The sequence below is a fragment of the Apostichopus japonicus genome, chromosome 4 (assembly GCF_037975245.1).
Source record: "Apostichopus japonicus isolate 1M-3 chromosome 4, ASM3797524v1, whole genome shotgun sequence".
Classification (NCBI taxonomy): Eukaryota; Metazoa; Echinodermata; class Holothuroidea; order Aspidochirotida; family Stichopodidae; genus Apostichopus; species Apostichopus japonicus.
This window is the reverse complement of record NC_092564.1, coordinates 1,889,786-2,033,964: the sequence shown is the minus strand read 5'-3', so window position 1 is coordinate 2,033,964 and position 144,179 is coordinate 1,889,786. Positions and strand designations below refer to the sequence as shown.

Genomic DNA, 144,179 nt, shown 5'->3' with positions numbered 1-144,179 from the left:
GTTTCACAATGACTATCCCAAACCATGTGGATCAAGTCAAACCTAGTGTTACTCTTTGTGGATTGGTCATTCTCACCGCAAGTTTCTCTCGGCTCTTTGAAGCCATCCAAAACTTTGTCTAACGTATCGACACGGATGAAGGACTGATTTTTTCGTCCGCTTCCGAACTGCTGTCTCAGACGCCTATACGCCAAATTTCGCCAAAAATTAACTTTTGGGTTGGTGCACGTTTGTCCAACACACACGTGCTTCCTTTGAAATGCATTCCATGTTTGCCTTTTGGCTGTGAGGACAGCTCCTTCAAACGGATCGAGATCGTCAAAAAATTCACCGGTGGTGAACCCAACAAAGAGGAGGATGCATACGAGTCGAACTGGAGAACCCATCATGTGTCTGCTCTTTTTCTCTTTATTCACAGATTTTCTTTTGCAAAGTAAATGCAAGGCAACTAGATTTGCTAACTGGATAGTTTGTGGTTTACATATACAGTGCGAGACACTTTCTGGTTAAAGAATGAGTGAGGCTGCTTTTAAGATGTCACGAATTCAAGTATTGTTGGTTGAAGAGTTAATTTATAGTCAATTGAAAACTTAAAAAATGATAAAAAACTTTAAAGTGCCCATCTATTGTTTCATAGTGGACGGAAGCCTTTACATACCATACTTTCAAAGTGATAAAGTAAAGTAATTCCCTTTAGGACTGATACAATGACGAAGTTCCGAACTATAGTAGGTCTACAAAAGTTCAGTTTTAACAAATGGACCAAGCGGCCCGAGTTCGTCACGATTTATGAACATTGTTTCATAACTTTATATTGAAAGTCATGTCAACCGCCATTTTTTCTGGCTGATTCCGTAATAAAAGAAGTAAACAATCGTATGTGCTAGACCTGATTGTAGGTCTGTATGGGAACATTTTATCTGGGTTGATATTGTTTAATGTAATCGTGACATACCCTCTTCTTCTTCTGTGCGTTTTAGTCTTCGCCTTTTCTTCTTACTAATGATGAATGAACATCTTATCCGTAGAAATATTGTGACAAACATTTCAATGTATAAAGGTCGTGCACCTCTGAAAAACATTATAAATCTTATTTTACTATTTCCGTCTTGATTCTTCCATTTCATGAAGGAGTGTAAGCGGAGAAGGGAAAGCTGGTGACTTTGTCGTACCCTACCAGTTAATATTGTCAGTGATATATCGAAGACTGGGCTCCTTTTAAACTGAGCTGCAAGTATGCTTATCATGTTCCTTTTTTGTTTTGAAGTTTGAACATTCGAGAACTTCTCAAGTCTTTATAAATTATTCTATCATATTTCCTTGCTCATCATTCTATTTGATCAATTGAACAAAAGACAGTATCACCTTACAGTCAAATACTCCTAAGATGTTTAGATAGTAACATCGTGTGTCATGGCTCGAGGTCTATTTATTGGAAACATTGAAGAACTTTCAAATTTATGAGATATCTCGAGAGCTTACCCGCTGTACAACTTCCTTCCTGCTCGGCTTTCTCAGCAGACCCGTATAAAAGTATAGTTGTCATTAGCAAGAAGTGGTAATTATAGTGTGCGGGGCTGGGGACACTTGCGCCCCCCCCCCCCGGTAGCCCCTGAGATCTTACCCACCAGGTGTACCATCATCGATGGCCCATCAAATATAAACAAAATAAATTGATGAACAAGTTCGTTTGAAAATCCAATAAATTATGGAAACAAACCCTGTTCATTTCTGATTTCAATTTATTTTCAAGATTAATCACAGCAACGATTCACAAGATAAAAATAATCTTTCGTTTTTCATTCAAGAAAACATTACATAAACTGCATACGTAAATATATTCATCTCTCTTACCATGTTTTATCTTGCAAAATTTTCAAATGGTTGTTGTGGCCACCAGTCCAACTACTGAACCCCACCCCACACGGCATGTGTAGTTGACAGTATAAGGGAGGGGAGCTATAAAAGCCATTCACAACTATGTTTATACGTACATAATGTTCCAGTTTTAAACATTCCCTCTGCTTCAAGACTATCACTCGCCCCACTCCACCCCTGGTGGGAGGTTGTACTCCTCTTACTGCTACTAGTTATTACGTTTGAAATTTCCCGGTGATCTGAGTGACTATAACAGTACTCTTGGGTTAATAGTCCAAGAGGTAGTTAAATCTGCCAAACTGTGACTCCTCTTGGTATGTGTGTGTAGAAGAGGTGGAAGGAGGGTGACTGATGTCCAACCTATTGTCAGACTTACAAGCAAAGAATTCATTCTTGTAAAAATTTCAATTATTAACTAAATAACTCAAATAACAGGATATTCATCCTATAGGACATGATAACCTGATATACCAATTATCTTGTCTTAGGAATATATGTACACAACAGCTGTAGTAAAGGTAGAAATGAACACACTTTTGAAAAAAAAAAAAATTCAGATAGAGCACTAGGTAAATGTGTTATGAACTAATGTTAGCACAATACACTAGAACAAAATGGCATCAAGCAGGTAATTCTCTATCCCGCATAGTAGATACTTTCTCTGTGTTGACCTGATTGAAACAGAGGCTGTTACCCACTACTGAATAATGAGGAACTGAATAGTGAATACCAAACACCAACTTGTATTAGTGTAAGATAAACACAATGTAAGGCACATGAATAAACATCAACAATTCCTACAGAACATTTACAGCACTGAGGAGAGAAAAGTCGAGAGAGGAGAGAGGGTAGGGTAGTTAGGAATGGGAAGGAATGGAAGGGAAGAGACGGAGAATGGAGGAAGGGGAGGAGAGTGGAAAGGAAGAGGAGGTAGGGGGAGGGGAAGAAGGAAGGAAGGAAAAGGAAAGGGAGGAAGGGAAGGGGAGGAAGGAAAGGTAGGGGGAGGAAGGAGAGGAGGGGAAGGGTGTTGGTAAGGAGAGGGTAGGAAGGGAAAGAGAAAGGAGGGGAGGAAGGGAAGGGGAGGAAGGAAAGGTAGGGGGAGGAAGGAGAGGAGGGGAAGGGTGTTGGTAAGGAGAGGGTAGGAAGGGAAAGAGAAAGGAGGGGAGGAAGAGGAAGGGGAGATGGATGAAGGAGGGGGGGGGGGGGAGAGAAGGAAGGATGAAAAAGGAGAGGAAGGGAAGGGAGAGGAAGGGAAAAGGTTAATTGGAATTGGAAGGAGCATGGAGAAGGGCTGAGAGATGTACAAGAGGGATGAGGAAGGGTGAGAAGGGAGAGAAAGTGAAGTGGAGGAAGAATGAGGATAGGGAAAGGAGAATCGTGCAGGAGAAACGGACAGGGGTAGAAGGTTGTGAGGTGTGACGGTTAACATGTCATTATATTACTAACAAATATGAAAACATGATTTGACTAAATTATTTAACATCATGCATTGCCTTGCAGTATTTCCAGATTTCCATGCTTTATGAAAATACCATCTATAGAAATGTAATCTGGACATAGCAACACTTAAAACAATGCTGTCATCTTTACTTGTTACATCAAGTTTCAATTAATTAGGAATGGAAACATACCATTCAACTTGCCACAATCTTAATCAAAATAAAACTATTAGTCTGGGTATCTTGACTTTTAAGTCATCTTGGCATTGAGAGATGACTTGTTGTAGTAAGAGTCCCTCTTTCCAAATAATGGTAAAATCATAAGACATTCGTGTTGATAATACATTCAAGAATTTACTTACACAAGGTCTCGAAGACAGTATAGAATTTGAAATGAAGGCTTCACAAAAAAATGTAGTGTATATTCAAAAGCACACAACAGTTGAATAAATCAGCTGAAATATGATCAAGAGCCTCTTAGTCTTTCCTCAGAGATCATTGCCTGCTGCAGAAGTAGCAGATATAGAATTCATGGATACTTCCTCCGGATTATCCCTATCAAGGAAAAACCTGGCAAAAACATCAAAAGGTTAAAATGAAAGTTGACAAGTGTATACTAAATTGAAAAACTTATTTGAAAACTAGTGTCTTGGCGACGAAATATTGAGAAACAGAAGGTATCTTTAATTATTTACTGGTTGGCCTACATTGAGTACAAAGACAAAGAAGGGTGTCTCAGTTTGATTCAGTCCATCGCAATATTCATTTGAGAATTTATGATTTTATACTTGACAGTAGCAATCTTAAAATTGACCAACCAAGCACAAAAAATTGCATTAAAACCTGGGCCATATTCCTCCAAAAATGCCAACATTTCATTAGATAGGTCTAAATTTTCACCACACAATCCTCTGGTACTGATTCTGATCAAATAACATAAATAATCGTTTTCAATGTCACCAAGATACCATATAAATGACGAAAGCAACAAAATCGCCAGCATTGGTCAGAGTTGATCAGTTTCAGATGTTGTTACATGCTTGGAGGTGATTTGGATTTACACTTACATGACTACATTCATGTAGTTATCATAGGGTAGGAGAAAAATGAATGAATATTGAATTATGAAAATTTCTAGCAGAATATATGGAATCAACAGATCTGATTTTAACTGAATAAAGAGGATTTAATTTTACGTCAAGTTTGACTTAACTAGGCAAAGGGTGTGAAATGTCTCATTCATTCAGTGGTTACTTATAATAACTGAAATTTGCACCCCAAAAAATTATAAAAAAATGAAATTAAGACCCTTCAGACACCTGAGAACAAAAAAAAAAAAAAAAACATATGGTAAAAGCTGATGAGAGTACAATTTCAGTGTGGTCTTATAATACAAAAACAAATTTCAAGAAAACAAAACAAGTAAATAAAACAACACAAATAAAACCTCTATCATTTCGGAGATATGCACCAAAAAAGAAATGTAAAATAAAGCAAGGCTTCAAACAAATTCACAACAGAAAACAACCTCAAAAAAGAATCAATCTTGGGAAAGGAAAAGAAAAAACATTTGAATAAAAGCTGCACCTTCTAATGGACACACTAAGGCTGAATCAAACAAAATGTAACTTAATAACAAAGATCCTACCAGCAACTTGCATTAACAATAAATCTACAGGAACTTCATGTTATGATTATTGATATATTAAATTTCAAAAGAAACTAACTTTTAAATAGAGCAACCTCACAACAGGATATACTTCTCGATATTATGACTAGTGCATGACCCACACAAGTGCTTCAAACTATTTCTTAAGCTTGCAATTAGTCACCATAATGGTGCAGTTAGGTATTAATTAGTCACCATGATGGTGCAGTAAGCTGGTAATTAGTCACCATAATGGTGCAGTAAGCTGGTAGTAAGTCACCATCATGGTGCAGTAAGCTGTTAATTAGTCACCATCATGGTGTACTCTATCTCTTTGTTCTATAACCATGCAAGGTGGTGTGTATCGTTGTCACAACTCCCGTGGGATAAAACAAAATGGCACCTTCTAGCGCCCCCTCTGTTGCGACCCCGGGTTTCTCCTTTGGCCTTCAAAGCCGATAAAAATAAAATTTTAGATAGATTCAGGGAAGTAAACTCAAAGGACCAAAAGACTACTGAGATGTATCTGAAAGTTAACAAAAACGATATATTTACAATGATACGATCTCTACTGATTTGTACAAGGATTATTGGTACTAGAAATTTGGAATATTACAGACAGATTTTACAATATTGTACGGCCGTTAAATTCTTAAAAGATTACTTAACTTATCTTACGCGGCGCGTGCCGGCTCTAGGTTTCTTTCGCAGCTGTGCTGACCTCCTTGCGTCACCAACAACGATGTCGGGATTATCCCTCGTAGGCTGGTATCCCGTGACTTGGTCAGGAGCAAAACCGTTCCCCGCTGGTCCAATTCGACTCAACGTTTGTATCCCAAGGATGGCTTCCTCCTGGGTGAACTCCGAAAAACTCTGCCGAAGTCACGCCTGTCCCCGTTAAACGACGCACCAATCTAATAAACAAACAGTCCACCGGTTCCTCCGTCCGTCCCTTCGATAATTAATCTTTTATCTCAGATGAATTTCTTCTCACAATAGATCGGAAAACTCCAAACTCCTTCTCACCGAAAATATCTCTTCTTATATATAGCCGGGTTCAATCTCCCGAAAGTTCTTTTCCAGGAATCCTGACGGAAAAACATCGAGAATCATCCATGTCTCGAAGATACGACTGATAGTTCAACGTTCATTGGTCGACGATATCCGGTCACCTGCTAAAAATAACTTCCCGTATGTTCTGGAAATTTGTGATCGCTAATACCGAATAGCGCCATCATTTCTGGTCGCTTCCAGAAAAATTAAACACGGTTATCAGTCACGACGAGTGACCTACTTATCACCCTGACCAGCGTATACTGAATACACGTACAATGAACAAAGTCGTTCGTGACAATCGTAATAAATTATGAATCATTTATGTGTAATGTTTCGACGCCTTTTATCCAAAAACTTATGAAAATAATTCAATTCCAATAATTCTTCATTTCACGAAATGAATGCTCCGTTCACCATATACCACTGATCTTCTCGCCGATTAAACAGGCTTGTACACATCTTTTCTCGCCATACAAAACGGATGTTCGCACAGAACAGTCTTTAGCAGAATATCCAGCTTTGCGAATGCTCTTGTTCTTCTTTCTACTTTGAAAACTTCGTTCCTCAACTATATCTATACCCTCATATTATTGTACACGTCCTCCAACCCATGTGACGTGCTATAGACTGTACTAATTGTTGGTTACTTTCAACACCAGATACAAAAGAGGGGTTTTGGTGGTAACTTAGGTGTGTTGATATAACGAATATAATCCATGCTCTGTGTCTTTTCTCCTTTCTTACATTCATTATAGTTATATATTACTATGATTATACTTTATATTTACTTTGATAAAATGTTGATTTATTAATTTAATCATGTTTTCAATCTTTCTCCTCTAAGCCTGAGTGCACTAACGTCTGTTTCTGGTACATTCCACCGTCATTACGTAACTTACCAGATGGACCAGAACTATTTGACAAGTTGCATAAGGTAAGAATAGTTTGCTATTAAAGCCACCATCAAGATATCTAAGCACTGATTATTTTATATCCATTCACTCATGATGTAGGGCAAGAGAGACAGGTAATCGTGCACATCGATATGTAAATTATTGTTCTATGAACTTTCAAAAGTAAGATTGAATTTTGAATGTTGACAAATTTATTGGCATATTGAAATGTTTTATTTATTGCCATAATATGAGAGTCCGTAACTCCTTATAAGTGTGTTGGATTATTTATAACATCTTAGTATATGTTATTGATTCCCCCTTTTTACGTTATTTTTGTTCCTTGTGTCAATTCTTTATCAACAGTTTGCGCCACTTTTGAAACAGGAAAAGATGACGTCAGGGGTCATGATGATGGCGTATCAACCAGTCAAGGATAAGGTCAACTTCTGGCAGATGATTTTTCAAACAGCGAATTTACTCATCAACATTTGGTGAAGATGATCGACCTCTTTGAGCGTTTAGCTCAAGAAATTGAAATATAATCATTCAAATGCGATAACTCAGTGAACATTTGTACCTAGAAGCCATTCTTCTTCGATTAGGCCTACTACACTGCTCTCTATCTCTTTAATACCACATTTTCTGATTTCCAAGGTTGCTTCAGGATGCTAGCATTTCGTCAGTTTGTTACGTCATAGTGCGTAAGAATCTCTTTGCTTTTCCTCTTTGTTTTTCTTGGTTTGTATTTTCTTGTCGTATTGTCGAGGTGAAATGTATACAGTCTTGTTAGTGGAATATAATTATAATATTGGGTCGAACTGGGAGGTTGGAATTTTGACTAAATTTTGCTACAAATTGTTTTTATCTCAAAATTTAAAAATAAATATTAATTCTGACCTTTTACGTCAAACGTTTTGAGACTTCTTTCAAAATTTGGATAATAAATCTCTACATTTTGATTTTTTGTCTACTTCTTCAAAATGTATATCAATAGTAAGGTGTAAAATGATCATAAAAATCTGATCTCTGGATTGTCTCCATCTCCAAGCTTATGAAATGGTTTTAGCTGAAAGCTCCAGAAGTAATGTGTAAGTGAAGGCAGAAATTTTGTCTTCTGCACCACCCCCCCCCATCACCCCACCTACATTTACCTGGTTCTGCCACTAAAGAGATGACGTATCCCACCCTCTACTCGAAGCATGGCTTCAATTTAACTATTTAAAAGAATGAATTAGCACACTATGTTAGAAACTGATCACTATAAAGCAGATTATTGTCCCTGCAGATGTAGAACAGTGTTAAATACGCAGTGGTAATAACGCTACGCCAAAACTGAAAATAATGTCACATTGGCCCAGCAAATTTTTCATTGGAGTTACCAATTGAGTGGATTAAAAACTCTTTTGTTAGAAAACATGGTCCAATGGAGTGATCTGAATCTCAATCTGATAGCATAATATCTATTATTTCTAATGTCCTGCCAATCCCAAAATTTCCTACATTACCGGGAAATAATTTAAATAAGCAATAAAGCTCTAAAAGGCGCTAGATATATTTTTCTTTTCTTATGAAATATTAATTCTGCCTGAAGCCGTCTTTCAAATTTTCAACAGTGAAGAATAAGGTAACCTTACACTGAGTGATTAAGCACAACTATATTCTCAACTAGTGTTGAAGTTTTGAAATCTGACCGGTGACGCGCCCGAATATTATCTTTTTCTTTTTGATAAACAAAGGTGCTGTTATTGCCTGAATTTTACAGTCCTTCAAACTTTGCGAATGAGCCCAAAATTCTGGCAACAAAAAGTACATCATCATATATCTAGACAGTTGAGACCAAAGACGTAATGAGGCATTTGCTCTGAACAAGAGAATATTTTTGCTCTATGAGATGCTACACTTGTAAGATATCAAATTGCTTTGGATGTTAAAGAATAGGATTTTGACTTCTTTGTTTAGATTTTTGTCATAGGTCTTGATGGGGACTTTATGTCCCTTCTGATTCTTTTTTTCTAAACTAAACTAAACAAAATTAAAGTAAACTTTTTTTGTTAATAAGGCACTGTAATTCACTCCTTTTTTAATGAGATCATTTATATTTAACTATTTCAAAGAGAATTAAAAAATAAAAACCTTGCATGCCATCTTGCAATTAAGATGATTAGAAACTTAATGGACTCTGTCAGCAATCCATGGCACTCCAGGTCCGAGTGTAAGCCAACCAGAGCCAGGCGCGTAGCCAAGGGGGGGGGGGGGGGCGAAGGGGCAGCCGCCCCCCCCCCCTTGAGCATATTTTTTAATTTTTCTTTTAATGTTTTTATGATATCGCTAGTATTTTCAAAAGAGAAAATGCTAAAATGCAACTTACAAGGCCTGGGAAGTGCCATTTCCAGCGATCTGGGAGGCATTTACAGCCAAAATTTTCTTGTACGCTTCGCGCCAACCCATGGTGGCGCTCCGCTTAGATAGTTTGCAATGCCGAATCTACAGTTTCGCCCCTCCCTTGGCAAATTCCTGGCTATGCGCCTGACCAGAGCCAGAATTTGATTCCCCAGAGAATGGACTCCGTAGAGTACTAGAGCCCTGCTACCTACTCAAAACATTATAGGCCAACAAAGTCTTTCGAATGAGGGCGCGCGATAGTTAAACTGAAAAGTCCGATTACCAAACCAAGAACAAGATAGACACATCAGCAAGAATGTTGCCAAATAAAGGCAATCCACTAAGTTACATATCTCAACGCAAGCATTCTTAATGAATAAGTGCCTCATAAAGTGTGCTTCATAAAACTGTTGCAAATTCACACCATTATTCATGAACTCCGCCCTGCACTAAACAAAATCTTACTTCGTTCGTCAATGCAAATATTTGACAGTACTTAACGTTAAACGTTACACGTCTGGGGGGAGGGGCTGTAACGATTTGCCCGGCTAATGTAGCCAATAAGGTCGTACTGGTGAGATCCACCTGACCTTTTAAATTCGATTGTTATCAGGAATGCCAATAGTGGATTATCATAACATCGTCTTTGGACAGAGAAGGAAAGCATGGAGTACGAAAGATGAAAACCCCACAACATCAATGTCGGATCATTCGAGCAAGACTAGAACGTTAGTCTAATTACCGGAGGCTGATGTTTGTACGGAACTACTGACTCTCATCAAACAGAATTAGGCACATTGAAGTTTATTTAATTTTGTCACATCAGTGCCCGAAACAATATCAGCACATTGCCCGAATTTTCACGGAATATCTTGTTGGTGCCGGGAGGGGAGTGGGGTGGGGGGGGGGGTATGCAGCCCGCCCGCCTCAAACGCCTTAGTTCATAGCCGAAAGTCGTTTTTCGTTTCAATCGCCAAATTTTAAGAAATCATCAACCAAATACGGCAAAGCGATCAGCCAAATCAAACGAATACGCATGCGTCAGTACAAACGCCATTTGTGGTATACGACAGCGCTGTGAGACTAGGCCTTTATGAAGGATATTGGTTGGCCGGTTTAATAGAGCGGGGAACCGTCACAGTCTCAAATATGCAAAAGAAAGTCTGGAACAGTCAGATGAAATATGTTTTAATATTTCTTCCTTTAACTGGATCTGATATACGCAGTTGATTCATGTAGTGGTATAGTCAATGGAGGGTAGGGTAAGGGGGAGGGCGGGGGGGGGGGGTTGTTGAATGCACACGCCGAGGGAGACTGTCCATACAATTGCTAAAAAACAGTTTGCAGAAGTGTTTCAAACCTTGTCCAAAGAGTGATTTGCTACCTATCGACAACGCATATTGTATTACATGCAAAATACACTGACTTACGGGCAAGAGGGTGCCCCGAGACTGGTGGGGATACGTTAGCTATCACTATTTTTGCACTCACCTCCCTCAACGAGGACTCAGCAAAGGTTTCCATGATGTGATCTTCAATTCATTCGAATTGACGATTTCCCGGATGATACTCTTAGAAGGATTAATATTTAAAAAGTACTTCAAGATGATCAGACTAAAATCAATAAGCGAGAGATTCCTTAAATTATAAGGTCTACCGCACAGTGACAGGTGTTACCACTTCACCGTAATTAACCATTTTTAATCAAATAAACATAGCATTGCTGTTACAGGTATGTCCATTTGGCTTAGAGTACTGTAAAAGGTAATATAATTTCAGATGAAGATAAAGAGAGACGCTTACTATTGTTTAACTCAGAGAAATGGCAAAGTATATTCTAATATAACAACTGAACAAAGGTCTGAATTGGGTTGAGATAAGTCAACTATGGTGTAACGTTCTTTTAATTAGGTTTTAAATCTAGACGAAACTATGTTAAAACTTCAATGTATTATGTTCCAAGTTATGACAATAAGGACTGTCAGATTTGATTATTTCTTACATGCCTACATTATATTTATGTATATACGAAGAGTCATTTCTATACTATGAGAATGGACTTCCAGCTTTCCACATTTGCCAAGGTAGATGCTAACCTGATGCGATTTCTTGTCCATCTTGACAATGTTGAACTCGTCGATGAAAGAAAACACGACGGCAGCCATGGCAATCTGTATGAATCGCTGGACGACTTTGTAGAAGAGGTGCATGTGTTCCAGGAAGGATGGCGTATTTTCTCACTTAACTTCTAACCTGGTGTTGATTATCCAATGCATCCTTTCAAGTTACAGTATATATTATTAGTGATAATTAATCCTTTGAAACAAAACAAATACAACAGTGTGATAGGTTTATAAATACTTCTGAAAGCAAAATCTTGAAACTGTATATGCTATTGCTGAAATGCTGTTGTTATACTTTACTATGCCAATGTTCTTGTTTATCCTCCAATGGACAAGATATACACGGAATGGTAGGGATTCCTTTGCCAACTTGTCTGAATTCGTCTATGAAATTTTATTGACACAGGTCGCTATCGACAATGTAACGGCTCAACTGATGTTAGGTTCGACGACTCTCGTGTGCAATATACTCCGAATGCTTCATGAAGACACTCCCAGTTATTACATAGTATCACATTCAATGTGTTGTGATGCATTAATGTTGCTTACAGCACTTTCGATTATGTATGGAACGGCTTATCTGGTGGAGGGGTTGGTCACTCCCATATATGTACAGTACTTCAGATGATGAATGACGACACTTCCAGAGAAGAGAAGAGGAGATAACATTCTTCTGCCATATTTATAACTACTTCTCGATTATACCCCCCCCCCCTCACTCCTCCCCCTCCACGGTCTCAATACAGTTTTCAGACAACTGTTCATTTTTAAACTTCGCATATACCATTGGAATATAAACCAAAGTGTTTGAAACGTGACGGTAGCTTGAATGAAACGATAACCTGTCAGTCTAAATGTCAGATAAAATATTAACCGAACACCAACATCTGCCCCTACTAAAGATGATTCTAAATGCAGCTCTTCTTATCTTCAAAAATACATTTCTAAAGATAAGAGTCAAAATGAATCGGTCTTCCGCCGCTGAGGGCGACGCAGATATATCTAGGGCCTTCGTATTGGACTTGGTAAGCTGCACCATTCCAACGCATATCGATCAAGTCAAACTTAACGTTACTTCTTTTGATATGGCCACTGTGCCCGCAAGTTACCGTCGCACCGTTGAAGCCATTAACGACGTCGTTTAAGTTACTGACACGGATGAAGGACTGCTTTGGTCGAGAGTTTCCGTACTGCAGTCCCAGACGCTCATGTGCCAAATCTCGCCAAAAATTATCGTCGTGACTGGTGCTTGGCGCAACATACACGTGCTTCCTTTGAAATGCATCCCATGTCTGCCTTTTGGCTGTGAGGACAGCTTCTTCAAACGGATCGAAATCGTCAAAAAATTCACCAGTGGTAAACCCAACAAAGAGGAGGATGTATATGAGTCGAACTGGAGAACTCATCGTGTGTCTGCTCTTTTTCTCTATATTCACAGATTTATTTTTCGAAGTAAATGCAGGCAACTAGATTTGCTAACTGGATAGTTTTTGGTTTACAAAACAGTGCGAGACTCTTTCTGGTTAAAGAATGAGTGAGGCTGCTTTTAATATGTCACGAATTCAAGTATTGCTGGTTGAAGAGTTGATTTATAGTCAATTGAAAATTAAAAAAAAACAACTTTAGAGTGCTCATCTATTGTTTCATAGTGAACGGAAGCCTTTACATACCATACTTTCAAAGTGATAGAGTAAAGTAATTTCTTCAGGACATGACATGACGAAGTTCCCAACTAGTAGGTCTACAAAAGTTCAGTGTTAACATGCAAATGGACCAAGCGACCCGAGTTCATCACGATTTATGTACATTTTTTCGCAACTTTATATTGAAACTCATGTCAACCGAAATCTCTCCATGGCTGATTCCGTTACAAAAAAAGTAAACAATCATATATGTGCTAGACCTGATTAAAGGTCTATATGGGAACATTTTCTTTTGGTTGATGTTGTTAAATCTAATCGTGAATTGATTCTTTTTTAGTCTTCGCCTTTTCTTCTTACTATAGATGGATGAACATCTTATCCGTAGATCTATTGTGACAAACATTTCAATGTTTAAAGGTCGAGTACCTCTGAAAAACTTTATAAATCTTAATTTACTATTCCGTCTTGATTCTTCCATTTTATGAAGGAGTGTAAGCGGAGAAGGGAAAGCTGGTGACTCTGTGGTACCCCTACCAGTTAACATTGTCAGTGATATATAGAAGACTGGGCTCCTTTTAAACTGAGATGCAAGTATGCCTATCATGTTCCTTATTCGTTTATAAAGTTCGAGAACTTCTCAAGTCTCTATAAATTATTCTTTCGTATGTCCTTGCTCATTATTCTATTTGATCAATTGAACTTGAGACAGTATTACATTACAGTCAATTACTCCTAAGATGTTTAGATAGTACCATCATGTGTCATGGGTCGACATCAATTTATTGGAAAAATTCAAGAACTTTCAAATTTATGAGATATCTCGAGAGCTTATCCGCTGTGCAACTTCCTTCCTGCTCGGCTTTCTCAGTAGACCCGTATAAAAGTATAATTGTCATTAGCAAGAAGTGGTAATTATAGTGTGCGGGGCTGGGGACACTTTCCCCCCACTAACAGTATCCCATGAGGTCTTACCCACCTGGTGTAACATCAAATATAAACAAAATAAATTGATGAACAAGTTCGTTTGAAAATCCAATAAATTATGGAAACAAAACCTCTTCATTTCTGATTTCAATATATTTTCAAGATTAATCCACAGCAACGATTCACAAGATAAATACTCTTTCGTTTTTCATTCAAGAAAACATTACATGAACTACATACGTAAAAATAGTCATCTCCCTTACCACGCTTTATCTTGTAAAAATTTCAAATGGTTGTCGTGGCCACCAGTTCAACTACTGCACCCCACCTCACACGGCATGTGCAGTTGAAGGTATGGGGGAGGGGAGCTAGGGGCCATTCACAACTATGTTTATACGTACTTTATTGTCCACTTTTAAACATTCCCTTTGCTCCAAGACTATCCCTAACCCCACGCCACCCCTGGTGGGAGGTTGTACTCCTCTTACTATTACAAGTTATTACGTTTGAATTTTCCCGGTGATCTGAGTGACTATAACAGTACTCTTGGGTTAATAGTCCAAGATCGAGGGTAGTTGAATCTGACTAACTGTGACTCCTCTTGGTATGTGTGTGTAGAAGAGGTGGAAGGAGGGTGACTGATGTCCAACCCATTGTCAGACTTACAAGCAAAGAATTCATTCTTGTAAAAATTTCAATTATTAACTAAATAACTCAAATAACAGGATATTCATCCTATAGGACATGATAACCTGATATATTAATTATCTTGTCTTAGGAATATATGTACACAACAGCTGTAGTTAAGGTAGAAATGAACACACTTTTGAAAAAAAAAATTCAGATAGAGCACTAGGTAAATGTGTTATGAACTAATGTTAGCACAATACACTAGAACAAAATGGCATCGAGCAGGTAATTCTCTATCCCGCATAGTAGATACTTTCTCTGTGTTGACCTGATTGAAACAGAGGCTGTTACCCACTACTGAATAATGAGGAACTGAATAGTGAATACCAAACACCAACTTGTATTAGTGTAAGATAAACACAATGTAAGGCACATGAATAAACATCAACAATTCCTACAGAATATATACAGCACTGAGGAGAGAAATGTCCAAAGAGGAGAGAGGGTAGGGTAGTCAGTAAGGGGAAGGAAGGAATGGAAGGGAGAAGACGGGGAATGGAGGAAGGGGAGGAGAGTGAAAGGAACGAGCAGGTAGGGGGAGGGGAAGGAGAGGGAGGGAGGAAGGAAGGAAAGGGAGGAAGGGGAGGAAGGGAAGAGGAGGAAGGAAAGGTAGGGGAGGAAGGAGAGGAGGGGAAGGGTGTTGGTAAGGAGAGGGTAGGAAGGGAAAGAGAAAGGAGGGGAGGAAGAGGAAGGGGAGATGGATGAAGGAGGGGGGGGGGGAGAGAAGGAAGGATGAAAAAGGAGAGGAAGGGAAGGGAGAGGAAGGGAAAAGGTTAATTGGAATTGGAAGGAGGATGGAGAAGGGCTGAGAGATGTACAAGAGGGATGAGGAAGGGTGAGAAGGGAGAGAAAGTGAAGTGGAGGAAGAATGAGGATAGGGAAAGGAGAATCGTGCAGGAGAAACGGACAGGGGTAGTTGTGAGGTGTGAAGGTAAACATGTCATTATATTACAAACAAATATGAAAACATAATTTGACTAAATTATTTAATATCATGCATTGCCGTGCAGGATTTCCAGATTTCCATGCTTTATGAAAATACCATCTATAGAAATGTGATCTGGACATAGCAACACTTAAAACAATGCTGTCATCTTTACTTGTTACATCAAGTTTCTATTAATTAACAATGGAAACATAACATCCAACTTGCCACAATCTTAATAAAACTAAAACTAATAGTCTGGGTATCTTGACTTTTAAGTCATCTTGACATTTGAGAGATGGACTTGTAGTAGTAAGAGTCCCTCTTTCCAAATACTGGTAAAATCATAAGACATTCGTGTTGATAATACATTCAAGAATTTACTTACACGAGAATTTAAAAGGATTCACAAACAATGTATTGTATAGGCTACACAAAAGCACACAACAGTTGAATAAATCAGTTTAAATATTATCAAAAGCCTCTTAGTCTTCCTCAGAGATCATTGCCTGCTGCAGCAGTAGCAGATATAGAATTCATGGATACTTCCTCCGGATTATCCCTATCAAGGCAAAACCTGGCGAAAACATCAAAGGTTAAAATGAAAGTTGACAAGTGTATACTGAATTAAAATACTTATTTGAAAACTAGTGCCTTGGCGACGAAATGTTGAGAACCAGAAGGTATGTTTAATTATATACTGGTTGGCCTACATTGAGTACAAAGACATGGAAGAGTGTCTTAGTTTGATTCAGTCCATCGCAATATTCATTTGAGAATTTATGAATTGATACTTGACAGTAGCAATCTTAAAATTGACCAACCAAGCACAAAAAGTTGCTTTAAAACCTGGGCCATTTTCCTCCAAAAATGTCAAAATTTCATTAGATAGGTCTAAATTTTCAACATGCAATCCTCTGGCACTGATTCTGATCAAATAACATAAATAATCGTTTTCTATGACAACAAGATACCATGGAAATGACGAAAGCAACAAAATCGCCAGCATTGGTCAGAGTTGATCAGTTTCAGATGTTGTATTAAACATACTTGGAGGTGATTTGGCTTCACACTTACATGACTACATTCATGTAGTTATCATAGGGTAGGAGAAAAATGAATGAATATTGAATTATGAAAATTTCTAGCAGAATATATGGAAACATCAGATCTGATTTTAACTGAATAAAGAGGAATTAATTTTACGTCAAGTTTGATTTAACTAGGCAAAGGGCAGAAATGTCTCATTCATTCAGTTGTGACTTATAATAACTGAAATTGGCACCCCAAAAAAAATTAAAATAAGACCCTTCAGACACCTGAGAACAAAAAAAAAACACATGGTAAAAGCTGATGAGAGTACAATTTCAGGGTGGTCTTATAATACAAAAATAATTGCAAGAAAACAAAACATGTAAATTATTAAAAACAAATAAAACCTCTATCATTTTGGAGAAATGCACCAACAAAAAATGTAAAATAAAGCAAGGCTTCAAACAAATTCACAACAGAAAACAACCTCAAAAAAGAATCAATCTTGGGAAAGGAAAGGATAAAAACAATTGAATAAAAGCTGCACCTTCTAATGGACACACTAAGGCTGAATCAAACAAAATGTAACTTAAAAACAAAGATCCTACCAGCAACTTGCAGTAAAAATAAATCTACAGGAACTTCATGTTATGATTATTGATATATTAAATTTCAAAAGAAAATAACTTTTAAATAGAGCAACCTCACAACAGGATATACTTCTAGATATTATTACTAGTGCATGACCCACACAAGTGCTTCAAACTATTTCTTAAGCTGGCAATTAGTCACCATAATGGTGCAGTTAGCTATTAATTAGTCACCATGATGGTGCAGTAAGCTGGTAATTAGTCACCATGATGGTGCAGTAAGCTGTTAATTAGTCACCATGATGGTGCAGTAAGCTGTTAATTAGTCACCATCATGGTGTACTCTATCTCTTTGTTCTATAACCATGTAAGGTGGTGTGTATCGTAATAAATTATGAATCATTTATGTGTAATGTTTCGACGCCTTTTATCCAAAAACTTATGAAATTAATTCAATTCCAAGAATTCTTCATTTCACGAAATGAATGCTCCGTTCATCATATACCACTGATCTCCTCGCCGATTAAACAGGCTTGTACACATCTTTTCTCGCCATACAAAACGGATGTTCGCACAGACCAGTCTTTGGCAGAATATCCAGCTTTGCGTATGCTCTTGTTCATCTTTCTACTAGGAAGACTTCGTTCCTCAACTATAGCTATACCCTCATATATTTTACACGTCCTCCAACCCATGTGACATAATATAGAGCTGGGCTTCCCTAACTTTATCCCCCCATGAACCCCCTGTGGATGTCAGAGTTTATCCCCCCACGAACCTGTTGTGGATGTCAGAGTTGTCCACGAACACCCAACTTTTCGAGACACGATCTGAGTCATTTTTATACTATACTACGCATAACAGTGCTTCGTAAAAGATCAAGTTCATAGTGTAATATTGTAATGAAAAAAAAACAAGAGATGAACAAATATTTGATAATTCAGTTATTAATCACATGCACGGTACGGTACAACTATGGCAACATATGCGTACGGAACGCAAAAAGAGTTTGTCGATAAATTCGACTTTTGTACATTACTAAATTATATGATATATCAGATTTTAGTTAGACAAAGGTACTCTAGTTTTGACTTTCAGAAACGTCTCAGGAACCCACTGGGATGGACTGACGCACCCCCTGGCGGTTCATGCACCCCAGTTAGGGAACCCCTGCTATAGACTGTACTAATTGTTGGTTACTTTCAACACCAGATACAAAAGAGAGGTTTTGGTGGTAACTTAGGTGTGGTGATATAACGTATATAATCCATGCTCTGTGTCTTTTTCTTCCTTTCTGACATTCATTATAGTTATATATTACTATGATTTTACTTTATATTTACTTTAATAAAATGTTGATTTATTAATTTAATCATGTTTTCTATCTCTCTCCTCTAAGCCTGAGTGCACTAACGTCTGTTTCTGGTACATTCCACCGTCATTACGTAACTTAGCAGATGGACCAGAACTATTTGACAAGTTGCATAAGGTAAGAATAGTTTGCTATTAAAGTCACCATCAAGATATCTAAACACTCATTATTTTATATCCATTCACTCATGATGTAGGGCAAGAGAAACAGGTAATCGTGCACATCGATATAAAAATTGTTATTCTATGAACTTTCAAAAGGAGTATTGAATTTTAATGTTGACAAATTTGTTGGCATATTGAAATACTTTATTTATTGACATAATAGGAGAGTCCGTAACTCCTTATAGGTGTGTTGGATTATTTATAACATCTTAGTATATGTTTTTGATTCCCCCTTTTTACGATATTTTTGTTCCTTGTGTAATTTCTTCATCAACAGTTTGCGCCACTTTTGAAACAGGAAATGATGACGTCAGGGGTCTTGATGATGGCGTATCAACCAGTCAAGGACAAGGTCAACTTCTGGCAGATGATTTTTTCAAACAGCGAATTTACTCATCAACATTTGGTGAAGATGATCGACCTCTTTGAGCGTTTAGCTCAAGAAATTGAAATATTATAATTTAAATCTCAGTGAACATTTATCTCAGGAACATCTCAGTGAAAATCTCAGTGAACATTAAATCTCAGTGAACATAATTTCAAACTCAGTGAACATTTATATCTAGAAAGCCATTCTTCTTTGATTAGGCCTATTACACTACTCTCTTTCTCTTTAATACCTGATACCCTCATTTCCAAGGTTGTGTCAGGATGCTAGCATTTTATTAGTATGTGACGTCATAGTGCATAAGAATCTCTTTGCTTTTACTCTTTGTTTTTCTTGGTTTGTATTTTCTTGTCGTATTGTCGAGGTGAATGTACAGTCTAGCGTAATAAAATTCTAATATTGGATCGAATTGAGATCTTGAAAAATAAAAAAAACAGAGAAAACAACCTTTTTTATCATATTTTGTTCTTGATTATTGTTTTATTACTCTTTATAATCATGAGTGTTGGACCATGCTGACATTGGAATGTATTTCAACGCTTTGGTGGGTCCAGGCGGGGGGGGGGGGGTGGAGGTGGGGTTGGAATTTTGACTAAATTTTGCTACAATTTTGTTTTTATCTCAAAATTTAAAAATAAATATTAATTCTGACCTTTTACGTCAAACGTTTTGAGACTTCTTTCAAAATTTGGATAATGAATCTCTACATTTTGATTTTTTGTCTACTTCTTCAAAATGTCTATCAATCGTAAGGTGTAAATGATCATAAAAATATGGTCTGTGGATTGTCTCCATCTCCAAGCTCATGAAATGGTTTTAGCTGAAAGCTCCAGCAGTAATGTGTAAGTGAAGGCAGAAATTTTGTCTTCTGCACCTGCACCACCACCCCCCCTCCCCATCACCCCACCTACATTTACCTGGTTTTCCCACTAAAGAGATGACGTATCCCACCCTCTACTCGAAGCATGGCTACAATTGAACTATTTAAAAGAATGAATTAGCACACTATGTTAGAAACTGATCACTATAAAGCAGATTATTGTCCCTGCAGATGTAGAACAGTGTTAAATACGCAGTGGTAATAACGCTACGCCAAAACTGAAAATAATGTCACATTGCCCCAGCAAATTTTTCATTGGAGTTACCAATTGAGTGGATTTAAAACTCTTTTGTTAGAAAACATGGTCCAATGGAGTGATCTGAATCTCAATCTGTTAGCATAATATCTATTATTTCAAATGTCCTGCCAATCCGAAAACTTCCTACATAACCGGGAAATAATTTAAGTAAGCAAATAAGCTCTAATATGGCGCTAGATATATATTTCTTTCCTTATGAAGTATTAATTCTGCCTGAAGCTGTCTTTCAAATTTGCAATAGTGAAGAATAAGGTAACGTTATATTGAGTGATTAAGCACAACTTATTCTCAACTAGTGTTGAAGTTTTGAAATCTAACCGGTGACGCGCCAGAATTTTATCTTTTTCTTTTTGATAAACAAAGGTGTTATTGCCTGAATTTTACAGTCCTTCAAACTTTGCGAATGAGCCCAAAATTCTGGCAACAAAAATTACATCATCATATATTTAGACAGTTGAGACCGAAGACGTAATGAAGCCTTTGCTCTGAACAAGAGAATATTTTTGCTCTATGAGATGCTACACTTGTAAGATATCGAATTGCTTTGGATGCTTAAGAATAGGATTTGAGATTTCTTTGTTTAGATTTTTGTCATAGGGTCCTTGATGGGGACTTTATGTCCCTCCTGATCCTTTTTTTTCTAAACTAAATTAAACCTAAACTTTTTTTTTAATAAGGCACTGTAATTCACTCCTTTTTAGTGAGATCATTTATATTTAACAATTTCAAAGAGAATTAAAATATGAAATCCTTGCATGCCATCTTGCAATTAAGATGATTAGAAACTTAATGGACTCTGTCAGCAATCCACGGCACTCCAGCTGGTCCGAGTGTAAGCCAACCAGAGCCAGAATTCGATTCCGCAGAGAATGGACTCCGTAGAGTACTAGAGCCCTGCTACCTACTCAAAACATTATATGCCAACAAAGTCTTTCGAATGAGGGCGCGCGATAGTTAAACTGAAAAGTCCGTTTACCAAACCAAGAACAAGGTAGACACATCGACAAGAACGTTGCCAAATAAAGGGAATCCACTGAGTTATATATCTCATCGCAAGCATCCTTAATGAAGTAGTGCCTTATAAAGTGTGCTTCATAAAACTGTTTCAAATTCACACCATTATTCATTAACTCCGCGCTGAACTAAACAAAATCTGACTTCGTTCGTCAATGCAAATATTTGACAGTACTTAACGTTAAACGTTACACGTCTGGGGGGAGGGGGTGGGGCTGTAACGATTTGCCAATATGGAAGGGCGTATACTGGTGAGATCCCCCTGACCTTTTAATTTCGATTGTTATAAGGAATGCCAATAGTGGATTATCATAACATCTTCTTGGGACAGAGAAGGAAAGCATGGAGTACGAACGATGAAAACTCCACAACATCAATGTCAGATTATTCGGGCAAGACTAGAACGTTAGTCTTATTACCTGAGGTTTGTACGGAACTACTGACTCTCATCAAACAGGATTAGGCACATTGAAGTTTATTTATTTTGGTGACATCAGTGCCCGAAACAATACCAGCACATTGCCCGAATTTTCCAGGATTATCTTGTTGGGTGGGGGGGGGGGGGAAATGGTACAGCCCACCTGCCTCCTACGCCTAAGTTCACAGTCGAAAGCCGTTTTTCGCTTCAATCGCCAAATTTTAAGAAATCATCAACCAAATACGTCAAAGCGATCAGCCAAATCAAACGAATACGCATGCGTCAGTACAAACGCCAGTTGTGGTATACGACGATATACACAATCTGAAATATGCAATAAACAAAAAATGCTGAACAGTCAGATGAAATATATGTTATAACGTTCCTTCCTTATACTGGATCTGATATACGCAGTAGATTCATGTAGTGGTGTAGTCACTGGAGGGCTGGGGGAGGGGAGGGGGGTTTGGGGCTGTTGAATACATACGTCGAGGGAGACTGTCCATCCAATTGCTAATAAGCAAAATTGCAGAGAAGTGTTGCATACCTTGTCCAAAGAGTGATTTGCTACCTATCGACAACGCATATTAAATTACATGCAAAATACACTGACTTACGGGCAAGAGGGTGCGCTCGAGGTTGGAGGGGGTCCGTTAGCTACCACAATTAATGCACTCACCTCAACTAGGACTCGGCAAAATTTTCCACGATGTGATGCATCAATTTATTCCAATTGACGATTTCCCGGATGGTACTCCTGGAAGGATTACTATTTAAAGGTACTTTCAGACTAAAATCAATAAGCGAGAGATTCCTTAAATTATAAGGTCTACCTGACAGTGTCAGGTGTTACCACCTCACCGCAATTAACCAGTTTTAATCAATTAAACATAGCATTGCTGTTACAGATGTGTTCGTTTTGCTTGGAGTACTGTAAAAGGTAATATCATTTCAGATGAAGATAAAGAGAAACGCTTACTATTGTTCAACTCAGAGAAGTGGCAAAGTATATTCTAAATTAACAACTGAACAAAGGTCTCAATTGGGTTGAGATAAAACAACTATTGAGTAACGTTCTTTTAATTAGGTTTTAAATCGAAACGAAACTATGTTAAAACTTCAATGGATTATGTTTCAAGTTATGACAATCAGTACTGTCAGATTTGTTTTTTTCTTACATGCCTACATGTATATACGAAGAGTTATTTCTATGCTATGTTAATGGACTTCCAGCTTTCCACGTTTGCCAATGTAGATGCTAACCTGATGCGATTCTTGTCCATCTTGACAATGTTTAACTCTTCGATGAAAGAAAACACGACGGTAGCCATGGCAATCTCTATGAATCGCTGGACGACTTTGTAGAAGAGGTGCATGTGTTCCAGGAAGGATGGCGTATTTTCTCACTTAACTTCTAACCTGGTGTTGATTTTCCAATGCTTCCTTTCAAGTTGGATAATATTATAGGTGATTTTTAATCCTTTGAAACAAAACAAATACAACAGTGTGATGGGTTTATAAATACTTCTGAAAGCAAAATCTTGAAACTGTATATGCTATTGCTGATATGCTGTTGTTATAGTTTACTATGCCAATGTTTTTGTTTATCCTCCAATGGACAAGATATACACGGAATGGTAGGGATTCCTTTGCCAGCTTGTCTGAATTCGTCTATGGAATATTATTGACACAGGTCGCTAACGACAATGTAACGGCTCAACTGATCTTGGGTTCGACGACTCTCATGCATAATATACGCCGGATGCTTCATGACGACACTCCCAGTTTTTACATAATATCACATTCAATGTTTTGTTTTGCATTAATGTTGTTTACAGCACTTTCGTCTATACATCGAACGGCTTATCTGGTGGAGGGGTTGGTCACTCCCATATATCCACATTACTTCAGATAATGAATGACGACACTTCCAGAGAAGAGAAGAGGAGATAACATTCTTCTGCCATATTTATAACTACTTCTCGATTATACCCCCTCCACCGTCTCAAAACAATTTTCAGACAACTGTTCATTTTTTAAACCTCGCATATGCCATTGGAATATATAAACCAAAGTGTTTGAAACATTCTGATAACATGTAACAGTACTAGCTTGTATTAAACGATAATCTGTTAGTCTAAATGTCAGATAAAATATCAACCGAACACCAACATCTGCCCATACTAAAGATGATTCTAATGCCGCTCTTCTTATCTTCAAAACTAAATTTCTAAAGAAGAGTGGAAATGAACCGGTCTGAGGGTGACGCAGATATATTTTTGGCGTTTGTAGTCGACTTGGTAAGCTTCACCATTCCAATGCATTTGGATCAAGTCAAACGGTCTGTTACTCTTTGTGAATTTGTTACCCGTCCCGCATGGTACGTGCACACCTTGAGTGAAGCTATTAATGACGTCGCTATAGGCTTCGACACGGATGAAGGACTGCATTCTTCTATATTGGGATTGGTGCTGAAAGTCTTGCAGACGCTCTTCTGCCAACGTTGGCCAAAAACCATCGACGAAACTTGCGTTGTTTGGCGCAACACACACGTGCTTCCTTTGGAAGTCATACCATGATTTTGACATTCTACCTTGATCGGCAGCTGCACACGGACCGAAAGCGCCAAAGCGTTCACCAGTGGTGAACCCAACAAAGAGGAGGATGCATATGATTCGAACTGGAGAACCCATCGCGTGTCTGCTCTTTTTCTCTTTATTCACAATTTTATTTTGCAAAGTAAATGCAAGGCAACTAGATTTGCTAACTGGATAGTTTGTGGTTTACACATACAGTGCGAGACACATTCTGGTTAAAGAATGAGTGAGGCTGCTTTTAAGATGTCACGAATTCAAGTATTGTTGGTTGAAGAGTTAATTTATAGTCAATTGAAAACTTAAAAAAAACTAAAAAAAAACTTTATAGAGTGCCCATCTATTGTTTCACAGTGGACGGAAGCCTTTACATACCATACTTTCAAAGTGATAAAGTTAAAGTAATTCCCTTCAAGACTGATACCCTCAAGACATGACGAAGTTCCGGGCTAGTAGGTCTACAAAAGTTCAGTGTTAACAAGTAGACCAAGCGGCCCAAGCTCGTCACGATTTATGAACATTGTTTCATAACTTTATATTGAAATACATGTCAACCGTCATTTCTTCTGGCTTATTCCGAAATAAAAGAAGTAAACAATCGTATATGTGCTAGACCTGATTGTAGGTCTGCATGGGAACATTTTATCTGGGTTGATATTGTTAAATCTAATCATGAATTATCCTTTTCTTCTTCTGTGCGTTTTAGTCTTCGCCTTTTCTTCTTACTAATGATGAATGAACATCTTATCCGTAGAAATATTTTGACAAACATTTCAATGTATAAAGGTCGAGCACCTCTGAAAAACTTTATGAATCTTAATTTAATATTTCCGTCTTGATTCTTCCATTTCATGAAGGAGTGTAAGCGGAGAAGGGAAAGCTGGTGACTTTGTCGTACCCTACCAGTTAATATAGTCAGTAATATATAAAAGACTGCATGGGCTCCCTTTCAACTGAGATGCAAGTATGCCTATCATGTTCCTTATTCGTTTTGAAGTTTGATAGTTCGAGAACAACATCAAGTCTCTATAAATTATTCTTTCGTATTTCCTCGCTCATCATTCTATTTGATCAATTGAATATAAGACAGTATCACCTTACAGTGAAATACTCGTAAGATATTTAGATAGTACCATCATGTGTCATGGCTCGAGATCAATTTATTGGAAACATTCAAGAACTTTCAAATTTATGAGATATCTCGAGAGCTCACCCGCTGTACAACTTCCTTCCTGCTCGGCTTTCTCAGCAGACCCGTATAAAAGTATAGTTGTCATTAGCAAGAAGTGGTAATTATAGTGTGCGGGGCTGGAGACACTTGCGCCCCGCCCCCCCCGTAGCCCCTGAGATCTTACCCACCAGGTGTACCATCATCGATGGCCCATCAAATATAAACAAAATAAATTGATGAACAAGTTCGTTTGAAAATCCAATAAATTATGGAAACAAACCCTGTTCATTTCTGATTTCAATTTATTTTCAAGATTAATCACAGCAACGATTCACAAGATAAAAATAATCTTTCGTTTTTCATTCAAGAAAACATTACATAAACTGCATACGTAAATATATTCATCTCTCTTACCACGTTTTATCTTGCAAAATTTTCAAATGGTTGTTGTGGCCACCAGTCCAACTACTGAACCCCACCCCACACGGCATGTGTAGTTGACAGGATGGGGGAGGAGAGCTATAGAGGCCATTCACAACTATGTTTAAAGTACATAATGTTCCAGTTTTAAACATTCCCTCTGCTTCAAGACTATCACTCGCCCCACTCCACCCCTGGTGGGAGGTTGTACTCCTCTTACTGTTACTAGTTATTACGTTTGAAATTTCCCGGTGATCTGAGTGACTAAAACAGTACTCTTGGGTTAATAGTCCAAGAGGTAGTTAAATCTGCCAAACTGTGACTCCTCTTGGTATGTGTGTGTACAAGAGGTGGAAGGAGGGTGACTGATGTCCAACCCATTGTCAGACTTACAAGCAAAGAATTCATTCTTGTAAAAATTTCAATTATTAACTAAATAACTCAAATAACAGGATATTCATCCTATAGGACATGATAACCTGATATACCAATTATCTTGTATTAGGAATATATGTACACAACAGCTGTAGTAAAGGTAGAAATGAACACATTTTTGAAAAAAAAAATTCAGATAGAGCACTTAGTAAATGTGTTATGAACTAATGTTAGCACAATACACTAGAACAAAATGGTATCAAGCAGGTAATTCTCTACCCGGCATAGTAGATACTTTCTCTGTGTTGACCTGATTGAAACAGAGGCAGTTAGTTACCCACCACTGAATAATGAGGAACTGAATAGTGAATACCAAACACCAACTTGTATTAGTGTAAGATAAACGCAATATAAGGCACATGAATAAACATAAACAATTCCTACAGGACATTTAAAGCACTGAGGAGAGAAATGTCCAGAGAGGAGAGAGGGTAGGGTAGTCAGGAATGGGGAGGAAGGAATGGAAGGGAGAAGATGGAGAATGGAGGAAGGGGAGGAGAGTGGAAGGAGAGAGGAGGTAGGGGGAGGGGGAGGAGAGGGAGGAAGGAAGGAAGGGGGAGGAAGGAGAGGAGGGGAAGGGGGTTGGTAAGGAGAGGGTAGGGAGTGGAGGAAGGGGATGGGGAGGGATAGGAAGGGTAGGAAGAGGAGGTGGATAAAGGAGAGGGGAGGAGGGGGAGGAAGGGAAGTAAGGGAAGGAAGAAAGAGGAGAGGAGAGGAAGGGAAGGGAAGGGGGAAGAAGGGAAAAGGTTAATTGCAATTGGATGGAGGATGGAGAAGGGCTGAGAGATGTAAAAGAGGCATGGGGAAGGGTGAGAAGGGGGAGAAAGGGAAGTGGAGGAAGAAAGAGGATAGGGATAAGGAAAGAAACAGGAGAATTGTGCAGGAGAAACAGACAGGGGTAGAAGGTTGTGAGGTGTGACGGTTAACATGTCATTATATTACTAACAAATATGAAAACATGATTTGACTAAATTATTTAACATCATGCATTGCCTTGCAGGATTTCCATGCTTTATGAAAATACCATCTATAGAAATGTAATCTGGACATAGCAACACTTAAAACAATGCTGTCATCTTAACTTGTTACATCAAGTTTCAATTAATTAGGAATGGAAACATACCATTCAACTTGCCACAATCTTAATGAAAATAAAACTAATAGTCTGGGTATCTTGACTTTTAAGTCATCTTGACATTTGAGAGATGGACTTGTAGTAGTAAGAGTCCCTCTTTCCAAATACTGGTAAAATCATAAGACATTCGTGTTGATAATACATTCAAGAATTTACTTACACAAGGTCTCGAAGACAGTATAGAATTTTAAATGAAGGCTTCACAAAACAATGTAGTGTATACACAAAAGCACACAACAGTTGAATATATCAGTTTAAATATGATCAAGAGCCTCTTAGTCTTTCTTCAGAGATCATTGCCTGCTGCAGCAGTAGCAGATATAGAATTCATGGATACTTCCTCCGGATTATCCCTATCAAGGAAAAACCTGGCGAAAACATCAAAAGGTTAAAATGAAAGTTGACAAGTGTATACTAAATTAAAATACTTATATGAAAACTAGTGTCTTGGCGACTAAATATTGAGAAACAGAAGGTATCTTTAATTATTCACTGGTTGGCCTACATTGAGTACAAAGACAAAGAAGGGTGTCTCAGTTTGATTCAGTCCATCGCAATATTCATTTGAGAATTTATGATTTTATACTTGACAGTAGCAATCTTAAAATTGACCAACCAAGCACAAAAAATTGCTTTCAAAGCTGGGCCATATTCCTCCAAAAATGTCAAATTTCATTGGATTGGTCTAAATTTTCAACATGCAATCCTCTGGCACTGATTCTGGTCAAATAACATTAATAATCGTTTTTAATGACAACAAGATACCATGGAAATGACGAAAGCAACAAATGGCCAGCCTTGGTCAGAGTTGATCAGTTTCAGATGTTGTATTAAACATACTTGGAGGTGACTTGGATTCACACTTACATGACTACATTCATGTAGTTTTCATAGGGTAGGAGAAAAATGAACGAATATTGAATTATGAAAATTTCTAGCAGAATATATGGAATCATTAGATCTGAGTTTAACTGAATAAAGAGGAATTAATTTTACGTTAAGTTTGACTTAACTAGGCAAAGGGTGTGAAATGTCTCATTCATTCAGATATAGTGGTAACGTATAATAACTGAAATTGGCACCCCAAAAAATAAAAAACAAAATAAAATAAGACCCTCCAAACACTTGAGAACAAAAAACACATATGGTAAAAGCTGATAAGAGTACAATTTCAGTGTGGTCTTAAAATACAAAAAAAAATTGCAAGAAAACAAAACAAGTAAATAAAAAAAACAAATAAAACCTCTATCATTTCTGAGAAATGCACCAAACAAATGTAAAATAAAGCAAGGCTTCAAACAAATTCACAACAGAAAACAACCTCAAAAAAGAATCAATCTTGGGAAAATAAAGGATAAAAACAATTGAATAAAAGCTGCACCTTCCAATGGACACACTAAGGCTGAATCAAACAAAATGTAACTTAAAAACAAAGATCCTACCAGCAACTTGCAGTAACAATAAATCTACAGGAACTTCATGAAGTGCATACTGATATATTAAATTTCAAAAGAACAGAGCAACCTCACAACAGGATATACTTCTAGATATTATAACTAGTGCATGACCCACACAAGTGCTTCAAACCATTTCTTTGCAACCATAATGGTGCAGTAAGCTGGCAATTAGTCACCATAATGGTGCAGTTAGCTGGTAATTAGTCACCATCATGGTGCAGTAAGCTGTTAATTAGTCACCATGATGATGCAGTAAGCTGTTAATTAGTCACTATGATGATGCAGTAAGCTGTTAATCAGTCACCATGATGATGCAGTAAGCTGTTAATTAGTCACCATCATGGTGCAGCAAGCTGGTAGTTAGTCACCATAATGGTGCAGTAAGCTGGTAATGAGTCATCATAATGGCGCAGTAAGCTTGTAACTATAATGGCGCAGTAAGCTTGTAACTATAATGGCACAGTAAGCTTGTAACTATAATGGTGCAGTAAGCTGGTTATGAGCCACCATAGTGGTACAATAAGCTGGTAATTAGTCTGCTAAATTGACAAACATTAGCTTGGCATAACTTGACAAACACAAGTATTTTATGGAACTAGAAGACTAGAATCAAGTACCTAAATCTACTACCAGAGTACTGTACATCTAGGGTAAGTAGTTGGTATGAAGCTTCTGTATCCATTGCAGGGCTGTAGTAAGTTGTGCTATTTCTAGGCGAGCAAAACATGACAAATATATTCAAGTCTTTTTCACGTTAGAGATTGAGTGACTGGAGACATTACTCATTGCAAAGCTGAACGATTGCTTCTAATTCAGCTCTCTTTAAAAACTGTACAAATTGTGTTTTGATGGAGTCAAATTTGACAAGGGAGTGTTAGCTCAGTGGTTAACGCCGATGCCCTTCAATCATAAGGTCCTGAGTTCGAGTCACTCCAAGATTAATGTATGTCGTCCAGTTATAGAGTTGTTGACAATTTACAATTCATAATCATGGACGTTAAAATATGAATCTAAGAGACTGACTTCGGTCAGCTTGTGGCTTTGATAAGCTAATGATGGCTTTTTCGCAAGTTCCTGCTTGCAGGAGGATCTAAAATACATACATACATAACAACCATCTTGCTTTCAGATTACAGTTCACCAATGGCATCTCTTTTGTGCAATACGACCTCAGAAAGAAAGAATTGATGAATGCAGCAAACTGCAAATGAATTATTCCCTTCCAGGTACAGTACTCCAGTCTGTACACATAATTCAGTACTTGCACTCATACTCGGGACATTGTACTCACACTACAAGTATGTCCACTTCCAACTGATCATTTCAGTTCTTTTCCTTCTATAACTTTCAATTCTTGAACTTCCTTTCATTCTAGCAACCATCAATCTATTTCATTTCTTTTTGTCATTACACAAACAGATGATTCACTCTATTTAAGTGATGTTTCTGGATGGCTCTTTAAACAGAAACATTAAATATGTTAAAGTTAGAGGGCCCGACGTTTCAATCCTAGCAGGACATTCTTCAGAGGCAGACTAGACTAATTTTTTTCTTTTTGCGATAGATAAGCAGTTTAGTAACAATTTTTTCCTTTATGATATGATTGTGAAGTCACCAGTCTGGATTACGATTATGCAGCGGCAGTCATCAATAACAATGGATTATGCTTCTTAACCACAGTGTGACACAAAAAAAAAAATGCATTTGTCTTTTCTTGTGTTTGTGAAAATATAAACAATCTGCTATAAACCACATAGTAAAGAAAAAAACAAATGACAGTTTCCAACTCTTATAAAAAACAGACGATAGTGGCAAATCCACAGATAAGCACGGATTGAAAAGGATATTAAAATTAATTTCAAGGTAAGTAGTACTGAAAATAACCACCAGACCTATAGCTTGTATTCTTCTTACTTACTGTAGCAAATGTAGGAAGCAATGTTTTCAAAGCAAGTCAAGCTGGACATTCAAAGCCAGTAGAATGACAAATACCCTCCATCAATCTCCCCCCTGCCCCCCCTAACCCCTGTGACATTTGGTACCTGACATTTTCAAGCTTATTTCAATGTTGTGAAAATATGATTTCCCTTTAGAGTCTTTCAGAGAATGATCTAATTCAAAAGCAGACCTCCCATCTCTATACTTTCTTGGACATTGAATAAAACCAAAACGAACTGTACTGAAAAGGTACTAAACTTTCATAGCAAATTTCTCATGACTGGTATGCAATAAGTTGAACCCGAAATACACCCAAATGAAGGCCCGCATGACTCATAGCACCTAATAAAGGCTCTCATAACAAAATAACACCATATAAAGGGCCACATAACAAAATAACACCAAATAAAGGCCCACATAACAAAATAACACCAAATAAAGGCCCACATATCAAAATAACACAAAATAAAGGCCCAAATAACAAAATAACACAAAATAAAGGCCCAAATAACAAAATAACACAAAATAAAGGCCCACATAACAACGACGTGAAAGGGGTCCGTCAGTGATCAAAGCTAGGCACTTTAATCAGAATGCAAAAATGCATTGAGTTTTCCATTATGTAATCAGCTGAATCTAACACCTGAAGCCTCCCCCTCCCCTTCTTAAGGCCTTACAAGCTTACAAGGCCTCCGAGTCCACAGATATTTCTCTGTTTCACTGACAACAAAGAACCATTGCATTACACTCACTAGAACACCAGTGATCATAGTAGAAGCTCAACTGACTTTTGTAGTGACAAATAAAGGCCCACCTGACAAATATATGACAGCATTTTCAATGCACTGTTAACAAAGCAAAACATATTACAAAATGTAAAAGATAAATTGCTTAAAACAAACAAATTCATGACTTGTAGATCAATAGGATGGTGTCACTCCAATTGACCACGAACCCTTTCACAACAGGTACTACTGGGACGGCAGTTTCGGTTCAGAAGATATTTCTTTGGTTAACTCATGCAAGGTGTAGAAGCCACTCATTCTGCAGACAAGTTATACCTGTGCAGAAAATAAAAACACAAGACAAACCTCTTCAAATTCATGCTTGATCAGTCAGTTCTCTTTCAGTTGCGGTTTAGTCCTTAGACTTTTATTATACGAACCAATTCCCCATGCGTTTTATTCATTAGGCAGCATTATTTTATCATATTTAAACGGCCAATAAAAAAATATATAAAAAAACATAATGTGATACATTTGGGTGTTCATTAATACCTATTAAAGCCTTAGATAATAGAAATGTTAACATTTTATTAAGGATTCAAGTCAGTCTCAAGATGGGGTATCTTCATGACATTTATCTCAGTCAAACAGAAATCTTTTCGGTTCGTTCCCCATTTTATTTTTGAGTTAAAATAATTTGTCTTTTTACCCACTTTTGATTGCACTAAGTCCCAACTTAAAACTTATCTTTTTATCATGTTCTTTAATGACTGATCTTGTTTTTGTCTGTTTAATATTATTCATATTAGTTTCATTAACTTTTTTTTTTTTTTTTTTATGATTTTGCTTTGACTACTTTATTCCTTTTATTTAACCTGTTTGTATCTTATACTTGTTTTTTGTCAGATTTTACTATAGTCCCCATAGAAGTGCTTTGATATTATTCTTTAATGTAAAGCGCTACATAAATAGATATTATTATTATTATTTATTATATGCAAAGCAATTTCAAACACCTGAGGTTCCAGAAAATAGAATACTGCAACTCAATATAAGAATAATCAACGTGTCAGAGATTTCAGGTCCCCCCCCCGAATTTTCCCGCATATTTTTAGCACCACCCTGTCCCTATACTAATTATGGAAAAAATATGTGGGTCAATTTTGGCCTTAGAATATAAATCTCAACACAGAATATAAGAGTCACACTTTGACACAAATGTTGTTAAACACTTGATTGCCCCATTTTAGACTAAACTGCTGCAAAACACACACTTCAAATGATTTACTTAAAGCTTCCTTGCCTCACCATCCACTCCCGCCACCCCCTCTTGATCGTTCACTCTGCACTTTTTCAGAAATAAAAGTGATGTTAGTTTGTGAAGATGAGGTCAACAGTTAATAGAGAAGTCTCGACATAGCAAGACGGCATACTGTTGTTTAATTTGCACTGGTAAATGCAACAATCAAACAAATGCTACCAATAACAGCATTTCAACAATGGCAAAGCAGTTATTAACCTATGCAATATGAAAATATTTACAAACAACCAAATGAAAACAAAACAGAAACATGACAAAAAGTATCAAATTCTTACCATTCTGTCACAGATTCATCAAGATCGAGATGGCCAAGATTTAGAGAAAGCTGTTACAAAAAAAATTAAATATATAAAACATAAATAGAGCACAAATAAGTCCACCGTTTCGGCTGACTGCTGTTTCCATGGTTTCAACCAAGTAAATAATACAACTGCACCAACCAAAGACTACAGAGTATGTCTTAGGTCTTTAACATGCTAATGAATTCTTGCATATTCATGAAGATATACTACTGAAGATATACTCAAGATACTACTACAAATGAAGATACAAGATACTGAAGATATACACAATATACTACTACAAATGAAACCACTGATAGCTTGATACATTGTCAGGACTTTAAAGCAGCATTTTGTGTTTGGTTGCCATTTTCTACTTTTTGATATGTCCATCAAGTTTTTTACATCAATCACAAAACAGCAAACTAGGATATTAGCCAAGTTTTTCCCTGCCAACAACGTTAATTGGCGAGTAATTAAGGATATTTGCAGATAATGAGAAAAGTGTCCACGACAAATTCCACATTTAAAATTAATCGCATACAGTTCCCCCAAATCCACTAGTGTGAATTCAACCAATCAGAGATGCAGTTTTAGTTACGAGCCGTTGCTAAAAATAGATTCAAGACTTTGCGTTGGTACGACCAGGGAGTTGTTATGGAACTCCCTGGTACAACTGCCATATAGACTGTACACAAATCAAACATGGTGCTGTATTACGTATTGGTCAATGACGTTCGTAGTGTTTAAATATTCATATTATGGGCGAGGTTTAATGGGATCCCAACGGAAAATATCTTGGAGAAAAACAAAGTTGAAAGTTGCAAATTTTTCGACTTTTATGCCACCATTTGAAGTAAGATTTAAATAGACAAGCTAGTTATGTATGCAGTTATGGCATAGTGGAGTCAGTGAGGTTGAGAAAAATCATAGGAGAGGACGCTAAATGCTGCTTTAAGAAGGGCTTGGATAGGGCTTGGAAAGGTTGATGGGAAATAAGTATGAAATGATTGCACTATAAATATGTCATCATGCTGAGGAATGTTGATGGTAAAATTTATTTTCATGCTTAGGTTGTTAATAACTGAACTTAAAACGTCAAAGAAGACCCTTAGCAGAACTAAGCATCAAGATGGGAGTATGAATCCTTGATGGAATAAGAACTACTATCCACAGGCCAAAGCTACAAATATCCATAACTAATATCTACATGCAACTTAAGCATTGTTGTAAAGTATTTATGATTTTTTTTTTTCACTGACTCTTGTAAGTCAGACAATCAAAAGAAAATCCTCAACATTTGGTCAAGTTTGATTGTATTTTATTCTGCAGTTTTACTACATATTATGTGTCATATATTTTTTTTACTGTTACATAGCGTTTTAGAGCACTTTTGTGGATTTTACGCTTTATAAAATAAATTATTATTATTATTACTATTTTTAAGCTACAAGGAAAATGTGATTGCTTTGAATTTCCCTGTCGTATCGCTCATCTTTTTTCAAAAATATTTTCCAAAAAAAACGAACAAAGTTTGTGACATAAAGAGATCTTGATCGTACCTTTCCAAGAAGTGGATTCGACAAAGCCATAAATGACGAATCATTCTTGACTGCAATGTCCAGCGTCCGGTCAGAAAGGTCAGCTCTTTTACAGGGAAACACAAATCTGACGAATATAAAATGGAAACAAGAAAAAGGAGTGATACTCTGTCTAGAGGTCACTGACCTGGTTTACTGTAACATTGAACTGAATGAGATGACAAAGCACAGATACCGGCATATTAAAGAAAAAAGCCATACTGACATAAACTAGCACTTTCATTGTTTTGTTGTCCGTACTTTGGACATAACTGTCAATGGGATGAACATTCCATAATCCCAAGAAGTGCCCATCAGTTTCAAAATTAGCACCAACAGGATCAACACTTAACTTTATCCACAGTTCATGCCTTGATGGTAAGGGGGGGGGTGGAGATGATGGGAGAGGGGTCAGGGGTGATATAATCAATGTTGATGGGTGGTAGGAGGTGGGGGCTAGATTGCCTGATTAAATATCTGTTATAGAGCCACTTGTCATGTAAGCATTGTTGAGTAATCGAATCAATGTTATCAACTTTTAACACAGTAACATAAATGTATGAGACTTCTTCAGGGCAAACGTTTTCCAATGACCGTGAACAAACACAGAGGAAAACGAGAACATATTACAATTCAAATCAAATGACTTTTCTAAATACCTACATAATATATTTAGTAGGGCAGGATACCGTGAGGGTACAATCATTGCCGGATTACCCAATAGAGAAATTATGCCTGGGCCAAGGTGTGCCCCTAAGGTCAAAGGGGCCTATATGAACCCTTTCACACATGTAATACCACATTTATATTTGTTTGGGTTCTGCTTGCAGACCTTAATATGGCATGTTTCTTTTTTTGGGGGGGGGGGGGTGTAAAATGATTTGATTCTCACATCTCATCATATGTTGCATCTCTCGTCTCCTTGATCACATCTGTCTTCCTCTTGCCAGACTTGCTCTTATCTGGGAGCAGGTAGATCCTGACGTAAGGGTCCGGGGGATGGTGGGCATCCTCTAATGGTAGACCCCTGTAGAGAGGGTGCAATCAAACATGATATCATAAACTCCAGTCAGAAATGTCAAATTTAATGTAGCCGCAGTGTATACAATTTATAGACTAACTGTACCTAAACGTTTGGTTAATATCTTTTGGAGAGAAATACAAATAATAGGAATACCATTACCACTTTGAGAGGAATTTGTTGGTTGATACCAGATATATTACTGAATACACATTTCAAGATAAAAAACTCTAAGAAAGGCACAGAAAAGCCCTTTTTTGGGAGGATTTGTTGGATTTATGTAGGCTGCTGCCATTAAACTACAGTACACTTTCATCATAGCTGGCTAGTACAGCTCTATTTCACAAAACCAGTTTCATTTGTGTTTCCTTTTTCACATAAAGAAAAAAAAAAACCTATGAGGGTAACTACATTTTCAATTGACTCTTTTATTATATTCTCAACCATGTAAAGTTAATTTAGGAATCATGTAACACCAAACCCCAGCAGGTTGTACAATGTATTGATATAGAAAGGGTGTGAACATTATTACTTATAACTAATACCCCGGTCACACGTATAAAATTGCATCTTCCAACCATCGTTTCTTAACTATAGTCCGACCATATTAAACTAACTACGGTAGCGGTCACGCGTACTCACACGACTAATTGTACTATATTCGGACGATAGTTATTTTGCGGACACATGCATCAGTGAGTTAATTATGCTTTCGCAAAGCTATCATGCGCAGTTGCATTGGGTCGGTCAAGGGTCACGGTTTTGATGATGTTTCGCAGGGTTTTTAGTTGTAAGTAGTAAATGATGGCTATGGAAGCTCACTTTGCCGTAGCGCATTGATTCTTATGAGATTTGTATTACGAAGGAGGCGTCACATATTGGAAGCAGCATTCCTGCAAAGACAAGAAGCTGCTGTTCGCCGACGGAGAGCGTGTAGACGCATATTCATTCCTAAAACACAGCGAAATATAATGGATACCAGCTCTTTAAATTGTTGACTTTGGCCCTAATCTCCGTATGCGTCCGTTCGTATCCCTCTTTCGCCATCATCTCCCGCACTTCCAAAACACCTTCTTATTCCTGACGGTGTTGTCCACCATACTCTGTATCTTCTTCCCCAAAAATATATCAATGAGTGTCAGGACTTCTTGTTCCTCCCAGGTTTTACCGGGAGCTGTGGCCGCCATTGCGAGTTGTCTTGTCCAATTGTCCGGAGTGTTGACTGTTGTGTTGTTTTGTGGTAGAAACCGTACGTGTGTATGTACAGTTCATGTATTAGTGTACAGTATGCAGTGCATTGCAGGTTTGTGTTGTTTACATCGTATGTATCTAGGCACGCGTCGCTATGTCAAGGGATTGAAATCTGGATTTCCAGCGATCAGTGTTAATGCTAAAATGCATAGTCGTATAACGCAATTGCAGTCACACGCATGGTTCTTCCTGCTAACGATGGTCGGACCATGCTTAATTCGGGGCTAATGATGCTTATTACCATCTTTAGTGGACGATGGTCGGACGATGGTCAGACCATAGTAGAGAGCGGTCACACGCATACCGTACCATGGTCGGACCATCGTTATGTCTGAAAAAATGTACCTGTGACCGGAGTCTAATCATTGACAACAACACACCAAACCAAGAGAAAAAATGAACTAACAGTGCTTTATGGACTGTCACTGATAGTTGGTTCTTCTCGTCAAAGTTTAACGTCAGCTGTATTTTACCACTGGCAGAGGGATCACTGAATAAAAATACAAAGGTGAAGATGTTATGTACACAAAGCCTAACATAACTACACACAGTACATCTTAGATGTAGGCTGTTGGGGTTTGGCTGGTCATAAATGGTTCAACATTTTAACGGTAAAAAAAAAAAAATGAAAAAAATGAAATTATGAACAGAGGCTGCTTCCAAAGTGATTATTTCAAATTCTAACTTGTTTCTTTGATATGAATAGCTACAGTTTTTGTTCTATGTCACACACATCCATCCTTCCCACCTGTCCCCCCCCCCCCGCCCCCCAGCCACATCTCATAAAACAAAAACATCTTCATCTAACACCGTGTTTTGAAAACTTTTCCTTACCAACCTATGTCATTTGATTGTACATTGACTGAACATTTAATAAACAACAAACACATATTTATTAAAAAATCACTGTTTAAGCAGAAAGGTTAGTCTCCACTTCTAAATCTTGTCTTCCACTTCTCGGCTCATATCCCACCCAAACCGTTTGATGACCATAATTAGACCCTCTCCCAATCCAACCTGTCCCCCACTCCAACCTGTCTCGCAAAGCTGAAGTATGAATGGCCCAAATAATAAACTGTACCAACCCCAATGCTATTACTTGCAAATGTTCCATCAATTCAGTTTCCAGGATCACTTTCACGAAGCATGACCACTGGTATTTCATAGACACTACCCCTTTAATAATCTGAGATAATTCATATCGAAACAGATGAATATCACTGAACCATACATATGACTCTCCTTGTTTGTGTACATATGAAACGCAAACAAAACTATTTCTTGACTACTAAATGAAACACACCCCCGATCGATAGGAAAAGCTACTAACACATGTTTTTGTTATCGCGCGACAAGGAGAAAGCTTACTTTCTATTTCAGTTTACTATGTTAGACACAACCAGACAATATGGTGATGCTTCATACATGTTTGAAAAGTATAATATATTAAATTACAGCGATGTTAATGTTAGAAGTATGAAATGAAAAGCAAAGCAAGCACAAGCTGTACAAAAACAAAACAAAAGACAAAAGACAATAGACAAAAGACAATAGCAGTAAAAATGACGAGATAAAAGAAGACCAAAATATCTGTTGACCTTGTTGTTAACTTTGACTGTATATTGAACAGCTGACAGGGAACATGCATGGTTAGTATAACACAATAGGAAAACAGGTTGAAAAACAATAGTACTTTAAGGAAAGAGGATAGTCAAACAATAATGAAACAAAAGGATTGCAAACAAAAACAAAGCTGAAGAAGGGCAAAGCAGAGCTGAGAATACAAAGCTGTTAGCTTCTAAACTACAACAAGATATTATTTATAAGGTTACAACATAAAAAACTTGAACATCTCTTGAAAAGGCAATTACCACACTGGTTGGATTCAAGGCCTTATTTGATCCATATATATAAACCCAAGGAGACTTAAATCTGAATCATGTATTTGGTAGCATGAATACTCACTCTCATTGTATCATTTCTTCAATTTAATTCAAGTTTTTTAATTCAATTCAAATTCATTGTCCCACGATTTAACCTTGAAGCTAAATGCAAGTTGGATTAATCATTTAAATTTTAATGGAACTAACAAAGAAAAACCAAAGAAAAACCCTGAAGGCAGAAGTTCAACATTAAGGACAAATTATTGTAACCGCGGATGATAAATTATAATATCTTTTCCTGTTATACAGTACCCGATTTGTCACACAAAGTGAAAGATCAGATTAGCGTTAAACATTTCCTGGCTATGATACAGAAGGGAAAGAAGGCAGTGAGTTTAATTTATTGAATCCTATATATAAAAGCTTTGGCGTTCCAGTTGGTTGTTCATGGAATGATTCCAACTACTACAAGAATAGAATATGATTGAACATGATTATTTGAATCTTGACACATCTAGGTAAAGGTCAGGTACAGGTCATGTCATTGCAACAGTGGTTTTGACAGAGTCTGATCATAGATGTGATTAGTAAGTTAACAAAATTAATCCGTTTAATATTCAGTGACATCTAAGGAGATGATCAATTTTACCATCTCACAAACTGTAATGAGGTTTCTCAACAATACTTATTTTGTCAGAACAGTTGCATAAACTTATTGCTTTTCCATACTGTAAGTATACAATAATGGTTTTCTGAATAATACTATAAAAACACAATGTTCTAAAACAAAATGCTCTCTCAAAAACATTTATGTGCTTGTTAAACATGAGCACAAGCAAAAATATAGTGTTCCAAATGCCTACAATAATATCTCCAACTTGAATACTGCAATCCCACTCTGCCAGTGATAACTATTTAATAAACACTTCTGTTTTTTCACGCCTCAGTGATAAAACTCATGAATTTGTCAGTTTTCATTGAATTTCTTGAATATCAATTCAATTTTTCTTGTCTACTTGGCAAAAATTGAACAGAAACAATGGTTGGTTTTAAACAGAATTATTGCAAATTGACAGCATATCATAGATAACAGTACATGACAGTTACAACAGATAAAAGCAATTAATAAAATGACATCTGAGCAACAGGAATGATACAAACAAAGAACAATGATGCTTTCAAACACAGAAAGGAGGCTGTTAATTGAACTGAACATACCAAAGCAGAGGGAAGCATTTAGCGAGGAATTTGGTGAGACAGAGAAGAAAGCACACAGAACCAGCATATATTTTTGTTTATGATATGATACCAAAATAAAAGAAGTTGTTATATACAGAAGAATTCTATGCATTGTTGTATAAATGTAATTAAAGCAGCTTAAATCACGTTGCATAACATGATAACGATGAATACAGCTAACACAAAACCTTACAATTATCAGCAAACAGTGGTGTTTTGAGAGCAAGCAATGCAAGATGTCTCAAGAGAAAAAATATTCCACGTTGTTAGTTGAAGAAAACTCCTTCTCAATATACCTTCCTAATATCCTAATTCCAGATAGGATTGATAGAATGTTAACTATTTTGACTGGCTTAACTCTCCTTTCCTTCAGAAACCTGATCACAGGAAGTCATCTATGATGTCATCTAATGATGTCATCTAATAATGTCATCTAATGATGTCATCTATGATGTCACCTATAATGGCACCTATGATGTCATCAATGATGTCATCTATGATGTCATATAATGATGTCATCTATGATGTCATCTATGATTTCATCTTTGATGTTATCTATGATTTCATCTAATGATGTCATCAATGATGTCATCTATGATGTCATCTAATAATGTCATCTAATGATGTCATCAATGATGTCATCTATGATGTCATCTAATGATGTCATCTATGTCATCTAATGATGTCATCTATGATGTCATGTATAATGTCATCTATGATGTCATTTATAATGTCATCATGCCAGATTTTCTTCAAAGCTAATTTTTCCTACTATAATCATATTTGATCCATCATCCTTACATGTTGTACATTTTTGAAAGCTTGCTTTGGCTCTAAATGTTCTCTGTATTTATATATTCCATTGTGCACAAATGATTTAAACATCGTTAAGAAAAAAACGAAGATAATATCAACTCCATTGTCATGGTGACATCATTCACTCTAACGTTGCCAGATGCATTCACAAAGTATCATTCGTTTTCACCTTGGCTAAAATGCTTTGAGGATGCGATTTAGACCTGAAGATTTCCATTCCAATCAACATTAACTCTAGGATCCTACACCTAACCACATTTTTACAGCTACTGTGCACAGTCAATTTACAACATTTTAGCTTGAACTTTCATGTATTTAATAAAGTTTTAAATTTGTATCTATTTGAGTTTCACTAGATTTTTTTTGGTATTATTTATTTAGTTTGCATTATTGTTAAAGATTAGCTCTGGCTAAATGAGTACCCTCTTAAATAAAACTTGAAATAATCATAATAGAAAACAAATAGTTGGTCTACTTTATATGTGAGTCTGGGATGAAGCCATTATTGTTTGTTAAAGTATTTAGGTTAAATAAAGGCTAAATTGTGCCGTTTACGATGACAGAGGGAACGCTATCTCATATGAAACACTGCCAGAGAAATGAATCAGGTGAAAGGTGGAGTATGATTATGACAGACAACCAGGTACTACTATGGAAGCCTAGATGGTGACATGTTGCATAGTACAATGTATGGGATTGTGTTAAACTTCTGCAGCCTTTAAGGTTCTTTGGGGTGGTAATGTAGCCTACAAGGCGTATTTGTGATACTTCAACAGATGGCAAGGAAGTTAAAGCAATATTTTGATTTAAATTGACTAGCACAGCCATCGGACCAAAAGTAAACCTCATCCAGATTTGGAACAAACTGTTGGACCTTTGCAATGATAGCTTTATTGAAGTGCAAGCCCAAGAACTTGTCATGTGACATGTAATCACTGATGACACAGTAGGTTTTGCACTTCACTTCCTCACCTTCAGCGTACCATGCACAAACAGTGTACAATGTGAAATTCTCGTGGCCAAAGTATGCCGACTGTATTTCATTCTTTTGGGTGGTAGCATAGTTCTCGCTGAAGTCCACTTGGATGATAGCACTGTTTGTTCCTGGAAGTGCCTTCTTCAACTTTGCAAGTTCAGCATGCTGTCGAATTCTGCTATAGTTGTGTCGTTGAAATTTACGCGTATGTTCTGCCAACTATTTCTATTAGCGACAGATTAGTACTACAGACGTGTAGCACCAAACTGTAACAGAATTCCGTCCCTCGCACTGAATTCCGTCCCTCGCGAAAATGTTGATTACCCATAATGCACCATTCATATTTTTGTTCAGTTTCTTTCATCACTACAAATGTTCAAGTCACTGATAGTTGATACTTTGCAGATTTTTATGCATACTGTACTATTTCCTCTCTCTCAAAAAAAAAAAATTGTGTCAAAAAATGCGAGGGACGGAATTTTGAACCGTTTTTTCCTATTTTTCTTCATTTTTCTTCAAAAAAAATTCAAAACTTTTCCAATGAATAATTTGCACTAGAGATGAACATCAAATTACAGAAAACCAAATTTACCTCACCCATCCTAATTTTCAGCTAGGTCAATTTGACTAAATTCTGTCCCTCGCACCTAGTGCGCATCTTTTTAGATTTCAACGACCTCTATATCACTGATAACGAAATTTTTCGGATTTTTTTATTTTTTTTTTACTCTTAAGTGTTAATTAGTACTGCCATGAGCCCAAAATAAATTTCTCCCAGAGAAATAACTTTACTTTTGGGATTTGAGGATGACCAATTTTGGCTTTGGCCCATTTATTATTCAAGATTCCCATTTTACAGGGTAAGGTACATCCTTGAGTCTTGTGGGTACAAACTTTTTCATGAGGCCCACAAGATCCATTTAGTGCCCACCCCTGGTCCCCTTCCTGTCAAAATCACTTCAGTGGCCAGTGTTGTATTCAATATCAATGCAATCAAGGATTGCTTCTCACCAAATCACAGTCACAAAGAGCTGGCATTGCCTTACCAGCCTGTCACCGTGACAATTTTGGACCCGCATCTTAAATGCAAAGAGTTACAGACTGCTACGAATGGTATAAATGTTTCTACAGGCAAGCTACTAATATATTTGATGCTACTCAGTGTGACTTTGTTATACAGAATGAGAACTATTGAGTACTCTGTGCATAAACAGTTGCATCAAACCTGTTTGATTTGTCAGTTACTCGTTTCCTGAGCTCTGTTCCAGTTGGTGTGGGAGGTGAATTGATATCATTCACAGGGGGTGTCTGAGTGTTACGGACTGGAGATGATGATGATGATGTAACATCCTCCTCCTTATCTTCACTCATCTTCACGCCTCTTCAACCAAAGCTTTCTCAGGAGGCGTCTCCATTGTTTTATCTGTACTGGGTTCCTCTGAAAGCTAAATTAAGGGATAGTATTAAAAAAACAAAATTAAAAATTTTGAAGTAGAGTGTAAACTTTAAATTGTTTCCTCACCTTAAAGTGTTGAATAGCTAACTTGGGATAGAAATACATATTTTGCAAGCCTCATAATTCAGTCTCAATATCTTAAAGGCTTTGAAGACTCGCCCCAAACCGTGTGCGGCCATCTGAAAAAGTTTACTTTCCGTTGCTTGCAAGTGACGTTTTTTTTGTGTCGCTACAAAATGCAGACAGTAATGAAACGTGAAACCTTGTTATCTTTTATCTAGACCTGAGATGTCCATCAGTGATATTTGTGGGTATTGACCGTAGCTGCAAGTACTGACTGTGCACTAGTGTCTAATTACCAACGGTAGCAAGCTGTGTGTGTATTTTCTAGGATCGACGGTGGTGTCTAACACTTCTGTTACACCTCATTCGAAACTAGGTCAGATTAACGGCATGAGAAGTTTCTTTGAGCGCGAGTCTTCACACCCTATAAGGGCCTGAAACAGAGATGTTGCCATGCCTGAATGAGTCAAAAATTATAATCATTAGTCTCTATATCTCAATTAGTTAATATCTTAAGATCCATACCAGGAGCTCCTTTAGGTCAGTTTCTGTTGCCACAATACTGGTTGTCGGTTTCAAAGCCTGTCGATAAAATGAAACAAGAATCCAATCAGAGCTTATCATAACAAGGAAAAGATGCAGTTAGTTGTGCACTACTAAGACGTACCGATACGTGTAAAAAGCCGGAAACTGACCGAATTCCGTAAGTGTCTCATTTTCTTATGTATACTAAGTCAAACCTTACTATGCAGTAGAGGGAACGCAACTAGTTAGTCGTATTCTTGTTTCTTATTTGAGTGTAGCGAGGCCGGAATATGTTAAAGATTGGAAAGCACGTATAAAATATATTTATGAGAAGTTTGTTAGCATTGAATTTCTGTACAGGGAGGGTATATTGTGAATATGTGAAGAGTGTTAAGAAGGTGTAAAATATATGGGATCATACAGCGAGATCAATGCATGTTTGATATGTTTCCTATTGCCGATGTAACGTCTTATTATTGACCGTAGCTGCAAGTACTGACTGTGCACTAGTGTCTAATTACCAACGGTAGCAAGCTGTGTGTGTATTTTCTAGGATCGACGGTGGTGTCTAACACTTCTGTTACACCTCATTCGAAACTAGGTCAGATTAACGGCATGAGAAGTTTCTTTGAGCGCGAGTCTTCACACCCTATAAGGGCCTGAAACAGAGATGTTGCCATGCCTGAATGAGTCAAAAATTATAATCATTAGTCTCTATATCTCAATTAGTTAATATCTTAAGATCCATACCAGGAGCTCCTTTAGGTCAGTTTCTGTTGCCACAATACTGGTTGTCGGTTTCAAAGCCTGTCGATAAAATGAAACAAGAATCCAATCAGAGCTTATCATAACAAGGAAAAGATGCAGTTAGTTGTGCACTACTGGTGATGCCAATACAAGCAAGAATTGATATGACCGAAAAAAGGTGGAAGAAACTAGGTCTTTGTCAGCATTTGTTTGAAAATGCTATAAAAACACTTTTAATGAGGCAACATGATGGATATTTAACTTAATAAAAACTGCTGTACAGTGTACCATAGAGATGTGACGTGGACTGAGAACACTGTGTGGTATAGTTATGTAACAGCTAACCGTGTTTCATCGGTGTATTATATTGGTATGTAATACTTAACCTTGTTTCATCTGTGTACTATATGGATATGTAATACCTAACCTTGTTTCATCTGTCTGTTACATGGTTATGTATAGCTAAGCTTGTTTCATCTGTGTACTATATGGATATGTAATAGCTAACCTTGTTCATGACTGTTTTATGGTTATGTAATAGCTAAGCTTGTTTCATTTCTACTATATGGTTATGTAATAGCTTAGCTTGTTTCATCTGTCTGTTATATGGTTCTGTATACCTACACTTGTTTCACCTGTTTGTAATATGCACCATCAGCCAACAGGAATGTGAATCTTTGCCAAGCCATAGTCCATTACTTACCTTGTATATAAGATGGTCTGTGTTTTATTGATTAAGTAACACTACTTTCAACTCACTGTTCAGTTCAGTTATCAAAGCACATGATACACACTGAGGCTGTATCATAGGTAGTTCTATCATATATAAGAGTTCAGTTTCATTCCTTATTATGTGTTTCTACTTCATACACTGAATATGCAGTACAATGCACTAACCATGAGCTTTATACACTGAATATGCAGTACAATGCACTCACCCTGAGTTTTATACACTGAATATGCAGTACAATGCACTCACCCTGAGCTTTATACACTGAATATGCAGTACAATACACTCACCCTGAGCTTTATACACTGAATATGCATTACAATGCACTCACCCTGAGACAGAGTTTGATTCCTTACAGTGTGTTTCTACTTAATATGTCACTGAATAGGCAGCACCCTGAGCTTTATACACTGAATATGCAGTACAATGCACACACCATGAGCTTTATTCACTGAATATGCAGTACAATGCAATCACCCTGAGCTTTATACACTGAATATGCAGTTCAATTCACTCACCCCAAGTGTCACGAGTATGCTTGACGCAAGTCTAACGACTATCGTGCAGCTGGATAAATTTACCGATGAATATTCATTTGTTGTCTGTTTTGCTCACGAAGTTCGCATTAGTAACATACGACATTCTAGTATATGCTTTGTTTAATTTACTGATTGCTCCACGGGCATCAATAGAATTTGTGCAAGTCTTTGTTTTGATTACTTTGCATTGCATAAAATGCAGGTAAAGGGTCGGTATGAATAGGCCGAGTAAGCAGGTCAGGGCGTGGTATTCGTATTTGGTACTATACTTGGTGCAAGGGTGCTGGGTGCACCACAGCAGTTACTTGTTGCAGTTGGACACGATGTCCGTTGGTAGACGTTAGCCCGCAGTACTTCGCTATTTTACTATAGTATAGGTAGGGGCAATGTAAGTTCCCCGCTGATGAATTCGTGGTATTATATATCTTTTCAGATATCTTAAAAGACGTACCGATACGTGTAAAAAGCCGGAAACTGACCGAATTCCGTAAGTGTCTCATTTTCTTATGTATACTAAGTCAAACCTTACTATGCAGTAGAGGGAACGCAACTAGTTAGTCGTATTCTTGTTTCTTATTTGAGTGTAGCGAGGCCGGAATATGTTAAAGATTGGAAAGCACGTATAAAATATATTTATGAGAAGTTTGTTAGCATTGAATTTCTGTACAGGGAGGGTATATTGTGAATATGTGAAGAGTGTTAAGAAGGTGTAAAATATATGGGATCATACAGCGAGATCAATGCATGTTTGATATGTTTCCTATTGCCGATGTAACGTCTTATTTGTGTGAAATATTTGTTTATACAATGCGTACATTTTACGTTTTGTTTCAGGATTTTTTGCCCCTGGTTACGAGGACTAAATAAAGCTCATAGAAAAGACACACGCCATCCGAGTATTTACGTTGTCCAGTCGAATAGTTTTACCTTACCCGTGACAGATATATACATGAAGAGTTTAGTAACATTTGCAAATAAAAGAAGTTCGTGTGCAATGTGTAGATCGTATGCACATCACCCAAGGTATTATGAAATGCGGTGCATACCATATGGAAATGTCATGCATACCGTTTAATGATCTAAAGTAGGGACACACACTTTGGTTGTGAACCACGAAAGACCGTCTCCGGTGTACTCTCTAGCACAGCGACGTAGCCAGGAATTTGCAAGGGGGGGGGGGGGGTAGGAAGCACATTTTGCGATTGATATGGGGGAGAAATTTTTGAACAATTGAAGGTCCTTAGATGCGATCTGGTGCAATGTTTTCCCAGTTTCATCATATCATATGATATCATATTATCAGCAGATTTGTTCCGGTTTGAATTATTCTTTTCCATGTTCGATCTTTTACATAGTATATCAGAAAGACAAACATAGTGCCCTTTCACAATTTTTCCAGCAGGGTGATTCTTGTTTATTGTCCAATAATACATTTGACGAACTTATGAACTGATGAACAATATAAAATTTCATATTTAGCAGTGTAATAATTTTTTATAGGAAGCACGTATCACGTACGATATGCTAGCTTAGCTTCATAACATGCTGTGTGGGTGCTTCCAACACTAATTTTGGTTCGTGGGGGGGGGGGGGATAAATTTAGGGAAACCTTGCTCTAATGGGTGCATCTCTACGAGTTCAGCACTGGACTTATGGGTTATCGGGTATTGCATTATATCTCTTTGTTCTATCACCATGCAAGGAGGCGTGAATCATATATAAATTATGAATCATTTATGTGTAATGTTTCCACGTCTTTCATCCGAAAACTTATGAAATTAATTCAATTCCAAGAATTCTTCATTTCACGAAATGAATGCTCCGTTCATCATATACCACTGATCTCATCGCCGATTAAACAGGCTTGTACACATCTTTTCTTGCCATTCAAAACGGATGTTCGCACAGACCAGTCTTTGGCAGAATATCCAGCTTTGCGTATGCTCTTGTTCATCTTTCTACTTTGAAAACTTCGTTCCTCAAATATATCTATACCCTCATATATTGTGCACGTCCTCCAACCCATGTGACGTGCTATAGACTGTACTAATTGTTGGTTACTTTCAACACCAGCCAAAATAGAGAGGTTTTGGTGGTAACTTAGGTGTGGTGATATAACGCATATAATCCATGCTCTGTGTCTTTTTTCCTCCTGACATTCATTGTAGTTATATATTACTATGATTTATATTTACTTTGATAAAATCTTGATTTATTAATTTAATCATGTTTTCAATCTCTCTCCTCTAAGCCTGAGTGCACTAACGTCTGTTTCTGGTACATTCCACCGTCATTACGTAACTTACCAGATGGATCAGAACTATTTGACATGTTGCATAAGGTAAGAATAGTTTGCTATGAAAGCCACCATCAAGATATCTAAACACTCATTATTTTATATCCATTCACTCATGATGTATGACAAGAGAAACAGGTAATCGTGCACATCGATATGTAAATTATTGTTCTATGAACTTTCAAAAGTAGGATTGAATTTTGAATGTTGACAAATTTATTGGCATATTGAAATATTTTATTTATTGACATAATATGAGAGTCCGTAACTCCTGATAGGTGTGTTGGATTATTTATAACATCTTAGTATATGTTTTTGATTCCCCTTTTTACTTTATTTTTGTTGCTTGTGTGAATTCTTCATCAACAGTTTGCGCCACTTTTGAAACAGGAAATGATGACGTCAGGGGTCTTGATGATGGCGTATCAACCAGTCAAGGATAAGGCTAACTTCTGGCAGATGATTTTATCAAACAGCGAATTTACTCATCAACATTTGGTGAAGATGATCGACCTCTTTGAGCGTTTAGCTCAAAAAATTGAAATATAATAATTTAAATCTCAGTGAACATCTCAGTGAAAATCTCAGTGAACATTAAATCTCAGTGAACATAATTTAAAACTCAGTGAACATTTGTGTCTAGAAAGCCATGCTTCTTTGATTAGGCCTACTACACTACTCTCTCTCTCTTTAATACCAGATACCCTGATTTCCAAGGTTGTGTCAGGATGCTAGCATTTTATTAGTATGTGACGTCATAGTGCGTAAGAAATTCTTTGCTTTTACTCTTTGTTTTTCTTGGTTTGTATTTTCTTATTGTCGAGCTGAATGTATACAGTCTTGCTAGTGGAATAAAATTATAATATTGGGTCGAACTGAAATCTTCAAAAAAAAAAATATAATCCGCATTGGTAAAGTTCTTATCAATGGAAAATGAACAATGAAGTATATATAGAAACACACAAAGACAGGGTAGTTAAATATTCTGAATTGCTTCCAAGCCCTCGTAAGGATCACGAGGATTTCAGCTGCAGCATTTGTAGATATTTGTAGTTCTCGACGGAGCAATTTTAATGCACAGAATTATATCTCTGAGAAGACTTGAATTTCAGCCGTTTCTATCGTAAAGCCCAACGTAGTATAGCATTTTGTTAGCATAATAAATGATAAAAAAGGGAAATGGATAGATCTAAATAAAAACAGAAAGAACAACCTTTTATATCATATTTTGTTCTTGATTATTGTTTTATTACTCTTTATAATCATGAGTGTTGGACCATGCTGACATTGGAATGTATTTCAACGCTTTGGTGGGTCCAGGCGGGGGGGGGGGGGGGTGGAGGTGGGGTTGGAATTTTGACTAAATTTTGCTACAATTTTGTTTTCTTATCTCGAAATTTAAAAATAATATTATATCCGACCTTTTACGTCAAACTATTTGAGACTTCTTTCAAAATTTGGATAATAAATCTCTACATTTTGATTTTTTGTCTACTTCTTCAAAATGTATATCAATCGTAAGGTGTAAATGATAATAAAAATATGATCTCTGGATTGTCTCCAACTCTTTTGGCTCATGAAATGGTTCCATCTGAAAACTACAGCAGTAATGTGTTAGTGAAGGCAGAAATTTTGTCTTCTGCACCTGCACCACCACCCCCCTCCCCATCGCCCCACCAACACCCCACCTACCTATTACCTGGTTTTCCCACTAAAGAGATGACGTATCCCACCCTCTGCTCGAAGCATGGCTACAATTTAACTATTTAAAAGCATGAATTAGCACACTATGTTAGAAACTGATCACTATAAAGCAGATTATTGTCCCTGCAGATTTAGAACAGTGTTAATTACGCAGTGGTAATGACGCTACGCCAAAACTATATATTAGGTCACATTGGCCCCGCAAATTTTTCATTGGAGCTACCAATTGAGTGGATTAAAAACTCTTTTGTTAGAAAACATGGTCCAATGGAGTGACCTGAATCTCAATCTGATAGCATAATATCTATTATTTCAAATGTCCTGCCAATCCCAAAATTTCCTAAATTACCGGGAAATAAAATTAAATAAGTAATAAAATTCTAAAATGGCGCAGGTTATTTTTCTTTTCTTATGAAATATTAATTCTGCCTGAAGCCGTTTGTCAAATTTTCAGTAGTGAAGAATAAGGTTACCTTATACTGAGTGACTAAGCACAACTAATTCTCAACTAGTGTTGAAGTTTTGAAATCTGACCGGTGACGCGCCCGAATGTATTTTTTTTTTTGTTGATTAACAGAGGTGATGTTATTGCCTGAATATTTCAGTCCTTCAAATTATGCGAATGAGCCAAAATTCTGGCAAAAAATTACATCCTCATATATTTAGACAGTTGAGACTCAAGACGTAATGAGGCATTTGCTCTGAACAAGAGAATATTTTTGCTCTAAGAGATGCTACACTTGTAAAATATCAAATTGCTTTGGATACTTAAGAATAGGAATTTAGACTTCTTTGTTTAGATATTTGTCATAGGGTCCTTGATGGGGACTTTATGTCCCTCCTGATTCTTTTTTTTCTAAACTAAATTAAACCTAAACCTTTTTTTTTTTAATAAGGCAATGTAATTCACTCCTTTTTTAGTGAGATCATTTATATTTAACAATTTCAAAGAGAATTAAAATATGAAATCCTTGCATGCCATCTTGCAATTAAGATGATTAGAAACTTAATGGACTCTGTCAGCAATCCATGGCACTCCAGGTCCGAGTGTAAGCCAACCAGAGCCAGAATTCGATTCCGCAGAGAATGGACTCCGTAGAGTACTAGAGCCCTGCTACCTACTCAAAACATTATATGCCAACAAAGTCTTTCGAATGAGGGCGCGCGATAGTTAAACTGAAAAGTCCGTTTACCAAACCAAGAACAAGGTAGACACATCAACAAGAACGTTGCCAAATAAAGGCAATCCACTGAGTTACATATCTCATCGCAAGCATCCTTAATGAAGTAGTGCCTTATAAAGTGTGCTTCATAAAACTGTTTCATGAACTCCGCGCTGAACTAAACAAAATCTGACTTCGTCAATGCAAATATTTGACAGTACTTAACGTTAAACGTTACACGTCGGGGGGGGGGGGGAGGGGCTGTAACGATTTGCCCGACTAATGTAGCCAATAGGGTCTTACTGGTGAGATCCCCCTGACCTTTTAAATTCGATTGTTATAACGAATGCCAATAGTGGATTATCATAACATCTTCTTGGGACAGAGAAGGAAAGCATGGAGTACGAACGATGAAAACTCCACAACATCAATGTCAGATCATTCGGGCAAGCTTAGAACGTTAGGCTAATTACCTGAGGCTGGTGTTTGTACGGAACTACTGACTCTCATCAAACAGAATTAGGCACATTGAAGTTTATTTAATTTTGTCACATTAGTGCCCGAAACAATATCAGCACATTGCTCCGAATTTTCAAGGAATATCTTGTTGGGGGTGGGGGTGGGGGGCAGCCCACCCACGCCTAAGTTCACAGCCGAAAGTCGTTTTTCGCTTCAATCGCCAAATTTTAAGAAATCATCAACCAAATACGCACGCGTCAGTACAAACGCCAGTTGTGGTATACGACAGCGCTGTGAGACTAGGCCTATATTAACGATATTGATTGGCCGGTTTTCATAAAGCGGGGAACCGAGTCTTTACAATCTAAAATATGCAACAACAAAAAACGCTGGAACAGTCAAACGTTTCTTCCTTATACTGGATCTGATATACGCAGTAGATTCATGTAGTGGTGTATAGTTACTGGATGTTGGGATGGGGGGGGGGGGGGGTTGCTGTTGAATACATACGTCGAGGGAGACCGTACATCCAAAAGTGATGCATACCTTGTCCAAAGAGTGATTTGCTACCCATCGACAACACATATTGTATTAAATGCAAAACACACTGACTTACGGCGAAGAGGGTGCACCCGAGGGGAGAGGGGGTACGTTAGCTATCACTATTATTGCACTCACCTCCCTCAACGAGGATTCAGCAAAGGTTTCCACTATATGTGATGCAACAATTCATTCGAATTGACGATTTCCCGGATGGTACTCTTGGAAGGATTAATATTTAAAGGTACTTCAAGTTGATCAGATTAAAATCAATAAGCGAGAGATTCCTTAATTTATAAGGTTTACCGGACAGTGTCAGGTGTTACCACTTCACCGCAATTAACCAGTTCTAATCAAATAAACAAAGCATTGCTGTTACAGGTATGTCCGTTTGGCTTGGAGTACTGTAAAAGGTAATATCATTTCAGATGAAGATAAAGAGAGACGCTTACTATTGTTTAACTCAGAGAAATGGCAAAGTATATTCTAAAATAACAACTGAACAAAGGTCTGAATTGGGTTGAGATAAGTCAACTATTGAGTAACGTTCTTTTAATTAGGTTTTAAATCGAAACGAAACTATGTTAAAACTTCAATGGATTATGTTCCAAGTTATGACAATAAGTACTGTCAGATTTGATTATTTCTTACATGCCTACATTTTATTTATGTATATACGAAGAGTCATTTCTATACTATGTGAATGGACTTCCAGCTTTCCACGTTTGCCAAGGTAGATGCTAACCTGATGCGATTTCTTGTCCATCTTGACAATGTTGAACTCGTCTATGAAAGAAAACACGACGGCAGCCATGGCAATCTGTATGAATCGCTGGACGACTTTGTAGAAGAGGTGCATGTGTTCCAGGAAGGATGGCGTATTTTCTCACTTAACTTCTAACCTGGTGTTGATTATCCAATGCTTACTTTCAAGTTCAGTGGAAAATATTATTAGTGATAATTAATCCTTTGAAACAAAACATATACAACAGTGTGATGGGTTTATAAATACTTTTGAAAGCAAAGTCTTGAAACTGTATTTGCTATTGCTGAAATGCTGTTGTTATACTTTACTATGCCAATGTTCTTGTTTATCCTCCAATGGACAAGATATACACGGAATGATAGAGATTCCTTTGCCAACTTGTCTGAATTCGTCTATGAAATATTATTAACACAGGTCGCTATCGACAATGTAACGGCTGAACTGGTGTTAGGTTCGACGAGTCTCATGCATGCTTCATGACGACACTCCCAGTTATTACATAATATCACATTCAATGTTTTGTGCTGCATTAATGTTGTTTACAGCACTTTCGATTATCAAGATGGTACGGAATGGCTCATCTAGTGGAGGGGTTGGTCACTCCCATATAATGTACAGTACTTCAGATGATGAATGACGACACTTCCAGAGAAGAGGAGAGGAGATAACATTCTTCTTCATTCGTCTTCGATATTTATAACTACTTCTCGATTATACCCCATCCTCCGGTCTCAATACAGTTTTCAGACAACTGTTCATTTTTTAAACCTCGCATATGCCATTGGAAAATAGAAACAAAAGTGTTTGAAAAATACTGATATCAATCGACGCTAGCTTGTATTAAACGATAACCTGTCAGTCTAAATGTCAGATAAAATATCAACCGAACACCAACATCTGCCCCTACTAAAGATGATTCTAATGCAGCTCTTCTTATTTTCAAAACTAACTTTTTTTATAAGAGTCAAAATGAACCGGTTTTCCGCCTACGAGCTTGACGCAGATATACCCAGGGCCTTTGTATATGACATCGTAAGTATCATCACGGTGATTCCACTCCATATGGACCAAGTCAAACGGACGGTTACTCCATTTGAATTGGTCATTCTTCCCACAAGGTATGAGATCACCTGTGAAGCCATCAGTGATTGCCATATCGTTCCAGACACAGATGAAGGACTGATTTTCTCGTTGTTCTCCGTACTGCTGTCCCAGACGCTTTTGTGCCAAATCTTGCCATGATATATTCTTGGGACAGGTGCGGTGCCGAGAATACACGTGCTTCCATTTAAATGCACGCCATGGACGCGGCCGCCTTTTGGCTGTGAGGACAGCTTCTTCAAACGGATCGAAATCGTCAAAGAATTCACCAGTGGTAAACCCAACAAAGAAGAGGATGTATATGAGTCGAACTGGAGAACTCATCGTGTGTCTGCTCTTTTTCTCTATATTCACAGATTTATTTTTCGAAGTAAATGCAGGCAACTAGATTTGCTAACTGGATAGTTTGTGGTTTACAAAAACAGTGCGAGACTCTTTCTGGTTAAAGAATGAGTGAGGCTGCTTTTAATATGTCACGAATTCAAGTATTGCTGGTTGAAGAGTTGATTTATAGTCAATTGAAAATTAAAAAAAAAAACTTTAGAGTTCTCATCTATTGTTTCATAGTGAACGGAAGCCTTTACATACCATACTTTCAAAGTGATAGAGTAAAGTAATTTCTTCAGGACATGACATGACGAAGTTCCCAACTAGTAGGTCTACAAAAGTTCAGTGTTAACATGCAAATGGACCAAGCGACCCGAGTTCATCACGATTTATGTACATTTTATTCGCAACTTTATATTGAAACTCATGTCAACCGAAATCTCTCCATGGCTGATTCCGTTACAAAAAAAGTAAACAATCATATATGTGCTAGACCTGCTTAAAGGTCTATATGGGAACATTTTCTTTTGGTTGATGTTGTTAAATCTAATCGTGAATTTATTCTTTTTTAGTCTTCGCCTTTTCTTCTTACTATAGATGGATGAACAACTTATCCGTAGATATATTGTGACAAACATTTCAATGTGTAAAGATCGAGCACCTCTGAAAAACTTTATAAATCTTAATTTACTATTTCCGTCTTGATTCTTCCATTTTATGAAGGAGTGTAAGCGGAGAAGGGAAAGCTGGTGACTTTGTCGTACCCTACCAGTTAACATAGTCAGTGATATATAGAAGACTGGGCTCCTTTTAAACTGAGATGCAAGTATGCATATCATGTTCCTTATTCGTTTTGAAAGTTCGAGAACTTCTCAAGTCTCTATAAATTATTCTTTCGTATGTCCTTGCTCATTATTCTATTTGATCAATTGAACTTGAGACAGTATTACATTACAGTGAATTACTCCTAAGATGTTTAGATGGTACCATCGTGTGTCATGGCTCGAGATCTATTTATTTGGAAACATTGAAGAACTTTCAAATTTATGGGATATCTCGAGAGCTTACTCGCTGTACCACTTCCTTCCTGCTCGGCTTTTCTCAGCAGACCCGTATAAAAGTATAGTTGTCATTAGCAAGAAGTGGTAATTATAGTGTGCGGGGGCTGGGGACACTTGCCCCCCCCCGTAGCCCCTGAGATCTTACCCACCAGGTGTACCATCATCGATGGCCCATCAAATATAAACAAAATAAATTGATGAACAAGTTCGTTTGAAAATCCAATAAATTATGGAAACAAACCCTGTTTATTTCTGATTTCAATATATTTTCAAGATTAATCACAGCAACGATTCACAAGATAAAAATACTCTTTCGTTTTTCATTCAAGAAAACATTACATAAACTGCATACGTAAATATATTCATCTCTCTTACCACGTTTTATCTTGCAAAATTTTCAAATGGTTGTTGTGGCCACCAGTCCAACTACTGAACCCCACCCCACACGGCATGTGCAGTTGACAGTATGTAGGAGGGGAGCTATAGAGGCCATTCACAACTATGTTTATACGTACACAATGTTCCAGTTTTAAGCATTCCCTCTGCTTCAATACTATCACTCGCCCCACTCCACCCCTGGTGGGAGGTTGTACTCCTCTTACTGTTACTAGTTATTACGTTTGAAATTTCCCGGTGATCTGAGTGACTATAACAGTACTCTTGGGTTAATAGTCCAAGAGGTAGTTAAATCTGCCAAACTGTGACTCCTCTTGGTATGTGTGTGTACAAGAGGTGGAAGGAGGGTGACTGATGTCCAACCCATTGTCAGACTTACAAGCAAAGAATTCATTCTTTTAAAAATTTCAATTATTAACTAAATAACTTAAATAACAGGATATTCATCCTATAGGACATGATAACCTGATATACCAATTATCTTGTATTAGGAATATATGTACACAACAGCTGTAGTAAAGGTAAAAATAAACACACTTTTGAAAAAAAGAAATTCAGATAGAGCACTTAGTAAATGTGTTATGAACTAATGTTAGCACAATACACTAGAACAAAATGGCATCAAGCAGGTAATTCTCTACCCCGCATAGTAGATACTTTCTCTGTGTTGACCTGATTGAAACAGAGGCAGTTAGTTACCCACCACTGAATAATGAGGAACTGAATAGTGAATACCAAACACCAACTTGTATTAGTGTAAGATAAACACAATGTAAGGCACATGAATAAACATAAACAATTCCTACAGAATATTTACAGCACTGGGGAGAGAAATGTCCAGAGAGGAGAAAGGGTAGGGTTGTCAGGAATGGGAAGGAAGGAATGGAAGGGAGAAGACGGAGAATGGAGGAAGGGGAGAGAGTGGAAAGAAAGAGGAGGTAGGGGGAGGGGAAGGAGAGGGAGGAAGGAAAAGGAAAGGGAGGAAGGGGGAGGAAGGGAAGGGAAGGAAGAAAGGACAGGAGGGGAAAGGGGTTGGTAAGGAGAGGGTAGGAAGCAGAGGAGGAAGGAGGGGAGGAAGGGGATGGGGAGGGAGAGGAAGGGTAGGTGGATGAAGGAGAGGGGAGGAGGGGAGGAAGGGAAGGAAGAAGGAGGGGAGAGGAGAGGAAGGGAAGGGGGAGGAAGGGAAAAGGTCAATTGGAATTGGGAGGAGGATGGAGAAGGGCTGAGAGATGTACAAGAGGGATGGGAAGGGTGAGAAGAGAGAAAAGGGAAGTGGAGGAAGAATGAGGATAGGAATAGGGAAAGGAGAATCATGCAGGAGAAACGAACACGGGTAGAAGGTTGTGAGGTTTGAAGGTTAACATGTGAGTGTATTACTAACAAATATGAAAACATGATTTGACTAAATTATTTAACATCATGCATCTGGACATAGCAACACTTAAAACATTGCTGTCATCTTTACTTGTTACATCAAGTTTCCATTAATTAAGAATGGAAACATACCATTCAACTTGCCACAATCTTAATGAAAATAAAACTAATAGTCTGGGTATCTTGACTTTTAAGTCATCTTGACATTTGAGAGATGACTTGTAGTAGTAAGAGTCCCTCTTTCCAAATACTGGTAAAATCATAAGACATTCGTGTTGATAAAACATTCAAGAATTTACTTACACAAGAATTTGAAAGGATTCACAAAACAATGTAGTGTATGTATACACAAAAGCACACAACAGTTGAATAAATCAGTTTAAATATTATCAAAAGCCTCTTAGTCTTCCTCAGAGATCATTGCCTGCTGCAGCAGTAGCAGATATAGAATTCATGGATACTTCCTCCGGATTATCCCTATCAAGGCAAAACCTGGCGAAAACATTCAAAAGGTTAAAATGAAAGTTGACAAGTGTATACTGAATTAAAATACTTATTTGAAAACTAGTGTCTTGGCAACTAAATATTGAGAACCAGAAGGTATGTTTAATTATTCACTGGTTGGCCTACATTGAGTACAAAGACAAAGAAGGGTGTCTCAGTTTGATTCAGTCCATCGCAATATTCATTTGAGAATTTATGATTTTATACTTGACAGTAGCAATCTTAAAATTGACCAACCAAGCACAAAAAATTGCTTTCAAAGCTGGGCCATATTCCTCCAAAAATGTCAAATTTCATTGGATTGGTCTAAATTTTCACCATGCAATCCTCTGGCACTGATTCTGATCAAATAACATTAATAATCGTTTTCTATGACAACAAGATACCATATAAATGACGAAAGCAACAAATGGCCAGCCTTGGTCAGAGTTGATCAGTTTCAGATGTTGTATTAAACATACTTGGAGGTGACTTGGATTCACACTTACATGACTACATTCATGTAGTTTTCATAGGGTAGGAGAAAAATGAACGAATATTGAATTATGAAAATTTCTAGCAGAATATATGGAATCATTAGATCTGAGTTTAACTGAATAAAGAGGAATTAATTTTACGTTAAGTTTGACTTAACTAGGCAAAGGGTGTGAAATGTCTCATTCATTCAGATATAGTGGTAATGTATAATAACTGAAATTGGCACCCCAAAAAATAAAAAACAAAATAAAAATAAGACCCTCCAAACACTTGAGAACAAAAAACACATATGGTAAAAGCTGATAAGAGTACAATTTCAGTGTGGTCTTATAATACAAAAACAAATTGCAAGAAAACAAAACAAGTAAATAAAACAACACAAATAAAACCTCTATCGTTTCGGAGATATGCACCAAAAAAAATGTAAAATAAAGCAAGGCTTCAAACAAATTCACAACAGAAAACAACCTCAAAAAAGAATCAATCTTGGGAAAATAAAGGATAAAAACAATTGAATAAAAGCTGCACCTTCCAATGGACACACTAAGGCTGAATCAAACAAAATGTAACTTAAAAACAAAGATCCTACCAGCAACTTGCAGTAACAATAAATCTACAGGAACTTCATGAAGTGCATACTGATATATTAAATTTCAAAAGAACAGAGCAACCTCACAACAGGATATACTTCTAGATATTATAACTAGTGCATGACCCACACAAGTGCTTCAAACCATTTCTTTGCAACCATAATGGTGCAGTAAGCTGGCAATTAGTCACCATAATGGTGCAGTTAGCTGGTAATTAGTCACCATCATGGTGCAGTAAGCTGTTAATTAGTCACCATGATGATGCAGTAAGCTGTTAATTAGTCACTATGATGATGCAGTAAGCTGTTAATCAGTCACCATGATGATGCAGTAAGCTGTTAATTAGTCACCATCATGGTGCAGCAAGCTGGTAGTTAGTCACCATAATGGTGCAGTAAGCTGGTAATGAGTCATCATAATGGCGCAGTAAGCTTGTAACTATAATGGCGCAGTAAGCTTGTAACTATAATGGCACAGTAAGCTTGTAACTATAATGGTGCAGTAAGCTGGTTATGAGCCACCATAGTGGTACAATAAGCTGGTAATTAGTCTGCTAAATTGACAAACATTAGCTTGGCATAACTTGACAAACACAAGTATTTTATGGAACTAGAAGACTAGAATCAAGTACCTAAATCTACTACCAGAGTACTGTACATCTAGGGTAAGTAGTTGGTATGAAGCTTCTGTATCCATTGCAGGGCTGTAGTAAGTTGTGCTATTTCTAGGCGAGCAAAACATGACAAATATATTCAAGTCTTTTTCACGTTAGAGATTGAGTGACTGGAGACATTACTCATTGCAAAGCTGAACGATTGCTTCTAATTCAGCTCTCTTTAAAAACTGTACAAATTGTGTTTTGATGGAGTAAAATTTGACAAGGGAGTGTTAGCTCAGTGGTTAACGCCGATGCCCTTCAATCATAAGGTCCTGAGTTCGAGTCACTCCAAGATTAATGTATGTCGTCCAGTTATAGAGTTGTTGACAATTTACAATTCATAATCATGGACGTTAAAATATGAATCTAAGAGACTGACTTCGGTCAGCTTGTGGCTTTGATAAGCTAATGATGGCTTTTTCGCAAGTTCCTGCTTGCAGGAGGATCTAAAATACATACATACATAACAACCATCTTGCTTTCAGATTACAGTTCACCAATGGCATCTCTTTTGTGCAATACGACCTCAGAAAGAAAGAATTGATGAATGCAGCAAACTGCAAATGAATTATTCCCTTCCAGGTACAGTACTCCAGTCTGTACACATAATTCAGTACTTGCACTCATACTCGGGACATTGTACTCACACTACAAGTATGTCCACTTCCAACTGATCATTTCAGTTCTTTTCCTTCTATAACTTTCAATTCTTGAACTTCCTTTCATTCTAGCAACCATCAATCTATTTCATTTCTTTTTGTCATTACACAAACAGATGATTCACTCTATTTAAGTGATGTTTCTGGATGGCTCTTTAAACAGAAACATTAAATATGTTAAAGTTAGAGGGCCCGACGTTTCAATCCTAGCAGGACATTCTTCAGAGGCAGACTAGACTAATTTTTTTCTTTTTGCGATAGATAAGCAGTTTAGTAACAATTTTTTCCTTTATGATATGATTGTGAAGTCACCAGTCTGGATTACGATTATGCAGCGGCAGTCATCAATAACAATGGATTATGCTTCTTAACCACAGTGTGACACAAAAAAAAAATGCATTTGTCTTTTCTTGTGTTTGTGAAAATATAAACAATCTGCTATAAACCACATAGTAAAGAAAAAAACAAATGACAGTTTCCAACTCTTATAAAAAACAGACGATAGTGGCAAATCCACAGATAAGCACGGATTGAAAAGGATATTAAAATTAATTTCAAGGTAAGTAGTACTGAAAATAACCACCAGACCTATAGCTTGTATTCTTCTTACTTACTGTAGCAAATGTAGGAAGCAATGTTTTCAAAGCAAGTCAAGCTGGACATTCAAAGCCAGTAGAATGACAAATACCCTCCATCAATCTCCCCCCTGCCCCCCCCCTAACCCCTGTGACATTTGGTACCTGACATTTTCAAGCTTATTTCAATGTTGTGAAAATATGATTTCCCTTTAGAGTCTTTCAGAGAATGATCTAATTCAAAAGCAGACCTCCCATCTCTATACTTTCTTGGACATTGAATAAAACCAAAACGAACTGTACTGAAAAGGTACTAAACTTTCATAGCAAATTTCTCATGACTGGTATGCAATAAGTTGAACCCGAAATACACCCAAATGAAGGCCCGCATAACTCATAGCACCTAATAAAGGCTCTCATAACAAAATAACACCATATAAAGGGCCACATAACAAAATAACACCAAATAAAGGCCCACATAACAAAATAACACCAAATAAAGGCCCACATATCAAAATAACACAAAATAAAGGCCCAAATAACAAAATAACACAAAATAAAGGCCCAAATAACAAAATAACACAAAATAAAGGCCCACATAACAACGACGTGAAAGGGGTCCGTCAGTGATCAAAGCTAGGCACTTTAATCAGAATGCAAAAATGCATTGAGTTTTCCATTATGTAATCAGCTGAATCTAACACCTGAAGCCTCCCCCTCCCCTTCTTAAGGCCTTACAAGCTTACAAGGCCTCCGAGTCCACAGATATTTCTCTGTTTCACTGACAACAAAGAACCATTGCATTACACTCACTAGAACACCAGTGATCATAGTAGAAGCTCAACTGACTTTTGTAGTGACAAATAAAGGCCCACCTGACAAATATATGACAGCATTTTCAATGCACTGTTAACAAAGCAAAACATATTACAAAATGTAAAAGATAAATTGCTTAAAACAAACAAATTCATGACTTGTAGATCAATAGGATGGTGTCACTCCAATTGACCACGAACCCTTTCACAACAGGTACTACTGGGACGGCAGTTTCGGTTCAGAAGATATTTCTTTGGTTAACTCATGCAAGGTGTAGAAGCCACTCATTCTGCAGACAAGTTATACCTGTGCAGAAAATAAAAACACAAGACAAACCTCTTCAAATTCATGCTTGATCAGTCAGTTCTCTTTCAGTTGCGGTTTAGTCCTTAGACTTTTATTATACGAACCAATTCCCCATGCGTTTTATTCATTAGGCAGCATTATTTTATCATATTTAAACGGCCAATAAAAAAATATATAAAAAAACATAATGTGATACATTTGGGTGTTCATTAATACCTATTAAAGCCTTAGATAATAGAAATGTTAACATTTTATTAAGGATTCAAGTCAGTCTCAAGATGGGGTATCTTCATGACATTTATCTCAGTCAAACAGAAATCTTTTCGGTTCGTTCCCCATTTTATTTTTGAGTTAAAATAATTTGTCTTTTTACCCACTTTTGATTGCACTAAGTCCCAACTTAAAACTTATCTTTTTATCATGTTCTTTAATGACTGATCTTGTTTTTGTCTGTTTAATATTATTCATATTAGTTTCATTAACTTTTTTTTTTTTTTTTTTTTATGATTTTGCTTTGACTACTTTATTCCTTTTATTTAACCTGTTTGTATCTTATACTTGTTTTTTGTCAGATTTTACTATAGTCCCCATAGAAGTGCTTTGATATTATTCTTTAATGTAAAGCGCTACATAAATAGATATTATTATTATTATTTATTATATGCAAAGCAATTTCAAACACCTGAGGTTCCAGAAAATAGAATACTGCAACTCAATATAAGAATAATCAACGTGTCAGAGATTTCAGGTCCCCCCCCCGAATTTTCCCGCATATTTTTAGCACCACCCTGTCCCTATACTAATTATGGAAAAAATATGTGGGTCAATTTTGGCCTTAGAATATAAATCTCAACACAGAATATAAGAGTCACACTTTGACACAAATGTTGTTAAACACTTGATTGCCCCATTTTAGACTAAACTGCTGCAAAACACACACTTCAAATGATTTACTTAAAGCTTCCTTGCCTCACCATCCACTCCCGCCACCCCCTCTTGATCGTTCACTCTGCACTTTTTCAGAAATAAAAGTGATGTTAGTTTGTGAAGATGAGGTCAACAGTTAATAGAGAAGTCTCGACATAGCAAGACGGCATACTGTTGTTTAATTTGCACTGGTAAATGCAACAATCAAACAAATGCTACCAATAACAGCATTTCAACAATGGCAAAGCAGTTATTAACCTATGCAATATGAAAATATTTACAAACAACCAAATGAAAACAAAACAGAAACATGACAAAAAGTATCAAATTCTTACCATTCTGTCACAGATTCATCAAGATCGAGATGGCCAAGATTTAGAGAAAGCTGTTACAAAAAAAATTAAATATATAAAACATAAATAGAGCACAAATAAGTCCACCGTTTCGGCTGACTGCTGTTTCCATGGTTTCAACCAAGTAAATAATACAACTGCACCAACCAAAGACTACAGAGTATGTCTTAGGTCTTTAACATGCTAATGAATTCTTGCATATTCATGAAGATATACTACTGAAGATATACTCAAGATACTACTACAAATGAAGATACAAGATACTGAAGATATACACAATATACTACTACAAATGAAACCACTGATAGCTTGATACATTGTCAGGACTTTAAAGCAGCATTTTGTGTTTGGTTGCCATTTTCTACTTTTTGATATGTCCATCAAGTTTTTTACATCAATCACAAAACAGCAAACTAGGATATTAGCCAAGTTTTTCCCTGCCAACAACGTTAATTGGCGAGTAATTAAGGATATTTGCAGATAATGAGAAAAGTGTCCACGACAAATTCCACATTTAAAATTAATCGCATACAGTTCCCCCAAATCCACTAGTGTGAATTCAACCAATCAGAGATGCAGTTTTAGTTACGAGCCGTTGCTAAAAATAGATTCAAGACTTTGCGTTGGTACGACCAGGGAGTTGTTATGGAACTCCCTGGTACAACTGCCATATAGACTGTACACAAATCAAACATGGTGCTGTATTACGTATTGGTCAATGACGTTCGTAGTGTTTAAATATTCATATTATGGGCGAGGTTTAATGGGATCCCAACGGAAAATATCTTGGAGAAAAACAAAGTTGAAAGTTGCAAATTTTTCGACTTTTATGCCACCATTTGAAGTAAGATTTAAATAGACAAGCTAGTTATGTATGCAGTTATGGCATAGTGGAGTCAGTGAGGTTGAGAAAAATCATAGGAGAGGACGCTAAATGCTGCTTTAAGAAGGGCTTGGATAGGGCTTGGAAAGGTTGATGGGAAATAAGTATGAAATGATTGCACTATAAATATGTCATCATGCTGAGGAATGTTGATGGTAAAATTTATTTTCATGCTTAGGTTGTTAATAACTGAACTTAAAACGTCAAAGAAGACCCTTAGCAGAACTAAGCATCAAGATGGGAGTATGAATCCTTGATGGAATAAGAACTACTATCCACAGGCCAAAGCTACAAATATCCATAACTAATATCTACATGCAACTTAAGCATTGTTGTAAAGTATTTATGATTTTTTTTTCACTGACTCTTGTAAGTCAGACAATCAAAAGAAAATCCTCAACATTTGGTCAAGTTTGATTGTATTTTATTCTGCAGTTTTACTACATATTATGTGTCATATATTTTTTTTACTGTTACATAGCGTTTTAGAGCACTTTTGTGGATTTTACGCTTTATAAAATAAATTATTATTATTATTACTATTTTTAAGCTACAAGGAAAATGTGATTGCTTTGAATTTCCCTGTCGTATCGCTCATCTTTTTTCAAAAATATTTTCCAAAAAAAACGAACAAAGTTTGTGACATAAAGAGATCTTGATCGTACCTTTCCAAGAAGTGGATTCGACAAAGCCATAAATGACGAATCATTCTTGACTGCAATGTCCAGCGTCCGGTCAGAAAGGTCAGCTCTTTTACAGGGAAACACAAATCTGACGAATATAAAATGGAAACAAGAAAAAGGAGTGATACTCTGTCTAGAGGTCACTGACCTGGTTTACTGTAACATTGAACTGAATGAGATGACAAAGCACAGATACCGGCATATTAAAGAAAAAAGCCATACTGACATAAACTAGCACTTTCATTGTTTTGTTGTCCGTACTTTGGACATAACTGTCAATGGGATGAACATTCCATAATCCCAAGAAGTGCCCATCAGTTTCAAAATTAGCACCAACAGGATCAACACTTAACTTTATCCACAGTTCATGCCTTGATGGTAAGGGGGGGGGGTGGAGATGATGGGAGAGGGGTCAGGGGTGATATAATCAATGTTGATGGGTGGTAGGAGGTGGGGGCTAGATTGCCTGATTAAATATCTGTTATAGAGCCACTTGTCATGTAAGCATTGTTGAGTAATCGAATCAATGTTATCAACTTTTAACACAGTAACATAAATGTATGAGACTTCTTCAGGGCAAACGTTTTCCAATGACCGTGAACAAACACAGAGGAAAACGAGAACATATTACAATTCAAATCAAATGACTTTTCTAAATACCTACATAATATATTTAGTAGGGCAGGATACCGTGAGGGTACAATCATTGCCGGATTACCCAATAGAGAAATTATGCCTGGGCCAAGGTGTGCCCCTAAGGTCAAAGGGGCCTATATGAACCCTTTCACACATGTAATACCACATTTATATTTGTTTGGGTTCTGCTTGCAGACCTTAATATGGCATGTTTCTTTTTTTTGGGGGGGGGGGGTGTAAAATGATTTGATTCTCACATCTCATCATATGTTGCATCTCTCGTCTCCTTGATCACATCTGTCTTCCTCTTGCCAGACTTGCTCTTATCTGGGAGCAGGTAGATCCTGACGTAAGGGTCCGGGGGATGGTGGGCATCCTCTAATGGTAGACCCCTGTAGAGAGGGTGCAATCAAACATGATATCATAAACTCCAGTCAGAAATGTCAAATTTAATGTAGCCGCAGTGTATACAATTTATAGACTAACTGTACCTAAACGTTTGGTTAATATCTTTTGGAGAGAAATACAAATAATAGGAATACCATTACCACTTTGAGAGGAATTTGTTGGTTGATACCAGATATATTACTGAATACACATTTCAAGATAAAAAACTCTAAGAAAGGCACAGAAAAGCCCTTTTTTGGGAGGATTTGTTGGATTTATGTAGGCTGCTGCCATTAAACTACAGTACACTTTCATCATAGCTGGCTAGTACAGCTCTATTTCACAAAACCAGTTTCATTTGTGTTTCCTTTTTCACATAAAGAAAAAAAAAACCTATGAGGGTAACTACATTTTCAATTGACTCTTTTATTATATTCTCAACCATGTAAAGTTAATTTAGGAATCATGTAACACCAAACCCCAGCAGGTTGTACAATGTATTGATATAGAAAGGGTGTGAACATTATTACTTATAACTAATACCCCGGTCACACGTATAAAATTGCATCTTCCAACCATCGTTTCTTAACTATAGTCCGACCATATTAAACTAACTACGGTAGCGGTCACGCGTACTCACACGACTAATTGTACTATATTCGGACGATAGTTATTTTGCGGACACATGCATCAGTGAGTTAATTATGCTTTCGCAAAGCTATCATGCGCAGTTGCATTGGGTCGGTCAAGGGTCACGGTTTTGATGATGTTTCGCAGGGTTTTTAGTTGTAAGTAGTAAATGATGGCTATGGAAGCTCACTTTGCCGTAGCGCATTGATTCTTATGAGATTTGTATTACGAAGGAGGCGTCACATATTGGAAGCAGCATTCCTGCAAAGACAAGAAGCTGCTGTTCGCCGACGGAGAGCGTGTAGACGCATATTCATTCCTAAAACACAGCGAAATATAATGGATACCAGCTCTTTAAATTGTTGACTTTGGCCCTAATCTCCGTATGCGTCCGTTCGTATCCCTCTTTCGCCATCATCTCCCGCACTTCCAAAACACCTTCTTATTCCTGACGGTGTTGTCCACCATACTCTGTATCTTCTTCCCCAAAAATATATCAATGAGTGTCAGGACTTCTTGTTCCTCCCAGGTTTTACCGGGAGCTGTGGCCGCCATTGCGAGTTGTCTTGTCCAATTGTCCGGAGTGTTGACTGTTGTGTTGTTTTGTGGTAGAAACCGTACGTGTGTATGTACAGTTCATGTATTAGTGTACAGTATGCAGTGCATTGCAGGTTTGTGTTGTTTACATCGTATGTATCTAGGCACGCGTCGCTATGTCAAGGGATTGAAATCTGGATTTCCAGCGATCAGTGTTAATGCTAAAATGCATAGTCGTATAACGCAATTGCAGTCACACGCATGGTTCTTCCTGCTAACGATGGTCGGACCATGCTTAATTCGGGGCTAATGATGCTTATTACCATCTTTAGTGGACGATGGTCGGACGATGGTCAGACCATAGTAGAGAGCGGTCACACGCATACCGTACCATGGTCGGACCATCGTTATGTCTGAAAAAATGTACCTGTGACCGGAGTCTAATCATTGACAACAACACACCAAACCAAGAGAAAAAATGAACTAACAGTGCTTTATGGACTGTCACTGATAGTTGGTTCTTCTCGTCAAAGTTTAACGTCAGCTGTATTTTACCACTGGCAGAGGGATCACTGAATAAAAATACAAAGGTGAAGATGTTATGTACACAAAGCCTAACATAACTACACACAGTACATCTTAGATGTAGGCTGTTGGGGTTTGGCTGGTCATAAATGGTTCAACATTTTAACGGTAAAAAAAAAAAATGAAAAAAATGAAATTATGAACAGAGGCTGCTTCCAAAGTGATTATTTCAAATTCTAACTTGTTTCTTTGATATGAATAGCTACAGTTTTTGTTCTATGTCACACACATCCATCCTTCCCACCTGTCCCCCCCCCCCCCGCCCCCCAGCCACATCTCATAAAACAAAAACATCTTCATCTAACACCGTGTTTTGAAAACTTTTCCTTACCAACCTATGTCATTTGATTGTACATTGACTGAACATTTAATAAACAACAAACACATATTTATTAAAAAATCACTGTTTAAGCAGAAAGGTTAGTCTCCACTTCTAAATCTTGTCTTCCACTTCTCGGCTCATATCCCACCCAAACCGTTTGATGACCATAATTAGACCCTCTCCCAATCCAACCTGTCCCCCACTCCAACCTGTCTCGCAAAGCTGAAGTATGAATGGCCCAAATAATAAACTGTACCAACCCCAATGCTATTACTTGCAAATGTTCCATCAATTCAGTTTCCAGGATCACTTTCACGAAGCATGACCACTGGTATTTCATAGACACTACCCCTTTAATAATCTGAGATAATTCATATCGAAACAGATGAATATCACTGAACCATACATATGACTCTCCTTGTTTGTGTACATATGAAACGCAAACAAAACTATTTCTTGACTACTAAATGAAACACACCCCCGATCGATAGGAAAAGCTACTAACACATGTTTTTGTTATCGCGCGACAAGGAGAAAGCTTACTTTCTATTTCAGTTTACTATGTTAGACACAACCAGACAATATGGTGATGCTTCATACATGTTTGAAAAGTATAATATATTAAATTACAGCGATGTTAATGTTAGAAGTATGAAATGAAAAGCAAAGCAAGCACAAGCTGTACAAAAACAAAACAAAAGACAAAAGACAATAGACAAAAGACAATAGCAGTAAAAATGACGAGATAAAAGAAGACCAAAATATCTGTTGACCTTGTTGTTAACTTTGACTGTATATTGAACAGCTGACAGGGAACATGCATGGTTAGTATAACACAATAGGAAAACAGGTTGAAAAACAATAGTACTTTAAGGAAAGAGGATAGTCAAACAATAATGAAACAAAAGGATTGCAAACAAAAACAAAGCTGAAGAAGGGCAAAGCAGAGCTGAGAATACAAAGCTGTTAGCTTCTAAACTACAACAAGATATTATTTATAAGGTTACAACATAAAAAACTTGAACATCTCTTGAAAAGGCAATTACCACACTGGTTGGATTCAAGGCCTTATTTGATCCATATATATAAACCCAAGGAGACTTAAATCTGAATCATGTATTTGGTAGCATGAATACTCACTCTCATTGTATCATTTCTTCAATTTAATTCAAGTTTTTTAATTCAATTCAAATTCATTGTCCCACGATTTAACCTTGAAGCTAAATGCAAGTTGGATTAATCATTTAAATTTTAATGGAACTAACAAAGAAAAACCAAAGAAAAACCCTGAAGGCAGAAGTTCAACATTAAGGACAAATTATTGTAACCGCGGATGATAAATTATAATATCTTTTCCTGTTATACAGTACCCGATTTGTCACACAAAGTGAAAGATCAGATTAACGTTAAACATTTCCTGGCTATGATACAGAAGGGAAAGAAGGCAGTGAGTTTAATTTATTGAATCCTATATATAAAAGCTTTGGCGTTCCAGTTGGTTGTTCATGGAATGATTCCAACTACTACAAGAATAGAATATGATTGAACATGATTATTTGAATCTTGACACATCTAGGTAAAGGTCAGGTACAGGTCATGTCATTGCAACAGTGGTTTTGACAGAGTCTGATCATAGATGTGATTAGTAAGTTAACAAAATTAATCCGTTTAATATTCAGTGACATCTAAGGAGATGATCAATTTTACCATCTCACAAACTGTAATGAGGTTTCTCAACAATACTTATTTTGTCAGAACAGTTGCATAAACTTATTGCTTTTCCATACTGTAAGTATACAATAATGGTTTTCTGAATAATACTATAAAAACACAATGTTCTAAAACAAAATGCTCTCTCAAAAACATTTATGTGCTTGTTAAACATGAGCACAAGCAAAAATATAGTGTTCCAAATGCCTACAATAATATCTCCAACTTGAATACTGCAATCCCACTCTGCCAGTGATAACTATTTAATAAACACTTCTGTTTTTTCACGCCTCAGTGATAAAACTCATGAATTTGTCAGTTTTCATTGAATTTCTTGAATATCAATTCAATTTTTCTTGTCTACTTGGCAAAAATTGAACAGAAACAATGGTTGGTTTTAAACAGAATTATTGCAAATTGACAGCATATCATAGATAACAGTACATGACAGTTACAACAGATAAAAGCAATTAATAAAATGACATCTGAGCAACAGGAATGATACAAACAAAGAACAATGATGCTTTCAAACACAGAAAGGAGGCTGTTAATTGAACTGAACATACCAAAGCAGAGGGAAGCATTTAGCGAGGAATTTGGTGAGACAGAGAAGAAAGCACACAGAACCAGCATATATTTTTGTTTATGATATGATACCAAAATAAAAGAAGTTGTTATATACAGAAGAATTCTATGCATTGTTGTATAAATGTAATTAAAGCAGCTTAAATCACGTTGCATAACATGATAACGATGAATACAGCTAACACAAAACCTTACAATTATCAGCAAACAGTGGTGTTTTGAGAGCAAGCAATGCAAGATGTCTCAAGAGAAAAAATATTCCACGTTGTTAGTTGAAGAAAACTCCTTCTCAATATACCTTCCTAATATCCTAATTCCAGATAGGATTGATAGAATGTTAACTATTTTGACTGGCTTAACTCTCCTTTCCTTCAGAAACCTGATCACAGGAAGTCATCTATGATGTCATCTAATGATGTCATCTAATAATGTCATCTAATGATGTCATCTATGATGTCACCTATAATGGCACCTATGATGTCATCAATGATGTCATCTATGATGTCATATAATGATGTCATCTATGATGTCATCTATGATTTCATCTTTGATGTTATCTATGATTTCATCTAATGATGTCATCAATGATGTCATCTATGATGTCATCTAATAATGTCATCTAATGATGTCATCAATGATGTCATCTATGATGTCATCTAATGATGTCATCTATGTCATCTAATGATGTCATCTATGATGTCATGTATAATGTCATCTATGATGTCATTTATAATGTCATCATGCCAGATTTTCTTCAAAGCTAATTTTTCCTACTATAATCATATTTGATCCATCATCCTTACATGTTGTACATTTTTGAAAGCTTGCTTTGGCTCTAAATGTTCTCTGTATTTATATATTCCATTGTGCACAAATGATTTAAACATCGTTAAGAAAAAAACGAAGATAATATCAACTCCATTGTCATGGTGACATCATTCACTCTAACGTTGCCAGATGCATTCACAAAGTATCATTCGTTTTCACCTTGGCTAAAATGCTTTGAGGATGCGATTTAGACCTGAAGATTTCCATTCCAATCAACATTAACTCTAGGATCCTACACCTAACCCCATTTTTACAGCTACTGTGCACAGTCAATTTACAACATTTTAGCTTGAACTTTCATGTATTTAATAAAGTTTTAAATTTGTATCTATTTGAGTTTCACTAGATTTTTTTTGGTATTATTTATTTAGTTTGCATTATTGTTAAAGATTAGCTCTGGCTAAATGAGTACCCTCTTAAATAAAACTTGAAATAATCATAATAGAAAACAAATAGTTGGTCTACTTTATATGTGAGTCTGGGATGAAGCCATTATTGTTTGTTAAAGTATTTAGGTTAAATAAAGGCTAAATTGTGCCGTTTACGATGACAGAGGGAACGCTATCTCATATGAAACACTGCCAGAGAAATGAATCAGGTGAAAGGTGGAGTATGATTATGACAGACAACCAGGTACTACTATGGAAGCCTAGATGGTGACATGTTGCATAGTACAATGTATGGGATTGTGTTAAACTTCTGCAGCCTTTAAGGTTCTTTGGGGTGGTAATGTAGCCTACAAGGCGTATTTGTGATACTTCAACAGATGGCAAGGAAGTTAAAGCAATATTTTGATTTAAATTGACTAGCACAGCCATCGGACCAAAAGTAAACCTCATCCAGATTTGGAACAAACTGTTGGACCTTTGCAATGATAGCTTTATTGAAGTGCAAGCCCAAGAACTTGTCATGTGACATGTAATCACTGATGACACAGTAGGTTTTGCACTTCACTTCCTCACCTTCAGCGTACCATGCACAAACAGTGTACAATGTGAAATTCTCGTGGCCAAAGTATGCCGACTGTATTTCATTCTTTTGGGTGGTAGCATAGTTCTCGCTGAAGTCCACTTGGATGATAGCACTGTTTGTTCCTGGAAGTGCCTTCTTCAACTTTGCAAGTTCAGCATGCTGTCGAATTCTGCTATAGTTGTGTCGTTGAAATTTACGCGTATGTTCTGCCAACTATTTCTATTAGCGACAGATTAGTACTACAGACGTGTAGCACCAAACTGTAACAGAATTCCGTCCCTCGCACTGAATTCCGTCCCTCGCGAAAATGTTGATTACCCATAATGCACCATTCATATTTTTGTTCAGTTTCTTTCATCACTACAAATGTTCAAGTCACTGATAGTTGATACTTTGCAGATTTTTATGCATACTGTACTATTTCCTCTCTCTCAAAAAAAAAAAATTGTGTCAAAAAATGCGAGGGACGGAATTTTGAACCGTTTTTTCCTATTTTTCTTCATTTTTCTTCAAAAAAAATTCAAAACTTTTCCAATGAATAATTTGCACTAGAGATGAACATCAAATTACAGAAAACCAAATTTACCTCACCCATCCTAATTTTCAGCTAGGTCAATTTGACTAAATTCTGTCCCTCGCACCTAGTGCGCATCTTTTTAGATTTCAACGACCTCTATATCACTGATAACGAAATTTTTCGGATTTTTTTATTTTTTTTTTACTCTTAAGTGTTAATTAGTACTGCCATGAGCCCAAAATAAATTTCTCCCAGAGAAATAACTTTACTTTTGGGATTTGAGGATGACCAATTTTGGCTTTGGCCCATTTATTATTCAAGATTCCCATTTTACAGGGTAAGGTACATCCTTGAGTCTTGTGGGTACAAACTTTTTCATGAGGCCCACAAGATCCATTTAGTGCCCACCCCTGGTCCCCTTCCTGTCAAAATCACTTCAGTGGCCAGTGTTGTATTCAATATCAATGCAATCAAGGATTGCTTCTCACCAAATCACAGTCACAAAGAGCTGGCATTGCCTTACCAGCCTGTCACCGTGACAATTTTGGACCCGCATCTTAAATGCAAAGAGTTACAGACTGCTACGAATGGTATAAATGTTTCTACAGGCAAGCTACTAATATATTTGATGCTACTCAGTGTGACTTTGTTATACAGAATGAGAACTATTGAGTACTCTGTGCATAAACAGTTGCATCAAACCTGTTTGATTTGTCAGTTACTCGTTTCCTGAGCTCTGTTCCAGTTGGTGTGGGAGGTGAATTGATATCATTCACAGGGGGTGTCTGAGTGTTACGGACTGGAGATGATGATGATGATGTAACATCCTCCTCCTTATCTTCACTCATCTTCACGCCTCTTCAACCAAAGCTTTCTCAGGAGGCGTCTCCATTGTTTTATCTGTACTGGGTTCCTCTGAAAGCTAAATTAAGGGATAGTATTAAAAAAACAAAATTAAAAATTTTGAAGTAGAGTGTAAACTTTAAATTGTTTCCTCACCTTAAAGTGTTGAATAGCTAACTTGGGATAGAAATACATATTTTGCAAGCCTCATAATTCAGTCTCAATATCTTAAAGGCTTTGAAGACTCGCCCCAAACCGTGTGCGGCCATCTGAAAAAGTTTACTTTCCGTTGCTTGCAAGTGACGTTTTTTTTGTGTCGCTACAAAATGCAGACAGTAATGAAACGTGAAACCTTGTTATCTTTTATCTAGACCTGAGATGTCCATCAGTGATATTTGTGGGTATTGACCGTAGCTGCAAGTACTGACTGTGCACTAGTGTCTAATTACCAACGGTAGCAAGCTGTGTGTGTATTTTCTAGGATCGACGGTGGTGTCTAACACTTCTGTTACACCTCATTCGAAACTAGGTCAGATTAACGGCATGAGAAGTTTCTTTGAGCGCGAGTCTTCACACCCTATAAGGGCCTGAAACAGAGATGTTGCCATGCCTGAATGAGTCAAAAATTATAATCATTAGTCTCTATATCTCAATTAGTTAATATCTTAAGATCCATACCAGGAGCTCCTTTAGGTCAGTTTCTGTTGCCACAATACTGGTTGTCGGTTTCAAAGCCTGTCGATAAAATGAAACAAGAATCCAATCAGAGCTTATCATAACAAGGAAAAGATGCAGTTAGTTGTGCACTACTAAGACGTACCGATACGTGTAAAAAGCCGGAAACTGACCGAATTCCGTAAGTGTCTCATTTTCTTATGTATACTAAGTCAAACCTTACTATGCAGTAGAGGGAACGCAACTAGTTAGTCGTATTCTTGTTTCTTATTTGAGTGTAGCGAGGCCGGAATATGTTAAAGATTGGAAAGCACGTATAAAATATATTTATGAGAAGTTTGTTAGCATTGAATTTCTGTACAGGGAGGGTATATTGTGAATATGTGAAGAGTGTTAAGAAGGTGTAAAATATATGGGATCATACAGCGAGATCAATGCATGTTTGATATGTTTCCTATTGCCGATGTAACGTCTTATTATTGACCGTAGCTGCAAGTACTGACTGTGCACTAGTGTCTAATTACCAACGGTAGCAAGCTGTGTGTGTATTTTCTAGGATCGACGGTGGTGTCTAACACTTCTGTTACACCTCATTCGAAACTAGGTCAGATTAACGGCATGAGAAGTTTCTTTGAGCGCGAGTCTTCACACCCTATAAGGGCCTGAAACAGAGATGTTGCCATGCCTGAATGAGTCAAAAATTATAATCATTAGTCTCTATATCTCAATTAGTTAATATCTTAAGATCCATACCAGGAGCTCCTTTAGGTCAGTTTCTGTTGCCACAATACTGGTTGTCGGTTTCAAAGCCTGTCGATAAAATGAAACAAGAATCCAATCAGAGCTTATCATAACAAGGAAAAGATGCAGTTAGTTGTGCACTACTGGTGATGCCAATACAAGCAAGAATTGATATGACCGAAAAAAGGTGGAAGAAACTAGGTCTTTGTCAGCATTTGTTTGAAAATGCTATAAAAACACTTTTAATGAGGCAACATGATGGATATTTAACTTAATAAAAACTGCTGTACAGTGTACCATAGAGATGTGACGTGGACTGAGAACACTGTGTGGTATAGTTATGTAACAGCTAACCGTGTTTCATCTGTGTATTATATTGGTATGTAATACTTAACCTTGTTTCATCTGTGTACTATATGGATATGTAATACCTAACCTTGTTTCATCTGTCTGTTACATGGTTATGTATAGCTAAGCTTGTTTCATCTGTGTACTATATGGATATGTAATAGCTAACCTTGTTCATGACTGTTTTATGGTTATGTAATAGCTAAGCTTGTTTCATTTCTACTATATGGTTATGTAATAGCTTAGCTTGTTTCATCTGTCTGTTATATGGTTCTGTATACCTACACTTGTTTCACCTGTTTGTAATATGCACCATCAGCCAACAGGAATGTGAATCTTTGCCAAGCCATAGTCCATTACTTACCTTGTATATAAGATGGTCTGTGTTTTATTGATTAAGTAACACTACTTTCAACTCACTGTTCAGTTCAGTTATCAAAGCACATGATACACACTGAGGCTGTATCATAGGTAGTTCTATCATATATAAGAGTTCAGTTTCATTCCTTATTATGTGTTTCTACTTCATACACTGAATATGCAGTACAATGCACTAACCATGAGCTTTATACACTGAATATGCAGTACAATGCACTCACCCTGAGTTTTATACACTGAATATGCAGTACAATGCACTCACCCTGAGCTTTATACACTGAATATGCAGTACAATACACTCACCCTGAGCTTTATACACTGAATATGCATTACAATGCACTCACCCTGAGACAGAGTTTGATTCCTTACAGTGTGTTTCTACTTAATATGTCACTGAATAGGCAGCACCCTGAGCTTTATACACTGAATATGCAGTACAATGCACACACCATGAGCTTTATTCACTGAATATGCAGTACAATGCAATCACCCTGAGCTTTATACACTGAATATGCAGTTCAATTCACTCACCCCAAGTGTCACGAGTATGCTTGACGCAAGTCTAACGACTATCGTGCAGCTGGATAAATTTACCGATGAATATTCATTTGTTGTCTGTTTTGCTCACGAAGTTCGCATTAGTAACATACGACATTCTAGTATATGCTTTGTTTAATTTACTGATTGCTCCACGGGCATCAATAGAATTTGTGCAAGTCTTTGTTTTGATTACTTTGCATTGCATAAAATGCAGGTAAAGGGTCGGTATGAATAGGCCGAGTAAGCAGGTCAGGGCGTGGTATTCGTATTTGGTACTATACTTGGTGCAAGGGTGCTGGGTGCACCACAGCAGTTACTTGTTGCAGTTGGACACGATGTCCGTTGGTAGACGTTAGCCCGCAGTACTTCGCTATTTTACTATAGTATAGGTAGGGGCAATGTAAGTTCCCCGCTGATGAATTCGTGGTATTATATATCTTTTCAGATATCTTAAAAGACGTACCGATACGTGTAAAAAGCCGGAAACTGACCGAATTCCGTAAGTGTCTCATTTTCTTATGTATACTAAGTCAAACCTTACTATGCAGTAGAGGGAACGCAACTAGTTAGTCGTATTCTTGTTTCTTATTTGAGTGTAGCGAGGCCGGAATATGTTAAAGATTGGAAAGCACGTATAAAATATATTTATGAGAAGTTTGTTAGCATTGAATTTCTGTACAGGGAGGGTATATTGTGAATATGTGAAGAGTGTTAAGAAGGTGTAAAATATATGGGATCATACAGCGAGATCAATGCATGTTTGATATGTTTCCTATTGCCGATGTAACGTCTTATTTGTGTGAAATATTTGTTTATACAATGCGTACATTTTACGTTTTGTTTCAGGATTTTTTGCCCCTGGTTACGAGGACTAAATAAAGCTCATAGAAAAGACACACGCCATCCGAGTATTTACGTTGTCCAGTCGAATAGTTTTACCTTACCCGTGACAGATATATACATGAAGAGTTTAGTAACATTTGCAAATAAAAGAAGTTCGTGTGCAATGTGTAGATCGTATGCACATCACCCAAAGTATTATGAAATGCGGTGCATACCATATGGAAATGTCATGCATACCGTTTAATGATCTAAAGTAGGGACACACACTTTGGTTGTGAACCACGAAAGACCGTCTCCGGTGTACTCTCTAGCACAGCGACGTAGCCAGGAATTTGCAAGGGGGGGGGGGGTAGGAAGCACATTTTGCGATTGATATGGGGGAGAAATTTTTGAACAATTGAAGGTCCTTAGATGCGATCTGGTGCAATGTTTTCCCAGTTTCATCATATCATATGATATCATATTATCAGCAGATTTGTTCCGGTTTGAATTATTCTTTTCCATGTTCGATCTTTTACATAGTATATCAGAAAGACAAACATAGTGCCCTTTCACAATTTTTCCAGCAGGGTGATTCTTGTTTATTGTCCAATAATACATTTGACGAACTTATGAACTGATGAACAATATAAAATTTCATATTTAGCAGTGTAATAATTTTTTATAGGAAGCACGTATCACGTACGATATGCTAGCTTAGCTTCATAACATGCTGTGTGGGTGCTTCCAACACTAATTTTGGTTCGTGGGGGGGGGGGGGGGATAAATTTAGGGAAACCTTGCTCTAATGGGTGCATCTCTACGAGTTCAGCACTGGACTTATGGGTTATCGGGTATTGCATTATATCTCTTTGTTCTATCACCATGCAAGGAGGCGTGAATCATATATAAATTATGAATCATTTATGTGTAATGTTTCCACGTCTTTCATCCGAAAACTTATGAAATTAATTCAATTCCAAGAATTCTTCATTTCACGAAATGAATGCTCCGTTCATCATATACCACTGATCTCATCGCCGATTAAACAGGCTTGTACACATCTTTTCTTGCCATTCAAAACGGATGTTCGCACAGACCAGTCTTTGGCAGAATATCCAGCTTTGCGTATGCTCTTGTTCATCTTTCTACTTTGAAAACTTCGTTCCTCAAATATATCTATACCCTCATATATTGTGCACGTCCTCCAACCCATGTGACGTGCTATAGACTGTACTAATTGTTGGTTACTTTCAACACCAGCCAAAATAGAGAGGTTTTGGTGGTAACTTAGGTGTGGTGATATAACGCATATAATCCATGCTCTGTGTCTTTTTTCCTCCTGACATTCATTGTAGTTATATATTACTATGATTTATATTTACTTTGATAAAATCTTGATTTATTAATTTAATCATGTTTTCAATCTCTCTCCTCTAAGCCTGAGTGCACTAACGTCTGTTTCTGGTACATTCCACCGTCATTACGTAACTTACCAGATGGATCAGAACTATTTGACATGTTGCATAAGGTAAGAATAGTTTGCTATGAAAGCCACCATCAAGATATCTAAACACTCATTATTTTATATCCATTCACTCATGATGTATGACAAGAGAAACAGGTAATCGTGCACATCGATATGTAAATTATTGTTCTATGAACTTTCAAAAGTAGGATTGAATTTTGAATGTTGACAAATTTATTGGCATATTGAAATATTTTATTTATTGACATAATATGAGAGTCCGTAACTCCTGATAGGTGTGTTGGATTATTTATAACATCTTAGTATATGTTTTTGATTCCCCTTTTTACTTTATTTTTGTTGCTTGTGTGAATTCTTCATCAACAGTTTGCGCCACTTTTGAAACAGGAAATGATGACGTCAGGGGTCTTGATGATGGCGTATCAACCAGTCAAGGATAAGGCTAACTTCTGGCAGATGATTTTATCAAACAGCGAATTTACTCATCAACATTTGGTGAAGATGATCGACCTCTTTGAGCGTTTAGCTCAAAAAATTGAAATATAATAATTTAAATCTCAGTGAACATCTCAGTGAAAATCTCAGTGAACATTAAATCTCAGTGAACATAATTTAAAACTCAGTGAACATTTGTGTCTAGAAAGCCATGCTTCTTTGATTAGGCCTACTACACTACTCTCTCTCTCTTTAATACCAGATACCCTGATTTCCAAGGTTGTGTCAGGATGCTAGCATTTTATTAGTATGTGACGTCATAGTGCGTAAGAAATTCTTTGCTTTTACTCTTTGTTTTTCTTGGTTTGTATTTTCTTATTGTCGAGCTGAATGTATACAGTCTTGCTAGTGGAATAAAATTATAATATTGGGTCGAACTGAAATCTTCAAAAAAAAATATATAATCCGCATTGGTAAAGTTCTTATCAATGGAAAATGAACAATGAAGTATATATAGAAACACACAAAGACAGGGTAGTTAAATATTCTGAATTGCTTCCAAGCCCTCGTAAGGATCACGAGGATTTCAGCTGCAGCATTTGTAGATATTTGTAGTTCTCGACGGAGCAATTTTAATGCACAGAATTATATCTCTGAGAAGACTTGAATTTCAGCCGTTTCTATCGTAAAGCCCAACGTAGTATAGCATTTTGTTAGCATAATAAATGATAAAAAAGGGAAATGGATAGATCTAAATAAAAACAGAGAGAACAACCTTTTATATCATATTTTGTTCTTGATTATTGTTTTATTACTCTTTATAATCATGAGTGTTGGACCATGCTGACATTGGAATGTATTTCAACGCTTTGGTGGGTCCAGGCGGGGGGGGGGGGGGTGGAGGTGGGGTTGGAATTTTGACTAAATTTTGCTACAATTTTGTTTTCTTATCTCGAAATTTAAAAATAATATTATATCCGACCTTTTACGTCAAACTATTTGAGACTTCTTTCAAAATTTGGATAATAAATCTCTACATTTTGATTTTTTGTCTACTTCTTCAAAATGTATATCAATCGTAAGGTGTAAATGATAATAAAAATATGATCTCTGGATTGTCTCCAACTCTTTTGGCTCATGAAATGGTTCCATCTGAAAACTACAGCAGTAATGTGTTAGTGAAGGCAGAAATTTTGTCTTCTGCACCTGCACCACCACCCCCCTCCCCATCGCCCCACCAACACCCCACCTACCTATTACCTGGTTTTCCCACTAAAGAGATGACGTATCCCACCCTCTGCTCGAAGCATGGCTACAATTTAACTATTTAAAAGCATGAATTAGCACACTATGTTAGAAACTGATCACTATAAAGCAGATTATTGTCCCTGCAGATTTAGAACAGTGTTAATTACGCAGTGGTAATGACGCTACGCCAAAACTATATATTAGGTCACATTGGCCCCGCAAATTTTTCATTGGAGCTACCAATTGAGTGGATTAAAAACTCTTTTGTTAGAAAACATGGTCCAATGGAGTGACCTGAATCTCAATCTGATAGCATAATATCTATTATTTCAAATGTCCTGCCAATCCCAAAATTTCCTAAATTACCGGGAAATAAAATTAAATAAGTAATAAAATTCTAAAATGGCGCAGGTTATTTTTCTTTTCTTATGAAATATTAATTCTGCCTGAAGCCGTTTGTCAAATTTTCAGTAGTGAAGAATAAGGTTACCTTATACTGAGTGACTAAGCACAACTAATTCTCAACTAGTGTTGAAGTTTTGAAATCTGACCGGTGACGCGCCCGAATGTATTTTTTTTTTTTGTTGATTAACAGAGGTGATGTTATTGCCTGAATATTTCAGTCCTTCAAATTATGCGAATGAGCCAAAATTCTGGCAAAAAATTACATCCTCATATATTTAGACAGTTGAGACTCAAGACGTAATGAGGCATTTGCTCTGAACAAGAGAATATTTTTGCTCTAAGAGATGCTACACTTGTAAAATATCAAATTGCTTTGGATACTTAAGAATAGGAATTTAGACTTCTTTGTTTAGATATTTGTCATAGGGTCCTTGATGGGGACTTTATGTCCCTCCTGATTCTTTTTTTTCTAAACTAAATTAAACCTAAACCTTTTTTTTTTTAATAAGGCAATGTAATTCACTCCTTTTTTAGTGAGATCATTTATATTTAACAATTTCAAAGAGAATTAAAATATGAAATCCTTGCATGCCATCTTGCAATTAAGATGATTAGAAACTTAATGGACTCTGTCAGCAATCCATGGCACTCCAGGTCCGAGTGTAAGCCAACCAGAGCCAGAATTCGATTCCGCAGAGAATGGACTCCGTAGAGTACTAGAGCCCTGCTACCTACTCAAAACATTATATGCCAACAAAGTCTTTCGAATGAGGGCGCGCGATAGTTAAACTGAAAAGTCCGTTTACCAAACCAAGAACAAGGTAGACACATCAACAAGAACGTTGCCAAATAAAGGCAATCCACTGAGTTACATATCTCATCGCAAGCATCCTTAATGAAGTAGTGCCTTATAAAGTGTGCTTCATAAAACTGTTTCATGAACTCCGCGCTGAACTAAACAAAATCTGACTTCGTCAATGCAAATATTTGACAGTACTTAACGTTAAACGTTACACGTCGGGGGGGGGGGGAGGGGCTGTAACGATTTGCCCGACTAATGTAGCCAATAGGGTCTTACTGGTGAGATCCCCCTGACCTTTTAAATTCGATTGTTATAACGAATGCCAATAGTGGATTATCATAACATCTTCTTGGGACAGAGAAGGAAAGCATGGAGTACGAACGATGAAAACTCCACAACATCAATGTCAGATCATTCGGGCAAGCTTAGAACGTTAGGCTAATTACCTGAGGCTGGTGTTTGTACGGAACTACTGACTCTCATCAAACAGAATTAGGCACATTGAAGTTTATTTAATTTTGTCACATTAGTGCCCGAAACAATATCAGCACATTGCTCCGAATTTTCAAGGAATATCTTGTTGGGGGTGGGGGTGGGGGGCAGCCCACCCACGCCTAAGTTCACAGCCGAAAGTCGTTTTTCGCTTCAATCGCCAAATTTTAAGAAATCATCAACCAAATACGCACGCGTCAGTACAAACGCCAGTTGTGGTATACGACAGCGCTGTGAGACTAGGCCTATATTAACGATATTGATTGGCCGGTTTTCATAAAGCGGGGAACCGAGTCTTTACAATCTAAAATATGCAACAACAAAAAACGCTGGAACAGTCAAACGTTTCTTCCTTATACTGGATCTGATATACGCAGTAGATTCATGTAGTGGTGTATAGTTACTGGATGTTGGGATGGGGGGGGGGGGGGTTGCTGTTGAATACATACGTCGAGGGAGACCGTACATCCAAAAGTGATGCATACCTTGTCCAAAGAGTGATTTGCTACCCATCGACAACACATATTGTATTAAATGCAAAACACACTGACTTACGGCGAAGAGGGTGCACCCGAGGGGAGAGGGGGTACGTTAGCTATCACTATTATTGCACTCACCTCCCTCAACGAGGATTCAGCAAAGGTTTCCACTATATGTGATGCAACAATTCATTCGAATTGACGATTTCCCGGATGGTACTCTTGGAAGGATTAATATTTAAAGGTACTTCAAGTTGATCAGATTAAAATCAATAAGCGAGAGATTCCTTAATTTATAAGGTTTACCTGACAGTGTCAGGTGTTACCACTTCACCGCAATTAACCAGTTCTAATCAAATAAACAAAGCATTGCTGTTACAGGTATGTCCGTTTGGCTTGGAGTACTGTAAAAGGTAATATCATTTCAGATGAAGATAAAGAGAGACGCTTACTATTGTTTAACTCAGAGAAATGGCAAAGTATATTCTAAAATAACAACTGAACAAAGGTCTGAATTGGGTTGAGATAAGTCAACTATTGAGTAACGTTCTTTTAATTAGGTTTTAAATCGAAACGAAACTATGTTAAAACTTCAATGGATTATGTTCCAAGTTATGACAATAAGTACTGTCAGATTTGATTATTTCTTACATGCCTACATTTTATTTATGTATATACGAAGAGTCATTTCTATACTATGTGAATGGACTTCCAGCTTTCCACGTTTGCCAAGGTAGATGCTAACCTGATGCGATTTCTTGTCCATCTTGACAATGTTGAACTCGTCTATGAAAGAAAACACGACGGCAGCCATGGCAATCTGTATGAATCGCTAGACGACTTTGTAGAAGAGGTGCATGTGTTCCAGGAAGGATGGCGTATTTTCTCATTAACTTCTAACCTGGTGTTGATTATCCAATGCTTCCTTTCAAGTTGGAGAATATTATTAGTGATAATTAATCCTTTGAAACAAAACAAATACAACAGTGTGATGGGTTTATAAATACTTCTGAAAGCAAATTCTTGAAACTGTATATGCTATTGCTGAAATGCTGTTGTTATACTTTACTATGCTAATGTTCTTGTTTATCCTCCAATGGACAAGATATACACGGAATGGTAGGGATTCCTTTGCCAGCTTGTCTGAATTCGTCTATGAAATATTATTGACACAGGTCGCTATCGACAATGTAACGGCTGAACTGATGTTAGGTTCGACGACTCTCATGCATGATATACGCCGGATGCTTCATGACGACACTCCCAGTTATTACATAATATCACATTCAATGTGTTGTGTTGCATTAATGTTGTTTACAGCACTTTCGATTATATATTGAACGGCTTATCTGGTGGAGGGGTTGGTCACTCCCATACATGTACAGTACTTCAGATGATAAATGACGACACTTCCAGAGAAGAGAAGAGGAGATAACATTCTTCTGCCATAGTTATAACTACTTCTCGATTATACCCCCCCCCCCCTCCCCTCCACGGTCTCAATACAATTTTCAGACAACTGTTCATTTCTTAAACCTCACATATGCCATTGGAATATATAAACAAAAGTGTTTGAAACATTCTGATAACATGTAACAGTAGCTTGTATTAAACGATATCCTGTCAGTCTAAATGTCAGATAAAATATCAACCGAATACCAACATCTGCCCCTACTAAAGATGATTCTACTGCAGCTCTTCTTATTTTCAATTTCTTTTATATGAGGATTTGTGAAAATGAGTCGGCTCTCCGCCGACAAGGGTGGCGCAGATAAATTTAGGGCCTTTGTCGGAGACACAGTAATTTTTCAAATCAGTATCCCATTCCATTTCGATCAAGTTAAACTTATCTTCACTCCATGTGAGACCCAGCCCACAAGATCGGTGCGCACCCTCGAAGCCTCTAACGACGTCGTTTAAGTTATTGACACGGATGAAGGACTGCTTTGGTCGAGCGTTTCCGTGCTCCTCCTTTGTCAGACGAGTACGTGCCAAATCTCGCCAAAATTGTTTGTTGTAATTCTCGCTTGAACCAACACACACGTGCTTCCTTTGAAAATCATACCACTCTCTTCGCATTTCGGGTGTGAGGACAGCTCCTGCACACGGTCTGAAAGCGGGAAAGAATTCACCAGTGGTGAACCCAACAAAAAGGAGGATGCATATGATTCGAACTGGAGAACCCATCGTGTGTCTGCTCTTTTTCTCTGTATTCACAATTTTATTTTGCAAAGTAAATGCAAGGCAACTAGATTTGCTAACTGGATAGTTTGTGGTTTACACATACAGTGCGAGACACATTCTGGTTAAAGAATGAGTGAGGCTGCTTTTAAGATGTCACGAATTCAAGTATTGTTGGTTGAAGAGTTCATTTATAGTCAATTGAAAACTTAAAAAAAACTAAAAAAAACTTTAGAGTGCCCATCTATTGTTTCACAGTGAACGGAAGCCTTTACATACCATACTTTCAAAGTGATAAAGTAAAATAATTCCCTTCAGGTCTGATACCCTTAATACATGACGAAGTTCCGGACTAGTAGGTCTACAAAAGTTCAGTGTTAACAAGTAGACCAAGCGGCCCAAGTTCGTCACGATTTATGAACAGTTTCATAACTTTATATTGAAAGTCATGTCAACCGCCATTTCTTCTGGCTGATTCCGTAATAAAAGAAGTAAACAATCATATATGTGCTAGACCTGATTGTAGGTCTGCATGGGAACATTTTATCTGGGTTGATATTGTTAAATCTAATCATGAATTATCCTCTTCTTCTTCTGTGCGTTTTAGTCTTGGCCTTTTCTTCTTACTAATGATGAATGAACATCTTATCCGTAGAAATATTTTGACAAACATTTCAATGTATAAAGGTCGAGCACCTCTGAAAAACTTTATAAATCATATTTTACTATTTCCGTCTTGATTCTTCCATTTTATGAAGGAGTGTAAGCGGAGAAGGGAAAGCTGGTGACTTTGTCGTACCATTAATATTGTCAGTGATATATAGAAGACTGGGCTCCTTTTAAACTGAGATGCAAGTATGCCTATCATGTTCCTTTTTTGTTTTGAAGTTTGAACATTCGAGAACTTCTCAAGTCTTTATAAATTATTCTATCATATTTCCTCGCTCATCATTCTATTTGATCAATTGAATATAAGACAGTATCACCTTACAGTGAAATACTCGTAAGATATTTAGATAGTACCATCATGTGTCATGGCTCGAGATCAATTTATTGGAAACATTCAAGAACTTTCAAATTTATGAGATATCTCGAGAGCTCACCCGCTGTACAACTTCCTTCCTGCTCGGCTTTCTCAGCAGACCCGTATAAAAGTATAGTTGTCATTAGCAGGAAGTGGTAATTATAGTGTGCGGGGCTGGGGACACTTGCGCCCCGCCCCCCCCCGTAGCCCCTGAGATCTTACCCACCAGGTGTACCATCATCGATGGCCCATCAAATATAAACAAAATAAATTGATGAACAAGTTCGTTTGAAAATCCAATAAATTATGGAAACAAACCCTGTTCATTTCTGATTTCAATTTATTTTCAAGATTAATCACAGCAACGATTCACAAGATAAAAATAATCTTTCGTTTTTCATTCAAGAAAACATTACATAAACTGCATACGTAAATATATTCATCTCTCTTACCACGTTTTATCTTGCAAAATTTTCAAATGGTTGTTGTGGCCACCAGTCCAACTACTGAACCCCACCCCACACGGCATGTGTAGTTGACAGGATGGGGGAGGGGAGCTATAGAGGCCATTCACAACTATGTTTAAAGTACATAATGTTCCAGTTTTAAACATTCCCTCTGCTTCAAGACTTTCACTCGCCCCACTCCACCCCTGGTGGGAGGTTGTACTCCTCTTACTGTTACTAGTTATTACGTTTGAAATTTCCCGGTGATCTGAGTGACTAAAACAGTACTCTTGGGTTAATAGTCCAAGAGGTAGTTAAATCTGCCAAACTGTGACTCCTCTTGGTATGTGTGTGTACAAGAGGTGGAAGGAGGGTGACTGATGTCCAACCCATTGTCAGACTTACAAGCAAAGAATTCATTCTTGTAAAAATTTCAATTATTAACTAAATAACTCAAATAACAGGATATTCATCCTGTAGGACATGATAACCTGATATACCAATTATCTTGTATTAGGAATATATGTACACAACAGCTGTAGTAAAGGTAGAAATGAACACATTTTTGAAAAAAAAGAAATTCAGATAGAGCACTTAGTAAATGTGTTATGAACTAATGTTAGCACAATACACTAGAACAAAATGGTATCAAGCAGGTAATTCTCTACCCGGCATAGTAGATACTTTCTCTGTGTTGACCTGATTGAAACAGAGGCAGTTAGTTACCCACCACTGAATAATGAGGAACTGAATAGTGAATACCAAACACCAACTTGTATTAGTGTAAGATAAACACAATATAAGGCACATGAATAAACATAAACAATTCCTACAGGACATTTAAAGCACTGAGGAGAGAAATGTCCAGAGAGGAGAGAGGGTAGGGTAGTCAGGAATGGGGAGGAAGGAATGGAAGGGAGAAGATGGAGAATGGAGGAAGGGGAGGAGAGTGGAAGGAGAGAGGAGGTAGGGGGAGGGGGAGGAGAGGGAGGAAGGAAGGGGGAGGAAGGAGAGGAGGGGAAGGGGGTTGGTAAGGAGAGGGTAGGGAGTGGAGGAAGGGGATGGGGAGGGATAGGAAGGGTAGGAAGAGGAGGTGGATAAAGGAGAGGGGAGGAGGGGGAGGAAGGGAAGTAAGGGAAGGAAGAAAGAGGAGAGGAGAGGAGAGGAAGGGAAGGGAAGGGGGAGGAAGGGAAAAGGTTAATTGCAATTGGAAGGAGGATGGAGAAGGGCTGAGAGATGTAAAAGAGGCATGGGGAAGGGTGAGAAGGGGTAGAAAGGGAAGTGGAGGAAGAAAGAGGATAGGGATCAGGAAAGAAACAGGAGAATTGTGCAGGAGAAACAGACAGGGGTAGAAGGTTGTGAGGTGTGACGGTTAACATGTCATTATATTACTAACAAATATGAAAACATGATTTGACTAAATTATTTAACATCATGCATTGCCTTGCAGGATTTCCATGCTTTATGAAAATACCATCTATAGAAATGTAATGTGGACATAGCAACACTTAAAACAATGCTGTCATCTTAACTTGTTACATCAAGTTTCAATTAATTAGGAATGGAAACATACCATTCAACTTGCCACAATCTTAATGAAAATAAAACTAATAGTCTGGGTATCTTGACTTTTAAGTCATCTTGACATTTGAGAGATGGACTTGTAGTAGTAAGAGTCCCTCTTTCCAAATACTGGTAAAATCATAAGACATTCGTGTTGATAATACATTCAAGAATTTACTTACACAAGGTCTCGAAGACAGTATAGAATTTTAAATGAAGGCTTCACAAAACAATGTAGTGTATACACAAAAGCACACAACAGTTGAATATATCAGTTTAAATATGATCAAGAGCCTCTTAGTCTTTCCTCAGAGATCATTACCTGCAGCTGTAGCAGATATAGAATTCATGGATACTTCCTCCGGATTATCCCTATCAAGGAAAAACCTGGCGAAAACATCAAAGGTTAAAATGAAAGTTGACAAGTGTATACTGAATTAAAATACTTATTTGAAAACTAGTGCCTTGGCGACAAAATATTGAGAACCAGAAGGTATGTTTAATTATTTACTGGTTGGCCTACATTGAGTACAAAGACATGGAAGAGTGTCTTAGTTTGATTCAGTCCATCGCAATATTCATTTGAGAATTTATGAATCGATACTTGACAGTAGCAATCTTAAAATTGACCAACCAAGCACAAAAAGTTGCTTTAAAACCTGGGCCATTTTCCTCCAAAAATGTCAAAATTTCATTAGATAGGTCTAAATTTTCAACATGCAATCCTCTGGCACTGATTCTGATCAAATAAGATTAATAATCGTTTTCTATGACAACAAGATACCATGGAAATGACGAAAGCAACAAAATCGCCAACTTTGGTCAGAGTTGATCAGTTTCAGATGTTGTAACATACTTGGAGGTGATTTGGCTTCACACTTACATGACTACATTCATGGAGAAAAAGTGAATGAATATTGAATTATGAAATTTCTAGCAGAATATATGGAAACATCAGATCTGTTTTTAACTGAATAAAGAGGAATTAACTAGGCAAAGGGTGTGAAATGTCTCATTCATTCAGTGGAAACATATAATTACTGAAATTTGCACCCCAAAAAATAAAAAAAAATAAAATAAAAATAAGACCCTCCAGACACTTGAGGACAAAAAACACATATGGTAAAAGCTGATAAGAGTACAATTTCAGTTTGGTCTTAAAATACAAAAAAAAAAAATTGCAAGAAAACAAAACAAGTAAATAAAAAAACAAATAAAACCTCTATCATTTCGGAGAAATGCACCAAACAAATGTAAAATAAAGCAAGGCTTCAAACAAATTCACAACAGAAAACAACCTCAAAAAAGAATCAATCTTGGGAAAGTAAAGGATAAAAACAATTGAATAAAAGCTGCACCTTCTAATGGACACACTAAGGCTGAATCAAACAAAATGTAACTTAAAAACAAAGATCCTACCAGCAACTTGCAGTAACAATAAATCTACAGGAACTTCATGAAGTGCATACTGATATATTAAATTTCAAAAGTACAGAGCAACTTCACAACAGGATATACTTCTAGATATTTTAACTAGTGCATGACCCACACAAGTGCTTCAAACCATTTCTTTGCAACCATAATGGTGCAGTAAGCTGGCATTTAGTCACCATAATGGTGCAGTTAGCTGGTAATTAGTCACCATCATGGTGCAGTAAGCTGTTAATTAGTCACCATAATGGTGCAGTAAGCTGGTAGTTAGTCACCATAATGGTGCAGTAAGCTGGTAGTTAGTCACCATAATGGTGCAGTAAGCTGGCAATTAGTCATCATAATGGCGCAGTAAGCTTGTAACTATAATGGTGCAGTAAGCTGGTAATAAGCCACCATAGTGGTACAATAAGCTGGTAATAAGTCTGCTAAATTGACAAAACATTGGCTTGACATAACTTGACAAACACAAGTATTTTATGGAACTAGAAGACTAGTATCAAGTATCTAATCTACTATGAGAGTACTGTACATTTAGTGTAAGTAGTTGGCATGAAGCTTCTGTATTCATTGCAGGGCCGTAGTAAGTCATTTCATTAAAAGGTAAAATTGATGCACTACTATACATTTCTGTATTGTGCTATTTCTAGGCGAGCAAAACATAACAAATATATTCAAGTCTTATCACATTAGAGATTGAGTGACTGGAGACATTACTCATTGCGAAGCTGAACAATTGCTTCTAATTCGGCTCTCTTTAAAAACTGTACAAATTGTGTTTTGATGGAGTGAAATTTGACAAGGGAGTGTTAGCTCAGTAGTTAACGCCGGTGCCTTTCAATCATAAGGTCCTGAGTTCGAGTCACTCCAAGATTAATGTATGTTGTCCAGTTACAGAGTTGTTGACAATTGACAACTCATAATCATGGACGTTAAAATATGAATCTAAGAGACTGACTTCGGTCAGCTTGCGGCTTTGATAAGCCTCTGATGGCTTCTAAGCGAGATCCTGCTTGCTGGAGGATCTAAAATACATACATACAATCACACATACACATACATACAAACACACATACATACACACATATGCACCCATACATACATCACAGCCATCTTGCTTTCAGATTACAGTTCACCAATGGTATCTCGTTTGTGCAATACGACCTCAGAAAGAATTGATGAATGCAGCAAACTGCAAATGAATTATTCCCTTCCAGGTACTCCAGTCTGTACACATAGGTCAGTACTTGTACTCATACTTGGGACATTGTACTCACACTAGAAGTATGTCCACTTCCAACTGATCATTTCAGTTATTTTCCTTCTATAACTTTTAATTCTTGAACTTCCTTCAATCTAGCAACCATCAATCTATTTCATTTCTTTTTGTCATTACACAAACAGATGATTCACTCTATTTAAGTGATGTTTCTGGATGGCTCTTTAAACAGAAACACTAAATATGTCAAAGTTAGAGGGCCCGACGTTTCAATCCTAGCAGGATCTTCTTCATAGGCAGACTAGACCATTTTTTTTCTTTTTGCGATAGATAAGCAGTTTAGTAACAATTCCTTTCTGAAATGATTGTGAAGTCACCAGTCTGGATTAGGAATAAGCAGAGGCAGTCATCAATAACAATGGATTATGCTTCTTAACTACAGTGTGACACAAAAAAAAAATGCATTTGTCTTTTCTTGTGTTTGTGAAAATATAAACAATCTGCTATAAACCACATAGTAAAAAAAAAACAAATGACAGTTTCCAACTCTTATAAAAAACAGACGATAGTGGCAAATTCACAGATAAGCACGAATTGAAAAGGATATTAAAATTAATTTCAAGGTAAGTAGTACTGAAAATAACCACCAGACCTATAGCTTGTATTCTTCTTACTTACTGTAGCAAATGTAGGAAGCAATGTTTTCAAAACAAGTCAAGCTGGACATTCAAAGCCAGTAGAATGACAAATACCCTCCATCAATCTCCCCCCCCGCCCCCCCCCCCCTAACCCCTGTGACATTTGGTACCTGACATTTTCAAGCTAATTTCACTGTTGTGAAAATATGATTTCCCTTTAGAGTCTTTCAGAGAATGATCTAATTCAAAAGCAGACCTCCCATCTCTATACTTTCTTGGACATTGAATAAAACCAAAACGAACTGTACTGAAAAGGTACTAAACTTTCATAGCAAATTTCTCATGACTGGTATGCAATATTGAACCCGAAATACACCCAAATGAAGGCCCACATAACTACTAGCACCTAATAAAGGCTCTCATAACAAAATAACACCATATAAAGGGCCACATAACAAAATAACACCAAATAAAGGCCCACATAACAAAATAACACAAAATAAAGGGCCACATATCAAAATAACACAAAATAAAGGCCCACATAACAAAATAACACAAAATAAAGGCCCAAATAACAAAATAACACAAAATAAAGGCCCACATAACAACGACGTGAAAGTGGTCCATCAGTGATCAAAGCGAGGCACTTTAACTTTTTAATTATGTAGTCAGCTGTATTTTTAAGAATCTAACACCTGAATCCTCCCCCCTCCCTCGCCCCCCTTCTTAAGGCCTTACAAGCTTACAAGGCCTCCGAGTCCACAGATATTTCTCTGTTTCACTGACAACATAGAACCATTGTATTACACTCACTAGAACACCAGTGATCATAGTAGAAGCTCAACTGACTTTTGTAATGACAAATAAAGGCCAACCTGACAAATATATGACAGCATTTTCAATGCACTGTTAACAAAGCAAGACATATTACAAAATGTAAAAGATAAATTGCTTAAAACAAACAAATTCATGACTTGTAGATCAATAGGATGGTGTCACTCCAATTGACCTCAAACCCTTTCACAACAGGTACTACTGGGACGGCAGTTTCGGTTCAGTAGATATTTCTTTGGTTAACTCATGCAAGGTGTAGAAGCCACTCACTCTGCAGACAAGTTATACCTGTGCAGAAAATAAAAACACAAGACAAACCTCTTCAAATTCATGCTTGATCAGTCAGTGTGGGTTCTCTTTCAGTTGCGGTTTAGTCCTCAGACTTTTATTTTTATACGAACCCATGCGTTTTATTCATTAGGCAGCATTATTTTATCATATTTAAACGGCCAATAAAAAAATATATAAAAAAACATAATGTGATACATTTGGGTCTTCATTAATACCTATTAAAGCCTTAGATAATAGAAATGTTAACATTTTATTAAGGATTCAAGTCAGTCTCAAGATGGGGTATCTTCATGACATTTATCTCAGTCAAACAGAAATCTTTTTGGTTCGTTCCCCGTTTTATTTTTGAGTTAAAATAATTTGTCTTGTTACCAACTCTTTGATTGCACTAAGTCCCAACTTAAAACTTATCTTTTTATCATGTTCTTTAATGACTGATCTTGTTTTTGTCTGTTTAATATTATTCATATTAGTTTCATTAATTTTTTATTTTTTTTATGATTTTGCTTTGACTACTTTATTCCTTTTATTTAACCTGTACTTATCTTATACTTGTTTTTTTGTCAGATTTTACTATAGTCCCCATAGAAGTGCTTTGATATTATTCTTTAATGTAAAGCGCTACATAAATAGATATTATTATTATTATTTATTATATGCAAAACAATTTCAAACACATGAGGTTCTAGAAAATAGATATACTGCAACTCAATATAAGAATATTAATCAACGTATCAGAGATTTCAGGCCCCCCCCCCCCGAATTTTCCCGCACAGTTTTAGCACCACCCTGTCCCTATACTAATTATGGAAAAAATATGTGGTTAAATTTTGGCCTTAGAATATAAATCTCAACACAGAATATAAGAGTCACACTTTACAAATGTTGTTAAACACTTGATTGGCCCATTTTAGACTAAACTGCTGCAAAACACACACTTCAAATGATTTACTTAAAGCTTCCTTGCCTCACCATCCACTCCCGCCGCCCCCTCTTGATTGTTCAATCTGCACTTTTTCAGAAATAAAAGTGATGTTAGTTTGTGAAGACGAGGTCAGCAGTTAATAGAGAAGTCTCGACATAGCAAGACGGCATACTGTTGTTTAATTTGCACTGGTAAATGCAACAATCATACAAATGCTACCAATAACAGCATTTCAACAATGGCAAAGCAGTTATTAACCTATGAGATAAGAAAACATTTACTAACAAACAAACAACCAAAACAAATGAAAAAAAAACAAGACAAGAAATATCAAATTTTTACCATTCTGTCACAGATTCATCAAGATCGAGATTGCCAAGATTTAGAGAAAGCTGTTAAGAAAAAATTAAAAAATATAAAACATGAATAGAGTACAAATAAGTCCATCGTTTTGGCCGACTGCTGTTTCCATGGTTTCAACCAAGTAAATAATACAACTGCACCAACCAAAGACTACAGAGTATGTCTTAGGTCTTTTACATGCTAATTAAATCATGCATATTCATGGAGATGTTCTTACTCGATATACTACTACAAATGAAACCACTGATAGCTTGATACATTTGTCAGGACTTTTAAGAAGGGCTTGGAAGGCGCTTGGAAAGGTTGATGGGAAATAAGTATGAAATGATTGCACTATAAATATGTCATAATGCTGAGGAATGTTGATGGTAAATTTATTTTCATGCTTAGGATGTTAATAACTGAACTAAAAACGTCAAAAAAGACCCTTAGCAGAACTGAGCATCAGGTTGGGAGTATGAGTCCATGATGGAATAAGACCTACAATCCAGACGTCAAAGCAGAAAATATTCATAATTAATATCTACATGCAACTTAAGCATTGTTGTAAAGTATTCATGAATTTTTTTTTTCACTGACTCTTGTAAGTCAGACAATCAAAAGAATATCCTCAACATTTGGTCAAGTTTGATTGTATTTTATTCTGCAGTTTTGCTACACATTATGAATCATGTATTTGTTTTACTGTTACATAGCGTTTTGGAGCACTCTTGTGGATTTTACGATTTAAAAAGTAAATTATTATTATTATTATTATTTAAGCTACAAGGAAAATGTGATTGCTTTGAATTTCCCTGTCATATCGCTCATATTTTTTCAAAAATATTTTCCCAAAAAACAAACAAACTTTGTGACATAAAATGATCTTGATCGTACCTTTCCAAGAAGTGGATTCGACAAAGCCATAAAAGACGAATCATTCTTGACTGCAATGTCCAGCGTCCGGTCAGAAAGGTCAGCTCTTTTACAGGGAAACACAAATCTGATGTATATAAAATGGAAACAACAAAAAGGAGTGATTCTCTGTCTAGAGGTCACTGACGTGGGTTTACTGTAACATTGAACTGAATGAGATGACAAAGCACAGATACCGGTATATTAAAGAAAAAAGCCATACTGACATAAACTAGCACTTTCATTGTTTTGTTGTCCGTACTTTGAACATAACTGTCAATGGGATGAACATTCCATAATTCTAAGAAGATTAGCACTAACAGGATCAACACTTAACTTTATCCACAGTTCATGCCTTGATGGTAAGGGGGGGGGGTGGAGATGATGGGAGAGGGGTCAGGGGTGATATAATCAATGTTGATGGGTGGTAGGAGGTGGGGGCTAGATTGCCTGATTAAATATCTGTTATAGAGCCACTTGTCATGTAAGCATTGTTGAGTAATCGAATCAATGTTATCAACTTTTAACACAGTAACATAAATGTATGAGACTTCTTCCGGGCAAACGTTTTCTAATGACCGCGAACAAACACAGAGGAAAACGAGAACATATTACAATTCAAATCAAATTACTTTTCTAAATACCTACATAACATATTTAGTAGGGCAGGATACCGTGTGGGTACAATCATTGCTGGATTACCCAATAGAGAAATGATGCCTGGGCCAAGGTCAAGGGGCCTATATGGTCAAGGGGCCCCCAAGGTCAAGGGGCCCCGAGGTCAAGGGGCCTATATGAACCCTTTCAAACATGTAATACCACATTTATATGTTTGAATTCTGCTTGCAGATCTTAATATGGCATGTTTCTTTTTTTGGGGGGGGGGGGTGTAAAAATATTTGATTCTCACATCTCATCATATGTTGCATCTCTCATCTCCTTGATCACATCTGTCTTCCTCTTGCCAGACTTGCTCTTATCTGGGAGCAGGTAGATCCTGACGTAAGGGTCCGGGGGATGGTGGGCGTCCTCTAACGGTAGACCTCTGTAGAGAGGGTGCAATCAAACATAATATCATAAACTCCTGTCAGGAGTTGCAATGTATACAATTTATAGACTAACCGTACCTAAACGTTTGGTTAATATCTTTGGAGAGGAATAAAAATAATAGGAATACCATTACCACTTTGAGAGGAATTTGTTGGATACCAGATATATGACTGAATACACATTCCCAGATAAAAAACTCCAAGAAAGGCACAGGGAGGATTTGTTGGATTTATGTAGGCTGCTGCCACTAAACCACATTACACTTTCATCATAGCTGGCTCGTACAGCTGTATTTCACAAAACCAGCTTCATTTGTGTTTCCTTTTTCACATACAGAAAAGAAAGAAAAACAACCTAGGAGGGTAACTACATGTTTAAAGATTTTCAATTGACTCCTTTATTATATATTCTCAATCATGTAAAGTTAAATTAGGAATCACGTAACACCAAACTCCAGCAGGTTGCACAATGTATTGATATAGAAATGAATGCTGGTGTGAACATTATTACTTATTAACTAAGACCCCGGTCACACGTATAAAATTGCATCTTCCAACCATCGTTTCTTAACTATAGTCCGACCATATTAAACTAACTACGGTAGCGGTCACGCGTACTCACACGACTAATTGTACTATATTCGGACGATAGTTATTTCGTGGACACATGCATCAGTGAGTTAATTATGCTTTCGCAAAGCTATCATGCGCAGTTGCGTTGGGTCGGTCAAGGGTCACGGTTTTGACGATGTTTCGCAGGGTTTTTAGTTGTAAGTAGTAAATGATGGCTATGGAAGCTCACTTTGCCGTAGCGCATTGATTCTTATGAGATTTGTATTACGAAGGAGGTGTCACATATTGGAAGCAGCATTCCTGCAAAGACAAGAAGCCGCTGTTCGCCGACGGAGAGTGTGTAGACGCATATTCATTCGTAAAACACAGCGAAATATTATGGATACCAGCTCTTTAAATTGTTGACTTTGGTCCTAATCTGTGTTTGCGTCCGTTCGGATCCATCTTTCGCCATCATCTCCAGCACTTCCTAAACACCTTCTTATTCCTGACGGTGTTGTCCACCATACTCTGTTTCTTCTTCCCCCAAAATAAATCAATTAGTGTCAGGACTTTTTGTTCCTCTCAGGCTTCACCGGGAGCTGTGGCCGCCATTGCGAGTTGTCTTGTCGAATTGTCCGGAGTGTTGACTGTTGTGTTGTTTTGTGGTAGAAACCGTACGTGTGTATGTATAGTGCATGTATTAGTGTACAGTATGCAGTGCATTGCAGGTTTGTGTTGTTTACATCGTATGTATCTAGGCACGCGTCGCTATGTCAAGGGATTGAAATCCGAATTTCCAGCGATCAGTGTTAATGCTAAAATGCATAGTCGTATAACGCAATTGCAGTCACACGCATGGTTCTTCCTGCTAACGATGGTCGGACCATGCTTAATTCGGGGCTAATGATGCTTATTATCATCTTTAGTGGACGATGGTCGGACGATCGTCAGACCATAGTAGAGAGCGGTCACACGCAAACCATACCGTGGTCTGACCATGGTTGGATCATCAATATGTCTGCAAAAATGTATGTGTGACCGCGGTCTAATCATTGACAACAACACACCAAACCAAGAGACAAAATGAACTAACAGTGCTTTATGGACTGTCACTGATAGTTGGTTCTTCTTCTCGTCAAAGTTTAACGTCAGCTGTATTTTACCACTGGCAGAGGGATCACTGAATAAAAATACAAAGATTTGAAGAAGGTGAAGACGTTATGTACACAAAGCCTAACATAACTACACACAGTACATCTTAGATGTAGGCTGTTGCGGTTTGGCTGGTCATAAATGGTTCAACATTTTAACGATAATTAAAAAAAAAAAATGAAATTATGAACAGAGGCAGCTGCTTCCAAAGTGATTATTTCTTATTTCTTTGATATGAATAGCTACAGTTTTTGTTCAATGTCACACACATCCATCCTTCCCACCTGTCCGCCCCCCCTCCCCCAGCCACATTTCCTAAAACAAAGACATCTTCATCTAACACCGTGTTTTGCAAACTTTTCCTTACCAACCTATGTCATTTGATTGTACATTGACTGAACATTTAATAAACAACAAACACACATATTTATTAATAAATCACTGTATAAGCAGAAAGCCGAGCCTCCACTTCTAAATCTTGTCTTCCACCTCTTGGCTCATATCCCACCCAAACCGTTTGATGACCATAATTAGACCCTCTCCCACTCCAACCTGTCCCCCACTCCAACCTGTCTCGCAAAGCTGAAATATGAATGGCCCACATAATAAACTGTACCAACCCCATTGCTATTACTTGCAAATGTTCCATCAATTCAGTTTCCAGGATCACTGTCACGAAGCATGCCCACTGGTATTTCATAGACACTACCACTTTAATAATCTGAGATAATTCATATCGAAACAGATGAATATCACTGAACCATACATATGACTCTCCTTGTTTGTGTACATATGAAACGCAAACAAAACTATTTCTTGACTACTCAATGAAACACACCCCCGATCGATAGGAAAAGCTACTAACACATGTTTTTGTTATCGCGCGACAAGGAGAAAGCTTACTTTCTATTTCAGTTTACTATGTTAGACAACCAAACAATATGGTGATGCTTCATGCATGTTTGAAAAGTATAATATATTAAATGACAGCAATGTTAATGTTAGAAGTATCAAATGAAAAGCAAGGCAAGCACAAGCTGTACAATAACAAAGCAAAAGACAATAGACAAAAGACAATAGCAGTAAAAATGACGAGATAAAAGAAGACCAAAATATCTGTTGACCTTGTTGTTAACTTTGACTGTATATTGAACAGCTGGCAGGGAACATGCATGGTTAGTATAACACAAGAGGCAAACAGGTTGAAAAAGAATAGTAATTAAACAAAAGAGGTAAACAGGTAGAAAAACAATAGTACTTTAAGGAAAGAGGATAGTCATTTAAATATAATGAAACAAAAGGATTGCAAACAAAAACAAAGCTGAAGAAGAGCAAAGCATAGCAGAGAATACAAAGCTGTTAGCTTCTAAACTACAACAAGATATTATTTATAAGGTTACAACATATAAAACTTGAACATCTCTTGAAAAGGCATTTACCACACTGGTTTGATTCAAGGCCTTATTGATTCATATATGAACCCGAGGAGACTTAAATTTGAAGCATGTATGTGGTAGCATGAATACTCACTCTCACTGTATCATTTCTTCAATTTAATTCAAGTTTATAATTCAATTCAATCCACGATTTAACCTTGAAGCTTAATGCAAGTTGGATTAATCATTTAAATTTTAATGGAATTAATGAAGAAAATCCAAAGAAAAATCCTGAGGGCAGAAGTTCAACATTAAGGACAAATTATTGTAACCGACGATGATAAATTATAATATCTTTTCCTGTTCTGCAGTATCCGATTTGTCACACAAAGTGAAAGATCAGATTAACGTTAAACATTTCCTGGCCATGATACCGAAGGGAAAGAAGGCAGTGAGTTTAATTGATTGAATCTTTTATATATATAATGCTTTGGTGTTTTATCATTCCAGTTGGTTGTTCATGGAATGATTCCAACTACTACAAGAATAGAATATGATAGAAAATGATTATTTGAATCTTGACACATCTAGGTAAAAGTCAGGTAAAGGTCATGTCATTGCAACAGTGGCTTTGACAGTGTCTGATCACAGTCGTGATTAGTAAGTAAACAAAATTAATCCGTTTATAAATATTCAGTGACATCTACAGAGATGATCAATTTCACCATCTCACAAACTGTAATGAGGTTTCTCAAAAATACTTATTTTATCAGAACAGATGATAAATTTATTGCTTTTCCATCATGTAAGTATACAATAATGGTTTTCTGAATAATACTATAAAACACAATGTTCTAAAACAAAATGCTCTCGAGAAACATTTATGTGCTTGTTAAAACATGAGCACAAGCAAAAATGTAGTGTTTCAAATGCCTACAATAATATCTCCAACTTGAACACTGCAATCCCACTCTACCAGTGATAACTATTTTATAAACACTTCTGTTTTTTCACTCCTCAGTGATAAAACTCATGAATTTGTCTTAAAATTATTTGATAAACATTCCCAAGCAATTGAGATCAAAGTGATAGACAGTTTTAATTGAATTTCTTGAATATCAATTCGATTTTACTTGTCTACTTGGCAAACATTGAACAGAAACGATGGTTGGTTTAAAGCAGAATTATTGCAAAATGACAGCATATCATAGATACAGTACATGACAGTTAAAGCAATTAATAAAATGACATCTGAGCAACAGGAATGATACATACAAAGAACAATGATGCTTTCAAACACACAAAGGAGGCTGTTAATTAATAGAACTGAACATACCAAAGCAGAAGAGAGCATTTAGTGAGGAATTTGGTGAGGCAGAAAAGAAGGCACACAGAACCAGTATATAGATCATATATTTTTTTTATGATATAATACCAAAATAGAAGAAGGTGCTGTATACAGAAGAATTCTATGCATGGTTGTATAAATGTAATTAAAGCAGCTTAAATCACGTTGCATAGCATGATAACGATGAATACAGCTAACACACACCCTTAGGATTATCAGCAAACAGTGGTGTTTTGAGAGCAAGCAATGCAAGACGAGAAAAAATATTCCACATTGTTAGTTGAAAAGTCCATCTCAATATACTTTCTTCTTAATTCCAGATAGGATTAATTGAAGGGTTAACTATTTTGGCTGGCAAAACTCTTCTTTCCTTCAGAAACCTGATCACAGGAAGCCATCTATGATGTCATCTATGATGTCATCTAATGATGTCATCTAATGATGTCATCTATGATGTCATCTAATGATGTCATCTAATGTCATCTATGATGTCATGTATGTCATCTAATGATGTCATCTATGATGTCATCTATGATGTCATCATGCCAGATGTTCTTCAAAGCTGCTCTTTCCTACTCTTATCATTTTTGATTCACCATCCTTTATGTCATACATTTCTGAAAGCTTGCTTTTGCTGTCAATGTTCTCTGTATTTAGAATTCCATTGTGCACAAATGATTTAAACATCGTTAGGAAAAACACCAAGATAATATCAACTCCATTGTCATGGTGATAGATGCATTCACAAAATATCAGCAAAGCTAAAACTTCATTCGTTTCACCTTGGCTAAAATGCTTTGCGGATGCAATTTGGACCTGAAGATTTTCCATTCCAATCAACATAAACCCTAGGATTCTAAACCTAACCACATTTTCACAGCTACTGTGCAAAATCAATTTACAACTTTTTTAGCTTGAACTTTCATGTATTTAATAAAGTTTTAAATTTTGATCTATTTGAGTTTTATTAGATATTTTGGTATTATTTATTTAGTTTGCATTTTGTTAGAGATTAGCTCTGGCTAAATTAGTACTCTCTTAAAATAAACTTTTAATAATAATAATAGAAAACAAATAATAGTCTACTTTGCATATGTGAGTCTGGGATGAAGCCAATTATTGTCTGTCAAAGTATTTAGGTTTACTAAAGGCTAAATTGTGCCATTTATGATGACAGAGTGAATGATATCTCATATGAAACACTGCCAGAGAAATGAATCTGGTGAAAGGTGGAGTATGATTATGACAGACAACCAAGTACTACTATGGAAGCATATGGTGACTTGTTGCATTACTGCAACTATATACAGTACAATGTATGGGATTGTGTAAAAACTTCTGCAGCCTGTGAGGTTCTTTGGGGAGTTAATGTAGCCTATAAAGCATATACTTCAACAGATGGACAATGCACACATAGAAGTATCTGATCTTCTATTTATTATTCAAGATTCCCATTTTACAGGGTAAGGTACATCCTTGAGTCTTGTGGGTACAAACTTTTTCGTGAGGCCCACAAGATCATTTAGTGACCATCCCTGGTCCATTTATGTCAAATTCGTTTCAGTGGCCAGTGCTGTATTCAATACCAATGCTATCAAGGATTGCTTCTAACCAAATCACAGTCACAAGCAGCGGGCATTGCCTTACCAGCCCATCACCGTGACAATTTTGGACCCGCATCTTAAAAGCAAAGAGTGACAGACTGCTACCAATGGTATAAATGCTTCTACAGGCAAGCTACTAATATATTTGATGCTACTCAGCGTTACTGTGTTTATACAGAATGAGAAGTATTAAGTATTCTGTGCATAAACAGTTGCATCAAACCTGTTGGATTTGTCAGTTACTCGTTTCCTGAGCTCTGTTCCAGTTGGTGTGGGAGGGGAATTGATACCATTCACAGGGGGTGTCTGAGTGTTACGGACTGGAGATGATGATGATGATGTAACATCTTCCTCCTTGTGTTCACTCCCTGCCTCTTCAATCAAAGCTTTCTCAGGAGGCGTCTCCGTTGTTTTATCTGTACTGGGTTCCTCTGAAAGCTAAATTAAGGGATAGTATTAAAAACAAATTAAAAATTTTTAAATTAGAACTTAAATTTTAAATTGTTTCCTCATTTCAAAGTGTTGCATAGCTAACTTGGGATAGAAATACAGATTTTGCAAGCTTCATAATTCAGTCTCAATTTCTATAGGGCCTGAAACAGAGATGTTTCCATGCTTGAATGAGTCAAAAGTGATAATTATCAGCCTCTATATCTCAATCAATTAATATCTTAAGATCCATACCAGTAGCTCCTTTAGGTCAGTTTCTGTTGCCACAATACTGGTTGTCGGTTTCAAAGCCTGTCGATAAAATGAAACAAGAATCCAATCAGAGCAGGTCATAACAAAGGAAAAGATGCAGTTAGTCGTACACTCCTGGTGATAGGGATGTAAGTGCAGCCCCCCCCAAAAAACGGAAAACTATTCGGAGAAACCGGGGGAATGCCGTTTTAACACATCCTCCTCCTAGCTCTGAATACTTACGCACTATCGTTATGTTAGGCTAGCTCAAAAGTATTAGCGCTAACACATCCTACCACTAGTTCTGACTACTTACACACTATCGTTATGTTAGGCTAGCTCCAAGTAACGAATACGTCGCAGCGAAATCCGGAATAAAAAACAGTCTCTCATTTGAAAGCGATCATGAATATCGACTATCATATGCGTATCCCGTAGATTTAGCCGCTCACAAATATCACAAGCGTTAATTCCGAAACTTATGTCGAGCACCAGCAGTTACGAATCAACGTGAATTAGGCAAGGTCTTTCAACGACAGAAATGAGCTATAGCGATTTGAAGTTCGCACGTACGCAAATATGTTCACATGGCACACACAATGTTGTACAGTGCAATGCGATGTGTAACACGAAATGGTATTTTGGTTGATCGATGAGTGAAAATTGAAGTTAGCTTGCTGCAACAGGCCAGGCATTTTTGACGCGTTGTGTCTTTGATATTTGTACAATTTTGTGGAACTTTATTGGAATTAAAAAAAAAACGGATTTCCGTAAAAATACGAAAGACTTACATCCCTGTGGTGATGCCAATAAAGCAAGAATTGATATGACCGAAAATAGGGGGAAGAAGCTAGGTCTTTGTCAGCATTTTCTGGCAAATGCTATGAAACCACTTTCAATGGGGCAACATGATGGATATTTAACTTAATAGCAACTGTTGTACAGTGTATACCATAGATATGTGATGGGAATAAGAACACTGTATGGTTATAATTATGTAATAGCTAAGCTTGTTCCATCTGTCTGTTATATGGTTATGTAATACCGAACCTTGCTTCATCTATCTGTTATATGGTTATGTAGTAGCTAAGCTTGTTTCATCTGTGTGTTATATGGTTATGTAATACATAACCTTGTTTTATCTGTGTATTATATGGTTATGTAATACCGAACCTTGTTTCATCTTCTATTATATGGTTATGTAATACCTAACATTGTTTCATCTGAGTATTATATGGATATGTAACACCTAACCTTGTTTCATATGTCTATTATATGGATAGATAATGCCTAACCTTGTTTCATGTGTATATGGTTATGTAATACCTAACATTGTTCCATCTGTCTGTTATATGGTTATGTAATACCGAACCTTGTTTCATCTATCTGTTATATGGTTATGTAGTAGCTAAGCTTGTTTCATCTGAGTATTATATGGATATGTAACACCTAACCTTGTTTCATCTGTCTATTATATGGATAGATAATGCCTAACCTTGTTTTATCTGTGTATTGTAGGTTATGTAATAGCTAAGCTTGTTTCATGTGTCTATTATATGGTTGTGTAATACCTAACCTTGTTTCATCTGTGTATTATATGGTTATGTAAAACCTCAACTTGTTTCATCTGTCTGTTACACGTTGATGTAATACCTAAACTTGATTCATCTGTATGTAATATGGTTCCATCAGCCAACAGGAATGTGCATCTATGCCAAGCCTTAGTCCATTACTTACCTTGTATATAAGGTGGTCTGTGTTTCACTAGATTAAGTAACACTACTTTCAACTCACCGTTCAGTTCAGTTATCAAAGCACATGATACACATGGACATGGAGGTTGTGTCATAGGTAGTTCTATCATAGATAGGGTTCAGTATGATTCCTTAATATGTGGTTCTAATTCATACACAGAATATGCAGCATCCTGAGCTTATTACACTGAATATGCAGTAAATGCACTCACCCTGAGCTTTATACACTGAATATGCAGTTCAATGCACTCACCCTGAGACAGAGTTTGATTTCTTACAGTGTGTTTCTACTTCAAATACTGAATATGCAGCACCCTGAGCTTTATACACTGAATATGCAGTACAATGCACTCACCCTGAGACAGAGTTTGATTTCTTACAGTGTGTTTCTACTTCAAACACTGAATATGCAGCACCATGAGCTTTATACACTGAATATGCAGTATAATGCACTCACCCTGAGACAGAGTTTGAGGATCAATTGGCTGTGTGGTCCAGAGTTATTCAACTTGAAGGGTTGTTCCAAGTTCATTCCTGGTTGGTCAATCAGCCTCTTAATTGGGACAGACAAATTCCCAATCGCAATGTCCTTCTTACCATCAAAGACCTGATAAATAAAGAAAACCCTGGGGTTGAAATGGCACACAAGCAGTTTGCTGGGGTGACACAATTTAAACACACACTTCTGGTCATCAAATTACCAAATGGTGAGACAGGTTTGGAGAGTCAAGTCAACCAGCAGCATGCACAAAGGACGTGGTTAGGGCATTCCGCCACTTCCATTTTGAGCTGGGCATAAATCACTCGGTTGGGGGAGATTTAAACCACCCCACCTGGTCCCAGGATGCCCTTATATGTATCATGACACTACCTAAATCAGCCATGGGGAATCTAGAATTGCCCGCCACCCCCACCACCACCTACCCCGTCAACTTTGAAATCCTGTGCACATTACCGAGGTCGACCAATTTGTAATGACAATGAGTTTTAATGTTATAATCTCCTCAGTTGTCACTAATGTACACAATGAGAGTATGTGAAGCAGTTTAATGACCCCTGACCTGTTGACTTTACTCCCTACCAATAAACTAACAGATTCACATGCTCTGTTTGTTGGGTCTTACTGTGTCAATAAACCAAACCAGCTGCCAGGGAGATGTGCAGAATCCCACAAGCAACTTGACCTTTGCTTTTGCCAAAATAGCAATTTATGAGGGTTTATAATTAACAGCTTTCAGTAATAATGTATCTGTTCTGATTAAACATATTTTGGCTTTTGCCTTTGTTGCTTTGTTAAGTATTACACAGAAGAAAATGTCTTACTGATACAGAGGCTAAACAGGGAACAGGACTCTCACAAATTGGAGCCCTAATTGGAGCCCTAATTTATCAAATCATCCTTACAGCATATAAACTGAGCTACTGAAACTTAATCCAAAATATAAATTCATATTTGGGTTTGAAGTAAGTATTTCTCTTTCTATAGAATATGGAAAACATTTCACCTCTATATCTAGAGCTTGTATCTGTGGTTTCTGAACAAAGAAATGAAACATCTCTTCCCAGACTGGAGCATTATTTGCATTCTGAATCTGTAAAGAGAGAATACAGAACAAGATCAGAAAAGATAATCTAGTTAGACAATGAGTGTACTCATAGTTACTCAGTCACACATGAAGTTTCTTGGACTATTAAGTTCTAATGACACAGTCTTTCGCCTAAGTTCGGCTTGCTAGAGACTATGGCTTCCAATGCAATTAAGCTATGAGATAAACATATGAACATAACAAGCTACTTTGTCACGAACACTGAAATATAAATCGATTACAATGTGCTATTACTGATCATTAATGGCATCTCCTCTTATCATAGTTTGTCATATTAGATTCCTATCCAAATAAATTATCATAAGACTATAGAAACATAATTATTTCTGCAAAAAGAACATGTAACACAAGAATAGTTCGATATGAATCTCCGCCTATTTTAACATTCATTTGCAAAGTTTTTAACTGAATTAAAAATATTTTTATTATTTATTATTACAATTTTTTTTTTACATAAATCCTTACCCATGGGGACTTCTTCTTCTTTGTGGAGGAGGTACTTCTCTTGTATGCAAGGATCATTATATTTTATTTAATGTTGATTATCAATTTACATTAATATTTACATTTACCTGGCTCTTCCAATTTGTCTGACCGACAGAGAGTTTACAATAAGGGCTGGGCATGACCGAAGCTTTACGGCCAATCTGTAAAAGAAAGAAACAAACAACATTTGAACATGAAAATATCTGTCTCAAAGATAATCAACTGAAAAGACCCCTGTGAGACCCACACACAATGTCCGAAAAAACTGAAAAAGCTTCAACTTGCAACATCAAATTCTCTAGAAGTTCTTAAATTACTTTTCTCAGGCATTGTCTTAGCCCAATTGACAGTTTTTGAGAGCACTACCTACTGGGGTAGTTAACTATCTGCAATGACAACTGACTTTGATAGAATGTTCCTTATTAACTGTAAATGGCAGCAATAACCATTAGGGAATCAAAACTCAACATTACCTTATACCTAGAATTCTAATTAAGTCATTTTGAATTTTTGTCATAAGAAAAAAGAAGTTTGCTGTAACGGTGTTCCAGTGACTGAACTGCACTATAGTTGTGCTTACAGCCAGGTTTAATAACCAAGCTGCTGGGTATACGATAACTACTGTATACTTATAATTTGTATGTTTTACAATTTATATGGTACAACTAAAAACCACTATCCACCACTCTCTTAAAGTTTTGAAGTCCTCCTGACAATTTCGACTCAACAATATCTTGATAAAGCAAAAATTATTAAATACAAGAAACTTGGTTATCTTAAAGTTAAAATATAATGTGGCCTATTCCAACTGACCATTCTGATCGTTTCATCAATATATTATTCATATCTGTAAACGAAATGAATAAACCTACCATAGAGACAGTTGATACATTTAACGATTTTAAGGCTTTGTGCAAATTTAAGTAAAACCAAGCAAACTAGGTATTGACTAACATCCACTGCATTTGTGGTGTTAATTTCTCAAACTCTATTGCAAAAACTTACAAATACATCTTAAATGTTTTTCATTTGTAAACAAAGCAGGGACTGAAATGCCATTTTTCTGTCATATTGATGATGTTTTAGAACAAAAATTACACAATTGATACAAAACCCCATATGAAAATGGTACCAAATGATATGTTGATGTTAAAATGCAACGATATATATCACCATTGCAGTGAACGGACATACAACCTGTACGTCAGAATTTATCAAAATTTATAATAACACCAATGGCAGTGACAAATATAAAGTTACTAAATGCATATTTTAATTTCAAATGATATGTTAAAATTCACATGAAATGCAGCAATTTAGTGTAGAAGCTTAAGCATGGGCCTGTTTTTTTAACAATGAAAAATTGTTATATTCCAAATTATGACTTGAGGAGATTATCAAAGAGTACCAGCTAGAAGAGATTCACATAGCATCTTTTTAAATGTTTCAATCAAACTCCTGAAGTTCAAACTTTTACTCGGGAGGCATTTGAAATCCACACAAACACAAACGAACTGAATTTGTTCTTGAAAAGTGGTTTTGGTGTTGGAGGGCTATAAGATCTTCCCCTCTAATGGAGAGGGGTATAAGATCTTCCCCTTTAATGGAGAGGGGGTATAAGTCTAAAAGATCTTCCCCTCTAATGGAGAGGGGGAACAAGATCTTCCCCTCTAATGGAGAGGGGTATAAGATCTTCCCCTTTAATGGAGAGGGGGTATAAGATCTTCCCCTTTAATGGAGAGGGGGATAAGATCTTCCCCTTTAATGGAGATGGGGATAAGATCTTCCCCTCTAATGGAGAGGGGGATAAGATCTTCCCCTTTAATGGAGAGGGGGTATAAGTCTATAAGATCTTCCCCTCTGAAGGAGAGGGGGAACAAGATCTTCCCCTTTAATGGAGAGGGGGTATAAGATCTTCCCCTTTAATGGAGAGGGGGTATAAGATCTTCCCCTTTAATGGAGAGGGGGATAAGATCTTCCCCTTTAATGGAGAGGGGGAAATTGGGGAATACATCTATAAGATCTTCCCCTCTAATGGAGAGGGGGTGCAAGATCTTCACCTCTAATGGAGAGGGGGTATAAGTCTATAAGATCTTCCCCTCTAATGGAGAGGGGGTATAATATCTTCCCCTTTAATGGAGAGGGGATATAAGTCTATAATATCTCCCATCTAATGGAGAGGGGGTATAAGATCTTCCCCTCTAATGGAGAGAGGGTATAAGATCTTCCCCTCTAATGGAGAGGGGGCATAAAATTCTTCCCCACTACTGGAGAGGGGGTATAAGATCTGCTAATGGAGAATGCTGCTTCACAAGAAGTTTTTCAACCTCATGTTACTCACTCAAATCCACCCCCCTCCCCCACATAAAACATCTATTAGTTTTCATCTTTACTGTATCCTTTTTATGTACAAACATCTGCTTGAATTGGACTACAGAATGCAGTTTAGTCACACCCTGACTGCAAACAAACATGTTCCAACGCTTCTATAATGGATGAATATTTTCAAACCACAGAGTGTAATGATTCTGAGTTGCGGTTCTAGCTTGATAAATGTATTACTACCTATGATGGAGTTTCAATGATTCTTTGGCTTTTGAAACAATGCAACATTTTACATTATAATACTGTCAATGTCAACTTAAGCATGACTATACTATATATACCTAAGAATGGTATAAACAGGATGTTAAGATCATGCCATTTATTAGGTAAGGCTTTGAATATTGAAGTTTTAGCACTTCTAATCAACCATGTCTCATTTATAAGAGAGTATTTTTGAGTATTATTGACATTGTGTCTGCATAACATGTTGTGAAAAAATACCTCAAAGGAAACTGGTTGTTTATCTTTTCTCACAAAAACTAACTTTATCTTCAGCGCTTATTATTTTATCTCCCTCCATGTAATGTACAGGGATGAGATATTGTACTTCACCCCATATCAGTAATTTGAGGAAGTGTGTGAGCGTGCGAGTTTGTGTGTGATGCGAACTCCTCCTAGACCGTACAGTTAAGTCCGGTCAAGTTCAAACTTGGTGTGTACAGTAGGTGCCTGACCATGTAAAATTGTGCCTGCATTTTTCAGCCATAATCTGCTTGTCAGCATGTAGAGAATGATGAGACGAGTTTAAAAGTAGGACAGATTTAATTGTTTTGGTTCTGAGTGAAAAGTAAATTGAACTCAAAGGTAAAATTCCCCTAAACTGTACAAAAAAAGTGTGTTGGGAACTCCTACACTGTAAGTCCGATCAAGATCAAACTTGGTGGGTAGGTGCCTGACCAAGTGAACTTGTGCCTGTGTGGCTGATGATGTCATAGGTAAGGGTAAAGAAACCAAAAACTTGGTTTTTTATTTCAAAGGTGAACTTGGCCTAAATTGTCTGCAAGTTGTGCCGCAAACTGCTACACACCATAAGTCCGTTCAAGTTCAAACTGTGTGAGAGGATGTCATTCTGTTTAGCGAAATTAGGATGACAAGAGTAAAGCCATGAAGAAGATGATATATGCAACTCCTTGGATTGCTCTCTCGTGTTTGTTTGCAGTATTAAATCAAAATGACAGCTTATGAACACAAACAAGCTTTGTTCCACAGATTCCTGTTTGCAAAGAACTGTGAATATGGGATATGATACAGTATGTGAGATGTGAATACTTCATGAATTAACAATAATTGACCCTATCATGATATTGACATACTTGCTGCATTTGATAAGTGACATGGTGAATGTTCAATTTGGGATACATACAAGAGTATAGACAATGTCTTGATACTGTACCAGCTGTGCATAAAAAGAAAAGTTTCTCCATTATGTATTAACACAATGAACAATGTAAATGGATATGTTGTTTTCTGTTACGTTTGGCACATCCATGGTTACGTACAAACTGGTACTTATCCATGGTTACGTAGAAACTGGTACTTATCCATGGTTACGTACAAACATTCCAAAACTTACTGGTTTGGATATTTACGAGTGACGAGCTTACCTGTCTCCTCACAACCTTAGCACCTCATTCTACCGTGCCTATAAAGTCCTGGTAAATAAATAACACTGTGCGCCCTCTATGACCGGACCCCCCTTCCGGTCCCTCCTCCTTTCTCATGAGACCATTCCTAAAGAGTGGCCTCACGGACACGGGAGTGGGGGTGGCAAGGTCTGGCCACCCCCAACGACCCCCGTCGAGTTAACTTCCCAAAGTGAACCCCTAACAAAAAAATCACTGACGCCTTCTAAGCAGGGGGGAGTGTAACCCTCCCCGGCGCAGCGGGAAGGGGGGACACTCTCCTGAACCCTGCAGGCGGAACTACCCCTTACACTAACAAGGAGCCTAAAGATTTACGGTCCGCCACTTGTTACCCTTAGATCAACTTAGGTGAGAACGTAAGTGGAAGACTATGTACGCAAACGCATACGGAAACACATAGGTACACTCACCGATAGACATAGTCGATGGCTCTATGGTGGATGGTGGTTCTGTCTATCTGGTGTGAAGCTCGGAGTCATGAGTCAAGTCGAGCGACCGCTCCTCCGTCCGGCTGTGTCCCACCACCCTCTCGGGGGAGGGCGGCGGGAATGGAGACAGGTAAGCTCGTCACTCGTAAATATCCAAACCAGTAAGTTTTGGAATATTTACTTCGCTCCTCGCTTACCTGTCTCCTCACAACCTTAGCACCGAGTGGCACTGCCCGATGGTGGGAGGCCCGAGGGGTGGGACCTGTTACCCACCGGACCTCGCATCACCGCGCTACCAAATGCCGCTTCGGCGTGTAAAGTGTCGGTCAAGTAGCAGGCGACGAACGTAGTTGGAGTTTTCCACGCTGCTGCTTTGAGTATGTCCTCTACCGGGATGCCGGCGAATAGGGCTGTAGAGGCCGCGACCCCTCTGACGTCGTGAGCCCTTGGTCGGGAGGTCCCCGATGTGAACGGGCGTATGATCTCTACTAGCCACCTGGATAGAGTGTCTTTGGAGGCCGCTGCGTAGGGTGGTCGTGGTATGATGAAGAGAGAAGTTGATTGTCTTAACTTCTCTGTCTTGTTCAGGTACCACTTCAGTGCCCTGACTGGACACCATCGTTTGTCCTCGGCTACTGATGACATGGTCTTAATTTCCGGGATGAAAATGTCTCCTGGCAAGAAGGTCAAGGTCTGGTTCTTTGCAATAAATGACGGGTCTGGAACCATCCTCACCCCGTGGCCCTCAAATCTGATGTGATTCTGCTTGGTGGATAGGGCGTGGAGGCAACTCCTCCTTCTTGCTGACGCAACTGCGACGAGGAAGAGTGTCTTTTTTGTGAGGGCAGCCAGGGAGGCGTTAGCCATTGGTTCGTATGGTGGTCCTGCCAGGGCATGTAACACTGCTGAGAGTCCCCAGGAGGGGGCCAGCCGTCTGATCTGTGGGCGACGATTCGCCATGCCTTTGATGAGTTGTGCAATGTACGGGTTATTGCTCAGTGTGGAGCCATCTGGGAAGCCCTGGTGGATGGCAGCGATGGCCGACCTGTAATTCCTGATAGTGGAGACTTGTTTCCCTTCTCCAAAGAGTGAGAGGAGGAACTCGGCTATCTGTGTCACAGAGGCAGCAGGCAGCAGTATCTGTCTCGGTCGGCACCATTGGTCGAACTTCCGCAGACGGGAATCGTAAGTCGCTGCGGTTGTTCCCCTTCTAGCGTCGGCTGCCATCGCGGCAGCTGCTTCTGAAAAGCCTCTCTGTCGTAGGGAAGACCGGACAGCCTCCAGGCAACTAATTGTAACCCCTTGATGTCTGGGTGCGAGAGAGTTCCCTGTCTCTGGGACAGTAGGTGGGGCTTGTCCGGTAGACTCACTGGGACGTCCATGAGGAGTTGGGGGATCTCGGCGAACCAGGGTCTGCGAGGCCAGAACGGGGCTATTAGTGTGAACCTGCCCTTGGAGTTCCGAATTTTCCTGAGGACTTGTCCGATCATACATAGCGGCGGGAAGATGTACGCATCCATGTGGTCCCAGGAGAGGGACATTGCGTCCGTGTGGTAGGCCAGGGGGTGGAATCGTCTGGAACAGAAGGTCTGGAGTTTGTTGTTCTTGTGTGTTGCGAACAGGTCTATCGTGGGCCTGCCGAAGATCGAAAAGATTCTGTCGCAAGTCTCCTGTTCCAGAGACCATTCGTTGGGGTCTATATGCCCCCTGTATAGGGCGTCCGCCATCACGTTGAGCTTGCCTGCGATGTGGGAAGCCCGTAGGATCGTGCCGGAGTCCTCGGCCGCTGTTATCACCTCCCACGCGAGTCGGCACAGTCTCTCTGAGCGGGTGCCCCCCTGCCGATTGATGTAGGCCACCACTGTCGTGTTGTCGGTGAAGATTGTGGTTATCGTTCCCTGTACGTGGTCGTTGAAAGCTTCCAGGGCTCTTTTGACCGCCATCATCTCCAGGATGTTGATGTGGAGAGATGTTTCTGTTTGGGACCACGTCCCCCATGCTGTGCGATTGCTCCAGTGAGCTCCCCATCCGGACAGTGACGCGTCCGTCGTTATCGATGTCATTGGTAGCTGTATCGCAAAGGGTACCCCTGAACTCCAGTTGTTTGGGTCGAGCCACCATCGAAAGTGTTGTGTGACCTCCTCTGACCTGTAGATGAGCGTTGTTTTGTCTGGGTCTGTAGGGTCTGCGGACCTCAGCAGGTGCAGTTGCAGAGGTCGCATGTGTAGCCTGCACAGTCTCACTATATCGACGAGGCTGGCCATGAGTCCCAGGGCCCGGAGCCATGTCCCCGTTGGTGACCCCCGGTGTGCCAAGATCTGTTGTGTGGTCGCCTTGACTGCCGCGACTCTTTCTTCTGAGGGTCGGGCTACCCCGGTGGTGAAGTCCAGTATGGCCCCGAGGAACTGGATCGTCTGGGAGGGTGATAGCCGTGATTTCTTCTGGTTCACGATCCAGCCCAGTTCTTGAAGGGTCTGGAGCGTTTTGTGGACGTTGTTGGTTGCTTCCGATAGGCTGTTCCCTACTACCAACCAGTCGTCTAGATATACGTAGAGGGTGACCCCTCTTTTTCTGAGGTAGGCGACTACTGCTCCCGCGACTCTCGTGAAGGTTCTGGGAGCCGTGGCTAGGCCGAATGGGAGCGCCCGGAACTGGTAGTCTTGTTCTGCGTACCGGAACGCTAGGAATCGTCGGTGTTCTTTGTGTATCAAGATGTGCAGGTAGGCGTCCCGTAAGTCTACGGTCGCCGCCCACATGCCCTTTCTGAGTAGGGGTAATATTAAGTTTAAGGTCTCCATACGGAAGTGTTTTGGTCTGATGTGTTTTGTGTTCAGGGGTTTTAGGTTTAGAATGGGACGCCAGGTGCCGTCCCGTTTTTTGGTCAGAAAAAAGGAGGACCGGAAGAGTGGTCCCGTCTCTTCCGGAACTCTTGTAATTGCCTGCTTGGCCAGCAGGGCCAGAATTTCCCCTTCTAGGGCTAAGCGTTTGACGGGGTCCGTGGGTGTGAGTGTCTGCCTTCCTCCGCCCCCGAAAGGTGGGCTGGAGGAGAATTCTATTTTGTACCCGTGTTTGACTGTGTCCAACACCCACTTGTCCCCGCCAATAAATTCCCATTGCTGGGAGAAGTTTGTTAGTCTCCCCCCCACCGGCGGAATGGCCGCGGTGAGGTGGGCACCCCTAGGGCTGGGCGGCGAACGCTGGTCGATTGGAGGAGCGGTCACTGTCCCGTCTGGTCGACGTGGAGCCTCTGCCTCCTCTGGGGGCCCAGGGGCGGGTCGGACGGAAGGCTGCCCCCCGGCTTCGGCCTCTGAGAGCTCCTCTGCTCATAGATTTGGCGGGTGCTGCTCTCGTTCCCCTAGGTGCTCTGCTCTCCCTCGGGCGGAAGGGTCTGGTTCTCTGGGTAGGTGGGGGTCGGAATTCTGATTTGGCCAGAGTCTCCCTTCGGGCCACCTCTTCCTGCAGTTTCTTTTGGAAGCAGCCCGCAAAAAGGTCCTCCCCGAGGATTGGTAGTTCCAGCATTCTGTCCTTCGCCTCCGTCGAAGGCCAATGGATGGCGGAGACGATGTTTTGTCTACGGGCCTTTACGGACCTGGTAGCGACCCTTGCAAATTGATCGTACGCGAGTCTGACGAGGGGGCCCAGCAGCAGGAGGAGCTGGCCCGCTTCGTCCCTGGATACTTGGCTGCTGTCCTCAGGGAGCTGTTGATGGTGTCGCATGAGGACTTCGGCTGATAGCATTAGTACCGATGCGAACTTCATGCCCGAACGGGCTGCCATGTCCACCTCTACCAAAAGCTCTTCTAGCTTCCTCTGGTCCGGGGTCTTGAACACGTGTGTGGATGAGGCCCCTTGTTCGGCTTTTAATCTCTCCTTGGCCTCCTGGGGGATGGTTGGGCATCTAAATAGATCCTTCCAGGCCTCGTCAGGTACCCTGACCGCTCTATCTGCCCTGGCCGGGAAGGCCGTCCACTTGGTCTTATTGGCAATGGCCTCAAATCTGTCATAACAGGTTGCGTCTACTGGTATGGTAGTTTTGGGCTTATATGACGCTTCGCCGGTCGCCGTCAATTTTGATACCCGGCCCGCCTTCTGCGGTTGCGTCTCGGGTTCCTCGAACCCCAGGTGTCATCTGAATATGTCTGCCGCCCGTGTTATTAGCTCCTGTGGGAGGGCTCCTCCTGTCACGGGTGCTTCCTCCGGTTCGTAATTGTGACCAAAGCTGTCCTCCATAGGATCGTAGTCGAGAGGATCTGGATCTATGGGCTCCCCTTCGTCCTCCAAGCCGGAAAGATTCACCGACGCTCTGCAATCCAGAGCGTCCGGGTCCGGGGCCGGTTGCGGGGCCATGGTCGATACGGGGCTGGTAGGGCCCGGTGCCACGTCGGCTACCGTGGACGTCCTTTGCTCCAGCAGGGGCCGTAGCAGGCCGGTGAGTTTGGAAAGCCAAGCTGGTTCCTCTTCCTGACGCCGTCTCATGGACCGGCGCTTCCTCTTGGATCTTCTGTATCCATCGTCGGAAGAGTCCGAGGACTCGTCGGAGATTGGAGAGTATCTCTTCCTCTCTCTACGTCTTGGGGATCTTGTATGCGACCCCGATCTCTCCCTTCTGGGTCGGCGGGAGGACTCTCTCTCCCTACTTTCTCGGGCCGGGATCTCCGTCGGAACCCGCCTCTCCGGCTCCCTGTCCGGCTCCCTGGAACGGGACCGGCTCCGTCTCCGCGTCCCCTCGGTTGCTCTCTCTTTAGGACCCGAGCCTCCCACGGCCGGGGGGCCGCGCTCTGTGGGTCTGTTTAGCTGCGGCCCGGACTGAGACGGAGTCTCCAGCCCGGCCGAGCTGTGCCTCTGCTTTGGAGGTCTTTTCTTGGCAGGAGCCTTGCCTTTGCTCCTGCCCTTCCCTCTGGCCGTAACTGATCCGGACGTAGCCGGGGCCGTTAGGGGAATTCTTTCTCTTTCTCTTTCCTCTCTCTCTACCTCTTTCTCTCCTTCGGCCCTCTCCTGGCCACTCTCCTCCTCCACCTCTCTCTCTACTACTCCCTCCTCCTCTCTGTCTCCCGTTATTCCTGGAACCTCCGGCGCCCCGATTGCGCTCGGGATCGAGTCCAGCCTTCCCTGGAGCTTGCTACGTAAGCCCTCAAGCCACAGGTCGATGTCCTGCCACTGAGCTGGTGTAAACTTAATACACACCAGGCAGGGGTCTCGTCGAGTGCAGGATCTGCATTTTGGACAAAGGTCGTGTTCGTCCCAGGCTCTGCCTGGGCGAAACATCGAGCAGTTGATGCACTTCAATGGATTGCGTGACATGCTGAATAACCGGATTAAGGAAGATTACTTCTTAGTGATAAATGAACAACAATAGAAGCTTAACGTAAGAAGGGAGAACTAGGGAGGGAATTAGGCTTAGGTGGAGCGTAGCGTAACCTAGCAACGGTAAACAAGGTAACGCTACGGGGTGGCCTAACATGAAAATGCGAGCTGAAACAAAAATGAGAGAGCGAGAAATACATACGAAAAAGAGTGAATATAAGTGAGCAATATGAATCCCCAAAAGGGGGACAAGAGAAACTAATTGGGGGGGAAGAAAGCTAGTAAACAAGCTAAGAAAACACAATAACAACAACACGCTTTAGCGTGGGGAGGAATAGGGCGGGAACCTAGGCAGTTTCGCGGAACTGCTAACCCCGCCGCAAACCAACCCGAGGAGGAAACGCACTACGAAAACAGTCCCCAAAACCCTCCCTCTTTGACAAAAAGGATACTTATCGGTCAGGAAAGGACTGTCAAACTTCTAAAGATCCGAAGCTAAAAAACTTCCGGCGATCGTCGAAGAAAACCAAGACACTTTTCCAAGGAAACTATCCACAAGAAAAATATGCGTGTAGGCACTTGGAATGGTAGAATGAAAAAGGAGGAGGGACCGGAAGGGGGGTCCGGTCATAGAGGGCGCACAGTGTTATTTATTTACCAGGACTTTATAGGCACGGTAGAATGAGGTGCTAAGGTTGTGAGGAGACAGGTAAGCGAGGAGCGAAGTAAATTGGTACTTATCTATGGTTACGTACAAACTGGTATTTATCTTTGCTTAAAAACTATTTGGGATGGTAACTGGCAGGAGTGTCTGTCAAAGTAAACAGTCTAGTACAAATAGCAGTAGTTGGAGTAATGACCTTGATGACGTAGCAATTACAATAGTTCCCGAAATAGGAGTACAATATGAAAATCAACTCAACAGGACTAGAAGTAGTTAACAATAACAGTATTTAGGTTACTTCTCAATGCATCCTTATAACCTTCTCATCTTCCACCTTAAATATTATATTTTTGGTAAAAAAAAAGCAACTAGAGAAGAGGCTTTAATTTGCAACTCCTTTTTGCACAAGTTGAAATTTCTTTTACATGTGGAAATTACAATTTCCTCTACATGTTCAAAGTAGGTCTTCTAATAAGATAAAGAGCAATTAAAATCAAACATTAAGTTCTTGCTTGTTCTTATTAAATTAATGCTTTTCATTTGGGTCCTTGCTTGTCATTTATGTTATGTCATTTTTCCTTTTCTTCTTCACCAAAGTCCACTCCTCACCATAAGAATAACCTTACTCCTCTGTTTTGACTTTTACAGCCTTCCCCTCCCTATCCCCCTAGCTGATAAACTCACCCTCTCTCCTCTCTTTAGAACTTCCTGGCAATCCCCTCCCACCCTCATTTTTGTTCATTTTCTGCCTCTCCTCCTCTTCTCTCTATTTATGGTAAGTATTCTTTCAGCGATTACATTAGTAAATGGCTAAAGTACAGTCAACGCAACATAAACTCCCCATAGCACCCATATCCCTTCGTCAAAGATAAACATTCTTTTCAAAACATTGTTCTCCCTACTGTTCTTTTGTTAACAGGCATTTTCCCTGAAGGACCACCCCCTACCCCCCCCCTCTCCTTGGGTTCAAATAGGAACATTCCTGTTGTATTTGTACAGTGGTTGTACAAGCAATGCTAGACGTGAAGGTCTATGCAACAATGCCAGTAGGGCAAGCAACATGACAGTTATAAAACTACTTGTAGTTTAGCAATAATAATAGTAGTTTAAGTAGTAACTGACATTCATTCATGCTTTCATCAGGATAGCATAAGACATAAAGTACATAAATAAGACATTAGTACACAACTAAGAACATGACTAAGACATGATATCTATGACATAAGACATGAACAAGCCATAAAGTAAGACATAAAGGTTGCTGTACAAAATGACAAAATAAACAACTTGTGACACTTGTCACATCACCTTTCTCACTAATTGCCCATATTTGAATATACGGTAATAACATTTTCATCAAAAATATAAATTTAATGAGGCCACAGCAAGATGAAAAGTGAACATTGACATATCAAGTTTTTAAATCCACTTAAGTGAAATGGAAAGTAAGTTTTTTTGGTTATTTTTGTCTTACCGGTAAGTCCTTGGCGGAATCGAGAGTGACAACCAAAACAGCTGAAGAGAATGGTGATTCTGTTACACATTCATCTACCGAGGACTCCTGATTGGAGATAAAAAGGAAAGAACATCAATTACTAAAATCCCTGAAAATAGATTGAATCCCTGTCTGCTAAGTCTGCAGTAGAACTCACTGGAGAAATAGAAGCATAAATCTAATTGGTTGCTATCAATACTGACCGTACAGTAGTTTTCTCGTCAACTTGTGGAAAATCTGTTTTTGGGTTGCTTGACTTTTTGAAAAGTTACTTTAGCTTACAGAAATTCGTTTTTAGATCTAATATGAAAAATGATTGGGACCGATATCGGGAGCCTTGGGTTAACTTATTGGGGATTAACATTGAACATTACTAAAAGATATACTTTCCCATTGCATGGGATTATATGTATTTGAATTATTTTTGTGTTTACAAAGCAAGATGATACATGTTGGTTGTCGTTTTTATTGTTTACAACTAAAATGAGAGTTGTATAAAAAAATTAAAATACAATTTTGTTTTGTTTTGTAGAAAATGTAATTTACCGCTTTTTATCTGCTCACCAATGCTGCAAAGTTTTGATATGTATTACAAAATTCCTGGTTGGAGGGGTGGGGGTTTAACGTGCAGCTTAGTTTCAACTGTAAGACATAGATATCTGCTATGACTGAGACTGAAGGTAATGTTCTAGTTAAATCAGTGGCGTAGGAAGGTACTTTTGAGTGGGGGGATGAAGACTGATGGCCGGCCAGGGGGGTCTAAGGGGGAGGGTGTCCCCCTCCCCTTTGGAGCATTTCCAGGTGGCCTCAGATGCAATTTGGTGCAATATAGCACACTTCAATACCCACTCCATTTTGTAAACTTAATTTTGTATTTTCACCTGGCCTTAGATGCAATTTGGTGCTCCAAATGAGATTTTTTTCTCATTTGGAAATGAAAAAGGGGTTTTCTGACTTGCGAAGCGGGGGGGCGGAATGATACTTCCGCCCCTTCACATTTTTCACTGGGGGGGGCTGGCACCCCCCAGCCCCCCCCCCCCGGTTCCTACACCCTTGAGTTAAATGTATACTGTTAAACAATTTTTGGTATGTTTCAAATGTTACTTTCTCTCTACCCATAAATCAGATACATATATGCCAATGGTCAAGTGTTGTTTTGTAGTGTTTTGTAATAGTGTTATAGTCCATCTTAAATTTGAAAAATCCTCTGATTTTTTTTCTTTTAGTCGTTTCTGTCGATGATTTTGTTTATTTAAAGTTCAGAATTCTATAAAATGGCTTCATCTACCCCGTGGATACCCTCCTTTCTGTTTGGTTTACCGACATGAGTTCATTAACCTGTGTGAGGTAATTTACCTGCATGAGTTCTTTTACCTGCATGAGGTAATTTACCTGCATGAGGTCATTTCCTGCATGGGTCAATTACCTGCATGAGGTCATTTGTGAGGTCATTTACCTGCATGAGGTCACTTCTTTGATCACTCAAGACCTGCCAGTTGAGATGGAGGTGGAGATCGCCATGTTCAATATCCTCGAGGGGCAGCCACTAGATGAGGAAAAAATAGAAAGAAAACATGTTGATTCTTAAACTGAGTCATTGTGCTGCTGTGTTCAGGTAAGAACAATTAAAAAACACAAGGAATAAACTCATTTTGTTTATTGTTCATATTGTGTCTTTCAATGATTAAGGTACAACTTTCATATCGAAGTTACAAATTTTTGTGTCATTTCTGATAAAATCTTTTTGTATGAATGGTTGACTATACTCCTAAAAGGAGTGTATGCAAGTGATATATTTAAAAAGAAATAATAATAATATGATATTCATATCTTGAAAAAAAAAATTGAAGATGTCAATGTTGTCAAATGAAAAATGTTTGCAAAGATTAAACTGTGTCCATAAATCTTCAAACCAGGCTATAGCATCTGGACAATAGGGTCTGGATGGAATTCTACAATTATCATACCTCTAATAATTTATATGTGCCATGTTTTCTTCTCAAAGTGAGACCATGTTCAGTTTACAAATGTTGTTAGCTCGAAAACTGTGCACATGTACCCACCAACACAAATCTAACACAAACTTTTTCACACATGATAAAGTGTCAAACCCTTGCATCTGTTTCAAGGCTCCGTCTACATCTCTCATTCTTGGAAGCAAAGTGATTCCCCGACCATCGTTAATCTTAACCACCTCAATGTTGGGTATGATCTCCACTACCTCTTCTAGCTTTTAACATGCCTTGTACGTCTATATTTCAGACATCTTTCAAGCCTAATTATTTCATGTGAAATGCAATTACTTGCAGCAGTTTCCCTCCCATTCCTTGAGAATGTAGCCTCTTCCCTGCCTCCTCCCCCCCCCCGCCCCATTCGCCCTATCAGAATGTGATATCCCTCCAGGGTACTACTAGCAGTTTATAAATGTTAGTATAAGTCTGAATAATAGGTAAAGTAGCAGCTTCATACTAAGAATACTGAAGTAGAAAAAAGTGAATTAAGAGTTACTGCAGCAAGCATCCAATTAAAACGCTAGAGAGCGCAAAACAGACATCTATTTCTACTTTGCATCCTTCGCTGTCTAAAAATCTTTAGCTTCTGTTAGTTTCTGTTTTATTTTCTCGTTACGCGAGCTGCTAGTTTGGTGAAAGGTACCTCCAACAGATAGATAACACTTCATTCAGCTCTTGTAGAAGGGGGCTGAAGAGGGAATGGTAAACTCTTCAAATCTAGTTATTATTGCAACATTCATATCTAGCAAGACTATCTATTATTAAAGTAAAAAAAAGCAATGCAATGCACATTACACTATTCAGCAATTAATTTCAAGTCCTGGTCACTTCTTTGTATTATATGCAACTAATATCTTTAAAAAGGATAAAAGCCCTCTCAAACTTGAAACAAAATTCAAACAAACAATTATTAAGGCACACATCCTTAACATACATACAAGTTGCTTTTTCAGTTTCTCACATGAATTCCTTCCTGAAATTTTCTTCAAGTGAATATTACATTTTGATTCGATATTACTTCTTACGGTAGACTAATGGTTCAAATGGTAGATATGAATGCTTTGCTTAACAACAACAAGTATGAAAATGTTTGTTTGAAACTTTTTTTGAAATAAAATGATGCATGCTGATATGTATAGTATTGTATATTAAGGATAATCCTGGTGAGCAGCACAGATACTGTACACTTCTTCTATTTAATGAACTCACAACTTCCATCACAACACCCATCCAACCACTTTGTTACCCCCCGCCCCCCCCCCCCCCCCCAGCCCACAACCCTCCTCCACTCATCTGACTTTGATATGCAAGCAAGTATCCCACTTTGACTGTATGTGCATGCAGTATAAAGTACTCAATGATGACAAAACCAGTTCCAGTGAATTGTAAAAGAAACAGGTACTGTATCTTGTTTTGATGAGATGCTAGTGTTCACTTCAGTCTTGGCAACTATGTTTTAACAAAACATCCAACAGCCTTGGCAGATATTTAAATAGGAACCATAATGAAACAAGTTATAAGTTCTTTTTTATTTTATTTTTGATAGTTTTATCTATTAATGAGTCTTTCAAATTCAATGCCTTGAGGCATCATTGAAAGATTAAATTTTAACTTCCTGTAAGAACAAAATCATTCACATGCTTTTCATGCAGTAAGAAAAGAGATCCAACTCAAGCTTGCAAGAGAGCAAGAAAAATAATATTTGCAGTTTTACCTAAGAAAATAAACAAGGATATAAACATACAGACAAACAAAAACCATAAAATGAAATTAAAAAATAAAAGCCGGTGCAAGCAACCATCAAAAGTTTCCAAGTTAGATTAACGTGCTGGACATTGTAGCATGACAGAATGGTGACGGAAGGAAAAGACAAAATAGAATAGGACGAAGACAGACACACTGCAAATGAGAGCCGATAGTTTTGTATCTCACCGAATCCAACTGGCCCAACTTGGATAAGTGGAAAATATCTAGACTGAGACTAGAGAAAGAAACCAATAAAAATCGCTGCTTGACAATCTGATTAAACTCACTATGAATGGTCAGGATTAGTAAAAAAATATGATAATATATCACTCAAATTCATCAAAACAGAGGCAGAGCTGTGAAAGCTGTCACGGTAACGTCGAAATTTCGGAAAGTTGATACTTTCAAATTACACCGGGTTTTAGTGACGTAGGCAATGCAGGTCAGCTTTATAGGACATACTGTATAGAGAGATAAATGAATTCCTTTCATAATGGCACATGTTTCTGATGTGATTGTTGTGACGTTGATTTGATTCGGCAATATCACAAGAATAGATTGGATCACCTTCACAGAAAATATAAATCTATATTCAACAAAATTGAAGCATGGTGGGATAAGTTTACAAGAACTTACTATGCTTTTGCACAATTTCCTATTTTGTGTTGGACCAAGAAATAAATTCGAGTTTAAATAAACAACAACTATTTTGTATCTTAAATCTTTGTTTTAAATTTTTATTTTTCAGGTTTATGTTTTGAAAACACTTCTCTCTCTCTGTCATGTATATCATCTTTGACAGAATCATATTTATTTTTAATTTTCCAAACTTTTGTTGGCAAACTTGGCTCTGTGTTCAGGATAAGTTCTGAGAAATCAAATCTTTTTCATAAAAGTTCAATTTTCACTGTCTTATCTGTCAAAATTCCATTCTTAAAATATCTGAATCATAGTAAAAATAATTATTTTATCATAAAACTGTTGACCTTTAATACACGGAGGATAGTTTTCATATATTATTAATATTTTGAGGTGTAATTAATATTTTAGACGCTTACCTGCCGAGAGGATCGTCTTTGTCAGATCTATCTTCATCAAACAAATCCACATCGATAGATTGACCGAATACTTCAAAGACTATAGCCTGTGTAGAATGAATATCATAACTTGAAGCATAGACTAAGCAATAACCTTAACCTTTGAAGGAAGTCATATTGTACTATAGTCCATTCAAAGCCTTTTGTGTATCGAGCTCCAAACCTCACATTTTTTTTTCAAACTGATCTGCATTTTTTTTCCTTTCGAAGTAATTATGGTTTCACTGATAAGCATCAATATTGATTAAGTAAAGACCACACTTATTGAAAGCTATTTTTCACTTGAAAACAGTTTATCAAAATATTTCTGAAGCCATATCTGAAGCCATTAAAAATGCATATTCAATGCCCCCCCTCCCTCCCCTCCCACAATGCCCCCATCTCGTCATCATTCACACCCATACTTCCCTTTACAACAGGTGATGTCCATTATAAATGACAAAGACTTTTGAACTCCAAACAATAGTTCCCTACCCTTAAACCAGAGTGACAATACTCCCAGTGGGCTACTTGCCAATTGAGGCAAAAGTGCACACACTACAGTGGATTCACACACTAAGTGTAAAAGTCAATCCAAGTATGGCTATCAGAGTTAATGTATTAACAAGAATTTATAGAATCTCTTATGTCTACCTAGAATGAACTTTGACCTCCTAAGATTTCAATATCCCCTTCCTTCCCGACCAACCTCAATCTAAAGGAATCAAAACACAGAGACTGAGTTGACAGAGGAATTGGCAACAATTTCAAATTGAAATAAGCCCAAAACCTTGCCTACATAGTATAAACTGATACGCATGTTGACAAAGGCTTTTATCAAAATGATAAATTGAAATACCTCAAAGTGTTGATTCCAGGTAGGTGAGATAGTATTATCTATAACTTTAGTCTTGAATGTTTGCTGACCAACTGTGAAATAAAATATATAAGTGAGAATTGTTTCAACCTTGTAAGACAATCCTACAAATGGGGATATCTATAAAGGGTAAACTACAGGGATTAGTAGGATTAGTGGGATTAGAGAGAGGGAATAGACAAAAGTGATACAGAAGGTCCAGAAAGAATTTATTACAATGTCTCATTTAAAGAAAGATTTTGAGTTGAGTTTGGTATATTTATCAAAGTCATGCAATTATAAAAAATCCCACAACAAGACTCATCATGCTTCCATATCAAATAACCAGAACATTATTCAAGATTTTCTTAGTTTTCTAGAATAAATAGATCCTCCCATTTGCAAGTATGGTCAATAATATGTTGAGAATCAATTTTTAATTACTTTCTCTGTTCGCCGTCAGTTGGAGAAAAGCTCTTGAATAGTGTCTTAGTTTGAATATTGCAATCTTATTTTGATTAATACTCATCAAAGACTGGTGAAACTGTGTACCAAACCCACACTAACGCTTAAAGAGTGAAACATGTAATATAATACAAATACAGCAAATGCCAAACAAATATCCTAGGAAATCATTACCATTGAAGTAATTAGAATATAAATCCATGCAAAAATGAAAGATGTGGACTCTCTGGATGGTACAATGAGAAGGAAGGGCATTGACCGGAGGGGTCCGGTCATAGAGGGTGCACAGTGTAAAAAGGTTACTAGTTCATTCTAGACAAGGTAGAATGAGAGGGCTTATGTTGTGGGGAGACAGGTAAGTGAGGAGCGAAGTAAATATGTTTACTCTCAGCAAAGTCTACTAAAGTAATTTATTGAGGTTGATTGTTAATGTGACAGCTTGTCTGATGTGTTTCGTTGTTTCAAATTCGTGGTGTGTACTTAGAAGTGATTCTCACACAATTGTATCTCTTGTGCATACCATATCTAGTACTGACAGGAATTATGAAGAAGAATAGAAAGTTCTCATTTTGAGCTGACTGCTTGACTCCATATCTGGCTTCACATTGTCAAGAATATATGTAACTTTCCAATGATTAACTTATGTATTTTCATGACTTTGGAATGCACATTCAATAGAATCGGAATGAGTGAGTGTTTTCAGGAACTCTCCAGAATTGAGACATTCCTTTAGATACAGGCCAAGAAATTTCAGTCAACTTTAACCACATGCTCAACATGCCAGTGTTTACAACTCTACTGGCTACAAATCAAGTGCTGGCATTTAACTGAATTACAAGATACTGTATATCAGTTACTGTACAAGGCTTTTGAAAGTAGTTTAATAATACTTGCGTGATAATAAGCAGTAATACAGGGCTTATGTTAGATACTGATATCATGCTCACTCAAAGTTAATATGTTTACTCTCAGCAAAGTCTACTGAAGTAATTTATTGAGGTTGATTGTTATATGACAGCTTGTCTGATGTGTTTCGTTTTGGAATGCACATTCAATAGAATCGGAATGAGTGCTTTCAAGAACTCTCCAGAATTGAGACATTCCTTTAGATACAGGCCAAGAAATTTCAGACAACTTTAACCACATGCTCAACATGACAGTGTTTAAAACTCTACTGGCTACAAATCAAGTTCTAAGTGCTGGCATTTTACTGAATTACAACATGCTGTATATCAGTTACTGTACAAGGCTTTTGAGAGTAGTTTAATAATACTTGGGTGATAATAAGCAGTTATACAGGGCTTATGTTAGATACTGATATCATGCTCACTCTTGGACTGACTATTGTTAATAGACTTTACCATGATTTTGAGTTCTTATTGTCTACTGACAGAAAATTGCCAGTGCCTTTTTTTTTCTACTGGTAATTAACAAAATCCACTGGATTTTACCCAGAAAACCACCCAAATTTGGAGAACTGAGATATTTTACAAAATAATGTTTTTGTAGCTTAGATTTTTAAATGGATTTATGAAGTACATGTGGTACATAAAATGGGAAAGATGAGGCAACCTTAAACTACTTCATATCTTCAAAGATTTGAGTATGAAATCAATTTACCGGTGAGTGAAAAGTTTTGGATTCTACTGACTAAAACTTTTGAGCTCTCGCTGCTAAATACTTCATGGTCTCGGTATGGAAAACTGAACTTATCAGCTATCTAGTGAAGGGTAACTTTTTACCTAGTGAAAACCTCCTCAAGGCCTTACAGCTCTTTCCAATAATTTCAACCAGATATAGATCATTAATATTTAACAGTGGATTTTCATTATTTACATTCCAGTAACCATCTGTTGGATTAAGCAACATTTGTAACAAATCATTGTATTGCATTGTATTTATGAGGGGGGGGGGGATTTAATTGTATATTGTATTTTTTGTAATTTATTTGTATTGTATCTTATTGTAAGTTATTTGTATTTTATTGTAAGTTATTTGATTTGTATTATATTTTATTGCATTGTATTTTGTTGTAATTTATTTGTATTTTATTTGTATTGTATTTTTTGTAATTTATTTGTATCTTATTGTAATTTATTTGTATCTTATTGTAATTTATTTGTATTTTATTGTTTTGTATTTTATTGCATTGTATTTTGTTGCAATTAATTTGTATTTATTTGTATTGTATTTTTTGTAATTTATTTGTATCTTATTGTAATTTATTTGTATTTTATTGTATTGTATTTTTTGCAATTTATTTGTATCTTATTGTAATTTATTTGTATTTTATTGTTTTGTATTTTATTGCATTGTATTTTGTTGCAATTAATTTGTATTTATTTGTATTTTATATGGTATTGAACAGTTTGAATACTAACCTGAAACCACAGCATAAGGATCGGATTTACCCTTCTTCAAGAGACCAATGTCTTTCCTGACTAAGTTTTTGGCTTCAAGGACACTGATGTGCAGAACACCCTAAGAGAGGAATGAAAGAAGTCATTACAAATTTGCTAACTTTAAATTGCACATGCACAGAACAGCAAGCGTAATAATAACAAATTAGCTCTTATCATAAAAAAAAAAGAGTGACTTAGCCTATTTGCTTACAAGATACTTCAGACTACCTGTAAGTTCTACTGGCAACAAAGTAAATATTAAAAAAAAAAAAAACACTGCAGTGAGAATGACCAGTGCATTTTGCTTCTCCTTTGCTTTCCAGCACCCAATTCTCCAAAAATGTTACTACTGTACTACACCTCCCGCCCCCCTCCTCTTTGAAATCACCCATCCAACCACCCAAAGTGATCATGCTTTCCAAATCAGCCCTGAATGATCTAAACTTGTTAACATGAGGTTTGATTTTAATCAATTATTTGTGAATTGAAACAAAAGATTTTGAGATAAAACTTGGTTGTGGTGAGTAGGCTGACTGGTTTGAGATCTATCATCTCATCTCAGAAGTAGGTCTAAGAGGTCAAACAGGAACGAATGATAGAAAATGATTTGTTTAAATTAATTTTACCGAAGGCATTGGATTCTTGAGGTCGCTGAGTTTGGTGGTATCCATCAGGGGTACGGCTATGCGATTGGGAAGAACGAGGAACAGGGCAAGTTGATCTTCAATTACAGCATGTAGCAAATCACTGGAAATAGAAAACACACAAATGTTAAACATTGTATACAATTGTGCACTATACAGGGGGCTATGCTGTATATAGGGTGCAGTATATAGGGGGCTATGCAGTATAAAGGGTGCAGTATATAGGGGGCTGTGCTGTATACAGGGTGCAGTATACAAGGGGCTACGCTGTATACATGGTGCAGTATATAGGGGGCTATGCTGTATACAGGGTGCAGTATATAGGGGGCTACGCTGTATACAGGGTGCAGTATATAGGGGGCTACGCTGTATACAGGGTGCAGTATATAGGGGGCTATGCTGTATACAGGGTGCAGTATATAGGGGGCTACGCTGTATACAGGGTGCAGTATATAGGGGGCTACGCTGTATACAGGGTGCAGTATATAGGGGGCTACGCTGTATACAGGGTGCAGTATATAGGGGGCTACGCTGTATATAGGGTGCAGTATATAGGGGGCTACGCTGTATACAGGGTGCAGTATATAGGGGGCTACGCTGTATAAAGGGTGCAGTATATAGGGGCTACATTGTATAAATGGTGCAGTATATAGGGGGCTGTGCTGTATACAGGGTGCAGTATACAAGGGGCTACGCTGTATACATGGTGCAGTATATAGGGGGCTATGCTGTATACAGGGTGCAGTATATAGGGGGCTACGCTGTATACAGGGTGCAGTATATAGGGGGCTACGCTGTATACATGGTGCAGTATATAGGGGGCTACGCTGTATACAGGGTGCAGTATATAGGGGGCTACGCTGTATACAGGGTGCAGTATATAGGGGCTACATTGTATAAATGGTGCAGTATATAGGGGGCTACATTGTATACTTGGTGCAGTATATAGGGGGCTACACTGTACACATGGTGCAGTATATAGGGGGCTATGCTGTATACAGGGTGCAGTATATAGGGGCTACATTGTATAAATGGTGCAGTATATAGGGGCTACATTGTATAAATGGTGCAGTACAGTATATAGGGGGCTACATTGTATACTTGGTGCAGTATATAGGGGGCTACACTGTACACATGGTGCAGTATATAGGGGGCTATGCTGTATACAGGGTGCAGTATATAGGGGCTACATTATATAAATGGTGCAGTATATAGGGGGCTACATTGTATACTTGGTGCAGTATATAGGGGCTACACTGTATATAGGGTGGAGTATATAGGGGGCTACATTGTATAAATGGTGCAGTTTATAGGGGGCTACATTGTATGTTTGGTGCAGTATATAGGGGGCTACACTGCACACATGGTGCAGTATATAGGGGCTACATTGTATAAATGGTGCAGTATATGGGGGGTTCATTGTTTACTTGGTGCAGAATATAGGGGGCTACACTGTTCACATGGTGCAGTATATAGGGGGCTACACTGTAAACATGGTGCAGTATATAGGGGGCTACATTGCATAAATGGTGCAGTTTATAGGGGGCTACAGTGTATGTTTGGTACAGTATATAGGGGGCTACACTGTATATTGATGCATGCACAACTGCAGTGTCATGAATATTAAACAATTCCAGTTCGAAAGCATTGCACTAGCACGCCTGTTTCAACTTGTACGTTCACTGTATCAAGTATGTATAGTGTGTAGATCTGAATATTTTGGTGATAGATAAGATTTGCTTAAATTTATTGCAAAATGGCTAAATTTTGCAGGAAAAGAAATGTACCCTTGTGATACAATGTGATTTTTAAAGTTTACTTTTGAACATTTGGGGGTATTATTAATGGGTATCTTTAGGCACAAACTTAATATTGATTTGTTGAAGACTGTTAGATAAGATGCACTGCAATTGGTTCAGGTTCTCCTTTGTGTGTGTGTAAATACTTTTATTTTGAGTAATCACCCAAGTTGGTAAATCTGAAGCTCGTCAATTAAAGTGTCTTGATTACTAAGAGTGGTAAAGGCTTGGTGTAGTATTTACCCCCCTCCCCCCTGCCCCCATCCCACAACCATTTCATTGCCAGTTTAAAACCCCACCAGGCGTCAGACTGATTTGACCTATTCAACACCTGCTCTACACAGTGCTGCTGGGTGGATACTTCCTTGGATTTGATATTCCAGGTGTTCAAAGTCATCCAAAGGAACCCAGGTTTCTCAGATGGAGTTAAAACGGATATCTGGTTGTGTTATTAGAATTTATATAGTATTTATATGGATTAACATCATCATATATCTCTGCAGCAAGGACATGTCCATTAATTTGGCCTTAAAGGAGCATTTTAACATATTTTCTAAAGCTGCATGTCACTGTTCGACTATGACAAACAAGACTAAAAATCCTTCCTAAACCGATGGAAATTGATGGATCTAGTATTACGGGCTGATTAACACTCTAATCCCTCAATATCTCTGTTAGTCAATAACAAACTGACTAACTGAGATGAAACCTCCTAGAATCTTACCTGAGTCCTGGGACATCAAACACATTGGCTAGATTTGTAAGATTAAAATCCAGGGCCTGTTAATCAAAATAAGAAATATAAAAAACTGTTGAACACTTTGTGGGTATTTCATACATAAAATGCAAGTTCCAAGTGTTTCATCACGACAAAAGCAACCTAGTTAGCCCTCGCTTGATATATACCCGGCAAAAAAACACGGTGAATTTCCGGGTATCAAATGATCTACAAAGTAACCAGACCTGTCTTTCGTAGCTTACTCAATAATTTCACACGGTGAGTGTGACTTCCACTGAAGTAAGATCAAGAAGTAAGCTTTGGTTACTTCGTAGATCATGTGATACCCGGAAATTGAAGGTTTTTTTCCAGGTATAAGCAAGAGGCGAGAGCTTTTTAAAATGGCACATTGAACTTGTAATGCACAGTACAAACAAATTGAACAGACTATTGACAAAGAAAACACCTCTCTTGTATATATCAATATCAGTGACGATGTTATCATAGTTAAAGGATCATCAGAGAGGGTGTGGAGGGCAAGAGGGAAGATAAGTTCCAAGGGAACATGTTGGGTTAGACCAAAATCTATTCATCTTAAAGGGTGGATAAAAGACATTCAGTTCAGGAGGGCAAAAGAGGATGAAGATTAAATCAAATCACTTTTTTTTAAATGAAAGACACACATGTGAGTCTTACTTCACTGTAATGTACAAAAGCTAAATATAAAACATAACAAAATAATCATTAAACTGCACAGGCTATCTTCAACTTTATCCTCAATATTATCAAAAGTGGATTTACTAAATTTTTTGAAAGCAGTTCATCTTTCATAAAGAACATTTTCTGCTTCAGTTACAACAATTCTCATAAAGAACTGAACTATTGACCAAACAGGACAGCCGTGAGTATATAGTAGACTTACTGGACGCTTCAGAAAGTAGATGGATAGTCCACCGACCAACGGTATTTTTGGAACTAGAGGCCGCATCTCAACTCTCATAACACCATGAAGCTGTCAAGGAAACATTGAGGGAAAGTGTCAAAAATTCTAACGACATTATCAAAACAAACAAAGTCAAAAGATCACCAAGGAAACCAACAGTATAAACATTAGGTTTTACCCCAGGGTTCATTAAATCCAAACAACCTCTAGCTTTTTTTACCACTGTTAGAGAGTGACAAAGTTAATGAAAACTAGGTCTTTTCCTTACCTGTACATCTTTAATACCTGCTTTAACTCTCTTAATGGCTTTCACGCTCAGATCAATTTCACAGTCTCCGGCATAACTGTGTCAAAGAAGAGGAAATATCTGTTTGAGGTCTCCACGTTATTGTACAATATTCAAATCATAAAGTTATAGTCTGCTACTAGCACTAAAACAGGAATGAAATCTGATAGTAAAACTTAAAGCATTAACTGTACTATAAGGCTGAATAATGATCAGATAATAAACTTTAATCTGCTACTAGCATTGAAAGGGGAATGAAGTCTGATAGTAAAACTTAAAGCATTAACTGTACTATTAGGCTGAATAATGATTGATAAGTTGCTTGTGAGGATTCAAACCATTGGCCATCAAATATTTTCCTTTGTCTCTTCAATCTTTCTCAGTCCCTCGTGTCTAACCTTGTTACTTTCGAAAGCAATTTCATTAGATTAAACAAGTACCTTGTTGCCCACATCTGCACCATCCCGATATCTCCCTTTAAAGATATTTCAAGATCTGAGATCATCGTGATCATATCTGATAGCAGGGCAGTATCACCCAGAGTGGATTGCATCCAGGGTGGGAATTTTGCAAAAAAAGTTGGTAAGCATTTTTTCATTTTTTGATGAAATGTGCTTACCAACATGAGCCAAGATTTCTCAGTTGGTAAGCACAATTCATGAATCGGTAAGCACAGCACAATGACCTGAACGCTTTTATCCTTTTGTGAAAACTTCCTGATTCGCGGCACAAGTGTACTTTATATCGAGCCGACAGCGGCGGCACAGATAATCCAGTCAATGCATGTTCGATCGAAATAATTACAATCCCTGTCCATCATGTTTAACTCTCCGACCGACAATACCGGGTCGAATACTCGACTTGGTATTAGTTATTCAAATACATGATCAAAGGAAATGTATCGACGGTAGATCGTAAAAAAAACTCTGAAAATCAGTAGAGAAATTACCAATTGTGTACGAAAAGTAAGTTCGGTCCTTTCAAATTTTACGAAAGATCCAGCAAAACACTTTCGAAAAATTCACGCAAAACTGGCATATCGTGCTACATGCAACTAATGTCATGTAAACAAGGCTCTTGTACACCCATTTATGAATAAACCATTAGACCACATCTGGTGTTAAGCGGGGGGAAAAGAAAGTATTTTCTAGAATTTCCAAAAATACGGAAAAAATAATGTCCTACCATAGTTAAGTGTATAGCAAATAGCCTAACCACCTCGTCTGTTACGGATCTCACGTAACAACAAAAACACAACTAATTGTATTTTGCGAACTTGATGTTTTCTACAAGAACATAGAAATAATTTTAAGCATTAGTTAATCATGCTGTGTGGCCTAAAACATATTTTATTACAAGGTTTACTTTCATAAAGATGGCCATAGCTTGATATCTTGTGCTGCGTGTATGAACTGTGCCTCGTGTATCATGGGGAATACTCCATGAAACGTTTCTTGGAAACGTGCCAAAAATGTTAACAAACAGGTGTTAGACAGGGGATGAGCGCACAGTTGTTTGGCAGGGTACCTGGGAAAATTCTGAGCACATGTACAGTATGAACTACGCAATTGCCGTCGGCGCTCATTACAAGGGTGTGTAGTACTAGGCCCCTTTGATTTTCTTATTTTGGTAAGCCATATTTTCATTCCAGTACGCTAGCATACCGGCATACCGTAAAATTCCCACCCTGATTGCATCTTTGTATTAAGTGTCTTACTAGTATTTCTTCTCTTGCTAAATGGGCTTTCTGTTGGTATTCTACCTTTGCTTTTAATTGACAACTTCTCTATGTTTCAACATGTAAATGAACAGTAAGCTAGAGTGACTGCAGATTAAAGTCTTTCAGCTTGACTTGAGAGTATTGTGCGTCTACAGTGAATATTAAACATTTTCTTATAATACACTACTTAGACCATTTTGAGGGATAACACCTTTTACATAAGTACTGTACATTTGTGCTCAGGCAAAGAGCACCCCAGGTGAAGTTTGCCAGATGTGGCCATCTTTTGGTCTCTCTGGCAGATTTAGCTATTTATGGATGTGATAATGGTCTTACAAGATCTCCAAGTCCATTATGATTTCATCTCTTCCAATGTGATCTGTGTAGACCTTCACTCCACCAATCCTTGGAGGCTGAAGACAAATAAAAAATCAAAAGATAAACACCGGTTACGATAGGAAGAGATAATAAGGTGCTCAGTCATACACTGGCGCCCTTTAATAGCTCTCTGAATAAATATCTTTACAACATACTTCAGTTTCGTTTTCAATTTCATAACATTTATTTAAACTCATTTTGCTGTACCAACTTGTAATCAAATACAGAATAACAAGCTTATGAGGGACCCACAGAAAGCTATACAAACTTACAAAGCTTGTAAAAGTAGGCCCTCCATTACTAACAGAATTATGTATAAAGTATAATTGTCAAAACAAAACAAGACAAAACAAAGCAAGAAGAATAGACGAACATAAACACAAAAGGTGTGTACCTTAGGTCAAAACATTAATCGTGAATATATTAACTAATTGAGTGAACCTAAATCTAATTCTTAAAGGCGGATTTGCTCCAAGGGAGTTTGATATTAGATCAGGAAAATACAGGGAGTATCTGAAAATGGCCAGTTGTGCACAAGACAACCAATTTGCATGTATTTAATATCATATAGTGTTAACAAGTTTAGGTTGTGAATTAGTCAGGGGGTTTGGGAATATCTGCCTTTGTTAAGTATAATAGCCCATTTCTGGAGGATAAACAACGGCTGAATAATAGAAGCGTAAGCATTACCCCAGAAAATGTTACAATAATATATATGAGGTGGTATAATAAAATTATAAATTTGAAATCAGAGCAGGCTTTGGAAGAGTGTTATGAAAGTAAATTAATTTAAGATACCAACACATTTGGCAACTTTAATTGATATGATCTTTTCAAGTCCAATGTTTATCAATTACGACTCCTAGAGACGTAAAGCATTGTTTGAGAGAGGGACATTTGTGTTACAAACAGCAATGTCTTGAATGGAAAGATGGATGGGTTTATTTAGTAGATAGACAAGAACAGACATATTTAGTCCTAGCCTATTATTAACAGAAAACCACAGATAAATCTTTTTTAGTTCTGCTTCAACTGTACTAACAATGGAATGTTTGATCAGGATGAGAATATACTAAGGTTGTAGCAGATAGTACATAACTTAGTGCTGACATACCTTTGGTCATGACTATAAATAATAAGTAATAGTGGTCCAAAGATCGAACCTTGTGGGACCCCACAAGATATGGCAGAGATCATATTTTATATTATTGTGTAAAACAAATTGAGTATGTTAAGATAAATAACTTGGGAAACATTTTAAGGGAATACCACACACACCGAAATGTGATAATTTGTGAATTAGAATGCTATGATCCATAGACAGGTCACGAAATGTGCCAGAAACAAACTTCCTCTTTTCAAAATCTGCAATTATCTGAGTAGAAAAATGTATGAGTGCATGTGCCATCGACCGACCCTGTAGGAAACCAAATTGATAATGCTATAATATATTGCTATTGTTTGAGAAATGATAAAGTCAATACAAGCTACTGTACTTTGTCGAAAGTTTTAGAGATACTTCGTAAAATGGAAATAGGTCTATAATTCTCTACCCTTAGAGGATCCCCCTTCTTAAATATTGGCCATAACACGAGCAATTTTCAAATGATTTGGAACAATACAGTACCTTGACTAAATGACTATAAATAATATGGGAAAGTGGTTTCTATTTCTCCAAAATGCAATATTAGGGTAGAGTGCAGACATCCGAAGTTGTTATTCAGGATAGATTGATTCCTTGTGATATATATAGGTTGGGAGAGGGGTGTAGAACTGACGACAATGTTTGTACTTAATGATAGAAATGAATGAAAAACAAAATATTACACTACTGTACACGTTATGCACGTGTACTTAATCTTGTAAGATATATAATCTTGGAGGAAACACTCATACATGTCTGCAGTCACATTCATCACTGTACAAAATTGATCAATGAGTGTGAAATTGCATTTGATCTTGAAAGCAAACAAAGATGTTTATTTGTTGTAACACGACACCTCTAATCGTTTTAATAAAAGTCAATTTACTAACAGGTGATATCAAGAGAGCAGCCACACCTTAACTCTGAAACAGATTTAATGTACAGAGTAACCTCAAGTTAATGAAATTGAAACTTCTCAAGTTACATGTAATTGCAGTACTTACGCACACACACACACACTGTGTAATCTAGTACAAAGTTCACCATCAAGTTACCATGTGCAGTAACCTACATTATTAGACTGTATGCTTTCTAAAGCTTTGTGTGAAAATTTTAGTTTTAAGCCAACAGTTAACATCAGCATACATATAGCTCTGACTGCCTGTATGGGGCTGTTATGATGTCATAAATTAATTGCAAGGTTACCATATGATTTAGCCACATTTATGGAGTAGACGGGTAGATCTACTGTATGCCAGCTCTGAATTACACTTCTACGAAATCAGGGCTCAAACATCTTGTTTTTAATCCTTAGATAGAAATTCTGTTTCATGTTCTATACTATACTATTCCATAAGGCAGTAAATTAAATGCCCACAGCCTTTTAAAAAAGCAACTTGGTCAAGTTTTAGACCACAAAGACACCCACTTTTGGGTAACTTAAATTTAAACACCAGCCTTAAGTCTGTCAGGTCCACCAATCAAACCATAAGAGGTTGGAGAGGGCGTTGTGGTCAAGTGGTTAAGGCAGTGGACTTGTGATCTAAGGATTACAGGTTCAAGCCCTGGCCAGATCATCGCGTTGTGCCCTTGGGCAAGGCGCTTTATCTCCATTGCCTCTCTTCACCCAGTTGTATAAATGGGGACTTGCGAGGTAACTTGTAAATATAGTTGCGTGCGCCGGTTTGTGGCTGCACCCTATGGTAAGTTCCACTGGGGACACGTGGTTGTGGTGCAATGTGGTGCCCCAGGAGAGATTGTTTGAATTGTGCACACTTTGGTGTGTAGGTGTGACAAGTTACCAATGACCAGGGTTAAGTTGTAAAAGTCGTGTGAAAGGGCCTTGGCCCTGTACAAGACTGTAAACCTAAATAATAATAAGAAATCTCCAGGTGACATGCAGCCATTCCCCCCCCCCCCCCCAGGACCTCTCGGGAGGTCGACAAGTGGTTAAACTCCTTTTGATTTGATTTGATGCCATTACTTCGCACTACGATTAAACTCGATAAAGCTGTTTAGAGCAAGCCTTTGCCACACTACAGTATGTGCTAATATTACATCTATCCTACAGTAGTGACAGTGTACTATATTGGTTTTACCGTTTATAAAGGTTTGCACTGTAATATAAATATTAATTAATTTATAGAAACACTTTAAATACTGTACAGTTGTAGCAGGTAGTCAATTCAAATCTTAATTTACTTTAAATTAAGTTGATCAAATGTTGATATACTCCAGGCAATATTTCAACATTCAACTAGTAAATTAATGTTCCATTTATAAACAATGTTGCAAGAAAACATTAAAGCTTTGTCTATATTATACTAGAATCATCTTCCAATGTACATAAAGTAGTAACAACAACCGCTTCATACTGCATTTTAAGTAATTGGCAATGTTTCTGACAGATTTAATAAGTAACACACGCAAAATGCAACAGAGTGCAAGATGAAAACTTAGTCTTTGATACTTAAGCCCACTGTCCGCAATCTTTTAGGCCCACGACCCAGAAGCTTCCACAAGGACTAAGCCACTACCTCATCTCCACATCTCCCCCCCCCCCTGCCCCTAGAATGGATGCTCACAAGTTACAATACATGCAAACTAAACTTAGCTTGGATGAGGGAAGTCAGTAAACTCTGAAAACTGTAGACAAATTTTCAGCCGCCTGCAAAAATCGTGTGACGGACCTTTAAGTTTTTGCATATTAATTTGGGTCCATGTCCTAGGGTTTGCCGACTGTCACTTCAGATTACCTTCCAAGTGGACCTGTTTACAACTGTCATTGAAACCAACTTACATAGCGACCAAGACTGATCTTTTCAAAGCGAAAGTTCTTTAAGGCTTTTGGAAGGTTTTCCCTTACAGCTGGTTCCACAGTGTTGCGAAGCATTTCCACAACGTATCCCTCTACGTAAGGCCACATCTGTTTGACAATCTGTACTCGGAGAAAAGAAAAGATCCTTGTTACAGCCATGAAAAAGATGAGGTGATGTCTTGCTTTCATAAAGGGCAATCGTACAAGGATTGCGGGCACCATAAATCAAGAAGGAGCATATTTACAAAACATTTTCATGATGAAGTCACTTGGAAGTGACAGGGTGCCGTACGCTCTCCTGGACACTCAATCGTACAATTCTTTGCTTCCCTATTTACTTACCTTCGTTTGAAAGCTGAGCTAAACTTTCCTTAAAGGATTCTGTTTAACTTCACAAATCAAGTTTATAGGTATTGTAAAGTAAAATTATAGGAACTGTATCTAGTGCCTCAGGCATAACAGTATATCAAGCAGAACATACTGTACCGGAGAAAGAGCAACATTGGCAAATAAATTATATTCTATTTGACATCTGAATATCATATTATAAGAAGTGAAAATTGAAGATGACACAGAATGGTTCTCAAGACAAATGTGCATGCACAATTTTTGGTGAACACAATTTGAGCAGCTTGCCAACTGCATAAATAGTTCAAGCCCTTGCTGCAATAATGCATGGCACGTATATTCATGTTAAAGATGTAAATCAGTTCGGACTTTAATATGAATATTCAAATAACTAAATAACTGAGAAAAATAATAATCGCAGTCGGGCTTTATTGTAAGGGTATATATATCAGACATAAAAAGCAGAACTTTCCAGAAACCAAAGAACACACTTCCTCCTCATATGGCCTGCTGACAAGAAGAACATTTTCTCTGAATATTTACTAACTGTGGGAATGTACAGTACAGAATTATGTGACAGAGATAATTGCCTTCTATAGTTACAGTACAGTAGCTGACAACTGTGTTATGTGTGATTCTGCAGTGTTTACTATATGTACAAAGTGAGTCCCTGGTATATTGTCAGTTGTCACACACTATTAAACTCTTTAATGTATCATGTAGTCTAATGTATATATGCCTATTAAATCTTAAAATACATTCAGAACAACCAGTACATGTAGAGTATGTGCTTTACAGTAATTTTCTATCATACTATTAAATCCTAATATTATATACTGTAATTATATATGCAGCGAGGGCAGACTGGAATAAACATTTCTGTCTGCCGGGAATTGTCATCATGATTCACCCACAATATATGGAAAAGAGGGACCTCTACCCCACCAATAACAATCTGCAAATAGAGAAAATGTGGAACGAAACAGCAATTGACAAGAATATACTTAAAGGTGTTGAGTCCAACATATGAACTGGTGAGAGGTAGAAGTGTCCAAAGAGGAATAATTATTTAATGCAGTCTGCTTTACCTCCAGCTGTTTTGAGCAAACCTGTAAAGGTTGGAGGTAAAGATGAGGATCTTTGGAGGGGGGAGGGGGGTGGGGGTGAAAGGAGCCTAAGGAGGTGTCAGGTAGTTGAGAGAAAATACTAATTTTTTAAAATACTAAAATACTAATATTTTAAGTGAGTGGATTCCTAAGTTATCGCAATAAAAATCGCAATATTATTATTGTTATAGTTGTTGTTGTTACCATCCTCAACAGTGATTTCCTTTTCTTTTCTTCACTCATGAGCAGCAGGAAAACTTAAAGGTTTTCGTCTGACAGATAACATCGAACACCTCTACTTAACTCAGTATTCAGTTTAATCGAAATTAACTGTACACTTAGTGCATTGACCAAGTGACTTCGCAACTGTGCTGTATGCATATTATGGTAATAGCATATGAAGGGGCCCCAAAGGCCCCCCCCCCCCCCCTCCAAGAAATGTCCTGGTATCCCTATGTGCCAGTCTGCCCTGAGTCTAAGAAATTTCTCAAGTACTACTAAAGCTATTGTATTAATGTGTATCTATGTTACATACAAACAACAAACTTAAGAGTATAGGGTTCTCCAACAGCCTTGAATATCAAGTACCAGCATATTTCAAAGATAACCAATCTGAGGATTAAGTGGGATCTAAGTTTACAAAGTACTTTTGATTAAAATACTTGCAAACAAATTAAACCTTTATTATGTGTACCAGTCAGTACTAAGAACCACAATTCGTTTTAAAATACAATCTCTAATCATGGCTCCATTTGCTGTGGTAAATGAGGCTGTGTGCAGCCTTCCAAATCAACATTCTCCTCTGTAATGCAGACACTTGATTTAACTTTCTGTCAGTCAAATTTGTATTTCACAGATCATAGATTGATTTATAAAGAAGACAATTAAACTTATGATTGTCAGTCAAAAGTCCATCAAATTTAAGGAAGTACAGTAGCATTAAACATTTTCCACCCTAGGGCGATGTAAATTAATGTCTTGGCTGGGGTGCGCACCTTACACTACAGTAGTCTGCAACTAAGCCTCTAGATTTATGAATTTCAGTAGACTACCGTAGATATAGCACTATATACATTATATCTGCTGTTAATTGGATGGTAAAGTACAGTATAAACCATAATGTTTGATCGGCAACCAGATTACTGAGCTACTGTGTCCTGTAAGTACTACAGTATGTACAGTATACTGTAGGTATGTCTGTGTCCATGATACAAGCTCCTTCAGAATGGGGAAAATCATAAAAAATATCAAAAATTATATAGTGCAAAACAAAGATGGAAACAGTAAGGCCTTAAACAAAAGCAGGAGACTTGAGTGAAAAAATAGCTTGACTTCAGCCGGGGGAAAGGTGGAGTGCCCAAATGTAGCGCCATACCCCCCCCCCCCTCATACCCTTCTAAATTAGAAACCAATTCCCTAAGGCCCTTGAAGCATACTCTATGATGTACACTCACAAATAGATGACTATCATGCTCATGTATTTCAGTGTCTTAAATATCATTAATCACCATGGCGGTAGTGTGTATATTTAAATGCTGACTTGTTCAGGAAGGATTAATTAACAAACGAAAACTGACACCAAGACAGACAGTGTTCCCCTCTTTATTTACTATTAAAGACAAACTGTTTTGAAACATATGTGTTAGAACATGTGCTATCTTGCCAATGCACTCTCAATGAGATTATCAGAGAGAGAAAACTAATTTGTATGTTGTCTTTGTTTAGAATTAGCTCCACCAAATGATACTGTAGTAACATTTTGCTGATAGTTTATGTAACTTCTGTATTTGAAGTCAACTACCATGTATCTACAGTATTCTAATTCACATTATTTGTACACTCAAAAGAGAAAACCAAACATAGCCCTGGGTAAGTCAACAACAAGGAAGTAAATTTGTTATAATTGATCCCAAAATACATGACAATGCTTCTAAGGCAAAGTAAACAAGATTCTAATGTAAATAATGGTTCACCGGAAATGAAACCTTTTGAATCTGCAGACACAGGAAATATCAGGTTTACACCTATAAACAGATACATTCACACATATAATCAACTATGCAAATGACCTTTGGTATGCAACTGCTTTCAACTTTGTTCTGCAATTTGGTAATGCAATCTTTTGAGGTTTTTATGTCTTAATTTTCTGAAGGGAGAGAAGAGGGATAGGTTGGGAGGAGAGAGGAAAGAAAAATGTTACAACAGAGGAAGACACTGAGAGGAGCAGAACCAGGTGAATAGAACTTTGGGATTTCCAGAAATGGTTTCCAAAAGATTTGTCTGACCTCTACCAAAAATATTGTGAAGAAAATGAAATGTATTCCCTTCACAGGAGACCAAGGCTACGTAACAACGGGAAAATGCTGACATGCAGGATAGTTTTGTTATGTAAATTAGCAATCTTAACTTTTCTTATAGAACAGTATTATAAATTGTTTGTTTGGCCTTTCATTTCTGTTTTATCTGCAAAAAGGGAACTGTGTGGCATGTACCATCTTTCATAGAAGCAGAATAAATGAAGCACGCACCTGTTTGCTGGAAAGACCCATTGTATGAATCTCTACGCAAATACTTTTGGTGTTAAACTAACATTGTGTCTGTAAGTAACAATGTTCAATGGCCTTGCAGTGAACTGCATGCTTCGCATGGGTATGTTCTACACACTATTGATGCTCCAATGTTATGACTTTCATTTCATCTCAAATGTTTTACTTTTCAAAATGACAAGGGACAAAGTCTACATTTCTTGCAATCTCTAAACGAATCTACAGTGTAAAGGAAAACATATATGCAGAGTCCTCAATACGAGTGCGATGTTTACTTTTGATTTGCTACATTGCTATCATCTTCTTGTTTAACATGAATGTTAATTGTTGTTGAGTTTTAGCCAATAAGTGTTGTTCTTGTAGTACAATAGGAATACAATATATTCATTACTTATCATAGTAATTCTCTATTGAAGTAAGGTAAAGAAAGGCTCTTTAATAGATTATTTTAATCTGACCTCATCATTCAGATAACATACCAGCATGACTCACTGTAGGTCCTTGATATGAGACTCTACAGTATGTTTTTTTGTTCCCGGGACACTTTCAGGCCTAATTTATTCCACAAAATCTCAAGTACAAATTTATTTTACAGTGGATCATAGTGATCAAGTCTCTTGTTTTAATGTCTGTTGAAAGTTCATCAACTGACTGCTAATGAACTAAACTGCAGTTTCCTTTTCCTATAATTGTAGGTAACTGTACCAAGAATGCATTAATTTCAAACGGTTGGAAGTGACACATAATTAGTCTCTAAGATCACATACAGTGTGGGACTTACATATTTTATCATTGGTTACGTTGCAGTAAATTAGAAATTATACCATAAAAAAATAAAAACAAGAAGGGGCAGTGGTAAAATATCAGCTCCATTTTGGGCATGAATAACTCAAGAGAATAACCTTTGCATTCCTAAAGTCACTCTGACTCTAGTTCTAATCCTGTTCTAACTGAAATGATGTCTTTCCTCGTTCAAACTTTTAACTGATAATCATGCTGTAACCTAGAGCTGCAATAATCAAATTTGATCCAAACTATTTCTAAATAGAAACAGTTTGGGTGAAATAGATACCCTCATTGTTCCAATGTTAGAAATATTTTGCAGGAGTATAACACTGCACAGTGACAGCTTGCCGATTGACCTGTACAAAAAGGTCACAGGCAGGAACAATGCATGCACAGATGCTATGTACGAACTAGATTATTCCCAGTACATACCCAGCAGCAGCAAACATCATAATTATATTACTGAGGAGTCACAAGCCACACAGGAAGTTTTTCCTGGCCATATGTGGTCCTCCCTGATCAATAGCAGCAACTCATATATTACCTTGTTTAGCCATTCTGCTCTCTCTATGTCAGGAAAGTAAACCTAGAATGGTAAAAAACAAAGAATGAAGGCAATGCAGGATTTCTTTCACAAAAATCACAATAAAGAATACAATTGCAAATAAAAGTCTATTGTATACTGAGATCTATATGAACATGATATATTGTGGATCATTTGCACTTTTGCATGGCAGGAGATAGCAATGACCATGCACAAAACATGATCTTTTATAGTACTTGTGTTCTGTTAAGGTTTGTAAGCCTACAGTAACTTAGGTCTAAGTAATCCTAAGTTGATTTAAAGGTCTTCTGTATAGACCCCAACTATATCACGCTACCATGGAATATTTTCTTGAGATTATGCAATTGACCTGCCTTGGTTGTAAAATGACCTAGGCCTATTACCAATTAGTCTGCAAGGCCTGCCACATATTTGTTCTTGTATGAGGGTCTTTGTGGGAACGCTGTATGATTGCCTAAACTGGAGACTGAACATAAGGCTTCCACACATGTCAATCACGTAATCTCAAGAAACTTTTCTAGCTACAGCGAGCTAAAATTGAAGCCAATAAAGCAGATCTTTAAGTCTATAGGTAACCGGACATAATTCTGAATAGGCCTAGGCTAGGACTAATTGCAGATTACCAGGCAACTTGTGAACAACACCTTATGAAACGTAACCCGTTGGCTTCACTGTCGCTGTCAGTCTTGGCGAGGCAAAACATTTTAGCAATTGAACCTAGGCCTATGAAGGAATAAAAGGCTGGAAGTCAATAACTGTTTCATTAACTAATTAGTGCGTAGGATTATGACCCCCATTATGTGACGTCACGGTCGTCTGGGTTAGCTCTCAACAAACCTAGCCTATGTTATGCATGATTAACACGAACAGGATGCAGTAACAATTCAATCGATATCATGTAGACAAGGCCTATGTTTGCTTTGACCTAATCTTAAAAATTTTGCTCACCCAAGAAGGTAGATCACCGACTACATGAGCAATTGACTCTCTTTCGTTTTTCATAACTTTTCTTGCAAGGTCGACGGTCTGGTTCTTTCGAGTCGTAGCCTTTTCCCTCCAGAATCCTATGGCTAGCACCAGCAAGAGCCATAGTCCACTGAATCTGAAGTAACCTAAACCCCATACTCCGGAGAAAAGCAACAAATGGATTCCATATTTTTTCAGCAATGAAACAATATCACCACGGCTTTCACTAGCATCACTGTCCTTCGCAGCATCAGCAGCATTCGGTGCATCATCAGCCATTTTCCCCAGTCAATGTTTGCTTGCTTTCTGTTTAAATAACTGTCAGCCGAACTTTACTAAGTTTGGTGCCAAACGTATACTGTACATGCGATTGGTCCGGTTACAGAGGAATGTCAACAAATATGCAACGACTTACCCAAGTCTTCTGGTGATCTGAAAATTTAGAGGGCGTATGATTAAATTTAGAGCAACGCTATTGCTATGAAACACAAACACAACTCTCATGCTGATATGACAGATATCTTTTTGAAGAACAATTTCCCAAAATAGCTAAATAAATCTTATTCCGTTTTGCTGTCATTTTGTAAGTCTGTGATGTCATAGTGCCACTAGGGTTGAAACTAACTTTATTTTATTTTTATATATTCTCAAGATACAATGTTCAATAGTGTGGACACTGAAACCAATACCATCTTTTCGTACGTCGTGTTAAGTGTTTCAATATGTCTCCTGAGTTATCCCCCCCCCCCCCTCCTCCTCCCAACAAATACTCAATATACGTTGGAGTCGGCTTCAATGACCACAGTGCCTCACCCCTCCTTCATATAAAAAAATAACCCACTCATATGCAGCCCTTCCATATAGGTTTAGTCCCTACCTAAAACAGTCGTGGGGTATTTTAGAATCCCCAAACCCACTATCCTCTCCTGATCCACGGTTATGAAATCCTGTGCATGCCACTGATTACTTCATCACCCTGGCAGTATATCGTCACTCCCCTTTAAATTTTGAGATATACAGTCTATGTAGCATTTGTGATACACCATTTTGACCCCTTGAACATCATTAACCTGTGACACGTAACCTTTTAATTTTTTCGTTAATTACTACAATCTAAAATGTTGAGGACCAACTCGTTCCTGCATGGATATGACACGTTTAGCCATTTTGGTATTTGCGTACTAGTCGAAAGAACAGTGCCAACGAGTTTTGTGGTAAGCTTCCCCTAAACTGTATGTGCCCTATAGGGCTGGTGTACTTCAAACTTGGTATTTGCGCAAGGACGTGTTTCCGAGCACTGAGTGATAGCGCGATAGTAGCGATGGTAAAGAACATATTCTAACCCAAACTTGTTGGGAAAAGAGTTATTACTAAAACTTAACTTTCTGTATTCATGATTTCATTGGACGAATTTGATAAAAGTTGTTGGCTCAGTCATAGATTTTATTCCTTTTCACAATTGCCCAC

The 144,179-nt window shown here is 37.8% G+C and overlaps 3 protein-coding genes and 7 long non-coding RNA genes across 13 annotated transcripts; 5 read left to right on the top strand and 5 right to left on the bottom strand.

Annotated features, from left to right (window-relative positions):
* Nucleotides 1–836: 836 nt before the first annotated feature.
* Nucleotides 837–7,449, top strand: LOC139966099 (uncharacterized). Its single transcript, XR_011792462.1, has 3 exons — nt 837–1,234; nt 6,866–6,955; nt 7,281–7,449. It is a non-coding gene; the product is annotated as an uncharacterized lncRNA (long non-coding RNA).
* A 3,134-nt stretch (nt 7,450–10,583) lies between these two features.
* Nucleotides 10,584–19,672, top strand: LOC139966107 (uncharacterized). 2 transcript variants are annotated; one of them, XR_011792466.1, is made up of 3 exons: nt 10,584–13,656; nt 18,626–18,715; nt 19,040–19,671. It is a non-coding gene; the product is annotated as an uncharacterized lncRNA (long non-coding RNA). The 2 variants fall into 2 exon arrangements; XR_011792467.1 differs by lacking the exon at nt 10,584–13,656 and adding an exon at nt 17,593–17,833 and having other exon boundaries at nt 19,040–19,672.
* A 6,098-nt stretch (nt 19,673–25,770) lies between these two features.
* Nucleotides 25,771–43,335, bottom strand: LOC139967096 (extended synaptotagmin-2-B-like). The gene is made up of 6 exons (XM_071970816.1): nt 43,190–43,335; nt 37,457–37,540; nt 35,671–35,805; nt 34,761–34,866; nt 33,193–33,242; nt 25,771–31,932 (listed from the first exon to the last, which is right to left on the bottom strand). The coding sequence occupies exons 1-6, from the start codon at nt 43,333–43,335 to the stop codon at nt 31,911–31,913; spliced, it is 543 nt and encodes a 180-aa protein (XP_071826917.1). The 3' UTR covers nt 25,771–31,910.
* A 6-nt stretch (nt 43,336–43,341) lies between these two features.
* On the bottom strand, nt 43,342–45,833 carry LOC139966098 (uncharacterized). The gene is made up of 3 exons (XR_011792461.1): nt 45,817–45,833; nt 44,009–44,065; nt 43,342–43,409 (listed from the first exon to the last, which is right to left on the bottom strand). It is a non-coding gene; the product is annotated as an uncharacterized lncRNA (long non-coding RNA).
* Nucleotides 45,834–46,263: 430 nt separating this feature from the next.
* Nucleotides 46,264–49,551, top strand: LOC139967122 (uncharacterized). Its single transcript, XR_011792897.1, has 3 exons — nt 46,264–46,511; nt 48,276–48,365; nt 48,690–49,551. It is a non-coding gene; the product is annotated as an uncharacterized lncRNA (long non-coding RNA).
* Nucleotides 49,552–55,629: 6,078 nt separating this feature from the next.
* Nucleotides 55,630–88,682, top strand: LOC139966103 (uncharacterized). Its single transcript, XR_011792463.1, has 2 exons — nt 55,630–58,352; nt 88,256–88,682. It is a non-coding gene; the product is annotated as an uncharacterized lncRNA (long non-coding RNA).
* LOC139967086 (extended synaptotagmin-2-B-like) lies at nt 61,373–73,199 on the bottom strand. The gene is made up of 6 exons (XM_071970804.1): nt 73,054–73,199; nt 67,321–67,404; nt 65,536–65,670; nt 64,625–64,730; nt 63,059–63,108; nt 61,373–61,796 (listed from the first exon to the last, which is right to left on the bottom strand). Exons 1-6 carry the CDS (start codon nt 73,197–73,199, stop codon nt 61,775–61,777), a joined length of 543 nt encoding a protein of 180 aa, XP_071826905.1. The 3' UTR covers nt 61,373–61,774.
* Nucleotides 73,206–75,697, bottom strand: LOC139966105 (uncharacterized). Its single transcript, XR_011792465.1, has 3 exons — nt 75,681–75,697; nt 73,873–73,929; nt 73,206–73,273 (listed from the first exon to the last, which is right to left on the bottom strand). It is a non-coding gene; the product is annotated as an uncharacterized lncRNA (long non-coding RNA).
* LOC139966104 (uncharacterized) lies at nt 76,128–79,403 on the top strand. The gene is made up of 3 exons (XR_011792464.1): nt 76,128–76,375; nt 78,140–78,229; nt 78,554–79,403. It is a non-coding gene; the product is annotated as an uncharacterized lncRNA (long non-coding RNA).
* LOC139966100 (extended synaptotagmin-2-like) lies at nt 85,576–143,125 on the bottom strand. 3 transcript variants are annotated; one of them, XM_071968801.1, is made up of 25 exons: nt 142,695–143,125; nt 141,726–141,767; nt 136,378–136,515; nt 132,392–132,468; nt 130,318–130,393; nt 130,029–130,118; nt 129,113–129,168; nt 126,572–126,692; nt 125,925–126,024; nt 123,082–123,152; nt 122,205–122,290; nt 121,333–121,381; nt 118,845–118,934; nt 117,368–117,454; nt 109,218–109,250; nt 105,556–105,630; nt 104,882–104,968; nt 103,834–103,983; nt 101,626–101,682; nt 101,165–101,379; nt 96,555–96,641; nt 94,768–94,902; nt 93,840–93,945; nt 92,943–92,992; nt 85,576–87,649 (listed from the first exon to the last, which is right to left on the bottom strand). In XM_071968801.1, the coding sequence occupies exons 1-25, from the start codon at nt 142,989–142,991 to the stop codon at nt 87,571–87,573; spliced, it is 2,454 nt and encodes an 817-aa protein (XP_071824902.1). In that variant the 5' UTR covers nt 142,992–143,125; the 3' UTR covers nt 85,576–87,570. The 3 variants fall into 3 exon arrangements, with proteins under 3 accessions (XP_071824902.1, XP_071824904.1, XP_071824903.1); XM_071968803.1 differs by having other exon boundaries at nt 85,576–91,672; nt 142,695–143,124; XM_071968802.1 differs by lacking the exon at nt 109,218–109,250 and having other exon boundaries at nt 142,695–143,123.
* Between the last annotated feature and the right edge of the window lie 1,054 nt (nt 143,126–144,179).

Bases quoted from the DNA above. Each gene is read 5' to 3' on its own strand.
- LOC139967086 (XM_071970804.1), bottom strand. From the start codon at position 73,199: ATGAGTGAAGATAAGGAGGAGGATGTTACATCATCATCATCATCTCCA. The intron at 65,671-67,320 runs GTTAGTTCATTT...CCCTCTCTACAG, and splicing joins GTGACAGTCCATAAAGCACT to GGGTCTACCATTAGAGGATG. The intron at 61,797-63,058 runs GTAAGAATTTGA...TTTTCTGCACAG, and splicing joins GATGAATCTGTGACAGAATG to GTATAACTTGTCTGCAGAAT.
- LOC139966100 (XM_071968801.1), bottom strand. From the start codon at position 142,991: ATGGCTGATGATGCACCGAATGCTGCTGATGCTGCGAAGGACAGTGAT. The intron at 109,251-117,367 runs GTAAGACAAAAA...TTTTATGCACAG, and splicing joins ATTCCGCCAAGGACTTACCG to CTGGTACAGTATCAAGACAT. The intron at 105,631-109,217 runs GTATGTATCCCA...TTTCTTTTACAG, and splicing joins AAGACATTGTCTATACTCTT to ATTGGCCGTAAAGCTTCGGT.
- LOC139967096 (XM_071970816.1), bottom strand. From the start codon at position 43,335: ATGAGTGAAGATAAGGAGGAGGATGTTACATCATCATCATCATCTCCA. The intron at 37,541-43,189 runs GTTTGATGCAAC...ATTTTTATTCAG, and splicing joins GTAACTGACAAATCAAACAG to TGATCCCTCTGCCAGTGGTA. The intron at 34,867-35,670 runs GTGAGAATCAAA...TATATTCGTCAG, and splicing joins GATGCAACATATGATGAGAT to ATTTGTGTTTCCCTGTAAAA.